We start from the raw sequence: 144,179 nt of genomic DNA, 5'->3' as shown, positions 1-144,179 counted from the left end.
TGAATGCCCCTCAGGATTTGTCAGTGTGACGTGGCAGATTAGGGAAGAAACTTAAAATACAAGATCTTGCTAGCAAGAACTGAAAGAGGCAAGAAGACTTTTTAAAAGTCTCAGAGAGAAAAGTTTGTTTCTATGATCAATAATAAATTCCAAGTTCTGGCAGCAGGAAAACATGATTCAAATGAGAATTGTAGGGCATTTACTCACAAGGGTGAAAGCCTTTGATTTCATACAGCAAGGGCTACAGAGCATAAGAAAAAAAAGATGGATAACCTTGTGTAATATTTGAGGTTTAACCTTGTGTAATATAAAAGGTAAAGAGCATAGAGTAAATAAAAATGCAACACTGGCATTATTTTTGCTTCTGAGAAGGATAGAAGGAGAGACAAGATAAAAAAAACCATTGGTAATAGGGCAATGGCATATTTATATCAAGGACAACAATAGAACATAAAAAAAAACAGAAAAAGATAGCACAGTAGAGAAAACAAGCTTTGAATATTTTTCCAGGACCATGTGTCTTCTTTTGTAGAAGAAAGGTGGTAGGGCCTTTTCCCACTTCTGGCCCAGATAAGGTTGCCATGTGCTCAACATCACACTGAAGACACTCTGTATCACTGTGCTGAGTAGGATCTCGCTAAGAAGCCCAAGTAGAACAGAGTCCCATCTCTGCAGTTGCCTGGAAATCCACAGAAGGGTGGAGAAGTACATATACTTCCCTGGTGTATCAGGGAGTTTGAAAGGCAGTCCATCTATCACAGAGAGAGTAGCTAGGAGTGTTCCCTGGGACAAGTCTGACCTTGCACTACTTTCTAGTCTGGGGTGTACTTCTAGTCCTGAGTGATTTCAAGAAGTCAATAGGAAAACTGGAAGTATACTGACAGATTTAAGGACAGTAATTTCTTTGTTCTGTACTGCTGATCTCAGTTATCAGCAGAGTGGATTCGAGGGCATAGCTTACAGTAGTTCTGGATAAACATTTCCACTGACAACAATCGCTGAAAATTGGAAAGGGGGAATTTGGCCAGTTTTGGTAAAAGAGTATTCTTCACAATGATGACAATGAACAGGTTGTATAAAATCCAAAGGAAGAAAATGTGGGCAGCAAGTATAAACTCTCAAGTATGTTAATTACGGTGTAGAGCAAGAGTTCAACACTTTCAGTTGAAGGACTTCAAATTCCAAGGCACAGACAAAGGTTATGATGTAGCTCAAAGGATCATATTGGACAATGTATGAATAATGCCAAACCCTTTAGTTTTTAGGACTGAGAGTCTGAAAACAAAAAAGTGGTACAGCTGAGAAAAGTTTTCCTGCCAAGTTACTGCAGATAATCAAAACAATATTATCTGTCTAATTCCAAGAGAGTGGCCAGGGCCTATAAAAATTGACAGGCAAATTCAGTTGTGCAAAGTGCAGTGTGGACTGAAAAGGAGCCCCAAAAGTGGGCCTGCTTAAGAAATACTGTTATGAAACACTAGCAAAATTTTGTGTAGTCATCTGGACAGAGTGGGTGTCTTTACACATGCTCCAGGGGTGGGGTGCTTTAATTAAATCACCTGCAGCCTTTCGTGAATTCAGTGTCCCATACTTCAAAGTGGCGGTGAGGGCACTTTAACTAAAGCTTGTCAAACTGCCATTGTGAAGCACAGGGATACTAAAAAACACAAGATGCCGAGGCTGCTGGAACATGCTAATTAGCATAGTTAAGTCTGCTCCAACATGTTGTAATTATAGTGCATTGAAGCAGGTGTCCACATGTCTACAGGCACCTAGTAGGAGAAAGCACTATGGGCTTGATATCTTTGTATACATTCAGCCTTCCAGGTAATGCAAAATTTAATTTATCAAGCTTGCAGAGGCTGAGGAATGTAACAATGTCACAAATGAGGATTTGGACCTACCAGATCAGCACCATAGCATTTTACACTAACATTTCACAAGTGAGTATATGACTATTTGTTCAGCTTTGGAAAAAAGGTCTTCTATAGATTTTATAATCTAAGCCAAACCAATGTATGTCCACTTCAAGAAATACAGAAACCCCTTATTTTCATAGCTTTTAAACAGATAATATTGATCTGATCTTCTCCTAGACAGCACACTGGACCTATGAATATTGACTATTTTCTCAAGACATAACAGTATAGAAAATGGATCATGAAAGGAAGTCAGGAGGCCATTCATGACAAATATAAAGGGAAGAGGATATTCTGAGATGGTGTTGAAGCAGTACAGAGATATGTTTGCCAGAGAAGCATAGTATACAAGATTTTTGATATTGTAACAGTTAATCAATTGTCACAGGATGGGGTCCTGCAGGATGGCTGTGATCTCCCCAAGGCTCCTTATCATGCCACACTGGCCCAATGGGCACCCTTTATTCTCATCCGCCACATCTTTGATGGTATGAATGATAGGGAGGCTGCCTTTAAGTCCTCCTGGACACAGTCTTGATTGAGTCTCTGAACCTCGTGGGTTTTCTGGACCTCTGGTGGGTCCTGCTCCAAAAAACAGATGTCACAATGGGTGTTTCGGGGCATGCTAGCTTTATGGGTCATGCATGGCTCCAACCACCCCTTTACCATGCCCCAAGCCTCGCAGATGGTACTGACATTGTTTGGTCTGGGCCTTGTTGTAATTTGACCTCCTTGTCCTCCCTGGGCTCTCTGCAGCCCTGTAAAGTGCCATGCCCTCACTGGCACTGGGGTCTGCGCACCCCAAATGCCATGCCCTCGCTGGTGCCGGGGTCCCCACACTGCCATGGGCCCCCACGAGGCCTCCTCCATCCCCTAATAGCCTTACCCAAACCACCAGACTTATACAACAATAAACAAAACACAAGCCCCTGGGCTGTAACAAATTCAAGCCGCCTGGCTATAACAACATTCAAACCCTACCAGGCAATGATCCATCCCTCAGCAGTATCAGAAGCTGCTCCTGCAGTCAGGCCTCTCCCCTTTGCTTGCTCTGGGAGAGCTCCTTCCCCCTTGGCTGCTAGCAGGGAACTACCTTCCTGGCCTCAGCCCTGGGGTTTATCTATGAGCCAGGCCCTGCCCCTTCTGGTCAGCTGACCGCTGGCAGGTGTGGGCCAATAGCTTGTTCTGGCTGCCCTGGTAACCAGCAGCTGGGGCTTCCAACTCAGGGCTAGGGCTCTTCCCCTAGCAGTTTCAGTTCTTTAAAGGAGCAGGGCACCCTACTGCCCTGTGACACCAATCAAAGAATTTGAGCAAAAACAGGCCCAAGTGAATATTACATGTTGTTTGACAGCTCTTTGTACAATGCAGCTGTTTGTACATGTGAGTAGGCTTATCCTGTTCACCATAAAGTCAAATCAATGGCAATTTCAAATCCAGAGAAGGTACAGCTCTAGAAGGAACCCAGTTTTAAATATATGGACAGCTGAAACCTGCTAAAAGCAGTAACATAGTTAAAACAAGAATAAACTGTGGACTGCAGTAGATAGAAGCAACATTGGATGCTACATGAGCATCCTTTTAATAGAATTAAGTAGGATTGCATTAAAATTGGTTTTCTGTAGTAAGAGTCAACAAAGTTTTACAGTTGTACTACTAAGATATTGTTATACTTCCCCATGAAAGGGTTACATGAATTTTCAGAAGTTGCTAGACAATAGTACCTGCACTTATGGGAACTAAGGGGAGATTTTTTCCTTCTCCTGATAAAGCAGTGTTCTTAATAAAACATTCTTGCTAAAGCTTTTGTGGGTGGCGCTCTATAGAAACTGGCCTGTACAGGTTCCAGCTAGTTTAGGCAGAATACCCTTCTTGCTTGGGAGAACAAATACCTTTTAATAAAGCACTTATAAATTTCATATATATAAAATTCATCACCAGACTCTTCAATAACTCTGCTGACAGCAAGCTCCCCTCTTGCACATTATACATACAACAAAGAAAGAATCCATTTCACTTCCACTGAGATTCAGGAAAAGGCTCTGTAAACAGAGAACATATAAAATTTTAAATATGAAGGTCCCAGTTCTTGAAGTATGATGGGTTGTACAGTACCACTGTGGCAATGTCAAACAGGTCCCCAAATGATCTAGCCAACCACTAGATTTCCCTCAAGCACAGAATCTTTCATTACTTCAGAGCCACTATAGCCACAACACAAGAGTCTTATAAATCGCATGAATTGGTCTGCTCCATTATTTTGCTTGTCTTCAGTGTTTTTAAAATGCAGAGATGATTCTGCCATGGCCTTGGAGGAGAATATTTTTCTCATTCTCATACAGCCTTGCTGTGAAGGATTCTGATCAAGTTTGATTCATTGTGAGCAGGTCTTTCATCTAAAATGTTTCATGTACAATGGAAAATCTCAGAATTCTCAGACTATAGTATCTACTGTGGCATAGTTTGTGTTAGGAACGTGGCAGTGTAATAGTACTGATCCATACTATCTAAGGAGCTCTAGATCTGACAACCATTTAGTGTTCTGACTAGTAAGATATTTGCCAATGAGCCTTACTTTGTAGGGGCAGAAAAAAGGAAGGCTGCTTTGTTTTTCTTGGAATCAGAAGAGTTTGTCAAAAAGGTTAGTAATTGTAAAATCTATAAATATGAATATCTGACTCATGGCTATCTACTTTTGTCATTGTATTACACATGGCAAAACCAACCTCAGGTGGTAAAAGTAAAACAGTTCATTTACAAGCATTTCTATGCTTAGTCTGTTTCCCATTTATGATAGAATTTAAAATCTGTTCTACCTTGCAAATATATATTTACATTCAAATGTTTCTTGATCCAATGTATAGTGGGCCTTACTGAGCCATTTAGTCATAGCACTGTGTTGGGGTGGTGAAGCTCCACTGACCCCGGGGTCTGAATGGTCTGTTGTAAAGGAGTGCAACAGAAATTCATCTGATATGGATCTCCTCAAGAGTGCAGGAGGGGAGAGCATAGAGTCTCTGCACTCCTCCCTAATGTTACCCAGCTCCCTTCCCCCTCCCTCAGCCCATACTTCTCCAGGGATTGACGGTTACTATTTTATCTAAATTTCATTTTAAAATTGCTGTTATCTAAAGCCTGAGTAAAGCCCTTTGACATGAATAATTGTGTAAAACATCTCAGGTATGTGAACTAGGGTGTGTGAAGCTTGCATCCCTTGTACACGCTTCATGCTCAATACCTAAGAGATGCACATAACAGAAAGAGGCATCTGCATGCATGCTTCTAATTCCAGGACCTTATGGACAGCACATTTTACTGGGATCTGGATTCAACACTTGAGCTCTCCCCATTCTTTCTTGGGCCAGGTGAAACAGGGAGATGGACAGGAAACTGTATTATGTTTTTGGGGTAGAGTCTGCTCATATGCCTTGGCACTCCATAGCACTTCCTTTCAGAGAAGCCATGTAAATGGGATCCAAATGGAAACTACCACTTCTCCTGCCCACAGGACAGTTACTGCATCATGAAGGTTTTCACAGTGGGGGTGAAGTGATAAAGGGAGTGAAAATAAAAGGATCAGAGAAGTCTTTTTTTAAAAATGTTGCATACAATATTACTATTCAGCTGCTGTGCGTTGGCACTGTACATAATGAGAGAGGTTGCCATAGCTATCAATGATTCTCATGAAATGAGAAGCTACAACAACATCTTACAATAACTAAAAAAAATACCATGTATATGCTTAGCTTGAATTTTATGTTTGCCTGAGGCATTTCTAGCTTGTGAACTGGTCTTTCAGAAAATGTTCTATTTTCTAATGACCAAGATAATCTCAGTCATTTGAACGAATATATTTCTTTTTCCTCTTTTTCACATTTTGGGCTTGTACATCTGAGGACCAAGAGACTGAGACTTGAGATTTAATTAAAGAGTTCCCACCAGCTTTCATTCAATGCATTGTGTGATGTGAAAAGAGGACTAAGAGCACTCAAAAGTCAAATGTCCTTGTCAGCCTAACAGCCCTTCAGGCTGGTATGGTTAGGGCACCCCAGTTTCCTTAGCCAATAGCACCAAAGGAGCAATATGTCTAGTAACACATTCAGCCACCTTTGACTCTCCAGCATGGATGACCACATATAACTGGGTCAGCTGAATGTAGCCTTAATATGACTATACGGTTACGGTCAAAATCCCTGTCTTTGGATCTGTAGTAAGATATTTCAACCACTCTGTCACTATACATGAGAGGCAGAGGAGCAGGATTCTATGGGGTGGATTGTTTTAGATTTAAAGAATTTGGGTGCAGTTTTTGTTTTACTATCGTATTTTAGTATTTAATTCTGTTTTTATATATTATTTTGTCTCTTACTGTAAGCCTTCCTGAGCCTTTTTTGGGAAAGATGGCATATAGATCAAATAAATACAGGACTGAATCTAAGACCAATAAATATACAATTACCACTTATTGTATTAGTACTGGCAACAGATATCTTATTGGTTAATTCTGCATAGATTTAGGAAATAATTAAATTCAATAATTCTTTTTTTGTCCAGTAACTATCACTGTAATTCTTACCTCTCAAATTTGTTGCCAATTATTTGCTTAGTTCACAGTGCTGAAGTCACTTAATAACATATGTAAGTGGTAGCATTTTTATTCTATGACTAAGTTCCTATTTGTAAACATACAGAGGTGTCCCTATGCTGAAGATCAAGAACACAAAGGAAATCATGTAGCAATATCCGAACTGAGGCATCTTGATCAGCCATCATGTGAGAGCCTACCATCTCTGTTCCAAATTTCCTTATGACTCACCCAGCAGAATTTATATAGCTTTGTTACTAATATTAGAAATAATGAACTGTGAGATTATTTTAAAATATTCTGCCTTACTGTTTCCAGTTTTACACAAAGAATAATCCTTGTCAATGTAGATTATCACTGCATGAAAGTAAAGGAAAATAAGTCATTATCATTTATAAAATATACACATTGTTTCATATGAGGCCTGATACAAAGTTCAGTGAATCCAGTTGAGACTCTCCCAATGATTTTAGTGGTCTTTGACTAAGGCATATGAGGTTATCAGCATACATTTCTCAAGACCCTTCAGTGGAAGTCTGACCCAAGTTTGGACTGTTGATAAAACAATTGTTTTCTTAAGGCATTAACTATGTGTCTTCCAGATGTATAGTTTATGCTTGGTCAAGTATACTGTAGATTATATATGCCTGTTTAACACATATGCTAGTGGAAGCAAGTGGCTACTTTCCCGATGGATGCTAATTATAATGGGTGGTATTAAGTCTAAAAAAGATAAGATTTGGGATAAATAAAGTACATGGTATAGAAATGTACCATAGGTAGATTTTATATGTGTCATTTTAATATTATTTCATATGCCCTGACATGCATGTCAAATATGTTTATGTAGTTTATAAGAGATGCATGGAAAATGTTACTTTTTAATATCTGCATGGTTATAAATAACATAGTACATTAGAAGTTTCCCACCAGAGAAAAGAGACTTAAAAGTTACCTTTCCTAGGTGTTGCTTCAGTTTAGCATGCTAGGAGATATCTAATATCTAGGAAGCAAAGCCAGGCAATTTTCAGTTTTGTAAGCATTCACAGCCACAGCACAGCCTCCTTTAGTAAAAGTACATCCACAATTAGTCATTTGACTGCTTCCTAGGAGTGTTCCCAGATTCCTCTCTAATGCTGGGGTCCTGTATAACAGCATTCATAACTAGCGCTAAGAGATTGTCCCATTCAGGACATACCTTTGTCACCTCTTGGTTGGATTATAGCAGTGCAATTTATCTGGCCATGAAGTCCTTCAGCACTTATGAAATTCCAGGTAATACAAAATATTGTAGGACATCTCTTCAGCAAAACAGGCTACTGCAAGCACCTTTCACCTATCATCTAATGGTTTATAATTTAGAACAAAATCAGGCTTAATGGCTTTGTTCTGATGGCTTTCAGGTGCTCAGTGAGCTATAATGGCCTTTAGTTCCTGTAGGTGTTTGTTCCAGCGTTGAGCCAGTCCCAGAGAAAGCACAGGTGATGTTTCTGTACCCTGGTCAAGGCAACACTTGATAATGTGTCATCTTCTGCTTCTAGTTAATTATATCTATGACATAGCAAACTAGATAGTTTGAGCCCCTTTCCCCAGTGAAAAGCAACAGCTATGTTCAAAAAGAATCATCAGGGACCGTTCAAAGAACTCTTGACATGTAGTCAGGTGACAGCATGATGGAAGGCAGGGCAATGAAATGGGGTGAAAGGGTAGGAAAGGCGCATGCTTATTTAATAAGAGCTGGCAACAACCAAAAAGATCATATGGCTGTCTCATGTTTATTTGCTATTAAAAAGCTCAGGATCAACTTTCTTTTCTCAGTACAGTGTTATGGATTAACTTGCCTTGACAGAGAAACTGCAAAACTTGCATAACTGGGTGGAATTGGGTATGAAGTTTCAATGCAACACCCAAAGTCTCATTATTATGCCTGCTGGGATTCCCTGAGGAAAACCTGTATTAAATTACAGCAAAATAAGGATGGACAGAATGGAAAGACCTATTCCAAACTACTTTTCATGGTGTACACAAGGGACTGAAATGCCTGCATTCAGATCTGTCCTTAAGAATTTGATTTTTCTCTTCTTCAGAACCAGAAGCAACTTCGTTTCTGGTTCCCAGTTGTAATATACTGAATAAAAGCTAATAGCTTCACAATTGCTAGGTGGTTTTATACGCAAACTCAAAAACATGGTTGCTGCCCAGGAAATTATTATTTAATATCATAATGAACCCAAGATTTCTTCTGACTTGGGCTCAACCTGTCTTGCAAATAGCTCACAAGATTTCAGTGACATTGCATCTAAACCTTAATCCTGAGATTTAATTTAATCCAGATCTGGAGCTAAATACTCCTTCCATTACCTTTGCATGTCTACCACAGGTATGCTGGGAGTTACATTTTCTCCTTAATCTGGCAGTGCAGGAACATTATTATTGCAAACCTGTGCTAACCCCAGAACTGGTCCCATATTACACCTTTATGAATTGATTTGACTGACAGGGGTATGAAAACCCCACCAATACGGGCAAGTCCAAAGTGGAACATTTGTCTGTAGTTATTTTTTTTTAAATAAACCTTTAAATACCGAAAACCTATTGCTCTCCAAAACCAGATCTCTATAATAAAATTTCTGTAACTCTGTACCTCCTAAAGTAATTATCTGGGCACTGAGGATATCCAGATTTTCTGTGTATTGAATTGCTTTCAAAATGTCCTCAAAAGTTCCAGTGTAAAGAAAGCACTTTCTTGATCCAATTATGCAAGCATACAATAGATCAGTTATATAATACCTAATACTTCTCATTTTTATACATTGCCCAGGCTCACTAGAACAAACTCCTTTTGTTTTTACTTTTTTTTTTTTAAATCCTCTTATCACTTTCCATAAAAATGATTTATCTGTAGCATAAAGCCTAACTATGTCTAGGAGTCATTTGCATGCAAAAAATAAACCATGCTGAAAGCAAATAGATGTTCCCACTTCCCTTGAACAAAATTAATAACTAGAGTCCTTTGTATTTGAAACTTATAACCTTATGCATAATCAATGTCCTAAATTGTAGCCTTGACATTTTTTCTTTTTAGCCTGGTGCTGCAGAGGTTATAACCCAAGGATAAATATGTTTAACCAAGCCAGCTTTTTAGCTGCCATGTATTAAATGGCTGCTTAACACTGACCTTACGGTGTCAGAGTTCAGGTCCTTTGCAGAGATGGTACATTCAGACTATGGGAGAGTGGAGTGAAATTCTTCCAATGATCCCCAGTTCTGTTTAGAAATGATGGTGCAGCAGAGATGGCAGGCAGCAAATCTAACATGGCATCATGACAGTGATTATACATTGCTGGGAAGATAGAGGAAAGCATCAGGAAAAATGAGAAGCCAAAAGAATGGGATGGAGGGAATTAACAAACAAACCAGCCTTTCATCGGGGTCTTGATGCAAAGCCCAGTGAATGTAGTCCCTAATCTCTCCAAAGCAATAGAGGCCTAAATTGTAATGCTAGAGTCTCACATGAGTGAAAGTGCACAGCTGTACTACCTCAGGAATAGCACAGAGAACAAACTGTGCTGATCCTTCCATTAGCCTCTGACAAAGTAGACTGTTGCCTACAAAAGCTTATACCTCTCTGAACCAGTTAGTCTCTGACGTGTTGATCTGCCTCGCCATTCTGCATGATTTCAGACTAACACGGCTAACTACCTCTCTGTTCTGGGAGAGAAATAAAGTGCTTCAGTGCATTTTGTAGAGCTGTTTCATTCCTCCCTCGGGACTCAGCAAGTTACTTTGGCTGGCAAGCATATGGACAAAATCAGGGCTCATCTCACTGTCCACCATTGTTTCCCGTTCCAATGTATTGGCTTGTTCTCAGTGGAGAGCAGCCCCTGTTCTCTGCCCTGTGACTCGAGTTACAATCCAAACAGGAAGGATTAGGGAAATAATAAGGGGGCTCATTGACTGCTGGCTAAAAAGAGAGATTTCTATCTTTCTGTAGGATCTGTTCCTAGAAGTGGATAATGGTCTATTGCTACTATTTAATAGAGTTGTTCTTTTAGCTCAAGCTCTAAAAGTACATATGCCTTTGGTTTGTATTGTAACCTGTATTAAATTCTTGTTACAAAGTACTCCCTCATTAGCTAATGAATAGGATTTGTCCCCACAGGATCTGTGTACAGACTCCCACTGCAAAAAAAACCTTTCTTCTGTCCCTCACAAAGAGAGGTCAGACACCTCTGTGGAACCATTCCTTCTGATGTCAGGACTACTGAGCAGATGCTCCACATCCCCTTATCAAGGAGAGAGATCTGCCTGTCTGCTTCATGTGATGAGATACAGGACTTAGAGAACATGTCCCATTTGCCTAACAACCAGTGGGGAACTTGAGCATAAAAGTAATGCAAACACTGCTTGGCTGAATTAGACTTGTCCCTTTGTAGTTTTGTGATAGTAATGTTTTTCCAAACCTGTAGGAAATCCTCCAGCAAAACTAGAATAATATTTCTAATGTAAAAGCTTTTCTAAAATATATGAAAGTAAAACCCAATCCAGTAGGATCTTTTCTTAATTCATAAAAAATCAGGATGAGACAAAATCAAAATGTTCTTTGTTTTCTTTACAGGTCTCACTGATTCTGTGGTTTCCTCTAGGTATAGACATATCAAATGTTAGACTTAACAACAACAAAAAAAAATGATTAGGAAAAGCACTTGTGTAGTACATTCTTCCAGTTACATTTTTACGAGTTTGCTGATCTTCCACAGACAAAAAGTCTCTCTCTTCTGGTACTGATTTTGGGGGGGGGAGGGGATACACACTACAGAAAAGTGATTGAGCTATTGTGTTTGAGAGGTCTAGAAAGGGCTAGAATTTAGTCAAAAGGTAACTTTAGCATCTACTTTGTATTTTAGCAAGGGTGATTCTTATTTTTTTTCTAACAGAGAGTTCCATCATAATATTCTGGTTCTTGGGTAAGTTCTCTGCCAACTACCACTTTTCCCCCCAGTGGAGGGGGAAAACTGTTGTCTGAGGTTATGACGATAGGAGTGCAGATTCTCTCATGGGTTGCAATGCACCTCATTCCAACTGGGCCTTTGAACTCAGTACAAACAATTTTCAAACAGCTGCACTAAATGTGCAAAACTGTTAGTCAAATGCAAAGTCTGTAATTAATCTTCTGTTAAAAGGAGATGAGGAAACTTTAGATGTTAAAATCACAATGTACCATTCACTCATGTAGTAATTCAGCAAAATAATTTAAATGTTTGAGAAGAATAAGGGAGGACAGGACAAGAAAGAGAAAAGGAGTTGATGCCTAGATACACTGGTAAAAGAGAAATACAAATGGATAGAAGCACTCAATAAAAATGGAGAGTGACCTGTGAGAGGGAGGACAGATTACATTTTCCCAGCCCCCCAAATGCTATGTAATAACATCAATTGTGTTTGGGACATGTTTTAACTGCAATGCTACTGGCAGCCCACAATTTTTTTTCAGGAGTATTTTTATGATTGTACCCCAAATGTGTAATTGATTCAAATATTAAGCATTTGATACCTAACTACCTGATTTGAAATTTCAATAGGTAATTTGTCTAGGGCGCAGTCTAACTTTTACTGTTCATTTGTAAATCTTCAGCAATCCCTCACAGTAGGGGATGATTGTCTTCCACGACACACTTGTCTGTAGGTCCAAAGATGCTGGATGAGGTTAATTTGGGATCAAAAGTCTCTGCTGCAGCTCTGGCATGTGTTTCCAGATCTTGATTCAGTCCATGACACACTGTTACTGCTGCTCCCACTTTTCCACCTCCTGTTGTTGTCATAAGGTTTCAAAGCACTGAGGATCCTTGCATCAGACTCTTCATCCATTTGGGGTGGTTCTGGTTGATAGTTGATGTCTATGTTGCATTTTTTCAAGCTGGCCATGAGGATGATCTTGACACAGTTTCTCTGCCATCCTCTTGAGCATATGCCTTGACTGAGCTGGGAGAATAAAACTTGCTTTGAGAGTCTGGAGTCAGACATCTGTATAACATGGCCAGCCCAGTGAAGTTGATATTGGACGATCATCACCTTGATGCTCATGGTGTTTGCTTGCAAGAGGACACTAATGTTGGTGCATCTATCTTCCCTTTGGATTTGAAGGATCTTCTCCATGCAGAATTGATGGTACTTCTCTAATGACTTGAGGTGTCTCTTGCATATTGTCCACGTCTCCGCTCCATATAGTAAGCTGGGGATCACAACTGCTTGATAAACCATGACCTTGGTTTTGGATCTGACATTATGATCTTCAAACACTCATTTCCTCAGATGTCTAAAAGCTGCACTTACACATTTCAGGCAATGTTGGATTTCTTCATCTTTGTCAGCCTTCTGCAAAAAGAGAGCTTCCAAGGTATGGGAAATAATGTTCTCCAGAGTCTCATCATGGATCTGGATTACCAGAGATGACAATTACTCATTAAGAGCTTGTTGATGGAAGACCTTAGTCTTCTGAACATTAAGCATCGGTCCCATTTTCTTGTATGCCTTGGTAAAGATGATGATTGACTGAAGGGCTGCTTCTGAGTGGGCTCACACGACAGCATCATCAGTGTACTGGAGCTTGATGTTTGAGGTCAGGGTGGTGTTGGTTTTGGTTCTGACTCGGCTGAGGTTAAACAGTTTACCATCCATTCGGTAGTTTAGCTCCACTCTGACTGGAAACTTGTTGGTGGTCAGATGTAGCACTGAAGTAAGGAATATTGAGAAGAATGTCGGAGCAATGACGCAGCCTTGCTTACCTCCCATCTTAATCTCAAAGGGATTAGTGATAGATCTGTTACTGAGAACCACTGCTCACATACCATCATGGAGCAAAGAATGGTGATGAATTCCAGTGGTCATCCATGCTTCAGAAGGAGCCTCCACAGTATTCTTATTTGATAGCTAAAGGCTTTTGTGAGGCCAAAGAAGACCATGTAGAGAAGTGTATATTGTTGCTGGCATTTTTTCTGCAGCTGGTGGGCTGTGAAGATCATGTTGGTTGTGCCTCCTGATTCTCTAAACCCACACTGAGATTCCAGGAGGAGCTCTTTAGTAAGTGGAAAGAGTGGTTCAGGAGGGTTCTCACAATGATCTTTCCTGTGTTGGGCAGCAAAGTGATCCCTCTGTAGTTTCTGTAGCCTGCCTTGCCTCCTTTCCTGAAGACTGGCACAACCATGGCATTCCTGAGGTCGTTTGGGATTTCCTCATCATTCCAAAACCTTAAGATGAGGGCATGGAGCTGTGATGTGAGGTCCTTTTGCCTTGCTTGAAGATTTTGGCGGTGATTCCATCAGCATTCAATGCCTTGTTTTTCTTCATATGCTTGATGGCTTTCCTCACCACGTCAAGGGTTGGAGGGATTCCAAGATCATCTTTGACTGTTGTAGGATGGAATTGAGCACTTTTGTCAACAACAAAGTTTCAATTCACAAAGTCTTCAAAATGCTCCTCCTTCCAATGGCACACGCAGTTCTTTGGGTGAATCTGATATCTTTTAATAGAACAACTTAAATAGTTGGAAAACAATTTTTAAGCAAGCTTTTGGGTTCAAAAACCCTTTGTCAGGCTGAGGAAGTTTCAGCAGTTGGTGTGTGCTCTTCTTAGATGGAATGAAAAGTAAAGAAGCCAGAGACTGGGCTGGTATGCATACAAGACAGGCAGTCAGTGAAGATGTAGACTGAAGAGTCAATGGGTGAGACACAGGCTGCGGGGGGGGGGAAGAGAAGGGGGATGAATAGTGGAAAAGTACCTGGGGAGTCTGATGTCAGGCAGGTTATAATGTGTCATAAATTCAATGTCATATTTAGTCCATGATTTTTAGTATCCAGGTTGACGAAGTGGAGTTCATAGGCTCATCTCTGGGAAGTGTTTTGTAAGTTTCCTTTGAGGATCAGGGTTGAGAGATTGGAGAGAGAGTGGTTTTCTTGTGAGAAATGTGCCCCACACAGGTAATTGGGTATTCCTGTCTTTGATAGATTTCCGGTGTGCGTTCATTCTGGTGCGCAGTTGTTGTTTGGTCTCTCCTACCTATTTTCCATTAGGGCATTTGGTGCATTGGATGAGATATATTACATTTCTGGAGGTGCACCTGTAAGATCCAGAAATGCTGATGGCTCTGTTGTGGGGTGTAGTAATAGTGGGGGTGGTGGAGATGTGTTGGTAGGTTTTGCATTTTTTGTCATGGCATGGTCTGGATCCATTTGGTGTGTTCTGGGCCTGAGGAAGTTTGCTTCTGGTGATGAGGTTAACGAGGTTCGGTGCTTGTTTGAAGGCTAGGATGGGTGGCTCTGGGAAGATCCCTTTAAGAATAGGGTCTCTTTCTAGTATGGGTTGCAATTGTTTGAGGATTTTCCGTACGGGTTCGAGGGAGGGGTGATATGTCATAACCAGCAGTGTGCGATTTGTGGGGGGGGTTCTTTTGTACTGCAGCACTTCTTCACTTGGTATCTGGGTGGCTCTTTTAAACATATGATCTATCTCTATGGAGAAGTGTCCTTGTTGGGTGAAAGCCTTTTTAAGATTGGTGAGGTGGCAATCCTGGGTGTTCTCTTCAGTGCAAATTCAGTGGTATCTGAGGGTTTGGCTATATATCACAGGTTTTTTGGTGTATTTAGGGTGATTGTTGGTTCTGTGCAGATATGTATGTTGGTCTGTGGGTTTCTTGTATAACATGGTCTGTATTTTATCATTCTGGATACTGATCATCGTGTCTAAAAAGGAGATGTTGGTGCTGGAGTATTCTAGAGAAAGTCGGATGGAGGGATGGTGATTGTTGAATTTCTGATGGAACTCAATTAGAGATTGCAGGTTTTCAGTCCAAATTATGAAGTTGTCATCGATATATCTTAAGTATAGCAAGGGTATAGCAAGGGTTTGATGGTGCAGTCTTTTTCCAGGTGGCTCATATAAAAAGGTTGGCATACTGCGGGGCCATTTTGGTGCCCATAGCTGTTCCCATCGTCTGGAGGAAGTGTTGGTTATTAAAAATAAAAGTGATGTGTGTGAGGATGAAGTGTATAAGGTCAGTAATATCTTTGGGTCTGTGGTCTGAGTTGTAATCTTGTTCCTGTAGATATGTAAGGCAGGCTTGGATGCCATCCTGGTGTGGGATGTTGGTATATAGGCTGGTAATGTCCATGGTGGCCAGGAGGGTGTTGCTGGGAAGGTGGTCTATGTTTTAAAGTTTCTGTAGAAAGTCTGTAGTGTCTTGGACAAAACTTGCTGTGTGGGTGATGAGCGGTTTTAGGATCGATTCAACAAAACCTGATATTTCTTCAGTTAGGGTCTCATGGTTGGATATGATAGATCTGCCAGGGTTCCCTTGTTTGTGGATTTTAGTGTAAAAAAGTCCCTGGGTTAGTAGTGGGGGGGGGGAATCAAGGTCTGCATCTTTTCTTGTAGTCCTGATGGAAATGATTTGATGGTATTGTTGAGTATCTTGGTGAAAAAGGGAGTAGGATCTTCTTGTAGTCCTTTGTAGTAGGTGGTGTCAGAGAGTTGTCTGTTGGCTTCCTTTATGTAGTTTTCATGGTTTAGAATGACTATGGCTCCCCCTTTATCTGCTGGTTTATCTTCTGGTTTATCTGCTCCTTCCAATGGGCATTGATGGCTCCCCTTTCCTTGATCAGGTCTCCTCCTTCCTTAGGACTCAAGGGGGTTGGTCCCTGAGTACTCAGACCCTAGATGGTTTTGGTGGCATATTGTGGATGTCAGTGAGATGTTGCATCTCCTTAGCTTTGTCTTCCCACCATCTGTTCTTCATATTGTGGGTCCTTCTTTGGATCTCTGCCTTGGCTTGTTAGAGATTCAGTTTCTTTTGCTTGGAGTTGGTGTCATTCTGCCAACCACAAAAGGCTTTGTGCTTCCGGTTGATCAACTCTTGGATTTCCTGGTCTTTCTCATCAAACCATTCTCATCAAAGCAAAATATGGGTTGTTTGATATGTTGAAAGACTAAACCAACAATAGTATTTCATTTAGGACTTTCTCCTCAGGGAATGACCGTATTTTCTGATATAATAGCTAAGATTTATGGAGGTTTCATACATTCAATTTAATTTGCACACTTGCCATAAGCAGTTCTATTTTCAGGGCTCTAATGGAAAAGATATTGCAAAGCAACTCCATTTGTCTCAGGTCCTCACTCCAGACTCACTCACTGCCTGGACAAACAAACAACACCTTGAAGGGCTGAACCCAGAGTGATACTACCCACCTTTACTATTTCATGTTTGGCTAGAATGTCACCAACCCCTTCACTCATTTAAATACAAAATGTAAGCCTATCTAGTGAGCAATTTATAAAAGCACAGCCTGTCAGTCTGCTTTTTCTGGGAGAGGCTGGAACAAGAGCAGCTGCAGCTAACAGTTGCTGCCAACCTCAACACAACCAGTAAATTTCCATTCTTCAGCAGCACTTGATAGCATCATGTAGATTGGATTGCCACAGAGTTGAGAGGTCTGAAATTTAACTGATATTGACTAGAACAAAATACATGGCTAAGTAAGTTAAACACACCTTTGAAAAGAAAATGGATTTCATTTATCAGGGGTCCAGGGTATTTTTTAGATGAGAAAAAGGAAACATTAGCAAATCTAAAGAGGCTTCCGTACAAATTATTTGCAGCTGAAGCTCCTTTTTAAGGCTGGATGGCTTAATTCATAAGATTAAACTGAAATTAAGTTGGAGAGGCAACACTGGGCTAGGGGCAGGTATATACATCTGCTACATTTTTGTGCTACAGCTTGAGAGCACTGATTTTTCTGTACAAGCTCAGAACTTCTTGGAAGCATCAAATCCATCTAACAGCTTCTTAGGAAAGAGTTTAATAATGAAGATCCAAATTCAGCCATTTCATGTAGGGAATTAGAATTATAGAAAATTAGGGCTGGAAGGGACCTCGGAAGGTCATCCAGTCCAACCCCCTGCTCAAAGGAGGACCATCCCCAAATAAATAATTCCAGCCAGGGCTTTGTCAATCCAAACTTTAAAAACCTCCAAGCGTAGAGATTCCACCACCTCTCTAGGTAACCCCTTTCAGTGCTTCACCACCCTCCTAGTGAGAGAATTTTTCCTAATATCCAACTTAAATCTGCTTTGCTGCAGCTTGAGACCTTTGCTCCATGTTCTGTCATCTGTCACCATTGGGCATGTGTAGATGAAATACAGGCCCTAAATTGAAGCAGTGGGTTTTTAAACCCACCGCTTCAATTTAGGGTGAAGTAAACCCCTGTGTAGTGCACACACCCCACACTTACCTGCCTCTCCAGTGGTGGGGAGGGGAGGGTGAGCTGCCAGCAGGCAAAGCGGTCCTTGGGCTGCGGGGCGGACTGGTGCTCCCTCCCCCCCCCAGGTGGCACCTGCCCACAGGCACCCGGCTCAGGCAGTCCCAGGGGGCATTGCAGCCATGGAGGGAAGCACTGGGCCCCATGCAGCTCAGGCAGGCAGGCTCCAGGAAGGGGGGGGGGGCGCGAAATCAGGCTCGTCACTTTTCTTGGGAGGAGCCTGTCTTCCTGGGCTGCTGCCAGGCTGCCTGCAGGGGTTCCTGCAGAGCCATGGAGCTGCACAGAGACCAGTGCTTCACTTCACAGCTGTAGGGGCAGCAAACTAAAACACCTCAAAGGTTTATTTAAGGCGCATTGCGCTGCCAAATTTCCTACAGTGGCTGGAATTAATGTGCAATACACTGCTGATGCGTGCAAACACCAACACCATTAAAGTGGTGCAAAAACATTTAGCCCATTTTAAAGTGTTGTGCGCACACTCCCAATGAGAACAGTCTAGCTCCATTCTCTTTGGGACCACCCTTCAGGTAGTTAAAGGCTTCCATCAAATCCCACTTCAGTCCTCTTCTGTCTAAATAAACCCAGTTCCCTCAGCCGCTCTGCATAAGTCATGTGGCCCAGCCCCCTAAGCTATTTTCATTGCTCACCACTGGACTCTCTCCAAACTGTCCATATCCTTTCTATAGTGAGGGGCCCAATACTGGACACAGTACTCCAGATGTGGCCTCACCAGTGCAGAATAGAGGGGAATAATTACTTCCCTCAATCTGCTGGTAAACACTCCTACTAATGCAGCCTAGTATGCTGTTAGCCTTCTTGGCAACAAGGACACACTGCTGACTCGTATCCATCTTATTGTCCACTGTAACCCCCAGGTCCTTTTCTGTACAGCTGCTACCCAGCCAGTCAGCCCCCAGCCTGTGTTGATGCATGGGATTATTCTAGCCTAAGTGCAGGACTTTGCATTTGTCCTTGTTGAACCTCATGAGATTTCTTTTGGCCCAATCCTCAATTGTCTAGGTCATTCTAAATCTTAGCCCTACCCTCCGGTGTATTTACCATACCCCCCGCCACTTGGTGTCATCCACAAATTTTCTGAGGGTGCAATCCATCCCATCTTTCAGACTGCTAATGAAGATATTGAACAAAACCAACTGATCCGAGACACTCCACTTGATAATGGCTGCCAAGTAGACATTGAGCCTGAGAATCCAGCCAGCTTTCTATCCACCTTACAGTCCATTCATTCAACCCATACTTCCTCAGCTTGCTTACAAGAATGCTATGGGATACCATATTAAAAGCCTTGTTGTATTATATTACATCCACAGAGCCATTTATCTCATCATAGAAAGCAATCAGGTTGGCCAGGCATTACTTGCCCTTGGTGAATCCATGCTAACTGTTCTCCCCAAACTGTGCTGTCCAGTTCAGTAGTCTGGGATCTGGCCTTGTCTGTGAAGACCAAGGTAAAAAAGGTATTGAGCACTTCAGTCTTTTCCTTGTCTGTCACTAGGTTGCCTCTACCATTCAGTAAAGGACCCACACTTTCCTTGACCATCCTCTTGTTGCTAACATACTTATAGAAACTCTTCTTGTTACCCTTCACATCCCTTGCTATCTGCAACTCGTTGTGCTTTGGCCTTCCAGACTTGCCTTTGGCCTTCCTGTATGCCCAAGCAATATTCTTATATTCCTCCCAAGTTGTTTGTGCAAGCTTACATTTCTTGTAAGCTTCATTTTGGTGTTGAAGCTCAATGAAGCTCTGCTAATCACTTGCTACATTTGCTATTCTTCCTGCACACAGGGATGGTTTGTTCCAGGTGATGGCCATTCTTACTAGAAAGAGAGATAGATATTCCTTGCTGTGGCAGTTTCTTTTCTGAGACTGATCGGATGTGAGCCCAATTAGTGGTACTCATAGAGCAGATCCAGGTCTGGAAAAAAATAAACATCAATACCATGAATTCCTCCTAAAACTACAGTAGCTGCTTTTCTGATATGTAGCTCAGGCTGACTGTCATCTTCCTTTCCAGATGGTGTTTATTAAAAAAAGTTTCTTGATGGTAACAATCCCCATGTCTTATCACCCTGCCTCTGACATTTTTTAACAACATTACTGAGAATATTTCTAGATTTCCTTGATGCCTATCAATCAGATTTTCAGTTTGTGATGTGACAGAATGTCTGTAATGATCTTGTTGGTTGTTTTCCTTCTCCTGATGATGGACAAAGTATAGCTGGGCATGCTGATTACACTAGATCAGCCACATTGTTGCATGAGAAGTTAGACTCAGTAGCTAAAATTGTAAAATGAGGTTTTTACAGTACTAGCATTAGCTTCATCTCTCCCTTTTTTTCTCTCTCACTGAATCTGGATGGCAAAGTGTTTGATCACTATTGAAATTCATATGATAGTGAACTGGCCAAAACCCAGTTCAGGTAAGTTGGGAGTAATGCTGTTTATACTCAGGCAAGTTCTAATGAGCATGGGAGGGATGTTCCCTTGTCCATTTGATAGTTAGTCTAAAGCTCCTTTTTATCCCATTTAACATGCAGACTGCAAGCATTTCTGATATGGCCCCTGCCATCTTTATGCATTTACTGCAATTAAAGATTGAATAATCTGTTGCAGGGGTAGCCAACCTGTGGCACAGGTGCTGCCAGGGATACAGACAGCCACTGTGTTTCGCATGCAGCAGATCAAAGAGCACAGTGGCAGGTAGGGCAGAAAGCGGAGCAGCAGATTGGACAGGGAGCACAGGAAGGGAGCAGAGAGCTGAGCAACACTGGGCAGAAGGGGATCAGAGTGGCATTTGGGGAGGGTTTAGGGTTAATTTGTGGCACATCTGCCAAAAAATGTTGCCCCTGCACTGCTCTGTTGCACTGTGCACGGGGCTAGCACTGAAGACTTTGCATGAGGGTCTGTCTTCACAGAAGAGGAACTCTGCTGTCTAACTGGAATTAGCCACTAGCATCACATTACACTAGTGCTATTGATATGCTCTTTCTGTTTATTATTGCAGAGGAACAGAGCACCTTCAGTAGCAGGACCTTACCTCTGCAATTCACTTTTCCCATTAATCCCACAAAGCTGTAGTAGCTAATTGACCTTTGGATTATGCTTTAAAGCTCCTGCTTCCTCAGACATTTGACTGACAAGATGAAAGCAGCAATAAAACATTCTGTGTGGGGGGTTTTATAGATCTAGCTTGTCAGTTAGCAGTATTATTATTATTTTCAGTCATTTCTGGTCATATGTCTAGCAATGTTTTGAAGGGTCCATTGCATAATGTATTTCTGTTGTTATTCCTAGTTCTTCATCTTTTACAAAAACAGATTTCATAGAAAAGTAAGGTTGTTAATTTGCATTTCACAATGGCCATGTCTACATGTGCTCCTGACTGAGCTGTGGTTACTGAGCCGTCTTTTACTATTTGCTCTAGCAAGTAGTAAATGACTGCACAGTAACCACCGCTACTGTGCAGTCCCATCAGCACATGGGTTGTTTCTGACCCTACTGCACAGTAGCTCATTGCTACTGTGCATTAGTGTTGGCATTGTGGTTTGTGCCTGCTGATGCTACTTTGCCATAGTGGCGAAGCATCTCATAGACACGCCCACTATGTATGTAAGACTCCCTTTCCAAAAGAATAAGTGCATGCTGGTACTTTTGTACATGTGTGGGGATCATGTGCATCTTTTTCATCACTATCCCTGTGTTAAGGTGCAGTCTACCATACAAGGGGTGCTTCAGATGTGCAATTAATTCAATGCCATAAAATCCAGAGCAGTTTGAGCCAGAGTAAAATACTTTTGGGTGCAGCATCTATATGTGCACCCAGGACAGCAGCAATTTCAGCTGGGGTGGAGCAGTTTACACAAGGATTTGGGGGCCCTGGGGGGGGAGGGGTCAGCCCCAGGCTCTGGGTGTCACTGTCAGGTGGTGGAGAGGCTGACTGGGGCATGAGGGTACTCAAAGTGTGGAGCTATGTGACTAGGCAGCAGGCAGGAATCTGGCCCACTGCTGGCTGGGCTGACCAGGTGCAATTTATACCCTGGTCAGCATCTACATGTGTATTTAACTGCAGTTAATTTCCCTGCTGTAAGATAGTACTGTTCCCAACAGTACTATCTTACAGCAACGTTAGTTTATGATGGCCTAATAGCATCACATGTGTAGATGGTGATGCTTTAGTCCACAGCTAACTAGTCTACTCCACAGTTAAGTGCACATGTAGACATGGCCAAGGTGATGTAATTTGCTGCTAGTTTAGGGTAACACAAAACTACAACACTGAAACAAGGAAGGAACTGGGTATCAAAACTGTTTTTACTTTGAACTCTTTCTAAGATAGCATAGCTACATGCCAACCTGGTGATAGGGTTTGAGAAAATGGGAACCACATTTAAGCTAGAACTATATCGCCAAATTCCAAAGACAGAAGCCTTGTCTGCTATTCTGCCATGAGAGTTTAACTGTTGTCCTACTAGTGAACCATCAAATCTTATTCCAATAGTGAACCTAGCTAATTCTGCAATACAGCACCAAGGAGAGGGAATAAATCTTTTACATTCATTTGTCCCTTTTCAGATGGTGAAACAGTACCTGAACTATTTGGACAGGGAAGAAAAGGACACAACGATCTGATGTCCCACTACCTAATCTCTTCTTCCATCTTGATGCTGGCTTATTAAATGCCAGACCACATTCACAGAATCATAGAAAGTTCCTAGTAAGTTAGGGTTGGAAGGGGCTGCAGGAGGTCATCTAGTCTAACCCCCGGCTCAAAGCAGGACTGTTCCTTTCATCTTCTCATAATTTTTTTAATATGATCACTGTAATTTAGAGTTCCCTGATTTTAATAACTTTCTTTCTCCCTATTACTAATATCTATCTTAGATGCATGTTAACTGCCCAGGGGCTCCTTTCATTGCAGTATCTCAAGAGAAGTTACAGAATTTTCCACAGGTTGACAGGGCTTAATTTTCAGAGCAGCCAAGTAACCACAGCTCCCTTTCATTTCAGCTGGGTGTCCTTAAGGGTGTCCTTGAATTCAGACTCATAGTGAATCTAAGATTGGGGAGAAGGAGGAAGAAAGCTTTCAGGAAAATGCATGACTTTATGAAGGAGAAATAAAAAATGAATCATATGCAGACAATTCAATTTGCATGAGTCTCATTTTGAAACTTGCCTGGATACTTATGCAATGTATTTATGTCCACAATAGTTTTTATTTATAATTTTAAAATACCCTATTAAAATATTCTAGAATGTTATAGTAGTGAAAGATAAATCAAGTAGATTGCAAATGTTTTCAGTTGTATTTTTTCCAGAAGCACATTAACTTCCTGAATTTCTCTCTCTGATCAAGATGTTCTATGCTTTATCCCAATTAAACATTAATTTTTGGATGCTTTGAAGGATAGCAGTCAACTATAGCTAGACTCTGGTTGGCAGTTGGGTAGGGGTAGGCAGGAGGTCTGTTGGTATTTGTGGGTAACAACAAAAAAACAAACAAACACAGGACTGAATTTTGAGAGTCTGAATCTCCACTGCATCACTCCTGGTGACAAAACATGGTGGTTATCAAATTGGATCTTTCTGGAGGAGTTGTATTTTGCTTAAGTTCATATAAGAGTGACCAGAGTTGAAAGATGAAGCTGAAACAGTGTGGAAAGTCTAAGCATCTGTTAAGTTCATTTATGCAATTCACAATGCAAACCATTCTCTTTTAAACATCACATAGGCATAGAGGGCCTTAATCTCAGGTTGTCCTGAAATATCCGGGAATTTATGAACTTGCCTCACCTGTTTGCTGTCTTGACCATTGCCCTTGCAAGGGGTTAGCTGGTGCCTCCAGGTTATGAGAAAAAGTTGGCTTCTAAATAATTAAGGCCACTGCAATGAGGTGAGAAGCTAATTGGTGACGGCTCCACCTCTCTTGCCAGTTGCCCTTCTGTGCTACAGAAAGGGAGGGTAACACAGAGGTATTTATTCCTCACTTTTCAAGTCCTGCCTCCCCAGCAGAGTAACAGCCCCAGTCCCAAATACACCAACCAATTTAGTGTTGCAGTGACTGAAAGAGAAGATGGTCTGTGCTTCCAAACTGGCATTATCTATAACCTGTAAACCAAAACTGTCACTGGTACTTCAAAACAGGGGAGGTGATGAAGCAGTTTAGGAAAAAAGGACAGAAATGGGGGTAACAGAAGAGAGGAATACACAGGATGGCATCCTGCAAAACAGTGCATACAGAAAACCACAGACCACTGTACTATGTCCACAAGGCCAACAATCATCCCAAGCACACCGTAAAAGCTGTGATCTACAGCTAGGCCATCAGATATCATTGCATCTGCTCTGAGAACACTTGTTACCCACCTGACCACCCTAAAATCTGCCTTTCTACAGCAAAGACACTCCAGTAGAGAAATAGACTGTGCATTTGAAAGAGCTATCCAAATACCCTGCAGTAACATGCTACAATACAAAAAAAACCCCCAACCCTCCTGTGACTGTACACTGCTGGTGGTCACCTACCAGCCCGCACTGGAACTGTTTAGAAGAATCATCAAACAACTGCAGTCTATACTCAACAAAGACCTGACCTTGAGATAAATATTCCCAGCCTCTCCACTCTTCGCTTTCAAACAGCTCCCCTAACCTTGCCCAGGTCATTTTCAGAAACAAAATCTTCACTTTCCAACAGACATCAGGTGGAACACAGCCCTGTCTTGACAAGAAATGTTTTACCTGTCAACACATGTCCAGGGCCTCTGCTGTCAACACCCCCCATAAAAAACCCCATCAGAATCCATGTTTCTTATACATGTCTTTCCCAAAATGTAATAAACTTGATTCAATGTACCAAGCGTCCTTGTGGCAACTACATGGGTGAAACTAAATGGCAACTATGCATCAGAATGAACTCTCACAGAAAAAAAATAAGACCATTAAGAGTACATTTCTCAGAGAACAACTATCCCCTTTGACTTCAGTATCCTCATGCTCAAGGCAAATCTACTTAATACCTTTAAAAGGCGAACTTGGGAACTAAAATTCAGAAGTTGGCTGGACACTCAGAACCAAGGACTAAAACTTTGATTTTACATTTATTGCACATGATATTTTATCCAACACCTAAATTCTGTCCATACAAGAAAGATGAGAATGATCCTCCTCCCTTTTGATAGGCCTTGATCTCTTGGTAATCAGCTGCTTTCCTTCTGCTAATTGTGGGTCTTCTACAAGAAATCCTTTCCTTTTTGAAGCATTTGCTGCTCTCTGAAGATTTATCAACCAACTGGAATGTATGCAGAAAACAAACACAAACAAGGATATAGACACTATCAGAGTCAAAGTGAGCTCATCTCAAACTCCAGACACTTAGGGCATTTATACACATGCTCTGCGGGAGGGACACTTTAGTTAGAGCAGCTCTAATTAAAGCACCCGGAGCTTCTTGTGTATCAGTGTCCCTGCACTGAAAAATGGCGGCAGGGGCACTTTAACTAAAGCTCGTTGAACGAGTTTTAGTTAAAGCACCCTGCCACCATTTTGCAGCATGGGGACACTGATACATGAGACACTGGAGTCTGCTGGAGCACTTTAATTACTATGCTCCAGTGGACTTGATTAACCGAGTCTGCTGCAACACACTGTAATTATAGCACATCAGTGCAGCCTCACTGTTCGTGTATATGTGTCCTTATTGTTAAATAACTTTCTTCAGCAATCATTCAGGTCTCCATATCTGATTATAGGCTTAACTTCAAACCTTCAGAGGTGTGGTAAGCCATGATAACTCCATCTGGCTGTGACTTTTTGGGGAGTCTTTGTAGCACAATACAGAAAGCACACTCAGCCACTTGATAAATTAATTTCTGGGCCCAGATTTGGGGCCATATCCATGTTCTTCGTAGTATTCATCAGAAAGACGAGCTTTTACAGAAACAGATTTTATTCCAGATGAAGGCTCTCCATCACAGAGTGTATGTCTTTAGGAGCGATAGCATATGCAAGAGCTAGCTCCACCTTCCAGTCTGCTGAACAATCACTTTTATATCAAGCTCTTTCCCTTTTCATCAAGCATTCTGGTTTTCAGTGTGTGAATTCCTTATTAAACTTCCTGAACCCTTTCCACTGATACCACTGCAAACAGTGCTGGTTGCATCAATATATGGCTAGGCCCATTATTTAAAAGTCAAGCTGGGAAGAAAAAACAAAAAACAAAACAAAAAAAATCAATACTGGAAAAACCACAAGTGGGAATGAATGGTAGGGGGAAATAGTCCTTTTTACATGGGACGATGGACTTTTGGGTTTGTTCCTGCAGTCTGCACAACATGGATTTTTGAAAGACACTGTATTCCTAAAGCACTACGTGGAACTTCAGTAGAAATTGCTCATCTGTAAGTTGTCTCTCAATAAGGTTTCACTGTTAAACACCATAATCTATCCTCATGAAAGAGATGGACATTTGTTGAAAGAAAAAAATGGGAGAAAATATACTGAGGTTTCAGTGATTGAGAGTCCAAAGACCAGAGTATTTCCAGTTATTTGATTTGTTCTGAAGTTCATGTGAGATGGTTCAGTTCACATCACTGTGACAGGGCACTAGTAGTGCTGCCACTTTAAGGACTGGGCCAGGGAGGGGCAGGTACATAATGAGGGCAGCCATTTTAAGGCCCAGCTCCCTTAACTGAGGGCAGTTCATGATCAGCCAGCAGAAGAGAAACACCTCTTTGCTGAGCTCTGCCAAGAACACTGCAGAGGTAAGGGTGAGGGGCTAAGGGGATGGCTTAGAGGCCTCATTACTCCTGAGCATGACTTAACACTGCACCCTGCCGGGGCAAGGAGGCCTGGTGGGGCTGCTGGTGGTGCAGCAGCCCCCCTGTAAATGCCAGGAGTGATCACCTCCCTGGTGGAAGGTGGGTCGGGATGCCTTAACCTCAGCCCCCACCTTCAGATGGGTTATATAATGCAGGGATGGCCAGGTAAGCTTCTTGAAGCTCTTGAGCCTGCTGGGGTGAGTGATCCCGTGGGGCCAGGCATGCTTTGTGAAGCACCTGAGCTGGGAATGGGGAACTTCCAAACCCTGTGAGCAGGCAAGCAGCTTAGACATGACCTGAGAGACTTTGACTGGTCAATTCTGGGGCCAGGACCCAAAGGGGGGGGTTGAAGGGCCAAAGTGACCCACTACGTGGGATGCTCAGAGAGAGTCTTGGGATCCTGACTGGCCTGAGATGGGGCCAGGGCCTAAAGGAGAGCCGAAGGTCCCAGAGAGGGAACCACAGCTAATGGGGTGAAGAGTATGGCTGAGTTAGCTGCCTGGGATGCCATCTGCAAGGCTTGGGCTGCAGTGAAGGGGTGGAACAGAGCTGTGAATATCAGGGTGGAACAAAGCCCTTCAACATCGGGGTTCAGAATGGACAGCCTCCTACCTAATTAACACCTCAATACTATTACATAAAGGTGTGGCAGGTGAGTGAGGCGGGCGGCTGGCCCATAAACAGGAGGTGGGCCGGTGCTTGTACCAGGCACGAAAGCTTGCCCGTCACAATGGCTAAATATACAATCACGGGTTTTTAAGTCTTCTTGGCAGTTTCAGACTACACACCAAGGAGTACATAAGTTTAAAAATTGAGCTAACTTCTCTGGTTCCTCTTAATAAGCACAACAACAAAACATTGTGAAGAAATTTGCTCTGCCACTTTCACCGCTGTGCTAGCGCAATGGATAAACAGAACTTCTAGAATGATCATTCTGGAACTTTCAGCTAGAACTAAGATCATATCCTTTTGGAAAAGAAAAGACCATTACATTGGAAGAAGCCTGGTATTTAGCTTGTTTTCAATCTTGTCAATTTAAAAGGCCTCTCAGAAAAACCATGAAGATAAAGTATCAACAAACAGATTTGTGACTTTCCTACACTTCCCTTGTTTGCATCCTCTTACTGATTTGATCTGGAGACTAGTCAAGGCTGAGGTATAACTTACATTATGTATATAATTCAGAGGTGGGCAAAATATGGCATGGGGGATGGATGTGGCCTGCCAGTTGATTGTATCTGGTCTGTAGCTACTCCCATGGCACTCCACATTGAACTGAGCCCTGCTTGCTCCTTCTCGGGGAAATCCATGTCACACTCCCACCTGCACCCACCCCATACCTGCTGACAGCACTGCCCTGGCCCTAATCCAGGTTAGCATGCATGGCTTCCCAGCAGAGATGCCATCCACCCACTTGGCTGCCCACAGGTGGCTGGTCATTGTGATGGGCAGCTGAATGGGTGGAAGGTGGCTGGGAGCCAGAGCCCGAGCCCTGTGCGCTGGGGCAGGAACTGCCTCCCACCTGGGGGGCAAGTTGAGGGCAGACTGCACTGCTCAGATGAGTTCTGCTGCACATGTTCCCTGATCAAACTGCAAAACACTGTATGCCTGAATCTTGTCTCATAACCCCCACTGTTTGGACAGTCTGGGCCTTTGTTTTGCAAATATTATTAATAATTAAAAAGCAAAGAGGAAGGAGGAAAATTGGGGAGTATATAAGCAAACTTTAATCTCTCTCAAAGTTTGCTATGAGGTATCAGATACTTCTTATCAGCTCTTATATCTCACAGTTGTATTACAAACTCCAAACCTTATATTTTTTCTGAACATTATACATTCCAGCCCCCTTTATTTATTTTGTGTAATTTTTCCCCCTAAGAACGTGCTTGCAAGTACAGAACAATCCATGGCAGTAATTCAGTGTTCTGTGAAGTACATATTATTTTATATTTGGATTTTCATACCTTACTAATTTGAGTTAAAAATGTAACTTGGGTGTAAATAAAGTAAATGTCATGATCTCAGTCTAGGATGTGATTTCCAGAGGTATCTCATATCATTAAGAGCCTAAATCCCAATTATTTTCACTAGGGATTAAGTGTCTATATTAGACAAATTTGAAAATCTAGCTCCTAGTCTTCAGTGGATGGTGTCACGATCTCAGTATACTATTACTTCATTTGGCACAGCATAATTGCTTAAGTGGATCTCAGGCACGATAAAAAGGGAGGTATTTGAATGTTAATGTTACAGAAAAAATTTTGTAAAGCTCAAAACCAATTTTTAACTTACCTTTGAAAGGTATATTGAAGTCAGTTTAGACAGGTCATTATTAGAAATGCCATAGAACAGTTACTACTTTTAGGTCTTAAAGTAGGTTAATAATCATGAGTTGAAATTATACCCTAGTCTGACAGGTTGGGTAAGAATGAAATATATGAAGTGAGGAGTATAATAAAACATTTCTGCCCTAGGTTATATTGTTGTGTAGTTGACATTCCTAAAATAGACTCTTTAGGCTAATAGCCCATCAGAAATGTTTTTTTTCAGTGCAACAAACTACTAGTTTATTCTATGAATACAACCACCAAGCTTTGTTTGTAACTATCTTGGTAAAGAATTGGTTAGACATCTATTTTATGGAGTCATCAGATATTTTATAATAATCAAGCTCTCCTAGGAAAAATATTCTTTAACCCAAATGTATCATTTTAGCTTGAGATAGCTTCAAGTTTTGTTGGTTTGGATCTTGTTCACACTATCACCTTAGCAGTAGAAGAATAAATGAATGATGCCAAGAATATCATCAATGCTAAACCTGACATGCTCAGGTTTTCAAAGAGCCAAATCATCAGCTGATGCATCTCAACTTGGTCCCAATGTATTGATATTTTTAAGAGCTGTGTTAGTTGAAATCAGGGCTGTAATCTTCATAAAAAATTTATTTTCATCATAAAATCATTAAAACTTTATTCTTAAATAATTTGATTAAAATTAGCCACAGAGAGTCCAAATTAAAATAAAACCTGTGTTTATTAAACTCTATTATAACAGGGCTCAGAAACATTTTTGCGTAGAGTGCCAAAAACACTTGCAACCTCAACTTGTATGCATGTCAGGGGCAGACGGTGGGGAGCAACAAAGGGCCCAGTCCTTGCTCTGGCAGTGCATCCTCAGCCCCTTCCCTGAGGCACGAGTGCCAAGCAAAATACCATTGCATGCCAAACTTTGGCATGCATACTGGGAGTTGCCTACTCCTGTATTATATCATTGTCGCAGGGCACTAAGGTGCCTGCTCCTAGAAGAGCAGAAACTGCCTGGGGAGAGCCCAAAGAGACAGACAGAAGCCCAGGTGCAGGTTACCAGGGACAGCAGGCTAGCGAGCAAATTAGCCTGCACCTGCGCCTGGTCAGCTGACCAGAAGAGGCAGGGCCCTGGGCCCATATAAACCCCAGGCTGGAACTAGGGAAGGCAGTTCTCTGCCAGCGGCCAAGGGGAAGGAGCCCTCCTAGAGGAAATGAAGGGAAGAGGCCTGACTGTAAGTTCTGTTCTTGGTAATGTTAAGGGGCAGAGCATACCTTGTGCAGCTTGAATTATGGTATAGTCTAGGGGCTTGCATTTTTTACTTTTGTTTATAACACCGGTGGTTTAGGGAGAGGCTATTGGGGATGAAGGATGCCTCATTGGGGCCCCACTACAGTGTGAGGACCTCAGCGCCAGAGAGGGCGCAGTATTCGGGGCACACAGGCCCCAGCACCAGAGAGGGCGCAGTATTCAGGGGTGAACAGACCTTGGTGCCAGAGAGGGCGCAGCGACAAGGGGGGAAACCCCAACACCAGTGTGGGTGCAGAACGAGATAGGGCCATGGAGAGCCCTGTGATGACGCAAGGGCCAAGTGAAACTAAGGCCTTGGAGGGATACTGTGTCAATACCATCTGCATGGCTTGGGGCATGGTAAAAGGGCGGTTTGGAACCACACATAGTCCATAAGGCTGGAGGTGTCCCGAGACATCCATTGTGAAACAGGACCGATAAGGGGTCCAGGAACCCACGGGGTTCAGTGGAGTCTATCAGAACCGTGTCCAAGTGGACTTGAAGGCACCCTCCCTATTTATTATAATTACATCAAGATGTGGCAGGCGAGAATAGAGGGTGCCCATTGGGCTGAACTGGCATGGTCGAGGGGCCCTAGGGGTAACAGCCATCCTTGGGGACCCCATCCTGCGATAATCATCTTTAGACAAATTAAGCTAAGGACAGAAGTTACACATTAAACCAGTTTAAGTGAGCAGAAACTAGTTTAATCCTGTAACAGAAAATAAGTCCAGCGCACATAAACAAGTTTCAAAATGGCCAAAACTGATTTAAGAGAAACCTGGCTGAATGTAGTATCAAACTTAACTGAATTGGGTCAAACCGGTTTATGGAACTTCTGTCCCAGATCCCCTCCTCATTTAAGATAAACCAGAGTTCCCTAGCATCCCAGCATGCTCTGCAGCCCTGGGTGGGGCTGTGCTTTCTGCTCCACAGACTAGGGCTGGCCCTACTCCTTCTCCTCTCTAGCCAGGGGCAGGAGCATGGCGAGATGCCAGCCAGCTGAGGTGAAAGGAGCAGGGAAGGGGTTTGTTACCCCCCCTCCCCTCTCCCACTGGGGAACCGCAGCTCAGGTCTTCCTGGCCAGGGTGTAGCAGCCTGTCAGGCATTCACCCCCCTCCTCACTCCAGTGGCAGAAGCGGGAGCATGGTCAGAGCCAGCTGCCATGGCACTGCCATCCTCGCCCATAGCTGCGGGGCTAGGGCTGTGGGGCTGAGCCGGGTCAGCCCGAGCTAAAGACAGCTGGAGGCAAGGAAGGCAGAAGAGCTCTGCCAGCACACACCCTGTGGTGTAGCTGCAGCTGTCAGGTGCTACACAGGACAGAGGCGCAGTGGGGGCTGCGAGCCCCCACAGTGGGAAGCTCCTGGGTTCTGGGCCTGCTGGTGCCTCAGAACTAACCCGGGCAGCCTCCTGCTCAGTCAGCCACCACCCACGCCCCTCAGCCCAAGCCAAAGGCCTGGCTCTTGTGGTCCAGCCCAGGCCCCTGTGCATCCATCCTCCCAGTTCAGCCCCAGCCCAGCCCCAGCCCCGGGCAGATGACGGGGCCATGCCGGTCAGCTCTGGCCAGACCCCCCCCCACTGCATGAGCAGGGACGAAAGTCTGGCAGACCCCAGCTGGGGTCCTTGTGCCCAAGAGAGGAGATGGGGAGTTTAATCCTTTCTCCTAAGGCTCTGCCCAGCCTGTGTCTGGCCTCGGGAACAAGCCTGGCAAGAGCTGCTTCCTTCCTCCCTCTCCAGGCACAGCCTGGGTGGGGGTATAAAACCCTCTGCAATCATACTTAGTGGCCTGCCAGGGCCTGGTTAACCCCCCCCCCCCCCCGTCACCTTTCCTCCAGCCTTGTGGCTGCTAGGGAAGGGAGGGCTCACTCAAGTGCCCCCGAGCTTCTAGCCTGAACTACTGCAGGCATGTGCCTGCATTTCTGGAATTAAAAGTGAATGTTTGTTCACTTGTAAACCAGTTCAATCTATGCAGGTTAGACTAACCTGCAAAGATTGAATCAATTCAGGCTCAGGTTTTTTGCATGTCTGTACCTAGCCTTAAAAACATCCCAAAATAAAACCTGAAGGTAGGAGGGAAGATATCACTATTTTTGTGTATGTCAAAAAGGCCATGTCAGAGGTCAGGGGTGACACGTAGGGGGTGCACACAAGTACACATGCACCCCCTGAGCATAGCTGTGCACCCCCTGCAAAAAGGCACCACTGACAGTGTTGGCAGTGCCTGCAGGTGGTCGCCGCTTGCCACCCCACTGCCACCACCACCGCCGGCGGTGTCTGTGGGCGACTAGCAATCCCCGCTCACCACCCTCTCCCCCCCCCCCCCCCCCACTGCCAACAGTGCTGGCAGCGCCTGCAGAAGCACCCCGCTCTGTGCTACTGTGCTCCCACTGCCACCACTGCGCTTCTGCCACCGCCAGCGTAGCCATGCCCCCCTAGCCCCAGGAGCATGCACCATTCATGTCAGAGGTTGATGTGCACAAGAAAATAAGTCCCTTGATATAATATTGCCAGTCACACTAATGAAATACTTCATGTGGTTAGTAACAAGAAGCCCCTTACACATGAGTCAGAGTTAGCCAAAAAATGCTGCTTCTTTCCAGACTTAAGATCATAGGAAAGTAGGGCTGGAAGGGACCTCAAAGTCATCTAGTCCAGCCCCCTTTTTGGGGTTGGATCATCCCTGACTAAACCATCCCAGGTATGTTTCTATCTTACCTGCTCTTGAAAACTTCCAGAGATGGAGAGTCCACAGCTTCTCTAGGTAGGCTGTTCCCATTTTTGACCAAGCTCATAGTCAGAAAGTTCCTTCTAATCTCCAACCTAAATTTCCCTCGCTGCAGATTGAGGCCATTGTTTCTAGTTCTGTCCCCTACAGCCACAGGAGAAAGCCCATTTCTATCCTCTTTACCCTTCCCATGTTTGAAGACTGCTATCAAATTCCAACTCAGTCTTCTCTTGTCCAGACTAGATAATACTACTTCTTTTATCCTTTCCTCAAAAATCTTGCTCCCCAGGTCCCTAATTACTTTGTTGCTCTGCACTGTACTCTTTCCATTCTGCCCATATCCTTCTTGAAGTGCAGGGCCCAAAACTGGAAACAGTGCTGATTACAACAGAAGAATCACTTCCCTTGATTTGAAGTGACACTCCTGTTAATATAACCCAGCATGCTCTTGGTGGTTTTTTTGCAACAATGGCACTGTTGGCTCACATTCAGTTTATGGTCCACTGTAACCCCCAGATCCTTCTATGCAGTACTGCTGCCTAGCCACTCATTCCTCAATCTATTTGTGCATGCAGTTATTCTGTCCCAAGTGCAGAACTTTGCACTTGTCCTTACTGAAAGTCTTTTGATTGACTACAGACCATTTCTCCAGCCTATTCAGGTCATTCTGGATCCTACTCCTACACTCCAAACTATCTGCCGCTCTGCCTAATGTGGTGTAGTTTGCAAATTTGCAGGTGTGTACCTGATCCCACCATCCAAATCATTAATGAAAATATTAAACAATACCAGACCCAGGACAGACCCCTGGAGAGCCCTGCTTGATACCTCCTCCCATAGGCACCCACTCCGTGAGAGCTCTGGGGCTCAAGCACCCACTGAAAAAAGTTAGCAGGTGTTCAGCACCCACAGAGCCATGCTTGCAGATGTTTTTGTTTTTGTTTTTTTTCTTAAACAAGGCACTTTACCAGAAGAAGCAGCATGTGACATCAACCCAGCTTTGTAGCATCTATAAAGATGGGGCACTTCAGTGGAGCTTTTTGGCACTTTTTTCTAATAGCTGATTGATAGCTAAAATTTCCAAAAAAGCCCTACTAAAGCTCCCGATCTTTATAGATGCTGCAGAGCCAGGTAGAAGTAATGTGCTGGGCATGCATGAGGCTCAACACAGGAATGCTCTAAGTAAAATGTAAAGTGCGGGGTGGATGGGGGGGTTTGTTTTTTTTTTTTTACATCTTCGAGCACCCACTGGAAAAAAACAAACTTGCCACTAGGTTTTTGAACCCGAAAGCTTGCTTAATAACTATTCTCCAACCATTTGGGTTGGTCTAATAAAAGATATCAAATTCACCCAAGGAACCTTGTCCTCTCAACTAGACATTGAGACTTACACTTTTTCCTTTTGACTCCCTTCTTACCTCTAAGAAAAATAAAACTAGAGCAGAGAAAGATGCAACTTCTTAATAATTTTTATGATGTCCTAACAGAACTCCATCTTCCTTCCCTTGTAACAATAGCTGGATAGCTGTAAATACAGACTAAATTATATTAAATAGTTACAGTACCATAGCTTGGAGGACATGATGAGGGCTCCAGTCCTAGATGTTGATTCACAGGGGTGCCAGAATGGCAGCCCTTAGGGCAGGGGTGGGCAATTATTTTGGGTGGAGGGCTACTTACTGAGTTTTGGCAAGCCATCAAGCGCTGTATGACAGACAGCCAGGGGCAGATAAATATTAATTTTCTAAATGTTGTAGGGGCCCCACAGACTAGATAGAATGGCCTGTTGGGCCACATCTGGCCCATGGGCCACATTTTGTCCACCCCTGCCTTAGGGAGCCTGTGCCACTACTAGAGCCTGTATTGGGGAAGCTGCCACTGATGCAGCAGTAGTCCATGCTACCACCCCCTCAGCCTGTGCAAGGAGATAAATGTCCCCCTTTTCCTCCCCCATGCTGCCCCGGGCACTAAATTTTACAGTTACCACCTCTGATCAGTTACTTTTCTGTATATAAAATAAAACTCTAATGACAGCTATGTATAAACAGACCAGAATTACCAAAGCCATTTTTCTGTTGCCCATCTTTTGCATAAAATCCTGACCAAGTATGTTCAGAATTTCAACCCTGTAATCTACAAATAAGTTATTGTGAACCCTGATACAAGTTTCCTTCCTATTATCCCTTTGCACAATGTACATTAGTTAGTAAACTAAATTACTATGCTGTGTACACTGAACTGTCTGGTGTGTACTGGCTATACTTAAGAACATTTGAATTCTATTTAGAGATATTTGAAGCACGTGCAAGTTACTCAATTCTATATAGGCCTTGATTTGTTAACAGATAATAAATTGCAGCTCATACTCACATGGCAGAGGAAAATTAAGATGATATCCAGATATGACTGAGTACTCATTGTTTGGAAAATATAAAGAGTGTATTCTAAGTAGGGAATTCAAAGGACTCCTCTTCTAATAGAGACGTGAGCCATCTCTGATTTGACATCACTTACTATAAAGTTTGAAAAACTTTGTCTTCTTGAAATTCAGATCTATAACTGTGGGAAATTATGGGTTCCTATATATACATGTGCGGAACCTGCTCTGATGCACTGGAAATCCAGCATATTGGAGTGGACTCGATTAATCAAATCTGCTGGAGCACAGAAATTGATGCGCTTTGGCAGCTTTCCATATCACATGTATTAGTGTCCCAGTAGGGAGACTGAGCTTAAAAAATGGTGGTGGAGTGCTTTGAAATAAAATGCATTTGAGCTTTATTTCAAAGTGCCCTGCTGCCATTTTTTCAGCATAGGGATGTGCGGGGATGCTGATACACATGACGTGTGGGCACATTTAGTTAGCACAGCTCACCCACCACCACATCCCACAGAACATGTAAAATTTCATCCTTCCCTACTAGAAAATAGGAGTGCACCAACAGAGATTTTTTTGGGCTGATACCTATGGCCAGTTTTTAAGGACTCATATCGGGAGATACCAATCTAATTCTGATATGCAGCCAGGCAGCTTGAACAGCAGCACTGGGCTGGTAAGTTTGGTATGGGGGAAGGAGCATGGGGGGAGGCAGATCAAGGCCCCTGCAGTGAGGGAAGTAGTGGGGCAGGGACATGCACTGCTCAGCTGGGGCACGGCAGGGCAGGGCATGGGGCAGCAGCTCACCTGGGGGGCATGGGGCTCCCACCCTGCATGTACTTGAGGAGGACATGGGGGTGTGTGCTCCCGGATCTTCGCGTGAAGCTGGGCCGGGCTGCACTCGGGGTGGGCAGTGGCAGTGCTGGAAGGGGGGCTATGGGGGAAGGGAGGCTGCAGCCAACCCAAAATTTGCCACAGCCCCCACAACCCCCCCCTCCCAGTGCCACCACCACCCACCCCAAGTGTAGTCCCAGCCCAACACCCCCACCAGGAAGAGCCTGGTGCAGCCCCCAGCTCCAGCCTGCACCGATAGCCCACCCCATGTGCAGATCTGGAAGCACATGTGCCCCCCACCATGCTCTCCCAGGGTGTGTGTAGGGTGGGAGCTGCCCCCTTCCCTACAGCCCTGGGATGAGCCACTTGCAGCTCTGTCCTGCACCCTGCCCTGGCTGAACGGTGCCTGCCCCTGCCTCACTGCCCCGCTACCGCAGGGGACTCAACATGCCCCTTCCCTCTCCCCACCCTTCCCCCACAACAGATTTACCAGCCAGATGCTGCTGTTACTCCTTGCCATTAGGCTGTGCTCCTGGCCACATGCATGCTGTGGCTGTGTGCATGCACAGGGCATTTTATTGGCCGCATCAGGCAAAAAAAGCTGATTTCCAACACTGTCAATTTTCCCTATATCGGTGCTAATCTGATATGGGACTGACGTATCGGTGCACCTCTACTAGAAAATCATCCATTTCTAGTTGGATGGACAAACTTTTATTCTACATACAATTCTACTGAGGTCAGTTGAATTATACAATACATATAAAGATAGTGTCTACTGGTTTTTTTTGTTTTGTTTTGTTTTTGTTCCTACATACACATATAGATGTAAATATTAAATTCCAAGTATATTTCAGAATAAGATGACAGTAGACATTTAAGAGATGGTTGGATCAAATGTACAGTTGATGGAAAAAAAAGTGTTGGTCAAGATACTTCTCTGCTCTCTCAAGAGGCACAGTAAAGAACTCTCAGGTCAGGAAATAGAGGGCTATGACAGCTTTTATCCTTTTAAATTATTGACAGGCATAGGAGAATTTCAGCAATGTATGCTGCAGTCCCAGTTCAGCTTCTTATATCAGGGCTTGTAAGGTGTTGTCCAGGTTAGTCTCGTAACATTGCCTGCATTATATGAATTGAAAAAAACCATGCCTATAGTGTGGCCTGGGTGTTTTCCTACATCTTATAAAGGGGTCTGGACAGATCTAGAATTTTTATCATGGGGGTGCAGATGGTGCAGTGCCTCATCACATATAACAGAACTTGTGTTTTTCCTCCAGTTAAATAAAAATTAGAGCCTTTAATAATGTGCTAGGGGCCTAGGGCTTTGTTATTCATTTTAAGATCCAAACAAAAAATGAGTATATCTTTCCTGAATGTGCATTAATTTGCTGCATTATATCATGTATAAAAAACAAAACAAACTAGGCAAAGATAATCAAAGGATGTTGTTTTGTTAGTCCTATAGAAATATATGTACATCTCTTTCAGAGTCATAAAGGAAAATCAAGCCTTCCTGAGCATCTTGACAGTGTACCCAGTGCTTCACTGACCACTAGAGGTGCACTGATACATATCCATGTCGTATCAGCACCAATAAAAGGAAAATTGACATTATCAGCAATCTGCTTTTTGGCCGATGTGGCTGATAAATGCCATGTGCATTTGCATAGCCACAGTATGCACATGGCCAGCTCGACACATGGAAAGCAGTGTCCAGCTGGTAAGTCTGTTGGGGGGGCGGGGAAGGGGTGGCGTGGGAAGATTGAGGCCCCTGCGGTGAGGGAGGGAGTGAGGCTGGGGCAGGTGCTGCCCAGCAGGGGCGGGGCATGGGATGGAGCCACAAGAGGGTAGTCTGGGAGGGGGCAAATCCTGCCACTATACCCCCCCCCAAGGGAGCCATGGGGGGTATGTGCCCCCCAGATCTGTGCATGGGGTGAGTGCAGGTTGTCGCTGCAGGCTAGGACATGGGGTGGCGCTGGGCAGCAGCGGTGCTGGAAGGGGGGATTACAGAGGGGCCTATGGCAAATTCTGGAGCAGCCACAGCCTACCCCATCGTCTCTCCCACCCCAGTGCTGCTGCCACCCACCCCAAGCACAGCCCTGGCCCAGCCCCCCTGTTGCCAGGAAGAGCCAAGTGCTGGCCCTGGCCCTATCCTGCAGTGGCAGCCAAACACTGCTGTCCAAGCTGCCAGGCTGAATATTGGCAATTGGATCGGTATCAGCCAATATGGCTTGTTAAAAATTGGCCATTGGTATTGGCCCAAAAAAATCTTTATTGGTGCACCCCTAATTTCCACAAATGAGTTGATATTTTTAGCTAGAGTTCAAAACAGTCTGCAAGGCTGTGAAATAAGAATTACATTACCAAGAGCAGCTAACAAATAGTAGAATTACAAAAGAAAGGATAGTTTGATTAGCTGAACATCATGGTTATTAAGAAGGAGAGGGCTGTTAACACCTATGGAGTGAAGAGTTTGGAAGGAATCGGGCTAATGGGGCAGGAGGACAAGTGATTCCCTCGCTGCTGCTTGAATAGAAATGCTGCTGCCATTACTGCTAGGCAATTGGTGGTAAACTTTAGATGGACAGGAATTAAAGATGGGTGTGACTGCACCACTGTACCTCCTTCCCCCACATCCATCCTTGTAAAGAGGGCAGAGTAGGTAAGGTTTTTACCCAAGGAATATCATGAGTACCATATTAGACTGTTCCAAATGGTGGCTACAAAATATATTTCATTTCTTTTTTTACTTGTTTTAGATGTTCACAAGGATTGTTTACTTGAACGTATTGCATATGTTGTGAATTGGTTATCTTTGCTCCGTTTGTCCTTCTTATGAAAACAATCAATCATTCTAACATCCCCTGGAAACTTCCTCATGTCTCTAATCATTTTTGCCCCATTATCTCTGGGAGCTGACCAGTTCCAGGGAGCTGTTTTAAGTGAAAAGAGAGTGTCTTCAGTGTTGTCAGGATTTCACCCAATAGTAAAATTCCTCTTGGACACACATTAGGGAAGAGATTTAACCTGATATTTATTGTTGAAAAGTGTAGAGAAATTAGAGCACAAGACCTGAGAGAACTGCATGGATTTATAGAGAAACAAGTTATGATAGCACTACGTTCCATGGGTAGCAAGCTGAACAAAACCAACATATGGTAAGATGCAATACTTTTGGCTGTATAAATTACTATTCAATAAATTTTTGTTTTATTTTGTTACCTTTTGGCCAAGTTATTATACTACAGAACTGTAGCTTGAAGCTGGAATACCACAAGTCCTTATTGTAATCCACAGAACCCAATGAAACATAAATTTGAAATAGGAAACAACAAAAAAAAAAAATTGACTCATCATTAGGATAAATATCTTAATAATTAATGTGCTGTATTTGCATTAGTAGCTACCCTAATATGTAGTTATTACCCAAGGGTTTCATTTTTACTTACCGGTTGTTGCGTCTCAAAAGAACGTTGAACAGAGTCCCTGGCCTGACTTCCTTCACACGGTTTATCAGTCTCTAAGGACACAATCAAAACAACATGAACAGTTTCCCTCATCACCCACAGCACACTAGCCTCGCATCTAGGCATCCAAAAAAAGAAATGCAATAGATGAGGCACCTCTTTTCCATCTCTTAAAGCAAACAGCTTTCCTTCTATAATTCCTTAATTGCTCCGTTAAGAGTAATGAGGCTTACCTTTTCATCCCCACAGCTGAGCCAGCTGTCTCCTTTCCTGGTAACTCCAACCATGCTCCCGGGGGCTATAAGGTTAATATTAATTCACATATATCACCTGGAAGTGGTATGGGCAACTGGCTTCCTAGGCAACCGACAGCAGCCTGAATACACCTCTGTGGTGGTTACTTAACAGAAGGGGATTTGCCCTGAGGCACAAACCAATTTCTTGTCACTAATCCCAAAGGTGACTTCCACTCCTTGCCCTCAGCATCAGAGTAAGTAAACACTAAGAAGCTTTTAAGATGTAAAAATACCATTTTATTGGGTAAAAACAATAAAGCACATTTAAAAGTATTTGCATTTGTTGAGATGAATACTGTGATTTTTGGTTCTTACTCTTCTTCACCCATTAGGAAACCCAGGCAAATGCAAAACTCACTGTTTGGGTTACTTGACACAAGAATCACTGTGGCAGTTTTCAACTCAAAACTTCTGTCAGCCCTTGCCTAGAATTATGATTGGCCCAAATCTCCAGCCCCAACCCCAGGAGCACCCAAGCTGCCTGTGCTTCCCCTTGCAGCAGATACCTGGCCCTTCTGCAGCTAGGGCAAGGACAGGCACAAGAGAGCAGCAGGGAGGGATGTGAAAGGAATGGGCAGCTCAGTGCAGTTGTGTTTTGCCTATCCACCTGTGCTGCCCTGGACCAGTTCAGACTTTCCCAGGCCAAATAAAACTTCTTCATGGGACAGATCCAGACCCCTGACTTAGATTATGAGAATTGAAAAATAAATAAATGCATTTGGATGTTTGTCAGTTGCCTTCTCCTTTCCGAGATTTTTAAGCTTTTTCCCTTTAACCGCAAGGACTAAAAACTTAATTCTTTTCTTCAGAAAAAAAGGGGACTCACAAAAGTGCAGTGAGGCTGCTATGGGGCAAAGTATAGCCTTCCCTTTCCTTAATCAGGTTTGAAGGAAGCCAGGACATGGAATTTGAAACCAATACCCAGAACATTATTCATTTTCAGCCCAAATTTAATCATGACTACTTAATATTAGGGGTGTGCGAAGTGAGCAGTATTCGATTTGGATTTGGCCCAATTCGGGGGACAGTGATTCGATTCGCTGATTCGGATCAATGTCCCGATGTACAACTTCAGCTGTAAGACTTCTGTCCTACCCAAAGCAGATAGCCTCCACACTGGAAACTACAAAAAGCAACCAAACCACCAACCAACCAGCCAACAAATTCACTTGCCCTCAATTAACAAGGTCTTCTTCCTCCCCAAGAACAAGTCCTAAGTAATGTCACTTGTTTACTGCAGTCTGTTTTCTGGTTTCCCTGGTTAGACCTTGCATTCTGTTCCTGACTCTCAAATGGCCTGTCTGATTGGCTAGGGTAGCTTCTGTTTCTCAATAAGTAAAATAAGGAAAAAATGTTTACCCACCTTTGTACATCAGAGTTGAGATCACACTATATCTTTAGAGACAGAGTGACATCTGAAATAAATTAAAGCCTTCATTTAGATCTAACCATTAGTGCTCCATCTATTTCTATGGATGAAAAAAAACCTCTCTTCTGTCTACAAACGCCCAGTGGTCATTTAGCAAGCGACTAAAGTCTAGGAAGAGCTTTGCAAACCTCTGTTGGTCCTATTTCGAAGAACACTTAGTAAATTATTTCCATGATCAATTAAGGTTTACCTATGCAGCTATTACAAAATATCTTTTTACCCATACACAACAAGTACAAGCTTTCATTTGGCTTATTTCTAGTCTTAAATACTTTATATTTGTCTTAAAATGTAATTGTATTCTTAAAATATTGTAGCTAAAAATCATTATTTATAAGTCTTGCTATGAGTACAGATCTGTAACTAAAATGTCAAACTCCTAGCAACAGAAAATAGCGTTACCAAGTTATCTATGTTCATGGGATCATATATTAGGGCTCTGCAAAGCTTTGGTCACTGATTTGATTTGGTGGACATTTGGCCTGATTCGGCGGCTGAATCTCCAAATCTGAATTTCATAGATTTCATAGACATTAGGGCTAGAAGGGACCTCAGAAGATCATCGAGTCCAGCCCCCCGCCCAAAGGGCAGGAAGTCAGCTGGGGTCATAGGATCCCAGCAAGATAAGCATCCAGTTTCATCTTGAAGGTGTTCAATGAAGGCGCTTGAACAACCTCTGGTGGCAGGCTGGTCCAGACCTTGGGGGCTTGGACAGTAAAGAAATTCTTCCTTATGTCCAGCCTGAAATGGTCTTGCAGTAGTTTGTGACCATTCGACCTTGTCATCCCTTGGGGCGCTCTGGTGAACAAACGTTCCCCCAGATACTGGTGGTCACCCCTGATAAACTTGTAGGTGGGCCATCAGATCACCCCTGAGCCTGCGCTTTTCCAGGCTAAAGAGCCCCAGGGCTCTCAACCTGTCATCGTAGGGTCTGCTTCCTTGACCTCTGATCATGCGCGTGGCTCTTCTCTGGACTCTCTCAAGCTTCTCCACATCCTTTTTGAATTGTGGAGCCCAAAACTGGACGCAGTACTCCAGCTGCGGCCTCACTAAGGCCGAGTACAGGGGGAGAATGATGTCCCGGGATTTGCTTGAGAAGCATCTATGGATGCAAGCCAGCGTTTTGGTCGCTTTACTAGCCGCAGCATCGCATTGCAGGCTCATGTTCATCTTGTGGTCAATGATGACCCCCAAGTCTCTTTCTTGCATAGTGCTAGCCAACATAGCACTGCCAAGCCTATAAGGATGCTGCAGGTTTTTTTTCCCAAGGTGGAGAACCTTGCATTTATCGGCGTTGAACACCATCAGATTCTTGTCCGCCCACCTGTCTTCTGGTGTGGATGCTTTGCCCCAAAGTTTGATGTCATCTGCGAACTTGGCCAGTCCGCTTCTGACTCCAGTGTCCACATCATTAATGAAGATGTTGAACAGTATGGGTCCAAGGACAGAGCCCTGGGGGACCCCACTGGTCACAGGACACCACGATGAGTGACTTCCATCAATTACTACCCTCTGGGTCCGACCCCGGAGCCAATTTTCCAGCCAGTGGATCGTGGAGGACCCAAGGCGACAATTGGCCAGTTTCTCCAAAACACGATCATGGGACACCAGATCGAAGGCTTTTTTGAAGTCAAGATATATGACATCAATCTCATCTCCCTTGTCCAGGTGATAGGTCACCTGGTCGTAGAAGGAAATGAGATTGGTCAAGCAAGACCTACCCGCAACAAACCCGTGCTGGCTATCCCTTAAGATGTTGGCGTCGGCCAGTCCATTAAGGATGGCCTCCTTAATAAACTTTTCTAAGACCTTCCCCGGGATAGATGTCAGGCTGATGGGCCTATAGTTAGCCGGATCCACTTTCCTCCCTTTCTTGAAGATAGGCACCACATTGGCCTTCTTCCAGTCTTCGGGCACTACACCAGAGCGCCAAGAGTTTTCAAAGATCCGCGCTAGAGGCTGGGCTATGATGCTTGCCAGCTCTTTGAGTACCCTGGGGTGAAGATTGTCAGGGCTGGCTGACTTGAAGGTATCCAGCTTCTCAAGATGTTCCTTCACGAAGTCAGCATTAATTGAATCAGGAGACCCTCTATTCTTTCCAAATTGAATCGGAACCCTCTGAATCGATTCAGAGATTTGATGATTCGTACATTGCACAGCTTTAAATGTTTTTTCTACATACCTCAAGGTACCATGCAGCTTGTGAATGCTGAGATGGTAGGGCAGATGGAGCGTCCCTCGGGAGGACGGGGGTGTCCCCAGCGTGCTTGGCAGTGGACCCGGAAGTGGACTGGAAACATTAAGTCCCTCCATATGGGTTTGTTCATGTCAGAAAAAGTGATGAAAATCTGTTTTTTGACAATTCTACCAAGAAACTGACAACTCTGTAGGAGTTCTTTACCCATTACTTAAATTCAGATTACCACACTATGAAACACTAAACCTGTGGACAAACAATCAAATTAAAATGAGGTAAAGACTTATCACAGTGGCACACGGTAACTAGGTGTGTGCCTGCAGCTACCCAACAGTAAGTGAAAATGAAACCAGGACATCTGTTACAGTTGTGGAAGGAGACACAGGAGGGCCTTTAGGCTAATCCAGGACAAAGTAGGAAGCCATGGGTCTAGGTCTGCAACTAATATTGTGAGTTATCTAATCAGGGAACAGGGGAAAAAGCCAGTCAGTGACTTGAAATGAGAGAACCAGAGGGAGAACAAAGCAGTGAGCCCCTGGCAATGATTCCTACTCTGTAAAGGTATCAGACGTCAGTAGACGCCACCTAAAGGAACTCCATCACAAAATATAAGATGACCAGAAGTGAGAATTATAACCCACAATTACAGATGCTGAGGGGGAGCTGAGGGGAATTCTTCCCCTCCCAAACCCCAGACCTGCTTACCTTTGCTGCCTGAGACTTGCAGCTGCTTCAGGGAGCTCCTCCACAGCTGGTTTTGCCTCAGCTGTTATAAGCCTGAGGCAAAACAAGTTGCAGGGTGGCGGAAGAACTTCCCTCTGCTCCCTGAGGATGTCCCAGGCTATCCCTGAGACTAACAGGAGCTAAGGCAAGCAGCTCAGTGGCTTGGGAGGGGAAGAATGCTCCCTGGGGCTGCCCTGGGCTGGGATGGGGAACACAAAGTGGGGGCTCTCCAGTGCCCCCATGCTTGGCTGCATGGGCAGGCACCTGGCCAGAAAGACTCCTCCCTCCATCTTGTGGCAGTGGCTGAAGCAATCAGCAATTGAGAAGAGGGAGGTGGGGAAATTTCTTTGGCTCCCCAGGACTGCCTGGGCTGGGGAACTCAAACTGGAGGAAACCTCTTGCAGGGGAGGTTCCCCCAAGGTGGGCCAGGAGTTCGATAGGGGGCCCCTTAACCCCCTGTGGGGGAACAGCAGAGGGTGGGGGCATGTATTAGGGAGACACTTGGGGATACTTGGCTGGGTTGGCAATGGCCAACAGACTGGGAGATGTGCTCTAATGCTCCTTGCCTACTTGCCTGGATCAGTGCAGGCCTTCCCCTGCCTTCCCCAACTGAAAACTGAACATCAGTTCAGTTGGTTATCAGTTCAATCTATGCAGCTTAGAGGAAACTGCCTAGATTGTATGATTCTGCCTTGGGCGGACAGTAGGGCAGCACAGCCCGTCCTGAGGTGCGTGCGCAGTCACTGCCAGCACAGAGCTGATGCTGGAGCTGTAGAGTGTGGCATGGCTGTTTGCAGCCTGTCTGCTGCTTGCTGCAGCTGCCCAGATCCCGGGCTGGCTACAAACAGCTGCGCCGAACTCCAGAACCCTGCTATCACCTCCGTGCCAGGAGCTGGGGAGAGACCAGGGCTGCACTGCCTCAGGCCCCTCCCACTGCCCGTTCTGACACGCGAGTGCACACACTGGTGCGGAGCTGATGCCAGAGCCTGGCACAGCTGTTTGGAGCCTCCTGGCTCTGGGGAGCTGCTGCCAGCCAGGAGCCTGGGCTGCTCCCAGCAGCTAGCTGGGACGCTGTAAGCCCTGCTGGGAGCAGCCCAGGCTTCGTCACTGGCAGCAGCTACCCGGAGCCGGGGCTGGCTGTGGCGTGCCAAGCAAAATGACTTCGCGTGCCATGCTCGGCACGTGGGTCAGGGGTTGCCAACCCCTGGCCTATACCCTGGTGGTATAGACAGTTTTGTTACCCAGGATCTGGAGAAGGTACAAATTCTTCAGTTATAATACAGACAACACAAGAGCTAGCTAATACTCAGTTCAGATTGGAATAAGCTCTTGACTATTTTACCAGCAAGTCATAGGGATAGAAGTCTTAAAGAACCTTATAGCTATAACTGATGTGGATTTGCATCTTACAGTTATGGTATGCTATAGTACGGACAACCTTTTTGGTAGGCATTCCACAAATTAAGCCCCACACATTTCCTAAGTGCCACTGCAATCCCCTTCCCCAGCCCAATTTGCTGCTCTGCTTTCTAATCCCTGCTGCCCTATCTTCTGTTCTTCTTTCTGCTCCCTGCTCCATCTGCCACTGTGCTGCCTGCCCCCTCCCTGATCGTCCATATGCTACACACAGAGGCTTCCTGTGCCACTTATGGCATGTATGTTGAAGGTTGGCTACCCCTGGTATACAATAACTATCAAATTCATAATATACTAACTTCAGACTCATTGGACTCTCATCATGTTATTCAAGGGGTGACTGGGATAATTGTCATGGAGTTAACTCTGATACTGGGTGGAAATTTGGGTGTGTCTGCTCAAATATTACATTCAGGCTGCTGACAGACATGAAAAAAAAACCAAAACTAGCATTTTACCAGAAAAGGAAGTGAGTTTGATTTGGCTCCTCAGTGTCTGTGTAGATCAGATAGAATCAGCTATTAGATAAAAGCGCCAAAAAGACCCACTGAAGGGCACAGTCTATACAGATGTTGGGCGAGCTGGGTCAAACTAACACAATGCCTCTTCTGGGCATGGGAGGACATCAAGCTTAAAGTAAAGCACAGTTTTTTTGTTTTTTTCATGTCCATAAGCAGCCATAATGGAGAAAGTACTGGAAAAAATAATCCTGGGCCCATGAAGTAGTTGCCATGTAATACTGTTCTAGCATTTAATGAGCATGTCTACATGAGACACTAACTGCACAGTAACCAAATAATATGTGCAGTAGTGCATCACAGCACAGGTAGTCCTAATATGCTACTGCACAGTATTATTAGGCTATTGTGCAATAGGGCTGTGCAAAGCTTCAGGTGCTGATTTGATTCGGAGATTCGGTGGCCAAATCTCTAAATCTGAATCGAATTAGGAGACCAATAAAAAGGTCTGAATCCATTTGAAGATTTGGGCAGTCCCTGCTTGCAGCCACAGGGAGAAGGACCTGGATTCCATGCTGGTAAGTGGGGGGGGGGGAGAGGGCTGGAGGGACCCCCACCTGCCTGCTCCTTCAGCCCCCCTGAGTGCCCTCCAACCCCCGCCCGCACTCCCAGCCCCCCCCATGGCTGTTCTGCCCAGCCCCAGCTCCCGCTTCTTTAAAAAAAAGAAAGAAAAAAGCCCTGCACTCACTGACTGTTGCAGTGGCCATTGGGGTTTCTGGGGGCTCGTGTCAAAGCTCCCCATGCACCATGGGGCATAGTGGAGAATGTGTCCCTGCCTGGCAGAAGCCAGTGAGTGCAGGGCTTTTTTTTTTTTTTTTTTTTTTAAAGAGCTGATGCTGTGGCTGGGTGGAGCAGTCATCGGGGGGCTGGGACAGGGGGGTGGGGGATTGGGACTCATGGCAGAGCCTGCCATGCAGTGCGGGGCAGTGGGGTACAGCGGGGATTGCCTGCCCACCTGGCAGCAGCCAGTGAGTGGGGGCTTTTTTTTTATTTTTAAAGAGCCAGGACATTGGGGCTGGGAGAGCAGGCGGGGGATGGGGGCTCATGGTAGAGCCCCCCATGTAGTACAGGGCAGTGAAGTGCAGCAGGGATTGCCCCCCTGCCTGGCAGCATCTGGTGAGTGCTGGGCTTTTTTTTTTTTTTTTAAAGAGCCAGGAGGCTGGGGCCGGGCAGAACCGCCATTGACAGGGCTGGGAGAGCGGGAGGGGGATGGGACCTATTCAATTTGGAGATTTGGTCGATTCAGCAGTGGCTGAATTTCCTAATCAGATTCGGCCAAATTGATTCGGGACAGTGAATCACTGAATCAAATCACTGTCCCCTGAATCAGCCGAATTCAAATCTGAAGCAAATACTAGCCTCTTCGCATAGGCCTACTGTGCAATTGCATCACTAAAAAGGTGTTTGCCGGCAGTACTGCACAGTTACTCCAGTTATTGCACATTTATTTAGTACTTGATTATATAAATGCTAAATAAATCCACAGTAATCACTACATAGTAGCATCTCACGTAGGAGTGCCCACAAACTAAAAAATATTACAATTAGACAAAAATGTGGGTATATGAGCATGCTTGAAGACATTGTGCAATGTGTGAAATAGTAGGAGATGAATCACTTCCTTCTGCTGTGAAACCCACAAGATGGAATTTAAAAAGAAGAAAACTGTTAATGATCCCCTTATGGAGTGCCTTCCCTGTTGTTGCAGGGAGGCAAACTTTCATTTGCCTAAAGAAAAAGACTCTAGTGATTTCCAGAGAACAGGCCAACTGCAAGAAGGCCTGCAGTAATAGGCCTGAATTCTGGTAATATGGGTGTGGCTGTTGCATGTATGTTCTTTTGTAAATTTATTCTCAATACACAAGACTCCAACCTGTCAAATGCTGTCTTCCCCGTCTAAATCCTCTGTCTCTCAGTCAGTGCAGTATAGAGGCAACTGCAAGGTGTACAGAATCAAAAGCCTTCTCCCTCACTCGAAAGAGAATCAAAGGGATATCCACATATAGAATTTAAGGTAAGAAAACTCCACGATACACAAGTTATCTATATGTTATGGATTGATTGGTTTGTGGATTAAGGAAACCTGGCCCTGAAGAGTTAATATATCAAATAAAAGATAACTGACAATGTTTCAAGTCAGATGAGTTGATTTCTTGGAAATAAAAAATAATTCAAAGAGAGAGAATTAAGTTAGAGACCTCAATTTCATGAACAGTTTGCATTCATCCATATTTACTTAAAACCATTGCCATACTCTTCCTATTATTTTTTTTAAATTATCTCATTAGACTTGAATCACGAGTCTTCATAACTCTTAATTCCACACATACTAACAATTTCTGTCTGGAAAAAAATGTTTAAAAATAAAACATAAGATTTTATCTGGTTGCTGACTGGTAGTCAGACTAGGGATGGATAGAGTAGGAGGCCCTGTACATGAAAGAGCAATGCAAGAAGATAGGAGAAACCAAGAAGCAGCGGCAGGGGGCAAGGAGCCGGAGCCGGTGACATCCTTCAAGGTAAGCATGGTGAAGGTAGATCACATGCGTTTACTAGCCTCCTTCTACTGCATTGTCATTAGGCCTCTCTCCCAAACCCACAGCCTACCTGGCATTCATTGATCCTTATCCCAAGTTGCCAGAACAACCATGTGCCTCCCCATTTCCTCTGTGCAACAGGCTCAGGCTTCTTCTATAAACAGAAAAGCCTATAATAATGGCTTACTGTTTCCATACTTGCCCAAGACTGGGAAGGGTCCACAGGAATGGAATTTCAAAACTAAGGAAGAAACAACATTTTATAACTGCTGACATAAAGGCCACAATTCTGGTTATAACTATTTGACTATTTTTCCTTTCCGTTTAATATCTGACACATTGAAACAACCACAGAAATGTTGCTAAGGTCTTTCTGAATGCTAATTCATAGATTCACAGATTCATAGATTGTAAGGGGCTGGAAGGAACCTCACAAGATCATTGGGTCCACCCCCCCCACCCCCCCCGCAATAGGCAGGAAAGACAACTGGGGTCAGGTGACCTCAGTGAGGTGACAATCCAATGTCCTCTTGAAGACCTCCAGGGTAGGTGACTGCACCATATCTGGAGGGAGTTTATTCCACAGTCTGGACACCCTGACTGTGAAGAAGTTTCTCCTAGTGTTAAGCCTGAAATGGTCTTTCAGGAGTTTGTGACCGTTACTCTGGGTTTTCCCCAAGGGTGCCTTGGTGAACAGTGGTTCACCAAGCCCCTGATGTATTACTCTGATGCACTGGTAGACTGCTACCAAGTCCCCTCTCAGCCTTCTCTTTTTTAGGCTGAAGAGTCCCAGGTCCCTCAGCTTTTCCTCATATGGCTTGCCATGCAGGTCTCTGATGGCTCTTGCAAGTCATGGGTGGCTCTTCTCTGGACTCTCTCAAGTTCTACCATGTCCTTGTTGAAGTGCAGCACCCAGAACAGGATGCAGTACTCCAGCTGCGGTCTCACTAATGCTGAGTAAAGCGGAAGAATCATTTCCTTGGTTTTGCTTGAGATGCATCGGTTGATGGATTTCAGAGTATTATTTGCCCTGCTGGCTGCAGCATCGCACTGACAGCTTATATTCATACTATGGCCTATTATTACCCCTAGGTCCCTTTCAGTTGTGGTGCTAGTAAGTAGGGCTGTACAAAGCTTCAGTTGCTGATGCAATTTGGCAGCGATTTCGCTTGATTCGGTAGCCGAATATCCGAATCAAATCAGGAGACCCTTTAATCTCTCCAAATCAAATCGGAACCCTCCGAATTGATTCGGAGTGATTCGATGATTCGGACATTGACAGAGCTTTAAATGTTTTTTCTACAAACCTCAAGGTACCAGGTGGCTTGTGAATGCTGAGATGCTGGGGCAGATGGAGCATCCCTGAACCTGCTAGGCCTTGAACATCTTATTTCGGGCTTCCTTAGTTCGAGTGTTCACCGGGACTCGCTTTGCCGCTGCAGGTGGTCTTATGGTAGGTATTCACATGTGCTGCAAGCTGCCCCTTTCTCACCTGCCACGACTTTGAATCCCTTACAGTGGGGGGCTTCGTGCAGCGTGGTTGCCCTCGTCAGATGCCTGCTCCTTTGGGGTCTTCCGCGAGGCTCCACCTCCCCTATACCTCACCCTATACCCAACCCGGCGGATCACAGTCGCTTTTGTGGCTGACCTTGTGCTCCATGATCACTCCCCAAACACTGAGCACTCTGCTCGCCTTCCCGCTTTTCCTGCTTCCACTCGACCTCAGCCCCTTCTGACATGGGGAAACATAAAATACCCTTCTCTAGTAAAAAAAAAGACTTAACAAAGCCTAAGAAAACCACCACACCGCTACTGGGCTTCCTTGCGGAGCACAGATAGCCCTTCCACACATCAATTCGCCTCACAGGGCCTTCTCTAGACGACCTAGCTTTGTGGCTCAGCTCCCACTGCTCGGGTTAGAGCCGTTCTCCCTTCAACTTCCCGATATTGTGACCCTCTCTCTGGGTCTTCGTGATGCGTCTGCCCTCTCTCCGGGTCTTCCTAGCGCAGCCGCCCTCTCTCTGGGTCTTCCCCTCAGAGCTGCCCTCTCTCTGGGTCTTCCCAGCACCGTTCCTCTCCCCGCACCCTGAGTCCTCTTACTGACTCACCTCCTGCCTTACCTGTCACTGGTTCCTGGTGCTGGCTCGCTGCCTGAGTCATCTGCTCCTTCACGGCCGGTGACTGTCGATTTTCCCGGCATCCTGCGCCCCCGGCTGACTCCACCGGTCGGGCTCTCCCTTGGCATCCACGCGCCCCACTCCTCTCTCACCGCCAGCCCTCTTATTTCCGCCGGCCGGTGATTGGGGCTGATGTCATCCACCGGCCGCAGCTGAATAAAGGCACAACTAATAATCCACGTGGGCTTCCCCCGTTGTCCTTGCTTTTCCTTGAGTCCTGCTGTAAGTAATTTTTCTTTTTTTACTTTCATTTTTCTTGCTCCTCCCCTGGCTCCTGGCCCTAGGGTTCCCCTCGTGGGCTTGGGAGTCTCCCTGGTTTATCTCTCCCCGTGACAGTCCCACAGAAGCGCAGTGGGAGTGGGGGGTCCCCAGCGCTCTCAGCGGTGGACCCAGAAGTGGACCAGAAGTACTTCCGGTCCACTTCCAGGTCCACCATGGAGCGTGTGGGGGACCCTCCCCTTGCTCCCCAGCTCAGCAACTGGTGCCTCCTGGGTCCCCCTGTGGTTGATTCCCGAGCTGGGGCAGGCACAGGTAGGGTCCCCATGTGCTCAGCAGTGGACCTGGAAGTGGACCGGAAGTACTTCCAGTCCACTTCTGGCTCCACCGCTGAGCATGTGTGGGGGCCCCCCTGCACTCCTGTGGGATGTTCCATCCACCCCACCATCACGGAGTTCATGAGCTGTGCCTGGTACCTCCAGATATGTAGGAAAAACATTTAAAGCTGTGTCTGGCTGAATCGCTGATACTCCGAATCAGCATCCAATCTTCAGATTCGGATTCAGCTGAATCGAATCGGGACAGTGATCTGAATCAACGAATTGAATCAGTGTCCCCAATTCAGGCTGAATCTGAATTGAATACAGCCCATTTCACACACCCCTACTAGTCAGTATGGTGCCACTGAGCCTGTAAGTATGTGGGGATTGTTCATCTGCAGATGGAGCACTTGAGACTTCTCAATGTTGAACTTCATCTGGTTCCGATCTACTCAACTTGCAAGTCTGTCTAGGTCCACCTGGTATCTGCAGCCTATTTTCAAGCATGAGCACATTCCCCCATAACTTGGTGTTGTCCATGAACTTGGCCAGTGAGCTCTTCACCTCTACATCCAAATCACTGATAAAGATGTCGAAAAGCACTGAACCAAGCACGGACCCCTAAGGGACACCACTGGTCACTTCTTACCAGGACAACACAGATCCGTTCATTAGAACTCTCTGGGTCCTAACCCGCAGCCAACTTCCTACACACCTGACTGTCAAGCAGTTAAGCTCGCAATCGTCCAATTTTCCTATGAGAACATCATGGGATACCAGATCAAAGGCCTTTTGGAAGTCTAGGTATATAACGTTGACCTCCTTTCTCTTACCCAGGTGGCGAGTTACCTGGTTGTAGAAGGAGATGAGCTTGGTAAGACAAGACCTTCCCATGACAAAGCCACGCTGGCTGTCATTCAAAATCCTACCTTCTGCAAGCGTACTGCACATAGACTCCTTGATGAATTTTCCCAGGATTCTGCCTGGGATAGAAGTTAGGCTAACTGGCCTATAGTTGTCTGGGTTCTCTTTCTTCCCCTTCTTGAAGATGGGCGCAACATTGGCCCTCTTCCAGTCTTCAGGGACCTCCTCTGAGCACCTTGAGTTTTGGAAGAGTTTTGCCAGAGGTCCCGCGATGACTTCAGCCAGCTCCTTCAGCACTCTCAGATGAAGTTCATCCTGCCCTGCTGACTTATAAATGCCTAACTTTTCTAACTGATCACACAGTAGCTCAACATCAGTGGTAGGAAGGTGGTCATTCCCACCATGCCCATTCTGAACCTTATCTAGTATGATTTTCCCCTTAGTCCAGTGAAATACTGAAGCAAAGTAGGCATTCAGTTCAGTTCTCTCCTGAGCATTGGTAACCAGCTCTCCTGAGCTGTTAAGCAATGGCCCCACATTCCCATTTATTTTCCTCCTGTTCCCGATAAACCTAAGGACTTCTTATGGTCCTTGATTTCTATTGTTAGTTTAAATTTAGTCACCGCCTTAGCCTTTCTAATCTGCTCCCTACAAGCATGGGCTCTTGTTGCATAGTCCCCCTTGGGGACTGTCTCAATTTTCCATTGTTTGTATGCCTCTTTCTTCTTTTTCAAGGGGAGCATGATATCCCTATTAAGCCAAGAGGGCTTACCAGGCCTTTTGCTACCTTTCCTCCACATGGGAATGGACTTCTTTTGTGTGTTGAGGATCATGTCCTTGAGGAATGACCACTCTTCATGCACTCCTTTTCACCTTCCTTGGTCCCACAGCACTTCCCCCACTATTGGCCTAAGCCTGTTGAAATTTGCTTTTTTTTGAAGTCCAGAACTTCAACCCTGCAAGCTTATTTGCCTGCCTTGTGACTGACAGTGAACATGATGGTTTAATTGTCGTTGTTGTCCAGGCTACCCTTTTCATTCAAGTCACTCACCAGATCATCTCCTTTGGCCAAAACCAAGTCTAGGAGAGCATTACCTCTGGTTGGCCTGTGCATTTCCTGAGTGAGGTAGAGCTCTTCAGTACTGGTCAGGAAGCAACACGATCGACTGGACTTAGCTGAGTGTTCCTCCCAAGAGATGTCTGGGTAATTGAAGTCACCCATGACGACCATGTCTCATGCACGCGTGGCTTCTACCAGTTCTTGAGAGAACTCCAGATTGAGCTCCTCTCCCTGGCTTGGTGATCTGTAGTATACACCTACAGTTAGATCTCTCTCAATGTGCCCCTTACAAGGAAAAGATACTCAAGACATAACATGCTCAAAAGACTCTTTTGCACATCCCAAGAGAGAGATAAAAGAGAGAGATGGACAAGACAGAAGGATTCCTGAAATATGATACAGAGGAGAAAAAAGAGGACCCTTTTTCATTGATGAACACTCATATCTGGTATAAAAAGGAAAGAATAGGGACACAGTGCCATCAGTGCTCCAATACAATTTAAAACTCCAGCTCATAAATGATCTCTTGTATACTGCCCAGACATATGACTCAGGACAGCACCTTCTTCCTAGCAGTATATATCTCCATTACAACACCCCCGATGGCTGAATGACCAACACTAAACCAGTAAGGTATTCTGTAGTGGTAACTAGAGGTCATAAACTTCCAGATGGTTATGGCCCCATGCTTCTCCTTGCCATGGGGAATTTGCATCAGTGGAATACTTACATGAACTTTCAGAGTGAGTTCTATACAGATTCCTAAGAAAGTAGCCTTTGACATCCTGAAATTCTGCTACCTGATTTCAGAATTTACTAGTGATAGGAGGTTTAATCCTCCCTCACTCCAAAGCCTGATAGACTCACAGAAGCAGAGATAAATGGATATAAATGGTTTAGATTCAAAACTTCAATACAACTCCAAACAAACTATACTCACTTGAGAGAGACAAATATATTTCTGTGCATCTGACTAGGGAAGTGAATACCACTTAATTAGTGTGTCAGGGAACGTTAAATATTTTTTCTTATTTCAAAGGAAATCTGCTTTCTGTTGTCTTACATAAATTAACCTTGAGATTTGCAAGAGACAGCAAACTGTTTTATTTTTTGAAAGAATACTTAAAACAAAACCAAAAAAGCAATGCTTTCAACATTACATTGTCCCTGTTTTATACTTGGAAATTTATTGTCTAGAGAGATCCATCTTCTGGAATCTTTTCTGTTTGTAGAGATGACTGTAAAGCACTGTAAAATCCAAGGGAGAGAAGGCATTTTCATACCATGCACAATGTACGAAGAACTGAAGCATCAGTTCAGAACAGAGGGACAACACGGTTGGTGTGGCAGAAATGTTGCCAAATGGAAAGTATGCCGTTATCTTTCTCTGTGCTGCTAAAGAGGAGCAAGAAAAACTAGCTGATTCTGTCTAGGGCAGCGGTTCCTAATCCTGCGTCACAACCCAAATGAGGGCTGTGGGGGCAATGCCAGCAGTGCCACACAGAAAAGACGAGACATTCTGCATCCTGGGAGCTCCTCTGCCTGTGCTGCACTCCGCTCTCAGCAGCAGGGCACAGGAAAAAAAGGTTGGGAACCACTGGTGTAGGGAGATGAGAAAGTTGAAAGCAGTTGAAAGACTGTGTCTGCTGAGATGAAAAAATAGCTTGTGGGACAGAAAAGCTTCTGGCTAAAGTAGGCATACTAGTGGGTTGTGTCCCACAACTACTAGAAAATTGTAACAGGAAAACAAGTTGCTGGGAGCTTGAGAGTGTTAAGGATAAAACCCTAACAGTCCAAGCTTTGTAAGCAGGAAGAACAAAACCGTGCTGTGGTTGTTAAAAAAAAATCCCGATACCCAGACAGAATAATCAGTAAGAGTTAGCCAGTTTTGGAAGAAAGGATAAATTGAAGACTGGCATGTCAGTGAGAGTACAGGCTAGACCTGAATGAATTCCCTGTCTTGGGCTTACTGCTCTTAAACTAACTGGAGATTTGAGATTTGCTAGCAGAAAAGTCATTTTATTGCCCCATTGTCTAGAATCATGGTAGCAGGGAAGCCAAATTGCCACGAGGTGGTTCTGGCCCTGGTTACCTAAGTGAACCTGGCTGCCAGTGATCTACTTCCAGCTGTCCCCAGTTGCCTGCATTGTCATGCTACCTACTTATAAGGAGCAGTCTTTTAGTGGCCAGCAGGCTATTCAACAGGATAGATGCTTTCTCTTTCTGAAAAATTCTAGGCTTCTGACTCCTTGTTCCAGATTGCATGCCAGACATCCTTTTCCCAGACTTCTCAGCTCCAGTCCAGACTTCTGACAGTTGGATCCTGACTCATGACTTTAGTTTGGTGGTTTCCCAGACCCCAGTCTGATACAACTATAGCTGCCTGCTCTGCACCCCCTGGCCAGTGACTGGCACCTGGATCCCTACTTACCCTTCCTGACATAGGTCTACCCAAAGCAACTGTTCTTTTCTTGATCCCTGACAGTAAAACGTATAAAACAAACAAACAAACAAAAATGAATTCAGTTGCAAACAGAAATATATGGATTTCAAAAGATGCTACCACACCTCTTGGAATTTGGATTTGGTGTCTTATGCTTTCATACTCCTTCATATTCTGGGCTCTGTGTTTGGATTATATCTGCTATGATGTATCACTTTCCCTGTCATAATGATGAACGGGAGCTCATTATAGGACCTATGGCCTTACTGCATCATAGGAGATAGAGTTGAAGGAAAATTTATCATCTCTGCTTATAATCCTTTCAGTAAGCATCCCCATCATCAAATGACATTCTTCAGTTGTCTCAGTATAAACAAAAAGTTCCACATGTAGTTACTGCCAGTAGGAGTTCACCTATGCACAGAAAGCATAAGACAAAGAGTCTTTGTTACTGTTCTAGTTCTTTAATTTTGACTTTCTTGGAATATGTTCTCCATTTTCAATGTCATATGGCTGTTTAAAAACCACACTCTATTCCTACCAAGAAAGTGTAGCTGGAAATGGAAACTCTTGGATGCATGTGACCTTAGAGTTTGCATCTGGCATATGATTCTCATACTCCATGCCGAATTTAATAAAATCACTGGTGCTCTTTTGAAATAATTCTAAAATAATTTAACTGCTCTAATTATCTTGAGTAAATTTAATTCCTTTCCTGTCAGACACTTTGTGCCAAACTACACATGACACTCTCCTGCCTCTAGTTCTGCCAAGTCGCATTAAACTAGAGGAGAAAGGGTCCCTCAGTGAGGATTAATTTAAAGGTGGTTTTGAAGTCTTACCTTTTCTCTTTGGAGGCTTTTGCTGTGTGTTTCAAAGAGAATAGCATTAAGGGGAGATCTGAAATGTCTATCTTGAGAGGTACTCCTGTGTGTCATCTACATACAGCACACATGAGCAATATGTCCCATCATCCACAATTTGGTACATATTTAAAAAAAAATAAATAAAAAAAAACATTTCCATTGTTTCATCTTAACAGCTCCAATTTCCTTCTTTCTGGCTTTCCTTTATTTTAAATGTTCTTGTTTCAATCACCCTCATTTCCCACCATTCTCATGCTTTTACTTTGGAATTACTCCCTTGGCTTATTTGTGCCTTCCACATCAAGCTCAGGCTTCTGATCTTAACATACACTGTAGCTTAATCAGAAAGATGAAAAGCTATCATTGTATGACAAAACCAATCATTTATGAATAACCTTAGTGATATGTTTCAAAAGAATATTGAACTGTGTTTCTGTATTGAGATTACTGATAAGTGAACAATACTTATTTTGAATTAGCATTGTTTGTGAGGTTGTATGAAATACAGGTTTCTTTATACTCGATAAAAATAATGCTTTGTTTATGTTAATGGCACAAAATTTATGCTATTCTTAGCTATTCATTCCTTGATTTTTTTTAAGTGCATAGATTTTGAAAATGTTTAACTTGGAACATCAATTAGCAATAATAGCTGACTTCTGAAACAATGCTTTGGGATTTGAAAATTTTCCCATGTGGTTTTTTCTTTCTTTAATTTTTTTAATGTATTTATTCCTCTTCTATCAAAAAAGCCGCTACAGTAAAACACATAATAAATAACATCATGTATATATAATGTGATTACAAAAAATTGAAGGTCAACTGATTATTCAATTAACACAATGACTACAATCATTCAGGCTAATAAAGTTCAAGATGCATAGTTCATGTAATGCACTGATTCACTAAGGTCATCTATAAAGATGAATTCAAATATTTAATGCTATATATGCAAATACTTCCATTTAACCCTAGTTTTGGCAGGATCATGGCCCAAAATAGCTAGGTACAAATATAAAGCTTGCCTGCCTTTAGTTTGAAATGTAAAAGTTTGAATGGGTAATAAATAAGCTATTTACTTACTTATTTGAATAGTAAACTATTTTTGAGCTAGAGAGAAATAAACACACAACCATTAGATAGAAGTTAAAATATTCAAATCAGGGTAATTTTTAAAACCGAAGTCATAAATTTTCTTCATACTGTGAAGAAATAATTTTCTTCATGAGCAAACGTGGCAATTTTCAGATGTTACACATTATCTTAAACCAATATTATAGAACGGCTAAAATAAGTTCTCTCATAGCAGATGCTTGCAACTTTAATAATAGATCATGAGAGGCTGTCATCTTTCTATACAATTATTTGAATTCCTCTACAGACTCACAATCAACATCATATTGGTTTCCTTTCCCTTGCCTCCCCTTCCAGTGGAGGTTCTCATCTTTTTATCTGGATCTTCCCATTCCTTGTTCCCACATCCTTCTTCATTGTCATTGGTGGCTGGCTTCTTTCTTCCCCAGTTTTGCCCTTCATGCTGATTACCATTCTTTTGCTCCACTTCAAACAACAGCATGTGCTTTGTACCCTCAGATCATTTCCCATTTTGTTTTTCCCTTATCATGGGCCACCTATTTATCTTTTTTTTAAAAAAAAGAAGGGACTTTCATTTATGTTAGGTTCAAATTTGAAAGGTTTTTCTGAACTATAAAAGAATAAGTAAATCAAACAGATTATGCAAAAATGGTGAGGCTTGCAGCAATCAGAAAGGTATTATGGCTCTGTGCCATGCAGTACTAGTTTATTAACCTGACCCCAAAACAAAAGTTAGGTGGAAGCTCAGCATAACTCCACCAGAGTCAACAGAACAATTAAATTTGTACAGTACTAGCTGAGGGTTCTGCAAAGAGACTAGGTAACAGTGGGGCTGGCTGGGAGGTAGGCAACCTGGCCCCACAATGGCAGCACATGAGGTGTCATTTTTTAGGATGAGGGGATCGGTTTGGGAACAGCAGCAGTTATACGACTTTAGGAAGTCTGAAAATCACCAGTGTACTTATAAGCCAAATGCTAGAGGGATATGCTATAGCACACACTGTAGGGCATTGTGCAAGGGGATGCCATTGGATGCCATTGGCATGCAGTAACACTATTCTGCACACCATATATGACCCCATATAGTAGCAATATGCCCTGTCCCATGGTAGAGTATACAATATTGTATTTACTCAAACCTAAGAAGAGGTTGTCCTCCACCTGTCCCCCAGTCAGCATGGAGGAGAAACCCCTCGCCTTAGATTTGTGTCCAAAGTTGTGTTGCGGGGGCAGACTCCAACCCACAGCAGCCTCCTACCCCTTGCTCTGCAGCTTTGGCCCCTGCCACCTCCTTTCCCCCTCCCCCTTACTGTCAGGCACAGCTGGACTCTGGCTCTGGTTGGAGTCTCTCCTGGGCACAGAGCACATGAAACGCTGTCCCCTGCCGGCCCAATCAGCAGCACCACAGCTGCCTGGCCCAGCAAGGGCTGAGCTTCCCTGAGCTGTGCTCTAGGGAAGGAACAGAGTCTGAGCAGTTTCTGTCAGCAAACGGGTGGGGGGGGGAGAGACAGAGCCTGGAGAGAGGGGGGAAGAGGCAAAGACTGTGGGGAGTAGGGGGTGAGGTGCAGAGATTATGGGGGTGAGGGCAGGAAGGCTGCAGAGGGAGAAGCGGGGCTGCCCACTCCCCCAGCCACTTCTTTCCCTGCTGTTGTAATTGTGGGGCGGGGCGGTCAAATTGAAGAGAACCCTCCACATTTAAACTCTACACCTGGAAAATAGTAACACATATTATCATTTTCTATATTTCGAATCTAATTCCTGGAGAATCGTCGGACATTCGGGGCACCTCAGACCGCAGCAAGCACAGGGGGGCCCTGGCGTGCCCCAAAGGTGCAGTGTCCCTGGGCTCAGCCCATTGCCCTGCCGCCTAAAGCGCCGTGACGCGCCGCCCCCGGCCAATGAGGGCTCGGCGCCCGGCGGGGCGGGGCGCGGGGGCGGCCGCGCTGTAAGCAGGAAGCCGCGGGCCCGCCGCGCATTGATGCTCCGCGCAGCGAGCAGGGCAGGAGGCGGGAGCGGAGCAGACGCGCCGGCACCACCCGCCGGGGACGAGAATGAGCGAGAATGAGCCAGCGAGACACCCTGGTGCACCTGTTTGCTGGAGGGTACGTGCGGGGCGGCGAGGCCCGGCCGTGCGGAGCCGCTGCCTCGTGGCTGACGGGCGATGGCCGCTGCAGACTGCCGGCCGAGGGGTTGCGGGGCGGGGCGGGGCGGGCGGGCGGTGCCCGCGGGAGGCCCCGGCTCTCCGGCCTCGCGGCTTCGAACCCCGGCCTGGCTGCCCGGCGCGGGCAGGGGGCTGCATGGGGCGCTGCCGAGCGGCTCCGTAGGCCGTGGCCGCGCCCCGCAGCCACGCGGCGGGGAGGTCGAGGTGGAGGTGGGGGGCTGGTAGGGGCAGGACCCCCCGGGGGCTGCCCGGGTCACGCGCCAGGGGCCTGACGGAGCGAGGCGGTGACGTCACGTGCCGCGGTAGCCAATGGCAGGCTCTGTTTATCTGGGGCCCTGTCCCAGGCGCCCGGGGTCCCGCCGAGACCCGGCCCGGGGGCGGTGGCGCCTTCCCGGGCTGCGGCATCCCGCCTGCCGCTGCCCTCGGGCCTGCTCGCCCGCCCTCAGCACCTCCGGGGCTTGCCTGGCCGTCGGTGGGGAAGGGAAGCCGTGCCCCGTACACGGGGCTGGGCGACAGGTGGTGGGGCTCAACCTTCTGACAGCAAGGCTCAGATAGGAGTTGGGGCATGGGCTGGATGGGACCCTGCATGCCAGGATCAGCCCATGTGCCAGTATCGGGCCCTGTTCCAGATCTGGCGGCCTCCCATGGAGCTGTGGTGACCCACACAGGCCTGAGGATGGTGCTAGAGCTGGGGTCAGTCTGCTGGCTGGGGTTGAGCGCTCCTAGGGGGACACTGGAGACAGCCTGACTTAGCTGTCCTGTGAGAAATGATGAAGCTAATCTGACTGGTGCTCCTGGTTGTAGTGGGACAGGCCAGACTGATGGGATGGTAGTTCTGGTAGAGGAGAGCATAAGTCTGGCCTGAGCAGAGCTTGAGTGCACACTCCCTGGATCTTAGTGAGCAGGATGTGCACCGATCCCCCAGGTGGTGCTAGGCAGGTGCTTACAATTTCTGCCTCCCTGGTTTTGTGAAAGGAGGAGGAGGATTATACAGCAGGGCCCCAGACAGCTCCTGAAATCCAGATCGTGGTAAGTTTGCAGAACAAAAAGGAGAGTAGACTGATGCCTCGTCTTGGCACCTTGACTTGACAGCTCTGCCTACAGTGAGAACTGGCTTGAGAAGGAGGCCTGTAAACATAATGGAAGCCAGATGCAGGTTTTTGAGCTCTGCAGCTAGTAAATTTCCCTGCCTTTGTTGAGAGACCTGGTCTACAAACCCTTGTTGCCTGGCTGTCAGCTCCTGTAAATGGGTCAGAGACTTTACTGTGCAGGAGGGACTGAGAGGCCTTTCCTTGAGTGCTAGCCATGGATTTGCCTCTAATCTGGGCTCAGTATGCATTTGATCACACTTAGCAGTGTGAATGTTACTCAAGGTCATCACATCAATAGCTGCTTGGTCACTCTCATTTTACTGCCTGAAGAGTTACCTCGTAACTCAGATTTGGCTGTAGACCATAGGAAAGCATTAGGGGCCTTTCTCAGGACTGTTTTAGTATCTAACACTGTAGTCAAAATGTGCTTGTGTGCACTGGGAAGAAAATGGGGAAAGCAGGAATTTTGCTTTTAACTCTGTTTTCACAATTTTTCTGTATATATGTAAGGTTCAAGGTTTATAACTCTGGAAACTGAAGTCTAGTTGTTCATAGGACGAGTAATATAGGATGGTTATAACATCTCATGTTCAATAAAGCAACATGAAAGAACTGATTGTAAGCATGTGTAGCATTTCCATGTTATCATTGACATTTGTATTGATACTGTCTGAAGAAGTCATTTGCAGTGTCTTAATAATATGAGGTGATAATATCCTCTCAGAACTGGATTGTGACCACTAGCTTGCTTCAGAACAGGGTCCAAGCAGCCATCAGACAGTAATCCAGCTTGATCTGGATTTTAGACTAGAGTTGTTCTATTTCTTTTTGTGCCTACCCCCCCCTCCCCCCTGGTCTGTTCTACCTAGATCCCGCAACAGCAGGCTTGACTGATTTGATTTGATTTTGTAACAAATAATGACCTTTGGAACAAGATAGTCACCAATTATAACTTGTTCTTCATTTTTAAAAGTTAAAGCCATTTTTACTTTAGTAAAACATTCTACAAAACTGAGCCGGCATTGCAACTATGTTAAACACTACTTATTCGGGGTGTACAGATAAAGGTTTTTTTGGCTGATACTGATAGCTGATGACTGACCATCCATATCAGGCAATGCCAATACGATAACTGATATTTAGTATTAGTGCAAGGCATTTTAAACTACTGACATCAAACTTTTTTTGTTTGTTTTGCATTTATAGCACATGCACACACCTCCTGTCTGCTCTGGCCTTCGATGAGGATGGTGGTGATTGCCTTATTCCCATGCATGTTGCCCCCGGCTCCTACCAACAGCTCCGCTCCCTGCACAACCCATGCTGCCATCCTGGGTGGGTGGGGCAGACCTTGTGCAGATAGTGGTGCTGGGCACGTTTGGAGCCCCAGAGCATGCCATTGCTTCAGCACCAGCAGGTCCCACTCAGGTGAGCTCCTATGGCTGCTGGGGAGAAGCCGTTTTTGCAAAGGCGCCTGGTGCCCAGTGGAGCGGAATGCCCCTTGCGGGTTGCCTTACCCTGCCTGTGCACAGCCCAACATCTCTGTAGCAGTCCTGGTGCTCAGGCCTGCTGTGTGCACAGCATTGCCATAGCAGCAGCAGCAGGAATTGGTAACAGTCCCTTTGTTACTGAGCGTGGCACTCCTTCCCCTTCCTGCTGCTTGCTGGGACTTACAGTTTGCATGGGCTGGGGCCAGCGGTGGGGCACGGGGACCAGACAGTGCTCACCAGGGTGCTCTAGGTGTATGGCTACAATTATCGGCTACAATGAACACCAAAAAAGCTGATAGCCAATAACATCAGCTTTTTTCTTTTTATTGGTACCAATTTGATAACCAGCCAGTATATCAGTGCACCCGTATATATTATCAATATTTTAAAGTGCTGTTAGGGTACTTTCTTTTTTGTCTTGATCTCAGATGAACTCTATTTACACAGGTGGGCCATACAGAAGTACCCCATAACTTTTGCCAATTAAGAAGATTCTACTGTTTACATATGCTGGAGTAGTTTGTACAATTCATTTCCAGTATATAAATGAAGTGGCACTTTGTTAGATGTGAAAATATCATTACTAGTTTTATAGCAAAACGTCTTTTTGACTTTTACAGTTTTTAAAGATGAAATCCTTTCAAAAGCCTATGAAAACATGGCAACATGCACTTTTGCCATGCTATTGATTTCCTACTGGTAAAGTAACAAAGATGCATTAGATCATTTAGATGTTTAGAGCATGTGACTGAGATTCAAAGATGGTATGAGATGACAACTTTTGTTTCTTTAAGAACAAAATACAATGACTTTCCAGATAAGTTTTCTACTATTGGAATATGTAATCTTCAAAAAAAGATAAACAATTTTAATCAAAATAATTTGAGAGAATATATTCCTATAGCAAGGTCCCTCTGCCGCTTCATGTCTGCTTGCTTTACTGTTTCTGTACCGAAGTGTCAGACTCTAGAATTTTTTATAGTCCATAATTCTCCAAGGAAACCATTTAAGTAGTTCATATCAAAGGTACGAGAAGCTGATTAGTACTGTAATGTCAGTAAACTGTCAAGCTAGCGGTAGATGTTGAATTCTGCTTGTTTGCTTCCTTTTCTGTTACTTTCAACCTTGTCAAAGAATTTGAGCATAAGTATTCTACTACCATTGGTTAATTTGACCCCTTTTGTTTTCAAGCGTCTTGCGTTGAAAATCAGGAACTGATGATGTATCCTATGCTAGCAGATCCTGATATAGGATATCCTTAGGCAAGGCATCAGTATCCTTAGGCAAGGTTTTCAGTAGCTTTGTTGTACTGCCCAGGATTTCTTTCTTTCTTTCCAGCCTAGAGCCCACGGTGATCATATGAGCTCAATCACTTTTATTCAGGTTAGGAGGAGAAAGCTATGGAGCATTTAAGTGTTAATATTAGAGGATCAGGTTAACAAACTTCTATATTGGGTAGCGTTCAGCTCAATATAGTCCAGGCTAGATGTGTGCATTGCAGATACAATCTTTAAAGGTTTGTAGTAGGAAGAATCTTGAAATATTTTGTTCTTTGTAAAAGACCAAGGCCTTGGTAATTGGCTTTAGAAATTGCATGGGGAATGAGATGTTAGTAATTGAAGTGACCCAAGTGGAAATCAGTTTGGTGGCCAGCACTTCAGTTTTCAGTTGGGGATGACTTGCTGTCTATCCCAGAAATGTCTGGGACATTGGGGCTGCATACTATGATTATTTCTCTAAAAACGTGCAAATCCAGTCAGGCAGCATGTCTGCAGCAAGAGTGTAGAGCAGTGATTCCCAACCTAGGTTCCATGGCACCCTAGGGTGGTGCAAGATCTTTTGAAGGTGTCTCAAGGTGTGAGGAGATAAGTGTAAGCTTGGGCTAGAGCACGGGTGGACAATTATTTGGGCGGGAGGGCCTCTTAAGCTTTGAGCTGTTGAGTAGCGTGTGCACTCTCTCTCGCGCATGGTGCTGGGCAGGGTCAGACTCCATCTCCCAGGCTACCGCTTGGTTTCAGTCATGCAGGCAGGGCTGCTTCCACCCAGCGTCCCACATGGTATGCTGAGAGATGGAGTCCAGCCCTGCAGACCCTGGGTGAGCCAAACTCCCATCTCTGAGGCTGCCGTGCAGTGATGGATAGGTGTACAGGGCTGCTTCCACCCAGCGTCTGCTCTGGTACCAGCTGAGGCCAGAATCAGACCCGCTACCCGTGCCACCTGCCAGCAGTGGGGGCCCAAGTGTGATTTTTTTTTTTTTTTCCCAGGGCCTACCATGTGTGCCACCACCAGCGTCACCTGCCCACAGGCTGGATAAAATTGGCAGGCCACATCTGGCCTGCACACTATATTTTGCCCATCTCTGGCTATTGCCCCACCCTCGCTGTCTGGCCTCTCTGCAAGGAGGTAAGCACTTCAATAAATTAGTTTTTGAAATGGGGTGCTGCTCAATTTGCTTAAATTATGGAGAGACCTCAAATTAGAGAGATCACTCTAGATCAGAACATATCAGTGCTACGTTAGAGGTGAGGGACCTTTTCTGGTGGATGGTGCAACTAAGTTGTGCAGTTTCCCTGCTTTCACTTTTTTTGCTCTCTACAGCAAGTGGACATTTGTTCAGAATAGGTAAATTTACTGCAGAGACAGTCTCCTTGCCTTTCTGCCAGCTGTCGAGATAGCTAAAAGTCTTTGAAGTTATTTGCTACAAATAACTGAAGTCTAGCAGCTGCTTGGCTGGATGCAGTTACTAGTGAGTCCTTGTAAAAACTGAACCTGAATAAGGGTTTGAGACTCGGAATGTATGCTGAAGCTTCATTGTACAGCTGTACACTGCTAAAGTATCTTAAATGGAGAATTAATGTGTTTTGTTTTGCAGTTTCTTCAATTTAAGATAATGGGGTTTTTTTAAGTTATACAGTGGTTTATAAAGCTATTTTGGGGACTTTAATCTGTAATAAGGGGAAAAGTACTGCTGGCTTTACCTATCTGAATTATCCAGACAATTGGACAAATTCTGTCCTCCTTAAACTTAGGCTCTTGGCACAATTCATACAGTCTTTGGATATATTCTAGACCTGACTGAATTTCTCTTTCTTTCCTTACCCACACTAGTACCCTTCCTCCTCTATCTTACTACCTTGCCCAGCTGTTCTTCTGAATAAACAGTGGGTTTTTCTGAGGCCTTGGTCTCAGAAACTCTAGTGTTGCTCCATGAATTGGGTGTAGTAGTATTGAGCTTCTACGTCTTAGTAAAAATAGCTGATGATATTTTAAGAATTGTGAAATCATGACACTTCTACTAGTTTTCTTTTGGTCAGCGGTGCACTGTTGTCAACAAATAGGTTTACCTCCATTACTAAAAGGAAATCCTCTTCCCCTTCCCCCCCCCCATACACACACCCTGTCAACTTTTTTGTGCTGCTCTCAATTTAGACAGTGAAATTATATTTTGTTGGACTGTTTTCTTACCGTACTACTCACTTCTTGTAAGTGCAGTATTTGGATTACCAGAGGATTTAAAAATGGAATATCCTTGCGGGGATTTAATTGTGGAAACATTTTTAGCATTTACTCTGAGATTTAAAAAAAAAAACCCCCAAAATCCAAAACCTTACATGCAATGAGTGGCCTAATAAGGAGTCTTTGTCATCTGGCAAATACTTCTGGTTGCCATGTTAAATGTATGGCCATGTTAAATGTATGGGTCTTGTGTATATTCTTGTGTATACTGCTATCCTTAACCATATAGTAAAATAATAAGGCCCACTTATTATTTTGACTTCTAACTTCTTTGTGCCCATACAACTCACCTGTAAGAGGTCTCATCTTCCCTAATGTTTGCTGAAGTTTCCAACTCTTACGCTAGCACAAGTATAGTTCCTCCTGTTGGTGCTGGAAATGTTAGTCCAGCCTATAGAATATCTGAATGGCTCAGTAGTTACAATTCCAGCTCTCTGTCCATGCTGGTATTTCCATCAGTGGAGTTGCACCTTTGCTAATTCAGCAATGGGATCCCCTAACAGCAAGAGAGGTAGTTAAGCAGAGATGTTAGACTACACATCTCTGATAACTTGTCATTTGCTGTGTTCTTCATTGGCTAACTCTAGACACTGAACTTGTCAAACTAGGTAGTTTCCTTCTCACATCATTCCCAGTAATAAAGTTTTTGTAGGAAAAAGTAGGCCCTGGCTGTTACTCTACAGCTTCGTTGCTTTCACTGAGATTGTTGTTCTCTTAACCATGGTGATTTTAAGGTATTAATTGAAAACAGAACAAGCAAACAAAAAATGGGCTCCTTTTTGTTCCTTAAGTGGGCAGGGTGTGTGTGTGTGTGTGTGTGTGTGTGTGTGTGTGTGTGTGTGTGTGTGTGTATTTAATATGCAGTAGGGTCAAATCTGTTGCATCACAAAAATACAGTTTTCATGTGGTAATTTTTCTCTCATGGTAGATCTGCAGCAAGGTACCAGTCATGCAGTCTTTAAATCAATAGGGTTTTACTTGGGGACTTGGAATCCTCTTGTGTAGATTGCATTATAGGATCAGAAGCTATATCATGACATCTCTGGTGAGAGGTAAGGTTAATAGGCTATATGAGGAATATGTTGGCAAAGCTGAGTAAACATCTAGTAAAAGTACAGTTAAAAATACTTATCAAATTTAGAACCTGTTCTGTAGGGTGCTTTGGGTGAGTGCTGAATTCACCCTTCACAAAGCAGCTTGCAGATATTGAAAGGAGTCGGAAGAAATGTATTTTAAACTTCTTGGTAGAAACCATTGATTACAGTCTGCTTGGTGACAGTGTTGATAAGGATCTGATCCCATAATAAGGATCGGTCACTGTGACCTGCATTTGACTAAAATTACTTGTGGATATAAGTAATTGCAACTTTCTTTGGGGGAGGATGGGGGGGGGGTTAAAATTTAAATAAACTATGTACTGACTGGACTTTTAGGGAGAAATAAGTTGGCTTTTCCCCCCCTGTAAATACATTCTGTTTTGAGAGACATTATGGCTTTTGTTAAGGCACAAATAGGAAAGGTTTGTCCCCAAATTTAAAGTCTCAGGAGTGAAGGCAGTATGATAAGTGTTAATTAGAGGTGGCTGTGCTGGCAGCTTACAGAGCATCTCTTACTAAACTGTAGTCGCTGGCCATCTATTAATGGCATGCCAGGATCATGAATACAAAGAAGAGACTGTTTCTTTCACAGTGTTTCTGGTAGCTGTCCTGTTAAATCAGCAAGTCAGGAAACAAAAAAACTAATGATGGAATGTGACTTGTACATGCGTACAACACGTGTTTTCTATTAAAATGGACATTGGTCTCATTTATGCTATTTGGAATGGCAGCTGACCTGTTTAATAAATAAAGCTTTTCCTGCCTGCACAGATTATGACGTTTACCACCCTCTAATATTTGAATTTTTTGCTCACAAATTCTGTGTATTGAATGCCAGTTTTGGGATAAGTGAGTTTTGATAATATAATTCATGTTTAAAATTCATAATTATTTTATTTAAATAAATCCATTTTTTTAAGGACCTGGTGTTCTCCTAGTACTTAAATACCTGTTCAGCGAGTTGTAACTGTAGTTAAGTACTTGAGTTGGATATAGTTCCTCAGTGGTTGTAGATTTTGTTTTTTTTTGTTTTTTTTTTTTTTCCCACCCAAACTGGTAGATGGCCAGGGAACCATTGGTTTGCAAATATAAAACTTTGTAGACTTACTCTCTTCTCTTTATTGTAATTAAAAAAAAAAAAAAGAACATTTCCTCTCCCCTTTTCTACTCTGTGGCAGGGCAGGTGCAAAATCTGGGTCATTCTGTTTTTTGCAGAAAGCTAAAATAAATAAGGTGATATAATTTTTTTTTTTTTCAGTGGGAGTTTTGATTTGGTTCAGATGTTTCCTTGCAACTGGAATGTTGCAGCTTTGTGCTAGTATATGATAGTAAAAATAGTGTCTTTGTGTTGGCAGAGTTGAAAGAAATGTTGAAGGAGCATAAAATAAATGTAAGGTACTGGAACTAACTGTGCTAAAGCTATTGTAATAATCTTTTAACTTTGACATTTTGGTGACTCTTTAAATTGTTTACTGCACAGCTGGTCAACCTGCCACACATCAGATCCTGTTTGTGGCATGTAGCAGATTGGGGAGGGCACAGACAGCACAGATAGGGCAGGGAGCTGAAAGAAGAGCAGTAGGGCAGAGAGCAGAAAGCAGAACAGCAGATCGGGCAAAAGAAGGGATCCTTGTGGTCCTCCAGAAGGGTTTAGGGTTATTTTATGGCATACCTGCCAGAAAGATTGGCCCCTACTGGTTTACTCTACTTAGCAGTAAGAATCATCTGCCAAGTATTACCTGGAATCTCTGCTTTGATGGCAGAAGATAATGTAGGAAAGCATATTCCAGGCTTAAAGTGTTTCTGTAGTGGTCTGTCTGTGTTGGTAACCCATCTGAGCACTGGCTAAAGGAAGTGAATTTTCTGCTTTCCTATATCAAAAAGTTCTTCCCACTTTTGAAGCTTATTGTTGGATAAAGTAATTGGCTGGTATGGTACTTCCTTGAATATAGTGAGACTTGTTTCTCGGTGATACAGGTGTTTTTGGAGAGATGAGTATGAGGACAAAAACCCAGCCACTTTTTTCGTAAATGTGTATCAAGGTCTGAACAAGCAACTGTTGGAGCCTTTAGCTCATCTTACTGGCTCGCTTGCATGCTTCCATTTTAAGAGCATTTCATGTTTGAGCAGGATTTTTTGGGTGGTTTTTGTGCAGTTTATTTGTGACGTTCGTAAGTTACACAGATCTTTCCTTGTCCTTCATAAAAATACATAACAAGTATCTATGGTATTTCCATCCTAACATTTCTCCTCTACATCTGCCAGCATATATTAATGTGATATGGTATTATAAAGTTTTCAGTGAAAACTACCTTTTTATTTTTAAAGGTGCTAAAAAAAAATGCTAGTATTTTGGCTAAAGCACAGATGGAGAGAGGAAATCTAGGCTCTGAGCCCAGCTCCGTCACTTCCTGTATTGTCTTGGCAGTTCACTTAATCACTAAGGAGTCTGCTCTGACATGCTGGTTTTCCAGCGGGTTGGACTAGACAAAGGTATGCATATCAATCAATGCCCATGATTCAGTTACCTTGTCTGTTGAAGAGAGGGGTAGTTAGTAAGAGTGTGAGAAATAGGCTGTATTCGATTTGGATTTGGCCCAGTTTGAGGGACAGTGATTCAGATCACTGTCCTGTTTTGATTCAGCCGAATCGGAATCTGAAGATTCAGTGCTGATTCAGAGAATCAGCGATTCGGCCATAGACACAGCTTTAAATGTTTTTTCTACATACCTCGAGGTACCAGGCATGGCTCGTGAACGCTAAGATGGTGGGGCAGATGGAGTGTCCCACAGGAATGCAGGGGGGCCCCCCGCATGCTCAGCAGAGGACCCAGAAGTAGTTCTGGTCCACTTCTGGGTCTGCTGTGGGGGGACACCCCCCCCCAGCTAAGCTATTGGCTGCAAGAGGACCCCAGTGCCCCCCCCTCCCCCTACCCAGGAGGTACCAGTCACCAAGCTGGGGGGGGGGCGGGGAGGGGGTTGGTCCCCCGCACACTCCACAGCAGACCTGGAAGTGGACCGGAAGTGCACTTGTGGGGCGTTCCATCAGTTCCACCATCTCAGCGTTTGTGAGCCTGGTACCATGAGGTATGTTGAAAAAACGTTTAAAGCTGTGTTTGGGTCTGAATCATTGAATTTCTCTGATTCAGAGGGTTCTGATTTGATTCGGAGAGATTAAAGGGTCCCTTGATTCAATTCGGATTTGGAAATTCAGCTGCCGAATTGAGTCAGCGATCGAAGCTTCACGTAGCCCTAGTAATTAGCCACTTGAGACTGGTAATATTTGCATAAATCTTGATACTTAACCCCCAAACACTTGTATAATGCTTTCACTGCTAAAGAACAGCATGCTCTGTATGACCAATTTGTATGCAAAAAAGAGAGAAGTTGATGCTGCACATTACTTTGATTGAAGTCAAGCAAAGATGTCAACATAAATGCTACAGTTTATCAGTGAGGTATATGGGAAATTCAGTTTTGTTTTACATCCACATCAATGATAGAGGCAAATACTTATGTGTCACTAACATTCAAAATCCACATAGCCTTTCTTCAGAATCATAGGCAATTAGAGTTGGAAGGGACTTCAGGAGGTCATCTAGTCAAGCCCCCTGCTCAAAGCAGGACCATCCCTAGCTGCAACATCCCAGCCAAAATGCACTGAATACACTGTTATTTCTTTTAATTCTCTTTCCTTGGCCTGCTTCTGTTTAAAAATAAAACTAGTCTAGTTTGCATTAGAATGGGATTGTTTTGGATAAAGTGTCAAAGCATCTGAAACCACATTATCTAAGTATTAAAATTAACTGCATTTGTGCAGACACTTTACTTTGAAAATCACTTAAAACACTTGGATTGTCATCGGGGACTGATTAGTATAAATGAATTCTTGTACTCTTTCCTACTCTAAATTTCTGCAAACTTTGCAGATTAATGGCTTGAACTTGGTAAAAGTTTAGATCAACAATAAAAGGCCCATTTGTAGTTTGACTTCTGTCTTTTGGAATGTTTTAAATCTTGGTTTTTCTTATTCTCTCCCTCCCTCTTCCAGCCGCACCTCCCCCCCCTCAACTCCCTTGTGCATTTATGTGGGCACACCCGTTGCAGCATTCAAATTCTAGTTGGAAGTAGTCCCAAATAAAATAGAGTGGAGAAGTAATTGAAAGGGGAAAACATGTTTCTTTCCTAAATCTTTCTGAGGTATAGGACTTTTTATCACTATATATGAGCTGAGTGTAATTATCATCAGCATAATGCTGATTTGTATATATTTTTGTGGCTATAAAAGAAACATTTTATTTTTACAAGTAGCTTCATTTGGTAATGAAGCTACGTGAAGTTCATAAAGTAAGTTAGTACCCTGTTGTATACCCCCTGCATACATAGGCTGTTGTAGAGTTTGTCTGCCAAAGCATTTATGTACCTCTCACTGTACAGTCTGCATGCTAATTTTGAAATCTCTTCAATATTTAATGCACAAACACTCTTTAGTATGTTGAGGCTCTTAATCTTTCAGTGATATTATAGTGACACAGATTACTGAAAATAGAAGGAAAAAATTCTTGACACAGTTTCTATTTTTAAAACTTGGAAGGGAATTCTTTTTAGGATAATCTTGGTCAGAAGGGGCTGATTGGCTCTTGGGATCAGTAACAGGATTCCAGCACATAGCTAGTTTTAAATGTAGCCCAGCTGAAGATGACTAAAGGTTATGATTATTCTCTACATATCCTTAATTGACTTTGTGAATTAATAGTGCCCTGTAGTTTCATGAAGTTTGCAATACAAATTGTAATCACAGTTTCCATTAATTCCCTGCAGAAGGAAAGGATCAGTGTTAGATACAGAAACAAAACTACTTTTGAGTAAAAACTAGATCAGGTCTCCTGCAAGAAAGTTTTAACTCTTTGGAAAAAATTTTGGCCTGGTTTGGAACATTTTTGGAACATAGTCAAGTAATGTTAGCAGGCAGGTAAGAGCTGTTGAATAAGGCAGCAATATTTATAAGTAATAGTAATTTCCAATATTGAGAAGCTTTTAGGTTTCCAACAAGAACAAAATAGTTTTGATGGCACACTGCAACTGTCTGCAGGCCCTCCATGCACTGCCTTCAGATAAGTGAGTGCTAGTGCCATTAAATCCAGTGGGTATTCAACAGGTGTAGCCAAAATTGGTACTCTTGAAGGAAAAATCCTTATAGATGTTCAGAAAATCACTATTTTCCCTTTCCATCCTTCAAAACAAAGTGGAGTCCTTGAAATAAGTGAAGATATTTAAAAATAGCACTTAAAATATTGTGCCCACCTACTTTATTTGCCTCCTGTCCCTTTGCTAAACGTAATGCCACATGTATTGTCTCTGAACCCATATACCCCATAGTTTTATAAATGAGATTTTTAACAGGTTTTTTTGGTCAGGAATATGCTAAACATTACAAGAAGAAGGTTGAGACTAGGTTGTCTTCCAGAGCAGATTGTATACTTGTGCAGTTTTGCTACAGTCAGTTACTTGTTTTGTCAGTAAATATATTTACTCTAAGCAGTTAAATTAATGGAGAGAAATTGATTTGTGTCTTTCATTGAAGTACAAGTGATAACTGCAGTACTGTTGTACAAGTTCAGTGCACAGGTATCCTCTTTCTGATTACGATATTGTGTCAATTTGTATGCATCTAGTTGAGTATTAACTTTTTCTATTTCAGTTGTGACTTAAAACTACAGTAATCTTCTTCCTTTTTGCAGATGCGGAGGCACTGTTGGGGCCATTCTGACTTGTCCACTCGAAGTTGTGAAAACACGGTTGCAGTCCTCTTCTATAACTCTCTACATCTCTGAAGTTCACCTCAACACTGTGAGTGGTGCTAGTGTCAATCGAGTAACTAGAGTTTCCCCTGGACCTCTCCATTGTTTGAAGTGAGTACCACATGCACGTTCCTTGTTTCACATACCCTCTTTTGTTTCGCAGAGGGGATTATTTTCCTTTCTGGGAACATTACAAAATTTTAGAAATCATGCTTTCTAAGGGAGAGTTGATTTGTACAGTTGTTGTTTCTCAAATGTGATAATATTAATCACAGCTCTACGTGCAGTTATTCAAATGTAGCATTTGGATATGTTTTGGGGTAGTAAGACTGGACTGGTACTTCAGCCCCAAAAGAAGGCCCACCAAAGGATGGCACTAATTTAAATAATTGGTCCATTGTCATGATATTATTCTGTTTCCATGTAGTTGTTCATCAGCTTTTGATGACCAGAGAACTCTGGATCAAGAGAAGAGTCGGCAAACTTATTCCCTCCAGGGTCTCAAGTCCAGCACCCAAAAAGTGAGGAAGAAGCAGTTACGGTCTTGGTTAGGACATCACATTGGGACTCTGGAAAAGTCAGTGATAGAATCCAGATCCCTAGGAGTCAGCTGCCTTAGCCCTAAAACCGCATTCCTGCTCCTGCAATTCTTGTCTTCTCCGCAACACACATTGCCACTTCATCAACAAAATCAGCCTCCTTCACTTTACAACCCCATTCATTCCCACTGTGGGTTCATCTTGTGTACTGAATGCCGGGGTCCTGTTGAGCATGGATCTTTGATCAGGAGGAATAGGAGGTGGATTTTTTTTTCTTTCCAAGAGCAGATGTTTTTCCCTTTATTTTGTTGGAAATAATCTTTTTCATATTTATGAATGAGAAGTGTTGTTTCCACCCTGTGCAATAGTGTGATTACTAAACTTTGCTTATTTGGAAAAATGAAGAGGTGACACCCATTTAGAGATTCCCTTGTGCTTGTTTAATCACCTTAGCTGTCCAGCCATGTTCTTTATCTGGTAGTATTCCAAGCAGCATTCCTTGGCAATCGCAGAGAAACTCAAGTGGTTGTAAATCTGATCCTGTGTTACCTTGCCCTGCACAGAATTTCTGTGCATGGGTCAGTGTTAGATCTTTGGGAAGCATAGTATCTAGACCAGGAAGGTTTCATATTTAACATAAAACTAAGACTTCTGATTGGATGCATTGGGTGAAACAAATTGGCAGCCAAAGTCTGATCTCAACCTTCGCTTAGCAGACGAGGCTCTTTAATCAAATGGTGGTGGTTTTGCATGAATGATAGCAGTGTTCAAATTTAACTCTTATAGTTTTACAATTGTTGTGTGTGAAATAACTAGCACTTTTGTCCTGGCTACTGATTTGTGCAAGAGGGGTAAAATCCTGATCCTAATAGGGGAACCAATAGGGGTCTCGCCCTGGAGAACTATTATTAATGGCACAGCATCCTCCCAAGGGGTGCTGTTGACTTCGAAGTCTGGATTTCATAGAAGTCTTTTGAAATGAGAAGTGGTTAACAGAAGTTTTGTAGCTTCTACTCCCAGTGTTTTGAGAAGGTGGATGAGAAAGTGTTGATAAAGCGGAGGTAGGAGGGGGGCTTCTGTTGGTCCCAGAAAGTATCTATTCCAAGACTGATGTAAAAATGTGCTTGAAAGCAGGGGAAATATATTACCATCTGTTTTAAGAAGCAAGCCCTGAAGAGCTTATTAGTTTAGCGCCCCCTGCCAAGAGCGGTAACTAAAACATAAGAACTAGACTGGTAGCTGCTGGTCTAAGGATGTAAGAACCTCTCAAACTTCACAGTAAGAATAGCTGTTGTACAGTTGTGGACAGTACTTCTTTCAGTATATAGGAGCCAGATGCTGGTATAGGTATTCGCATAGGGAGGTGGAATATGCTGTGCTGATATGGAGTAATTGTGTACCGATTGCATCCTCCGTGTTGCACCTTAAACCAGATAATTGTATATTGGGGGGAGGGTGGGCTAAATGTTTTTCTTTTGACTCAAATAGTTTCAGATAAAATTTACTAAGGAAGGAGTTGTATGTGCTTTCTGAAGCAAACCCATTCCACAGGATGTTTCTAAAATAAAGCATGATGATATTCTTGGATAGATGTATGCATTTCATTGGACCATCCAGTCACTTCAGGGTGCTGATTTTACATCATGGTGCATATCAGAATGGTTAGGTAAACTATCTTTGCAATAAAACTTCCTGTTAGCTACTCCATGTGGCCCAGGACTCTCCATCATTATTGTTTCTGGGTTCAGGCAGCAGATATATCACAACAATCTTGAATGAAGGTATAGCTGTTTGCCTTTTGGTAGAACTGTTATCTGTCTTTAGTTTAAATAATGCAGGTGAGGCTGCAAGATTCAGCTGTACAAATGTTAATGTCATTGACTACTTCCTAAGTGCTTACTAGTAACTTGTTCATTTTACATTTTGTTTCTTTCAGATTTAGTCTCATTTACTTTGCTTTCAGCAATTGAGTGTCCTTCTGCACATATACATTACGCAAGCTCATTTCTCTTTAGAACTGCATGTTTCAACTAGTCCAGTTCCATATATAATAAAATCTAAGAGCTGTTGCCAAAGTTGAAATGGAATGAATTGTTAAAAAGTAAAGTATAATAAGAACTAGAATATTTTTTTCTTACATTTAGATGTAATGTTGAACAGAGCAGAGAGATGATTTATTTTTATGCCTGATGGACAAAACTAGTCAGCTTGGATTCTCGCTTGTGATTTAATGTGTTCAATAAATATAGGGGCATGTTAACTGTTGAGCCTGATTCTTCTAATGAAGTTTCACAAGCTTATTAGAGCTGCTTTTAAAGTTTTTAATAGTTTAAGATTTTTGGCAAAATATAATGTTTGGCCACAGTTTGCCATTTAAAATGACCTTGTAAGTGGTTTTGAAGTTGATTTCTTGTCGTCTTTCTTGGAATATTTTGGCAAACACAAGGTTTGTGTGTTACCTTTTACCTGTGTAAAAGCTCAGTTATTCAGCACAGTTATTTGTGAATTAACTGATGTAAGTGATATCAGAGGTAACTTTTTTAGGTTATGAGTGAGAGACGTGCAGAGTACACTCGGTTCACTCGTTCTGATTTGGCTTCTGTACCTTTCAGGATTAGGCTCCAAGTGCCAGTGGGCACATCTGGATGAGACTCCACGTTGCTGTAGCATTGGCAGGCAAAAACCATGATGCTGCAGCTATGTCACCGTAGTGACATGCTCCCTCAGTGTCGCTACAGCAATGTAACAGCTAAAAATAACTATGCACCACATGGATAATGCAGTACGGGCTGTTACTGCTCTGTCAATTTAGTACTTCACTGTACTAAATGATGGCACAGTAACAATGGTGCCATAGGGACACATGTAGATGTGCCCAGTTTTAATGCGCAGCTAATTAATTTCAAAGAAACAGTTTTCTTAAGTTCATGTTGAGGGACTAATTCACTCCGCTTCTGGAAACCTCATCTAACTAGATATTAAAGGATGTTGTCAATTTGAAATCTAGTTAGAGGCAGGGGGCAGCAGAAAAAAAGTGAGTTATGGCACCTATCCCGAAATATTTATGCCAGTCTTTTAGTGTGTGTGTGTGTGTGTGTGTGTGTGTGTGTGCACGCACGCGCGTGCGTTTCTTCCCACTACCCCCCAACTACCACACCCACCATCTTTTTAAGTGCGCGTAGGTGGGAGGGGTTGGAGTGGGGTATGGGAGTTGTACATTGTGTCTAGAGAGGGAAAGCACAAGTCTTACACAGACAATGAGTAAATCTGATACACTAGGAAATGTGCAACTGACTAGATATGCCATAACTAGGTGCCAATTGCACAATAAAATCCTCCTCCTTCCTTAGTTTATATCAGTGATGGTAATAGATGTCTGAGTTATCCACAGTGACCCCTAAAAGTTATCCTACGTTACATACTCTTACTTTCAACCAAAATTATTTTAATAGTTCAAGAATAAGTCAGTTGTTTAAAAGAAAAAAGCGATTAAAGCCTGGCATTTGGCACTGTTTGTCCAATGGCAGCCTTTTTCACTATGGGTGAGTCTGTTAACAAGTAATTGAACTTAGATTTCCTGACTATAGCTCTCCATAATTGCTTCCTTCTTCAGATAAAGGTCTGAATAAAACCTACAAAAACATTTTTAATAGAAAACGGCATTCAACTTTTTAAGTGATAAATTTCCAGATGACCTAATTCCTGGAGCATCCCTTTCAGTGTAGACAAGCCCCAGGTGAGGCCAGTCGTACTTCAGACTTACATCCTGCAATCTACTGGTGACTTGAGAGGGGGGTTTACTACATGCCGTTTCAGGTGAGCTGTGCTCTCCTCCACTATAGATTGTGAAATTGCATCTCATTTTTTCAGCTGTGGGACATGGAAGAGTACTCTTGTGCAAGAAGCACAAGAGTGACTGATCATAAAAAGCCATCCCATTATATGGAATGCACACACATCTGTGTGTATTCCACATAATAAAAAAAAAAAAAATCAAATGATCGCAAATGTTCAAAATGCTGGTTTTCAGAGTACTTTGAAATCCCTTGGAACACTGACTTAGATGTATGTGTATATTCAGACTAATCAGTTTAAACTTCTCTAAACAGTTTACGCAACCATTAAGTTTGTACAATTGACTGATTCTGCTGTCATTAACCTGTATATCTTTTTGAACAAAGAATATGCCTGAAAAATACTGTGTGTATTGGATGTTTTATCTAAGCTGATAAGCTTGGAGTCCTACATTGCAACATCCAGTTGAACGGTTAAAATTCCTTCTTGCAGTGGCACTGATCCTCTTTTTTTTTCTCTTTATCCAAAGCTGGAATTTTATAATCAAGGATTTAGATACATTTTCTGTAGGGCCAACAATGTCCAAGTTCAACAAAACCTTATTGTATCCAGGCATCTTGGAACAAATCCTGTGCTGGGATTCAACACATGTAATATAGTCTACTTTAAAAAAAAAACAAAAAACACCTCAGTGGAGCAAGTATTCCAAATCTTTTAATGCTGACAATAGTAAATTCAAAGTACTGTGTTAATGCTCAGTATAAAGCTTATTAAGCTAAAGTGTATGTTGCCTATTCCTTTGTCTATCCTATTAAAAATGTCTAATGGCCTTCATTTACCCTCACTGTTCTCAGAACAGTAAGGTTACTGGTCTCAGCCCTGCAAAATGCTGCACACCTTATTCCTGATCCTGACACGTACTTAAGCTTAAGCATGATTAGTCTGTGTGAAGACAATAAGTTACTCATGTGATTAAATTCATTATATGCTAAAGTGCTTTGTGGATTGCAGTGAGAATACTTGTGCCTGGTAAGGAGTCAAGCTGTACAAAACAAGGGCTCCAATTTTACTTGGATTTACAGTTGGTAACTTCCATAGGAATGCATAGGATGAAAAACTAAGAAGAAATTGATCTCATAACAGCTAAGCCTTAATCCTGCAGAGTGGTTGGGAAGAGAGAGGGCTACATCAGTACTTGCCCTGTCTAGCTGCATTTGTTGTGAGGGAGTTCCCAGATCAAAAGGACTATGATGTGTGTGGAAACTGTATTTTAGGATAGGGCTCAAAAACTGGACATACACTTGAGTGTCTTACAGTTTGATAAATCTTTTGTGTGACAGTAGAGTATTTCATGGGACTTAGATACTTCTAAATCGTCTGTTGGGAACAGGGAGGAATTGGAGAAAGGTGCAATAAAATTGAATGTTTGTTCCTGCCTTCTGAGAACAAATGTGAATCTATAGTACAGCAGATGATCCAGTTCTAAGAATGATTATTAATGTATATGTATTTACTATGAGAACACTGCTTGCCAGAAAAAAAAAAAAATTACACATGGGTGAACCCTGTGACTTAGATGGTTAAATCTGTTAAATTGATAAAATTAGTAGTTTGTTTCATTTAAAAAAAAAAACAAAGATTTTTTTAAAATTGAACTTTAGTATTATTGTGTACTGCAGTTATCTGCTTTTAATATATAGTGTGGGTTTTGTTTTGTTTTACTGTTACAACTTCTTTTTTGTTTGTTTTCCAGGATGATCCTACAAAAGGAAGGTCCTCGTTCTCTGTTCAGAGGGCTAGGTCCTAATTTGGTAGGCGTTGCTCCTTCCAGGTAAAATAAAAATGCCTATTTTATAAGTGAAATGACTCTGCCATATGTTAGACATTGAACTAGATTGAGTGTTTTGTGGAACAAGGTAATATCTGCATTTGTTTTATTAGTAGTAGTATTCTTTATTATTTTTTGAATAACATATAGCATTAGTTTATAATTTTTAGCTGTGGGCTGGAAGAAAGACTAACTAGAATTAAAAAGGCTGCGGCCTAAAAGTGTCTTTTAAGTCCATATGATAAATTCCCCTGAAAATGCTGAGGAATACTTTGGTATACTTGCCTAAAGTTGTGTGTGCTCTCAAAATTGATTTTAAATTTATCTCTTTAAGTGAATTCTTCTTTATGGGGTGCTCTGTAATGGTCAGTTAACTCTTCTGAAACTGACAGTGCTGAAATATTGTAGCTTGTGTTTGTTTTTCTTCAGTATTCACATTAGAGTTGTTTGATTGATAATGCATTTAGCCTTGTGAGTTAGCACATCCTGGCTTTTTTTTCCACTCTTCAGCTTTCATCAAACACTTTGTTTCAATTAAGCTTTTGCTAAGTGACTTTCACAGCAGCTCTTTGTTTGAATAAGCTGTTAAAAAAAATGTTACATAACTCATACAGCATATTCAGCTGGGTTCAGATCCCATTTTAAAAATTACATCTCAGAAAGCACGTACTTTATCATTTTGTTCTGAAGAAAAACATGTTTGCAGAGGTAATCAGATTAAGTTAATGTTCTGTTTAATGAAGAACGTGAATATGTATTTTGACAGGGGCTTTTCTGTTTGTTGTGGGGGGGCGTTGATCATGTAGATGTTGTATAACGGTTTTGTGCAAGTCATTGCTTACCTAATACTACTAATAATAAGCACATATATGATCACAGAAAATAAATTTTATAGCTATTGTGAGGTTAAAACAACCTTTCTAAAATGTGCATGGTAGTCTGTTTAGATGCTAAAAAACATTTTGGTTATTTTTAGTATAATTTTCGATTGAACACAATTTGCAAACTCTTACTTGTATATTTCTTTTGTATTTGGTAAGATTTTGAATGAATCATTTCAGAAAGGTTAAATCAAAAACTGAAAGGAAGAACAGTGGGAAAGGGTCCATTTCTAGTGTATTGTGTAAAACTTGCACTTTAAGCAAAGCAACCCAAAAATAAAGAATGGCCCTTTGGATTTCCCTGTCACCTTTCTTCTAAAAAGCAGAACCAGTGTGACAATGTAATATCATTAAAATGAGTATTTTGCCTAGTACAGTCTGGTGTGGTTTTGTTCTATGTTTTCATAATAAGACTGCATGTTAATTAACCAGGCCATTGCCAAACACAGTGACCCAAAAGCTGGAGTTCTCAAGTTCACAATTAAACCCTTCATGCTTGTTATGGCCAGTATAGATTTCGGAGTGTTGCAGAAGGGCTGAGATGAATAAACACCACTCCATTCCTTCCCCGCCCCCCAGTTCTCCTTCCCCATACCTCAGGATTCAAGTGCTTGTGTAATTACAGCTTGTGCTGCTTTCTTTATAGTAATATTTTTGTCATCAGATAGTATCTCTAAATAATGAAGCCAGAGATGTATCTGTTCTACGTTAGCAGTGCTTTGTAGCTACATCTAAGTAAGATAGAAAATTAAATCTTGGATCTCATTCTGATTTTAGAGCAATATACTTTGCTGCTTACTCAAATTGCAAGGAAAAGTTGAACAGTATTTTTGATCCAGATTCCACCCAGGTACACATGATTTCAGCTGGAGTGGCAGGTAAGAATCTGTAACTTTTTTGCCTTCCTTATTTGAGATGCTTAGCTGTGACTGTGAGGCTGCCATATATGTGAAATAACAAAAATAAGCAGTGCTTGAATTTTTCTGATTTCAGTAGTTAGACAAGTGTAGGTGACTTGCCTCTTGAGTATGGAAGCCAGCTTGAGAATAAATGCATGGAGATTGAACTTTACATTAATGGGTATCTAGCTGTGTGTGTGAATGATATATTGTCTAGATGAAATGACATGCTTTCTTCTTTGATATTTTTTGTGAACATAAAATATTCACAAAGTTCTAACTCTGAATAATTTAACTGTGCTTTGCAAACTAGAAACAGTTATCTATGCTGAATTTTGGTTCAGTAATTTTTAATATATTCTTCTCCCCTTCCCTTGACTTTGTTACTTTTTATGTTTTATATTTTGGCCTTTTTGAAAGATATTTACAGGTCTTTAAAATATACCTGTCCTTGGCTCAAATGCTAAAACATTTCTAAAGTTTGTTCTAGTAGTAAATAATCCAGTTTACTCCTTCCTGAAGAAGGATTAAAAAGTTAAGTTGGAGGGTGTGTTAATTTGTTGGATCATTACCTTTGAAAATTTAGATCTGACTTAAGTCCAAAATAAAATTGACTTGGTGGCTTAAATGTAGTCCTTGGTATATTCCACCATTACAGAGATGCAGTGGAATGGTGCATGGTTGGTAATCTCTATTTGGGAGTAGTAAACCAAAAATGTGAAAGGTTAGGCAAGAGCAGCATTGGCAGAGGTGTTGCAGAAACTCTTCATCACCTGCTAGTGTAGTACCTGCTGCTTACAATATCCCTCATGTTGAGGTGTTTTAAAAAAAATCTTTTTTTTTTTTTTTAAATTTAAGCTATGAACATTTTAAATTCTCACCACTTAGTTTAAGCACGATAGAAATTGAAATGGTTAGTTAACTGAATCGTACATACCAAATTATACAACCAGTATATGATGCTTTATATAAGTATGTCAAATGTAGTGTTAGTGTTAATTGTGTTAGATAAATAGATCAGTAGAAACCTCTGGTATGCCCTAAAGCAGATAATTGACTACGATGGCACAAATAATTTGGTGTCTAGTATAGGAACTCAAACATACATTAGATTCATGGGCATATATTATAGTGGTGGATACCATAAAAAAATCTAGAGGTGGATAAATATGAGTAATGTCGAACTTTTTTCAGAGAATGAGGTACAGACTATAGCCAATAGGTCAGCTGTTGACAATAGAAAAAATTACACTAATGCATTTGCTGAAATAATAGTTTTTATGCTACTATATGTTTTTGGTATAAGTAATAAAGGAGGGAATTAATTATTCAATTAAATCCATCTTATTCAATTAACTGCTTCAGGGATCCTTCTTGTGTAATACTACTTTTTCGATTACCTGTGTTCTTTTTCCCCCCAGAATTATAAAGAAATGTTACTTTTCTTTTGACAAAAAACTGAAGACATGGAAATGTATTAGCATTGTCTCTTCGTTTTTTTTTTTTCTTTTTTTAATTTTTAACTTGACCACTTTAATCTTTCATCTTGCATAGATTATAATGTTGATTCAGATGACCCTTATCTTTGGAAGTCCCATACTTGTTTCATAGTGAAAGGAACCTGTGCAGATATGTGCAAATAGCAGCTTTCCCTATGCACCTGAAGATGCAGATCCTGATTTGTCAGTGAGTTCTGTGTCTGCACTTTGTTTACCACCTACAAGGGTGATGCTGCATTTTGCATTCATGATGATTGGATGCTGGTTAAATGTCCTTAAGCTTTACCTGTTTGCCTCTTTTATGGTTGTACTTGGAGACTTTCATATTGTGCACCAGCTTTAATACTGAGAACGCTTTCCCAATTCTGTAGCTATTTTTTTCCTTCAGTTTATAACAGGGTAGTAGTACAGTACTGATGAGCATTTAACATTTAGCTTCGCAGTTATACACCTAAAAAAAATGGTTGGTGAAACTGAATGCCCCATGCAGATTCACAGTGAAGGTAGCTATTTATTTTCTTTCTTAAAATAGATTAGCACAATGTTTTTTAGAACTTGCTAAAAGCCATTTACAAGTAAGTTCTGCAAATAATCTTATGATTCTTTGTACTGGGCACTAGTTTGATAATTAATTGAAAGGGTTGTTAAAAATTAACATAGCTTCTGGAAAAATGCTAACCTTGTCAATTTTGTAATTAAATCCTAATAAAGCCTTTAAAAGAGTACTAAAATCGGCTATTAACAATTTTGTCTGCACAATTTTTTTTGCTACATAATGTTAATAACTTATGAAGTAAGAGTGCAGTGAAATCCCAGGGAGAAAATTACTAGTCTTGGTAAGCACTAATTTATTTGACTCTTGAAACTATTTGATATACGATCATTATGATCTTCTTTTGTAACTTAAAATTGTGCATTAGCCAGGTGAATTTGTTTTTCCTGCTTCATGGGAAAGCTACCTGCTCTGACATTTTTTTTTTTTCTACCCAATTTCCCTATGTTTCAGTACTGAGTTGCATTATTTAATTAATTTCAAATAGTAATATTTAATTGTTCATATACTATTTACATTAGAAAAATCTAAAACTAAGCACTCAAAGACTACGTGTTGCTATTGATCTATATGGCCTTTTTTTTTTTTTTTTTTTTTTTTTAAGAAGCCACACTTTTCACAGCTTTGTGTGTAACATGCATACCTTTTAGTGGTGCACCAATACATTAGTCTTGTATCGGGTCGGCACCGATGTAAAGAAAATTTACTATCTGAAATCGGCCTCTTGTGTCCAATAATTTGGCTGATAAATGGCTCACACAGGCGCACAGCCGCAGCGCAGCACATAGGCGGTGAGGAACACGGCCTGGCAGCTTGGAGAGCTGCATGCAGCTGGTAAGTCTGTTGTGGTGGAAGGGGTGTAGGGGGAGGGGTAGATCAAGGCCCCTGGAGTGAGGGAGGGAGTGAGGCTGGGGCAGGTGCTGCTCAGCTGGGCCGGTTGGACACCGGATGGAGCCATGGCTCATCTGGGGAAGGGGGGGTGGCTCCTGCCGCACACACCCCAGGAACGCATGGGGCAGGCATGTGCCCCCAAATCTGCATGGGGAGGGCTGGGGCCAGGGCTGCACTGAGCTCTTCCTGACAGGACCTGGGCTGGGCTGGGCTGCGCTCAGGGCAGGTGACAGCGGTACTGGGAGGGAGGCTGAGGGAGCTATGGCAAATTTTGAGGTGGCTGTAGCCCTCCTCCCAGTGCTGCTGCCCACCCTGAGCACAGTCCAGCCCAGCCCCTGCCAGGAAGAGTCTAGCATAGCCCCAACTCTAGCCTGTAGTGGCAGCTGTCCTGCCCCACACAGACCTGGGGGTCATGCCCCTGCCCCCCCATCCTCTTGGGATGTACACAGAAGCGGGAGCTGCTGCCCTGTTCCACCCCAGCTGGGCAGCACCTCTTCCCTCACCGCAGGGGCCTCGATCTGCCTCCCCCCGCCCCTCCCCTCCCCTTCCCTTCTACCACAACAAACTTACCAGCTGGACACTGCTCTTCAAGTTGCTGGGTTGGTATCAGAAATCAGATTGGTATTGCCCAATATGCCCCCTTAAAAAGGCTATCAGTATAGGCCCCCAAAATCTCTATTACTGCACCTCTGCATACCTTTAATTAAATAAAAGCTCAAGGCACTTGTGTCTAATTTTTTGTGAATGTAACTTAGAGCTGTGACTCATGAAAAGAACCTTATTTGTGGCACAGTAGGTAATGTGTTAGTAGCTATTTAAGTAGTCAGGTTAAAAACAATATGTTTTTGTGTCCCATGCTTCTGAGCAAGTATCTGAGGCTAGACTTGGACCTTATGCTTAAACAAAGTGTGGAAGAATTCTTATGCCCATAGTATTTTTTGGAAGAAGTTGAGCTACCTCTTTCATTGAAGAAAATGTAAAAGTATGCTTATTCTGTTTCTTGCTCTCTCTTCACAAGATGGAGTAACTCCCTTTCATTCAGGTCAATAGTAGTTATCCTGTGAAGGGAGTCTGTGCTGTGGTTTTCTATTAGTTATATGTGCCTTGTGTAGATGGAAGGTCATATGTGTTTAAAATTTGAGCGACAGCATCCCTGTTACTCAGCATTAGCCTACAGCATGCAGTATTCATTGCCTTCATTGCTAAAGTATTAAGTTTTGGATTGAATGTGGCTTGTTTGTTTTTTTTCTTATAATATGCAGTAGCACTGCATCTTTCCCCATCTGGTACATTGTGATATGTTTTGTATAAAAACCTTAATGTGTCAGTATAAAAACCTTAATATGTCTATGAATGTTAGCTGTCAAGTTGCATTTAAAAAATTTAGCATATATGAACTCTGCACATAATTTACTACTGTGCAGCCCTATTAAAGTAACTGAGGATAATTTTTCCCTATTATGAGGAGTTGAACAATTTAATTCAGTTGTACTTTCTAATAAAAAAAAAAAAAAAGGTTCACAAGCTAGCTTATGATTGCAGGTCTTTTCGGTGTATAGGCTTTGTTCTGCCAGTTCTAGAAGACTGTTTAAAATACAGTTCAGAAGCTAAACACAATTTTTTTTAAATACATTTTTGATCCACTTTAATATTAGTGCACATAGGTATAAACTTTTTATTTTTTATGACTTTAAATAGCATGGACACATTTATTGAACCAGTAGGCAATAAATAAATACATGTTAATTCACTAGCCAATGACTAAAATTGGCAAGTCTGACTGACACCAAAAGACATCTCTGTTTTCTCAGCCCTGTGACAAGGTTAGCATTTTTTTAAATGGGATTTTTGGGTATCTTTCGTTTTTAAAATCTGTGAAAAGAGGTAAGTATTTTACAATCTGTATAATTGAACTGCTGCAAATGGCAGAAATTTCAGTACTCAGTACACTTTACAAAACTATTTTAATATCTGTGGCCTGTTCTGGTATTTTTTTCTTTTTCTTTTTTTCCTAAACTTTTAACCTGAAAAAAGTTAGATCTCACAATAACTAATTCGCAAATCCTTCCAGTGGGATTCAATTTGTACACATGTGTCTGATGAGGTCACTGCTTGTTGTTATGATACAGAAAAGCCTGTGTCTATTTTAGGCATTTACTGTACATTTCTCCCGTGAAAAGAGTGAGATCGTGTCATCTCATGCTCCCCACCCGCAGGTCACTTCCTGCAGAAATATGGACTAACTTAAACCTCGTGAGTACTGAACTGAGCGTCTCTTGCAGCCTCTAGTGTAAGAACCACACCTTGGGTTTGTAATATCTATTAAATACAAAAATAAGGGGAATTCACTTCCATTATCTGAATACAGATTATATGCGTTTTACAAAAGCATCACTTTCCCTTTAACTCTTAAATAGAGTTAATTCTTCCAGTGCAGTTCAGGGAAAGGTGGAAAATACCTTTTACTGATAGCTGCTATTTTACTTAGCCAAATTGGCTACTATAACGTCCCCATCATAGACTAAAGCCAGGCCATTCAGTCTTTCAGCATCACACAGCTGCATTTTAAAATGCTGCAGCTGGTTTCATGTTACCGTACTGTATCAAGACCTCCTCCTTTTTTCTATTTCTTTTTGTTGTTGGGTTTTTTTTTTCTATTTTACTACTTTGGATTCTGAATCCAGTATTATATATTCACATGCGTCTTTCAATTCCACTTGTCTTACAGTTAAAATGACCTTTTCAAATACGATGCAGAATAGGAATACCTGGGATCTTACCTTGTTTAAGCTTTTGGTTGGTGTGTTCTAAAAGAGAAACTTAGAATAGTTGTTTCCATCTGAAATTCAGCTGACCTTTGATTATTTCTACAAAGTACAAGTTAAAAGCTCTTTTTAATAGTGAAAAATAGATCTACATTTTCTCAACTGTCCATTTTAAAATTCTGGCAGTAATGACTTTAACTATAGTTTCTTGATAGAACATTGTATATAATATTCACTTGCTTTTAATTAGTGAGTTACTTAGTTATAACCATGACATTCCATAACTTTTCCACTTTATGTGAAGCTATTGTGGGGGAAGTGAGGAAAGCCTACATAACTTGAATTGTGACTGTCTTTTTAAATGATAGTTTTGACAGGCTGCCTGTGTGATGGTGGATAAGGTGCTTGGACTTCTTAATCAAAGATATCCAATAACTTTGGATGCTTCAGTCTTAGGTTGCTTTAGCTGAGGCCTGCAGTGTCTGATCTTTCAAAGTTACTCTGCAGCCATAGTACCTCTGAGAATTGGGCCTTTGAGGTCTCAAGGGGCTCACTCAAAATGATTAGACAGGTTTTTTTTGATTGAGCCTGAGGATTAAGCCTCTTTGAACCTCGGTTTTTCATTCTTTTAAATATATTTATAGTTTTGGAAGAGACCTCTTGTGTCAGAATAACGTTCCCTTACCACAAGGCTGTTGTAAAGCTAAATTAGTTAGTGGTTTGGGAAACTGATATTAAAATATTGAATATGATCATTTAATAATCCTAGAAGACTTCAAAAGGCATGAATAGGCAGGCTGGGACATAAGTATACCCTGTTCCTGCCTGTTTGCAATAGTAATTGGCAAAGCCAGAATCTTTTTTTTATTTTTCTATTAAAAAAAAAAAAAAACAGGCTTGCAACGGTGCAGGCAAATATATCACTTGCCTAGCACTTCAGAAGGCATCTTGCTTGCGATATATGCCACTTGTGTACAGTAGTGAATTTCCTCATTGCCCCCTCTGTTGCTCAATATGGCCCTGGACCTGGAAGCCTTAATTGAGCCCTGAGATGTTAATCCTTTAGGTTTAATAGAAAAGGAAGCGCCTTAGAAGATAAATTTTCAATTCAAGTAGAACTTGGCACTGACTAAATAGTAAGGGATACCTCTGGCATGCCATCATAAATCAGCAGTGACCCCATGGAGTTATGCTAGTATAACGGCATGCAAAGCAAATCAAGTCCTAGAAGTGCTTTCTAAATGGATTTTATAGTTGTCTGGCACTATGCTTTTTTTAAGATCTTCTGTGCATCACTATAGAAAACCAGTTCTCCATTGCTTTGTACCTTGTGTAGTCATTTTAATGTGTGCAAAATTGATGTAAAGTAGGACTGTTGGGATTTGATGGCATTTTACATACAGTTATAAAGGACTACACATGCAACTTGGCCATGGGCGAATAAGGTGCTGGCTCTTAAACAGCAAATCAAACTGCCTTCACAAAAACATGTCATGGCCTGTATTTCATGTAAATGATAGGGTGGCATCAAAAAGGGTTTTTACAAGAAGCTAGCTTGGAAAAGCATGCTTTTTTTTGTTAAAATTTATCAATTTCTTATTTAGATTAAATTATGTTTATTAGAGTTATCCTCAAAGCTAGTGTAGTGTAGCTAAATCTTTAGAAAATGACCTTTTTAATTTACAAAATGTAAAACTAGTTAAGGACGGTCTTATTCTGTCATTTGAAATCTCAAATTAGGATTTAATCACCCACATTTAAATTAAAGCTTATAAAAACCTTAAAACAGTTAAGATCCTTTGGCATTTCTGTTTTTGAGTCTTTCAGGCATTTGTGTATTTTTTCAATGTAAATGTAGAAGGTGATTGAACAGAAGTAACTGGTATGCAAGCAGTTATATTTACTATGTTGTAGTATTACAATACTAGTTGTAAATGATCTTCATAAACAAGCTTATGCTTGTTGCATGTAGCTGCAGTGTGCATCAGAAATGCACTGAACAAGAGACTGTTGCTTTCCCAGAACCCTAGTCCATCTTGCAGGAGGCAGCATGCCTGCATCATGATAGACGGCCAATGCTGTGTTGCTCGGGAAGCACAAAGTGTCAAAATTAATTACTGCCTGGCAAATGCTTCTGCTCTTCCCTTTCCCTGCCCCCACCTGCAGACATGTCACCTCATTTAATGGTGCATGTATCCTACTACAACTGTAAATTTATCCAGAGCTATCTCTTACTCTGCTCTTCCATTCTCTATGGTTGTGTAGATGTAAGAGAATCTCTTTACTTTCCGTCTTTCTTTTGAAGTGGACAGAAAACCAAAGCTTTTACCAATAATCCTAATGCAATCCCAAGTACTTGTCTGATTAGTTAGACCAAGCAGTACTGTTGGTTTTTGTACAATTTAAATGTTTGTATGCTTGTACAAGTATTCCTGGGGCCAAACAACACTCCTTGCTTTTGAATCTTAAATAACTCAAACTCTCCAGTTTAACTATTCTGTAGAATGTAGTATTAAAGGGCTTTTTAATGTACCTTTTAACTTGTGCCTTTTAGCTGCACCATAGTAGCAGTTATTTAGTTTGCATGCTTTTAAACTCTCATGGTATTTCAGGTAGTAAATTAAATCTACATAGAATGCTTTATATTGTTTTAATTTGCTTTAGTTGCATTTGCAATATGTGTTTATTGAAATATCTCAAAATTTGATTGGCTGATATCAATCTAGCTAGTCTTACTGCTTAAAAGTGACATAATGGGATTAATATGAATAGATTGGCAGAAAATCAGGCTGCTTTTATACAGAAAACCTTCTTTACTAAGAACTGAACTTATGAAATAGTAATGTAAAATGAACTTAAAACAAGAAAGTTTATTGGCTCTGTGGACTTGTAAAAGTAATAATACCAATAGAGGCCTACAATGGGAACTGTTTTAAAAATCAGTGTAGTCTGAGTTGTCACATCTACTGTACCGTACTGCATACATTTCAGTCTTAACTAAATCTGTTTTTATTATGTTAGCAAATCTAATTTTTTAAAAAATATTTCTTTAGGTTTTACTGCAATCACAACAACCAATCCTATTTGGCTAATAAAGACACGATTACAGCTTGATGCGAGGTAAGATATCTCTTAATTTAAAAAAAAAAAAAAAAAAAAAAAGGATTTTGTTGGGGAATATTTACCAATATTATTGTCTAATAAATAGAATAGAGCAATACAGTAAAACTGATTCTGTCTTCCAAACTGAGGGTGCTTTTAATAACTAGGAAATCAGTTAATACAACTTGATCCTGAAGTTTGCACTTTTTTCTAGTAATTAAATAGATAGCAGTATGATCCTGTAGTATTGTAGCCAGCACTGAATGGCTTCTAAAATGATCAGTACTTCACTAATGAAACGCTACCTAAAGTATGGAATCTTGTGCTTTTTTATTCCCTTGTATCATGGGCTTACTAATTGAAAAAGAGAAGAAAAAATCATGGATCCAAATGCAAAAACTAGTTCCATGGCAGGCTACTATTAAAAATTGACTGGATTTTTGGAAGATAGCATTAGTAGACGTAATAATATAGGGTGATACAGGCTATTTTTGGATTTTCTTTTTTACATTATTAGCCCAGAACAAATTGCAAATCTTTACTGCTGGGAGGAACTTAGCCAATGTTGGATAAGAATAATTTGTTCCATCCATTTTTTTCAATGTTATAACTCCTCCTTTCTACATTAACTTCACACATGTATGTTCTTTAGCTCATGAGTCATAAAACTGCTTTACAAAGCTTAGTTTAACTTGTAGCATGTAAGTGTAAAGACAGAATAGAAGCTGACCAGTGCTTAACTGTGTCCTTTCTGGTTTGAGTTTTATAGGTACCTGAATGGCTCAGGTACCAAAATTCCATTGAAGATCAGTGGAACCTAGGTTTCAAAATAATCTACGCAATTCTGAAAACTTTACTGGCTACTTGTATTGGTCTTTGATTACCATAGGTAGAGCAGAAAGCATAAGAAATAAACACCAGAACAAGACCATGAATTATCTGTAGCTTGTAACTTGAAATGAAATAAAAGCAAAAGCGGTCTTCATTGCAGCATTGAGATCATAGGGTTGGAAGGGACTACATAAGTAGGGCATGGTTTAAATCAAGATTTCACATTTTTTTGTGCAAATCACAAAACTAGGTGATTTGCACAAAACCTGTGATTTGCAATGAAATGCCATATGTCTTCTTGCACCAACAAGCGGCCATATTGTGGTGCTTTGTTGCAACAAGGTGGCTGCTGCAGACTGGGGAAAGCATTCCTGTCTGCCAGGGCAGCCCCCAGGTACCCCCCATTCCCCAGTTTTTCCCACCTGGAGGAACAAACAGCCTCTTCCCTACCTGGCTCTAGGGCTGTCTGCCAAGGCAGCCCCCATAGCGCCCCCAACTTCCCATGCCCCAGGTTTCCCACCCAGAAGATTAAACAGCCCCTCCTCAGCCCATCGGTGGGTGTTGGAGGGGGCACCATGATATAGCCCCCAAAATGGCAGCCTGTGCCACGATTGGGCTACAATATTAGTGGCTGCGGCCAGCAATTTTAAACCAGGCCCTACTCATAAGGTTATCTAGTGCAGTCCTCTGCTCAAGGCAGGATAGTCCCTGACTAAACCATCCCAGCCAAGTGTCTGTCTGACCTGCTCTTGAAAATTTCCACATTTCTCTAGGTAGCCTGTTCCAATGTTTGACCACCCTCGTGGTCAGAAAGTTCCTCCTAACAATCTCCTACCTAAATTTTCCCCGACGAAGCTTGAGTTCATTGTTCCTACTTCTGTCCTCTATGGTAATGGAGAAAAGCCTCTGCATGCAATTATTCCATCCCAAGTGCAGGACTTTGCACTTGTCCTTGTTGAGTCTCATCTGGTAGATTGCAGACCATTTGTCTGCTCTGTCCAGGTCATTCTGGATCCTAGCCCTATCCTCCAAACAGTCTGCAACTCCACCCAATTTGGCATCATCCATAAATTGGGTGAAGTTGCAGATCCTTTGGAGTGTAGGGCTAGGATCCAGAATGACCTGGATTGATCTCAGACCACATTTCCGGTCTATCTCAGATGGATTATTCTTACTGAACTTCATCTTGTTCAGATTTTCACTACTCGCTATCTTGTCCTTTTCCCTTACATTTTAACTTTGAATATATTTTAGTAGTGGTTTTGAGTTGATAAGATTTATCAACAGATTTTGTATTTAATTATTGAAGTTCCATTTCAAATAGATTAATCTGAAAGACGGCATCTGACTTCTTGTAGTACACAAAAAGGTAGTTAAACTGGAAAGAAACATTTGAGAAGTTAACCATGTAAAATCAGGATTATGATATAGTTTGGCTGGGCTGTCTGCACAGTATGTAAAGGTAGCGTTCTGATGCTTATGTTGCATGCTAGGTGCATGCAGCTAACAGTAATAATGAAAATCACAGACCTCTTAGCATCATGAGATCTGTCTGTCAAGTTACCAAATGACTAAGATTGTAATTGTAATATAGTACCTTTTCGACTTTCTTCATAAATTACTTTAAGGTAAGGAATACTAACCAAGTTAATTGCACAAATTTCTTGGATATGTAGATGTCCTATAAATTATACATATTAGAATTTTTTTGTCATACAGGGGAGAAGGCTTTGCTAAAAAGCAAACAAGTAGCTGTTACTTTGACTAGTACAAGATTGTCTCTGTATATAGATAAGTGTTTTGAAGTTGTCATAATTGAAAATGTAAAAAACTATAATGCAATGAATGTTATAGCAGAGAACATAACCTTGATACCAAGGGATACTAAGAAGCCACCTTATCTTGCTGCCACTGAAGTCGGTATCAAAGCTTCTCTTGACTCAAGCTGGGTCTGTCCTTTCCTCAGTATTCACAAAATGACATTCAGTAGAGCTCTGATTTTCAATCAGGATATTATGGCACCCTGGCATGCTGCAAGTTTTTGAAGTGTACCACCTAGCATTAAGTGTGTAAACACCTAAACTTAATTCACAAGACTAAATCCAGAGATATCAAATAGGAATCCATAGTTTCAAAAACGTTCTGACTAGAGATGCACCAATATATCCTTTGCATATTGTATCGGCACTGATAAACGGAAAATTAGCATTTTTGGCCACCAGCTTTTTTTGGCTGGTGTAGCTGATAATGTCACCGATTAAATGCCGTGCGCAGCTGCAGCATACACAAAGCCATGGATGTAGCCTGGCAGCTTGGAGAGCAGCCTCCTGCCAATAAATCGGGGGGGGGGAGGGGGGTGTCTCAATCTGCCCCCCATGGTGAAGGAGAGAGTAGGGCAGGGACAGGTGCTGCCCAGCCAGGGTGGTGAATACGATCCCAGAAGCAGGACTGAGCTGCAGGCAGCTCATCTGGTGGTGTGGAGGGGGGATGGCTCCCCACCACTACGTGCACCCCTCAGGGAGGCATGGGGGCCTATGGCCCTCCCCCAGATCTGTGTGTGGGGTGAGGGTGGGCTGTGGGCTCAGGGCTAGGGCCTGTACCAGCCTCTTCCCAGTGGGGAGGCTGGGCTAGGGCTGCACTCGGGCAGGTGGCGCTGGGAGGGGTGGCTACGGGGTGGGCTATAGTCACCCCAAAATTCTCTGTAGCCACCCTTCTCAGCACTGCTGTCACCCTCCCTGACCCTGCCCACTCAGAGCCTGGCCCCTCCCTGCTGGGAAGAGGCTAGCACAGCCCCTGGCCCAGACCTTACAGTGGGCAGCCAACCCACGCACAAATCTGGGGGGTGAGGCACATGCTCCCCAGGGAATGTGCGCAGTGGCAGGGAAATGCCCCCCAGATGAGCCACCTGCAGCTCCGTCCTGCTCCTGAGGTTGCATTCACTGCTCTGGCTGGGCAGCACCTGTCCTTGCCCTGCTCCCTCCCTCACTATGGGGGGCCTCAATCTGCTTGCCCGCTTCCCCCCTCCAGCCCCTCCAGACTTACTGGCAGGAGGCTGCTCTCCAAGCTGCTGGGCTACATTCCCTCCTGTAAATTGGCCATCAGTATTGGCCAAGAAATCCTTTATTGGTGCACCCCTAATTCTGACCTGTTGTGCTCTTTCTGAGTTCTTTGCCACAGAAAAACAACTCAGTTTTTTAGTCAAGAGATGAGTGAAAGCTGAGAGGTGCCTCATGTCTAAAAAGGATGAGAAGTACTGCAGTAGAGAAACTATGCTACATGTAGGTTTACACACATGCCTCCTTATATACTGAGAAGACTATTTCTTTTGTAAATATTTGCCTACGTGAATCCCTGTTTTTTGTGTTTATTCTGCTTGTGCACATAGAACTGGTATTTTTGAATAGCAGTGCCCTCAGGGGTTTTACCTACACCTGGGATATCTTTTGTTTCTCTACCTGGCAGCATAATTTTTGGAGCAACCATAACCCACCCTAAACTTCTTGTTAATGAAAACCCCCCACAAACTCCACACACCCACCCATACCCCTACAGCCCCCCACAATATAAAAGAGTAAGACTTAATTTTAAGCTATTATACTATCACTTCTATGTACACTACACAAACGCATGTAAATCAGAACAAAAATATTTTTTGAAATGAAATTAATTAACATTGTAGTACATGTTTGATTTTTAGAATATAATCTAGTATTTTGGGGGTTCCAAGGTGGCAAATCCCCTTGATGAAAGGAGTGCTTCTAGGAGGCAAGGGGAGGGACTTCTGGTAGCAAAGGTCAGGGGCTAGGGGGACTTTCAGTCCCAAACTGGCAACCAGGGTTCAGGGCACCTGTCAAGAGGCAGGGCTACCCTTGCAGCCCTTGTGGCTTGCCAAAACTTAGTAAGCAGCTTTCCACCAAAGATAATTGCCCGCCCCTGGTTTAAGCTCTGTCCATCCTATGACAGTCTAATTCTGCCTGATATCAGGGACACTTGTAGTCTTAAACCCAAAAGAAAGCTCGGTTGCCAGTCACAACGACTCCCAAAATAAGGGTGCAGAGAAGTTTGATTTCCTTAGGAGGAAGGACAGTTCTTATGTCTTACTTCACCTACATGGAGAAAATTACCAGGTATTGTTTGTGAAAATAGAAAATCACTGACAAAGGAAAAAGGTTTGTCAGTTCCTTCAAAATGGTCCTTCATGGAAGAGTTAATCTCTGATTTGCTGAAGGAAAAATAATAGTTTAAAATCAAATGACCAAGAGCACTTCAGATATTGAAGCTCAGTTCAGGATTATCAGAATAATGATACAAAAGGCATTACAGATTGTAAATGCTGGATATTTCAGACAGCCAGAGAATGCGTTTGAGGATAAGCATCTTTTGAGGACTGACTTGTCCAGCAGTGACTGATATGGCATTACAGTTGTTAAAAAGGATGTAAGGCTGTTAAAATTATCTGCTGTGGTCCATGAGGGAGTCCCAACTTAATCCCAATAATGAATTTACCCTCTCAGCGGGACGGGGGGACACGGCTCTTGCTGTTATACACCTCCCCTGGAGGGCTGCGGGGCTGCTTGGGCTTTTCCCAGGGTGGTGCGGGCCCTTGGATCTGCACATGGGACAACAGCAGGCTGCCACTGCAGGTTGGGGCCGGCAGCACCACTGGGCTCTCCCTGGTGCTTGGTGAGTGGGGGCGACGGGGCGCCTACAGTGAATTTTGAGGCTGCAGCAGCCCCTCCCCCCCCCCCCCCATGCTTCTGCTGCCTGCTGAGCACTGGGGAGAGTCCAGTGGTGCCACTGGCCCCAGCCTGTAACAGCAGCCTACTGTTGTCACATGTGCAGATCTGGGGGCCTACGCCCCCCCGGGAACAGCCTGGCACAGCCCCCCAGCCTGTAGCCTTCCTGGGGGGCATGTAGCAGCAACAGCTGCACCTTACCACCCCGCTGCCTGCTGCAGTCCCAGAAGTTGCTGATGGGCTGCGCTGCCCCTGTCCCCTAATCCCAGCCTTACTCCCTCCCTCCATCACTACCGTGGGAACATATCCCTATCTGTTCCATTCTAAACTGGGATATGTTCACTTTATGCAAATTGAATTTATGCAAATTTGACTTATGCACCATTCTCTGGGAACACATGTACCACATAAATCAAGGGAAACCTGTAATCTGTTCTTTTTTACACAAGACCTCTGGTGGCAGAACCTGTGTCTATTTCAGGGATCTATAAGCATTTAGGCAGCATAGCAAATCAATTGCAGGTTCAGAACCAGTCTGTATAATTCCATGTTAAGTACATTGGGGCTATACCTCTTGAAATATCAAGGTGGACAGCTGGAATACGTTTGTTAACTCAGTATTAACTGATATTATCTATAACACAATAATATATATCCTATTATGATATGCTGTTTTCTAATATATTAAGTTTGATTGCTCACTTAATCTGGCAGTGTCGAGGGCTAAAACATTCTGTTTCTGTCCTGTTCATAAAGGGGCCCCTTGACCCAGTGAGCATGTTCATTTAGCATCGGATGTGGCTTAGTGGGATTAACATACAAATAACTTGTTATTTAATTTAGTTTGTTTACTCCTTCTGGACTTCAAGTATCTGTTGTGCCCACTATAGGTATCCTAGATTTCAGTTCTTTAGTTTCCATTTTGTAATGATCGCACATTTGCACATCTTGACTGTTGTTCTGTTCAGCATTTTTTTAACCTTTAAAAGGAGGGCTCGAGATATGAACCTCCCTGGTTCTTTTAAGTTACAGTACATATTTTGGTTCCAGATAAGTAAAATATTCATATAGACATTGCACTGAAGTAAATGGGACTGCATTATAATTAAAATTATAATGTGGTTTTTAATTGGGAACCTCAGCATTGGTTTGAGAATTGTGTCCTAAGGCCCCTTGTCAATTCAGAAATGATATTTGTAATAAAAAATGCTGATTGTGGACCCTGCTCAATGTTTTTTGTTTTTTATTTCTTTCCAGGAATCGTGGGGAAAAGCGAATGAGTGCTTTTGAATGTGTCAGAAAAGTCTATCAGTCAGATGGCATTAAAGGCTTTTACAGAGGAATGTCAGCATCCTATGCAGGCATTTCTGAGACTGTTATTCATTTCGTTATTTACGAAAGTATTAAGCAAAAACTACTGGAATATAAGACTGCTTCTAGCATGGACAATGAGGATGAATGTGTGAAAGAAGCTTCAGACTTTGTTGGAATGATGATGGCTGCTGCCACTTCCAAAACTTGTGCCACATCCATAGCATATCCACATGGTAAGTGGGGCTATTTCATTCAGAGACTGATCCAGTACCCAAACAAGACAGATATATTGATTTTGGTGGACCTGGGCCAGATCCTACTCGCAGGAACAGTTTGTTTTAGCTACAATTCTGTATTTGTTTTATTTAGAAAACTGGCACAGCCAACTGGAGATTCAGCAAGTCTACTGAAGGCTCTGTGTTTACAAAACATCAGTAAAAGAAGTTTTAAACAGATGCATAGCACGTTCCTTTTTGGTAATGACATTTGTCTGAAGGAACTGCCACAATCTAGTTCATACATACTGTTTCCTAAATGCAGTGGTTTCACTAGATCCCCACTTCACGCTTCTTTTATATAGTCACTTCGGTTTAATGGCTGGGGGGTTCGGGGAGGGTTTTTGTAGCACTGCAAGTCATCTTTGACTCCAATTCTGTGAAGCTGTTCCTGCATGGGTTTCAGTTTTCAGTTGAGTAGTTCATAGGCAGTTACTTGCATTATTAACATTAACCTAACCGCACCTTGTCATGCATCCGCAGATGCATCACGAGCAGGTCCAAGGAGGTGATCCTCCTCCTCCTCTATGCGACACAGGTCAGGCCGCAGTTTCAGTACTGCATCCAGTTCTGGGTGCTGCACTTCAGGAGGGATGTGGCCATCATCGAGAGGGGCCAGAGGAGGGCCACTTGCATGATCAGGGGTCAGCAGGGCAGGCCCTATGAGCGGAGGCTATGGGACCTGAACCTGTTCAGCCTCCAAAAGAGAAGGCTGAAAGGGGATCTGGTGGCCTTCTACAAACTGGCCAAGGGGGACTAGCAGGCTATGGGAAAGTCCCTGTTCCCCCAGGCACTACTGGGAGTAACAAGGAATAATGACCATAAGTTGACAGAGTAGATTCAGGAGGCGCTACTTCATAGTCAGGACGGCTAGGATCTGGATCCAACTTCCAAGGGAAGTGGTGTGCGCTTTTACCCTGGGGGTCTTCAAAAGGAGGCTTGATAGTCACCTAGCCAGGGTTATTTGAACCCAGCATTCTTTCATGCCCAGGGCAGGGGGTCGGACTTGATGATCTGCTCAGGTCCCTTCCAAACCTACCTACTGTGAAACACGTGGGGCATTTATAGATGTGCTGGAGATGGGACGGGAAGGGTGCTTTAATCAAAGTGGATCCAAGAGCCGCTCTAATTAAAGTGCCCAGAGTGTCATATGCATCAGCATTCCTGCGCTGAAAAGTGGTGCCTCTGCCATTTTTCAGTACAGGGACGTAATGCACATGATGCTGGAGTCTGCTGGAGCACAGTAATTACCATGTTCCTGCAGACTTAATTAATCGAGTCTGCTCCCTCATGCTGTAATTACAGCACATTGGAGCAGCCTTGTTACCTGGGTATAGGTTCCCTTGTTTCAGTATTTTGCTAGTTCCAAACCAGTTAGGCACCTTAACTGCACTTCATTGTCTGGACATCTCTGAATGGCCAAAATCTCTGGGTAAATATACGCTGAAAAGTCTTGCCAGCATTGTTCTGTGGACAAAAAAATCTGCCTTAAATATAGCTATTCTGATAGAACTTTTTGTTGTAGACTTGCATCATTCAGTGAGCTGCTTTACTTATACCAGCAGAGAAATTGTCAGCATATGCTGTCTAACCTAGGAGGGCTCTGCTGACGTAGCTATAATGGAACAGACTCCACTGTAGACGGGTCCTCAGGTTGCTTTGCCTTCATTGGATTGACCTAGTCTCTTTAGATTGCTACCTGTAATAATCATTATGTTGCCTTTTGTTATTTAAACATTTTCATAGTGTTGAGGATTAAATATTTGTGCTATCTTTCAACTATTATTTGTTGAAAAAATCTGTTGCTATATATGGATTGAAAAATGCTGGTAAAAATAACTGATCATTGCTCTCTGTATGCAGAGGTTGTACGTACAAGACTACGAGAAGAGGGAACAAAATACAGATCTTTCTTCCAAACGCTGTCTTTGCTTGTACGAGAAGAAGGGTATGGATCCCTCTACCGTGGTCTAACTACACATCTGATCAGACAGATTCCAAACACAGCTATAATGATGTCAACCTATGAAGTAGTAGTCTACTTACTCAATGGATAGCAATATAATGAGGCTATCCCTCAGAAGGTGGAAGACCAAAAGATTGCAGTGGACCACCAAATGTCAATGCCAGTGTGGTGGGCAAAAGAAAAATACCTATCAGGAACATGCAGCTATGGACAAAATAGAAGACTGATTACAGGCAGCCATCAGTAATTGTGTTGCCTTATTGTATGGTCTCTTTTGACTGTGACAAAAAGGAGTTGCCCCAAGGGAATGCCTTTAAACACCTCTGACTTCAAAATTGCTATTTTCTCTATTTGTGTTAATTTACATAAGGCAATACAGTGAGCTTCAGTGATTTGGAGGGATGGGGATTACATTCTATTTATTGTAAGAGCTAACCTTGTTCCACTCTTAGTGATTGGTCTTCAGTACAGGTTTTTTTTTACTGCACAGTAACCAGTTAGAAGGAACCAGTTAGGAGGAGATTAAAGCATAAATTCATAACTTTTCCCATCTGAAACTTCTAATCAATTCCATCTGAAGTTTCCAATAAAGTAACTGAGGGTAGTGATCATGATATGTGGTTTTCCATGTTACTACCTCAGTGAATGTGGCACAGGAGCTTGGAATTGATGCATTTTTATCCTTACAAAAGAGATTTCTTTTGGGATTGAGGCGTGGTGTAAGCTTTTTTAAACAGCAAGAGCTTCTTGCGCAATCTGCAGGGTGCCAGTCTTCTGGTTTTGGGGTACTTGGATTTTCAGTTATGCTGGGTCCTCCATATTTTCTTCATCAAAAAAGTCCTCTCCCCTTCAGAAGCAAAACAGGGCCATAAAATGTATTTGATGTTGGAACAGATCATAGATTCTGTTAATCTGGTGTACAATATGTGACTTACGCTACTAAAAGGAATTACTGAGCAGTAATTTTGTAGTGTCATTAAAAATTCTTAGCCAGTTGATAAATACTAGCAAGCCTGACTTACTGCATGTAAAGGCAGAATATCAATGGTTCAGTCAGTCATAGCTATATGCTCCTTAACAGTAAGCTTTACTATCCTAAAACGATTTCCTGCAAGCTTGGCCTAGAACTGTAATACTTAAAGTACAAAGGGGAGAAGGTGGTGTGCTTCACCAGATCCAAAGCTACAATGAAGCATGTGGCAGACAAATTCTGGCATAATAAGAAGTTGGAACTGTTGTAGAACATTTTTGGTGAAGTCCAGGCTATGTACTGAGTGATGGAGAAAATGGTAATTAAGAATGTTTTGTTTAAGCATTCCCCTTAAAAGTTGCTGTTTCCCTTCTTTCAACTCTAGGCTTTGCACAGAACTGCAGATGACAGTACAACTGCTCTCTAAATTTTCTGAATATTCAAGCACTCCTTTTTAAAATGTTCTGTAAAACTAGTTACAGAACAGAACATTGCATTTGACAGCAAATATTTACCTGGTGTACTTGTTCTGAAACTATGGTTTCCAAATCCATACAGCTGGAGTATCAGAGAGTTTCATGTTCTACCAATGTTATGTAGCTTTTCAAATGCACAGTTAGGCCTTTCATCTGCACCTTTGAATACTGTCCAAAATGCCTATAGCCCTTTGGAATAAGAAGTTAATTATAATTTTTCTACCTATAAAATGCAGCTACACTGGTATAATAAAGCAGTATAGTTAAATCTTCCAGTGTGGTACTTGAGCATACTTAAACTGTGCATTGGTGTGCAGTGGCTTTAACTTATGAATGACTCCTTACGCACTTTGTGGCCTTTTTTTGGCTTGTGACTTTCTCCCTTTTACGTAGGTCATGTGTAGTTAGAAACAGAAAAAGTGTTCAGTACATGCAGGTCCTTTTTAAACAAAGCATATGGTTTTAATTTCCATGTAAGCTGCACAAGATAAGATATTGTGTGCAGTAGATTACTAAGATCCATCTTCCTAGTAGTTCTGAAGATTTTTTTTTTTATAAAAAGCTTGAAGCATATTGAACAACCAGTTTCGTTGTTGCTTTTTATGTTGTTCATTATAAGATCTTCCATCTCATGGCAGAAATATTTCAATACATACTTGTGACTCTTAGTATACTAGCATCTTGTTAGACTTGCCACTCCTTCTGAGGGCTACCTTTGGAGCACAGTGACCACTGTGGTGTCCCTGCAAGAGAAATGTCACAGTATTGACATGCTTTCCTTAGGACACGGAGTAATTTTGTCATCTTAATATTAAAGGTTCTCTTATGTAATAGGATGCACACATTAAACTAAATTGGTAATTGGTACATTCATAGCACAAGAAATTACTTTGAAAAAATCTATTAAATGGGGTATTTACAGTGATCTTCAGGGAGAATCTGTTGCATACTATACTTGCACCCTACTTTCCAATTCCCAGCTCTGTGGTTGACTCGATCAGATCTTGCTGCTGTCACCAAAATTCAAATAAGACCAAACGTATAAATGCTGTCATGTAAAAGCCAAAAGACTAAGAAAGTACAATAAACTACTTATTACATTTAAGTTTATATAGAAAGTGGGTTTCTCTTCGAATATCCAAAGGTTACTAGCAAGTAGCTTTTGGACTAGCAAGCAAACAGAAAAGACCAAATTCAACCCTGTGGTTAATGGGCTATATGTGTCCCACTGGATCTATTGGATCTTCATTGCATGCACATCACTTCCATAAATTTCTAGGTAGGGTGTGAGGCTTGCAGAGGAACAACAGATCCCAGGGAATCTTGCTCTTAAAATTAAAGTATTTCCATGGAAAGTTTTTATACCTCCTGTATTTACCTCCTGTATTTACTTGTTAGGAACTGGAGAGAGACAATCAACCTCATGCTCTGATGTGTGTGTGTGTGTGTGTGTGTTTGTTTGTTTGTTTTAATGGAGTTTAACCCTTAAGTTACAACCTTTTTAAATTTCTTCAGTGGTGAACTTTTTGTATAAAAAGAATTATGAAGCCAAATTGTTTGGAGGGAGGGGTTGTATTTAAACTACCATTTTGTGTGCATGTGTATATAAATTACCTCTGAAATATTTCCCAAAGTTACTGAAATTCTTCATATAATTTTCTTGGTGGTTACTTTTTAAAGTAAAAAGGGGGTAAAAAGATGCTATATTCAATAATACCATTTATTGCAAACTAGAAAGAGGATTTAGTTTGGTACTTTATTGTTTTGGGTAATCATCTCTCATTGTTCTTTAGTGTAGATTAGTACCAAGTTATGTCACCATGTGCTTTCTTTGCCACAGAGAGAAGATGAAATACCAGCTTTCTGGAAAATGTAGCATTTTGACATTGCTTCACTCCTCTCACCTAGTTAAAATATAGAAACACTTTTATTGAAAACTGTCTTGATTTGAGCTGGTTAAGATTTTCAAGAAAGATTGTGAAATAAGGCTACAGCTTTTAACTTCAGCCAGAAGATGGCACTATAGTATATACTGCTCACAATAACTATTGATCTCTACCTCCTCCAAATTGTCTGGCCTTAGTAGCTCTTAAGTATTTTTGCAGCACATTGTTACAGGAATACTTATAAAACACTAGGTTAGCACCAATTACTATTGGATGAAACTTGAAGACCGGTGGAAGTGCATCCTCACTGAATAGGGCTCAATTTTATAATCCCTGTAAATTAATCAATCGATATTCTGGACACAGAAATCTTAAGACTAATGTGAAATAGGTTTTTGGTTGTAGCAGTGTTGGTCTTTTCATTCCTTGGAGTCTCAGAACAACAGAGACTTCCTGTGCCTGAAGAAGGGCGATTGCACCTGAAAGCTTGCAAAGAACTTTTCTTCAGCTACCCAGTTGGTTTAATAAAAGATATCGCATCTACCCAAAGAACCTTGCCTGCCAGTAATGTGAAATGGCACTATGCTAGGCAAGTTTTGGTGTAGAAAACTATGCCTAACCTTATACTGACTACAAGATGTTTAGTTCAATTCTTTTCTAATCTTTTTTCTTTTTTTTCTTTTTTTTGATACTGCATATTTGTTCTTAAGTAGGTTTACACTAGTAATTCATGAAGGTTTTAATTTCCTTTGTATCATAAACAGTTGTAGCATTAGTCTGTCCATTGGTCTTTTAACATTGTATATACCTAATTCCCTGTTTACATAAAACACTCCACACATTTCCTTTCAATTCAGAAATGTTGTTTTTTTTACTGCCTTTGTTTTGGCTGGTCATAATTACAAATGTAACATTCCTCAGACTCGGTATTTAAAACAAAAACCCTGCTTCCAGAGAATACAGATTGGAGACAAGCAATATCTTGAAAATGCTCTTGCAAGCTATTTTTTATTCTGGAAATGGAACATTGAAGTGTGACTACGTAAATGTATTATTTTCCAACTCCTTTTTTTCCTTTTTATTACCTGTCTCTTTTAGAACTAAAATCATGCAAGGTTTTGATTGTTCTATTTATAAGCATCTGCCTTCCCTGCATATGTGAACATAGTTTAGTTTATACCCCAGGAGTCGTAGCTAAACACTCACAAGTGATGGATTGAGAATTTTCATGTTCATGTGAGGTTTGCTATTATTCTTGCATATATGTAGTTGGCTGTAAATGATATGCATTTACTTTGTATTTCTATTACATAGCTAACTTTTGGGGGGCTGTTTTAAACTATACAAAAATTAAAATGCACTTACTCAAATGTATGTTAGACTGTCTCTGGTTTGTTGGGGTTTTTTTACGTTGATATACATACAGATGTAGAGTTTAGGTAAAACTTCAGAAGCTAGATAGGAAATCGCCATGAATTATCTCTGTATGTGTCAGTTTTAAGCACAGCTGAAAATAACAGTGTATTGGAATTGTGTAAAACCTTGTTATGACCTCATGGAGTTCTGGGTTATACTTAAGGCATTGCCAGTATTCTTGGATTCAGGTCAGTGGTAGCATCCTGGTTTACCACACAGGGGACCTGGGTTTGATTCTTGGACACTTTTGTATAGCTACAGTAATGGAGGCACCAAACCTCTGAACTCAGTTTGGTCTTTGGATTCTGTACCAGTGGCCCAAAGGGAGGATGGGAGTTCCGGGCAGCCTCTACTTCTCCAAAAATTCCTGTCCAGGCATATTCATTGAAGGTCTGGGTGGCCCTGATGTATACACCATGATCCAAGAGGATCGATGGTTGTCATAAGTATCCTGTAGCATTTTAAGAGCGGGCATTTGACATGAGTTCATTCATTGGTTAACATTTCTGTGCCTTCTGCTGTTTTGCAGCAGGAAGGCTGTCCATTTAGACAGTGTTCCATACCACATTGGTCTGCATGTCACCTGACAGAGCATGCCATGAGTAGTAACGGGCTTATTTCACTGATGTACTGAATGCTGCATATAGGACATACTATCGTGCAAGATTCTTGAGGATGGCTAGTACTAGGGCACAATGGCCTAGCTGTGTAAAAGGTTAAATTATTTAGTCAGCGGATAACTTACACAGCAATACTGCTATCTAATGCTCTGCAAGACATGGAGCGTTTCAAAAGCCTTATAAGTACTGCCAGTGGTGGAAAATGCATTATCTTACAAACACTCCGTATCTGAATAAATTATTTCGTAAAGCAAATGCTTATTTTAAAAGGGGGGGGGGGGAGAGAGAGGCAAAGGGTGTACATCTGTGTCTCTGGCCTAATAGATCTGTGACCCAACCCAGCTTGTTTAGGGCCTCATTGTGTCCAGCTGCTCCCATTGGTGCACAGGATAGGAGTCCCCCATGATAAAGCACAGAAACATGCCCTGGCACAGCAGATGCTCATAGGTAATAAGTGGCAAAGAAAGTGGGTAAGGCTTAGGTATCTTCTGTCCCCCTTTCCCCACCAGGGTCCACCAAGTCCTGTTTATCAGTACATGAGAGCATCAGATACCCTTTCTATTTAGTGTCTGTTTTAGGGCTGTGTGCCTTTGCCTGATGCCAAAATGGAGCTGCATTTAATTGGAATTGGTGAGCTAGTTCCTCCCAGCCAGACGCACCAAAAACTTGTAAATCAGCTAATTTAAAAGAAACATTGTGTTCCACAGTCTGCTGATCTTAACTGATATCAGGGCTCTACAGCCCTCTGCTACCATGTGCAGAACAGAGAGCAGACAGCTGCTAAGGGACTTCAGTGCCTAAAGCCAAAATGTAGATCATCAAAACACCTGCTTGTCTGCCACATTACTCTAGAAGTACTTTAAATTACTCATACTGAGCATGTGCTTACAGTACCAAGAATTGTGATCTGAATAGATACTTCAAGTAATGGGCAGAGGGGGAATGTCCCTATCCTCAACAATCCGGTGGCTAGGTATTGCTGGTCCAAAGACAGGAGTGTGACTTTGTAGCCTGGTAGTTGAGACATTACCATTTCAATTAATATTTTAAGTATCTTTATGAATATGAGAGTTTTCATTATGTGTGGGCCCCTAGTGTTGGGGCTGACGGAGAGCCAATTTGTTCCTGGTCAGTGTCTACACATGTGCTACTGTGGAGTACATGCTACGCAGTTACTTTACTACCTGTAAATACAGGTAGTTGCTAACTGAGCAGTAGGCTAATTTACTACACTAAATGTGCGCATGTGTAGATGGTGATGCTTTACTGCTTCGTAGATTAGTCTACTGCACGGTAAAGCGTCTTGTGTAGACATGCCCATGCACAACTATAGTCAGAAAAGCAGCCAAAAAGAAAATGGTTCTCTCAGCCTGCACAGGAGAGCTTGATGATCCAGGTGGCTGAAGGAAAGATCAGCCAAGTACCTAGCACTGTACATTGGACATGGGTGAATTTTATGGCTAAAGTATTGACCAGTTTGCAGTTTTTGGTGCAGTGGTTGTGAATATAGAGGTCTGGCAGAGCAATCAACAAATCATGTGTTGGAAAAATAGCTTCTGTATGAGTTGTGACCTTTCCTAAACTGCAGCATAAGTGAGCATGCAAGAAACTCCATTGCATGGAGAGACTCAATGCATGCAATGTAATAATTGGATTGGCACTGAGCACCATATGTAGTATGCTCTTTGAATAAAGCGAAGTCTTTGAGTTTGGTACCATAATTTTTTTTAAAAGATTGGCAGGTTCAAAAGTGGTGACTGTAGTATGCTAAACTGGTGCGTCTAAAGTGAAGTTCAGTATCACAGGGCATATTTTCCCCCCAGAGTCTTAATTTCCTTTTCCCTTTTAATAGTGCATGTATCAAAAAGAGGTCAGTCACTTGGGTAGTTCTTTTAACTCTTTTTTTTTTTTTTTTTTCCAGTCCAAAAACCCCTTCATCAAGTCTTTTATGCACTGCTGCCAGGGAATATAATTTGTATTGATACAGAGCAGTATTTCATTAATGACCTGTAAAATGGCATAGAGTGCACCCTCAGCAAGTTTGCAGGTGACACTAAGGCAGGGGGAGCAGTAGATAGACTGGAGGTAGGGCTAGGATTCAGAGGAACACAGACACATTGGAGGATTGAACCAAAAGCAATCTCATTAAGTTCAATAAGGAGAAATACAGTCTTGTACTTAAGATAGAACAATCCCATACACTGGTACAGGCTGGGTACCGATTAGCTAAACAGCAGCTCTCATAAAAGGACCTGGGGATTATAGTGCATAATAAAATGAATATGAGGCAACAGTGTGCCTGTCTTACAAAAAAAGCTAAGAGGATACTGGGCTGCATTATTAGGAATGTTGACAGGAGATTGAGGAAAGTGATTATTCCCCTCTTATTTGGCACTGGTGAGGTAACATCTGGAGTACTGTGTCCAATTTTGGGCTCCTCACTACAGAAAGGATATGGTCAAGTTGAAGAGAGTCCAGTGGATGGCAACAACAATGGTTAGGGGACTGGGGTGCATGACTTGTGGGGACAGGCAGGGGGATCTGGGCTTGTTTAGTCTGGAGAAGAGAAGACTGAAGGGGGATTTAATAGCAGCTTTCAGCATTCTGAAGGGTGGTTACAAAGGGGATGAAGCTAAACTCTTCTCAGCGGTGGCAGATGACAGAACAAGGAGCAATGGTCTCAAGTTGTAGCAAGGGAAGTTTAGCTTGGATATTAGGAAAAACTTTCTCACTAGGAGGGTAGTAAAGAGGAATCTCCAGCCCTGGAGGTTTTTAAGACCCAGCGAGACAAAGCCTTGGCTGGGATTTCCTGCTTTGAGCAGGGTTTGGACTAAATGACATTCTGAAGTCCCTCCCAATTATAATGTTCGATTATTCTATGATTATTTAACATGTTTTCTGTCAAATGTCAAGAGTGTAAAACATCAGGGCAGTAGTCCAAATATTTCATGCATAAGAGGATGCAAATAAAAAAAAAATAAGTTCAATGCATGAGGCTGAGGAAACACCTCTAACACAGAGCAATGGGTTCTAGTTGCAGGCAGTGCTGAAAAGGGACCTGGATGCTGGTACTAAGATACTGTTCTAAAATATATTTTAAAAAGAGAACTGCATTATCATAGTCTTAGCACAAAATGTAGGAGTGTAGTGATGACAGAGTAGTAGGTATTGTCAATACAGTGGATCTGGACAAACTGGATGACTGAGCACAGGACTAAGAGCAATAGGATAACATAGGTTTATATGTGCTTATCCTAATGGTGAATGTAGCTAGTGGTATATACAATGAAGTAAGCCTGGATGGAAAGGCTTCATTCTATCTAGAGCAAAAGTGACCTTTTAAGGAGAATTCATTGGAAAGTTGGAGGAGGATTGGGCATGTATATTTTTTTTTTTTCTTTACACTCACTTTATTTATCCTTTACACTAGGGGTGGGAAAAATATGGCTGGCGGGCCACATCCAGACCACCAAGGGATTTTGTCTGGCTTGTGGCAGGTCCCTCAGTCCCACCTGGCCCAAGTGCAGGGGGCAGCCCAGGCCTTGGCATGTGTAGCCAGTCCCACCACCCCCAGACATGCAGCAGGGTTGGGGTAGTGTGGTGGCTGGACTCCATTTCCCTGCAGCCCCAGCAATAGCAGCTCCTTCCGGCTGCCACTGCCGGACCCAGCCCTGCTGCCTGGGCACCCCGGTCTGTCCACCCCATTCCTACTGCTGGGGGCAGGACCCATACGAACAGGGTGCTTGGCCAGCCTGCAGGCCAGTGGGGAGTGGCATGCGGGATTGTGATGGGTGGGCAGTGCTGGGGAGACCCTAGGACCCTGGGGCAGTGACAGCATGGGGCCAGGGCCAAGGGCAGAGCCATAATCTGCATGCATGCCTGACTATGGGTGCAGGTTCTACAGACGGGCACCCAGGGAGCAGATTGTGGCTCTGTCCTGGGTCCTGGCCATGTGCTGTCACCACCCCAAGATCCTGGTCGTGGCTGTGGACACAGCTCCCCTGGTCACATTCCCTACCCATGTGGCTCCCAGCCGATCTCCATGGAGACCCCAGGATCTCAGGATGGTGACAGCAAGGGCTCCAAATGGTTCTGCAGGCAGGAGCATGCAGATCACAGCTCTTCCCTGGCCCCATGCTGTCACTGCTCTGTGATCCCAGTGTCTCCATGGAGACTGGTTGGGAGTTGTGCATGCAGGGCGTGCGGCCAGGCAGATGCGACAGGGCTGCAGCCAGGCTGGGAGCATCTGGAACCAGGATCTTGGGGCCAAGGTAGAGTCATGATCTGCTCCCTGCATGCCCCTGGTTGCAGAACTCACACCTGTTACACAGGCGTGCAGGCAGGAGATCACGGCCCTGCCCCAGGCCCTAGTCCTGCATTGACCCTGGTCCATGATACTGGCCTTACCCGCCCATCCTGCTCACAAAGAGCACATCCCACCCACCCAGAGCCTGTTCCACATAGGGACTTTAAGTGAGCTGTTGCGCAGGGGGAGCAAGGGTGCTGACCCAGCCCGCAACAGCTCAGCAAAACTCCTTATGTGGCCTGTGTGCCCAAATAATTGCCCACCCCTGCATTATACTCACAGAAAAAAAATCTATCTGCTTTCTAACATCCTTCTTAGATATCTGTCTGGAAACAGTTTATCTATCCCTTCTTTTTTCTTGATGAAGCATCGAAACGAAGCATATTTCAAAACCTTCCTTTGCCAGTCTGATTTTTTTCCAAACCTTTTATCATATTTGTGGCTCTTCTAAGAGAGCTACAATTTGTCCGCATCTGTCTTGGAAGTGTGGTGCCCCTTCAGGTACACGTCTCCCATGAAAGAATAAATTGTCTTGCTTGCCCTACATGCAGTGAACCAAATTATTTCCTAATGTTAATCTACTTCAGTCAAGTTACAAAACGGCTGAGATCTGCTAATAATCCTACTGATACAAACAATTTTTAGCCTCGTATTTGATTAAGCTACTTTGCCCTTGAGGAATCTAATTGTATGGATTTCAATCCATCATTCCCATTTAACAAGATTATACATTATCTTAATTGTATCTTCCAAACTAATCACTCTTAACTACATATAATTTGCTAATTATTAGACTCTGCTTCTTCCTTGCTCCTTCCTTGCAATTCAAACTATGGTCCCTTTTCCTCATAGATAGCTCCTATGAGGTGTGTTTTTGTGGGGGAATCATGGATCTGTGATGACATGAATCTGACATTACTTCTTTCCATGCTCCTCTAGCCAGATCCAAGAGCCAGGGGTGGGGGGAGGCGGGGAGGGGGTTCAGCCTCTTGTAAATGGGCATTTAAAATTATTTTTGCTATATCCTTATCCCTTTAACAAAGCCTCACAAGATTCTTCTGTCCCACTTGTGATGTGAAAGTAACATCTATTTTCTCTATTATTATCATCATTACTACGTGCTAAGGACAGTTAAGCAGAGTTTGTTCCTCTTAGTAAATTTTCATTACAACTGTGCTCAACTGTTTCTACAGGTAATAGTGTGAAATCAGAAGATGTGGCCTCCTGCAAGTGCCTCCTCCTTCTGAACCTCTTCTAACAATATGTATCAATAAAAGACTGTAGGGAAGGTTTTTTTCACCGCTTGAAATGCTTCCAAGTCCTCTCAGTGATTGAATGATTCACAGATTGCTTAAGGGACTTCGAGTCAAATTGATACTGGATATGTTTAAAGACTTGGGAATATGGTTTAAATTACCTGAAGCAAAAATGATCTATTAACATTCATTTGTTTCCCTAAGAGACCAGGGGAGGGAAAATGCTGAAACAAGACAAGCATTTCGTTATGCTTGTAGGGTGGTCTAATGTTATTTCTAATTCATTCAGGCAGTGGATAAAAATGGTAAGTGCTTTCTTTGCAATAATAAATATCACAAAATCAGTATATTAGAGAAAAGAATATTTTCCCCAGGTCTTAAGCAGTGTTACTGAGAGAGCAATTGCCAACTCCTTAAAGCTCAGATGTAGATGGAATATTACTTTTCCTTTCAACTAAGGTAGCTTGGGAGCTATTAAAACCACACACACTGAAATGCCTTAACCACACATGGGAAAGCAGTTTGACTCCGCTTTCACTTCCAGAACATAGTTCCCCATAGTCTCACATTAGTGAGGATTATGCTGTTTTTACTCCCCTTAATATTGACAGACTTGTCCTTTAATGAAACAGAAGGACACCTGTTGAAGGATGCTCGGGTATCAAAGGAGTATTCAATTATGGGGCAGTAGCTATATTGTATCTCAGGATTCCTGCCTATTACAGGAACAGTGTCAAATTAATGGGGGGAAAATTTAGTTTCTTCAGAGATGGGAGATGCACAGAGATACTGAGAGAACCTCCAGCCACCAAGAGAAAGAGAAAAAAGTGAGGATCTTGGAGCTCCACACCCCCACGTGGAAAGTGTAAAGGATATGCCACCCCCCCCACCCCCCATCTCTTGCAATGAAGAAACTCTACTATAGAAGATCCTTGAGGAGGGCTGAAGGAAAAGGTACCTGATGATATTCATGCAAATAATGTGCCTCTCACTGGAGACAGCTGCAGGTAAGAAGAGCAATGTTTGCAGGTGGTGGGTGCCAGGATAGTTTGGAAATGCTTAGCTGAACTCCCAAACCACCAACATCTCTAGAATTGACATTCATATTATGCTAATATTATAAAAGCCTTAGTCTGTCTGTCTGTATGCCAGTGTGACAGCGGGGACCGAGGGGCTGGAGCAGGGGCGGCCAGCACCGCTGGCCTCGCCCCTCCCCCCCCTCCCCCAGCCCTGCTCCTTGGAGGCGGCAGCGGCACAGGGTGCTGGTGACACAGCGCTGGCCTTGCCCCCCCACACTGGAACGCCGCCAGGACAGTGGGGACTGAGGGGCTGAAGCAGGCCCACCCCCCAACAACAGCCAGCAGGGAGGGGGAAGTGGCAGGGAAGAGGGGAGGGAGGAAGGGGAGCAGGAAGGGGAGTGGGGGTTACAGGTGTCAGCATGTGGCCACCCGCCAGCTGCTGCTGCCTGTGGTCACAGCCACCTGCCGCTGCCCACCGCCGCTACCCGCCACGGCTGCTGCCAGCCACCGCTGCCGCCAAGTGCAAGCACCCTTCCCCACCCCCCCATTCCTGGGAGGCGGTGGCAGGAGCACGGGGTTGAATGGCAGGGAGTGCGGGGGCATGGGGCCATACCCGAAGCAGCGGGGGGAGCCACATCTGAAGTGACCGTGGGGGGGGGGGGGGGGAGGGAACAGGCCTGGACCCAAAGCAGTGGGGGTGGGAACGAGCCTGGGCTGGAAGCAGCAGGCAACAAAGGGAGGGAGCAGGCCCAGACTTGAGGCAGTGGGGTGGGGGGAGGGGACCAACACAGGCCTCTGTCCCTGCCCCTGTCATGCTTGACGGGCAACTTGCTAGTATTAACATAAAACTCCCCAGGTTTCAAACATGGAAAACATGGGATGAACCTTCTATCAAGTGGGTACACCTTCTCACAATTTACCCAGGACAGGATTTGAAAATGTTGCCAACTACAAGGGAGGTAAGCTAAAACTGCATTTGCTGTTGTAAGTGTCCTGTGTCCTTTCTGGGCTGTGTCTCAGTTGGTCTCCTACCTGGTTTTCAAAGAGATGGTGCTTGGAAAGAACTAGCTGCACTCTTCAATCTTTAAATTGAAACCCTTTCATTAAAAAATTAAATCAAGGACATTTAAAAACAAATGCACATTTAGATTCAGTCTTGGTTTGACTCAAGATTTTCATTTCGACTCAGTTACAGGGAGACTTGGGGGTTGTTCCCCCTCCTTATTCTACTTTTCCTATTTTTGCTATGGAGCAAATGATTTCTAAGGGTTCCCCAAACAGCCACTTGTTCTCTTTCTAGCTCCCATCGATGTTTATATTTTTATCTGACATTGTTTGTAGACGGTTGGGTAGGTACTGGCTAGGAGACTTGGGTATTTCAGAGAAAGTATAACAACTGTCAAACAGCTGTTTATAGAAAAGTTCCAGCAGATTTTGCAACCGATATGCAGCTGACTAGTACTTTTATATTAATCTAATCTAGATCTTATAAAACAGTGGAGGCCAAACTTTTTGGCAGATGTGCCACAAATTATCCCTGCACCTTCCCCAAGTGCTTTCTGCCTTCTGCTTTGTTATCCCTCCCTGATCTGCTGCTCTGCTTCCTGCTCCTTGCCCTATCTGCCATTGTGTTGCTTGTCTCCTCCCTAATCTGTTGAATGCTACACAGAGACTGCCCATGTACTTTGTGGCACCTGTTCCACAGGTTGTCTACTCCTGCTATAAAAGATGCAGCATGTGGATAATAGCTGTTCTTAGTTGTTATATCCCAAAATACGGCTGACTGGAGTGGCAATTCCATTTCACAGCAACTTCTGAGATGTTGACATTTGTTTTTGTGTTGCCCTGAAACAAGAATGAGACTTAACATTTTTAAAGTTTTTGGAAAAAGGAATGGTATCAACATCTCTTTTAGATTGAAACCTGAGCTTTTTCATGCATGGTCTTGTAATTATGGCACCGGGCTTATGGCATGGGGTGTGATATACCCAGATTCAGCTCCCTGTTTTGCCTTATTCAGAGCACGTTTTCCATCCCTAATCACTCTGAACGTGGCAAAGCAGTTCCTGCAAACTGGGTTTTTCACATCACAGGTCAGTGTCCTCACCAGTAGGTTATAGAGTCTCTCCCTGACTGACAAAACTAAAATATTGCCCTTCAGTGATTTAATAAGGTTTCATTTTGTTGTAAATATTTCAAGTGGCTCTAATCTGACTCTAAAATGAATATAGTTAATTTTAACCTTGCATATTGCAAGTAACAGTCGAAAACACCAGGGTGCAGAGCAAAGATTTAGTGTGTTTCAAGGTAAGTCATCCTGAATGGTGACACTACTATCCTGTCATCACAAACAAGTTTTGTAAAGGCATGTTTAAAGTGGTTGCAATTGCCTGAGCCTACTTATGCCAGTCCCAGAGGTAGGTTTGAGATCTGAGGGCAGCTGCATAATTGAGAGGTCCAAGGTTCTTTGTTTATCTTTGGCTGAAGTCTTTCTCAAACTGTTTTCAGACTTGTGTTTGCGTTGCAGGAGGAGACAGTGGTGTCAAACAGCAGAGAAAGTAAGATGCAAGAAGAATCCCTGATGATACTGGCCATTACCAGGAGTTAATGGTTGCTTTATTTAGTTAAAAGTATACCAGCCCTTCAGACAAAGCAGATTTTAAGAGAATCACTACTGATTATAGAACTGTTACCCACTTAGTTCCATGCATTAGTTGCTATTTACTTGCATTCATTTGCTAGATATTTGTTTCCTAGACTAATGGTGTTGTGGAACATTTATTTTCATTTGTTTTATAGATTTCCAGTGTAAGCTGACTAGAAGAAAGCTCCTGGATTTAGGAAAGGTACATTATACTAATCTAATGATTTGAGACACTCGTCTTTTGTCCGGGACAATTAAAACCAGAATTGCAAAATGAGCTTGCACAAATAGAACATTGACAAATGGCTTGACCTGAAAGAATAATTGATTATTTCTGTAACTGAATGATAAATCTGGTAGTTTCTGCTTAAGAGAGGTTAAGAAAGAAATACCAGGTGTCACAAATAAGGAATGAAAGATTTTGATCTTTCACACTTCACCTGGATCAGGCCACTTGGCATTAGAAAGTGCACGTCAAAAGCTAAGATCAAATGAAAGTAAGGGGAATTAGTCATGTGCTGCTGATAGATTTTTTTGGTTCACTGTCTATCTGTAGACAGTTAACAGACCCTGTTAACAGTCACTCCACTCTGATACTAAGGCACTGGAAAATTATTACTATGATTCCATCCAGTCCTCACTAATTGCCCAAATCCAACAGAAGCCAAACAGGATTAAAAGCAATGGGCTGGTTTGGGATCCTCAAAAGCAATTTTCCCATTGAAAAATAAGGGGAAAAAATTTCAGGTGAAATATGGTGTTAATTTTAATATGTTCTATGGAATAGTATGGACAAAATGTAAACCCTAGCCTCCCAGGCCTGGGCTTTCCTACACACAGCCTGAGAACCACTTCCAGACTGCTCATGCACTGGGCACCAGATACTTTAAAGGATGAGTGGGCAGCCCCAGGAGTAGGAAGTGGTTCTGGTTCCTTGGTCCTGGGTTGCTCACATGCCCTTTCAAAGTCTAAAGGCATCAGAAGTCATGGTAGAGGTGATATCTTTTATAATTAGACCAACCAGAATTTTGCAAAAAAAAAGTTATTATTTTTGCAAAAATTTTTGCAATATTATTATTTGCAAGCTTTGGGGCACACTCATCCTTCTTCAGGCATAAGAGAATGCAAAGATTGTGAAATTTCCTCTAAGTGGAAATGAAATTTAATATTTCACAGGAAAGCTGAAGATGTTGTAAGATCTCCTGGTTGGAAAAGTTCATTTTGTGCAAATTAGGCTTAGATAAAAGTTAGAACAGTCTATTTACCTCAAAGTTGTCTGATGGTAAGCAGGATTTTGAACTTCTTCTGGTTATGATGTTTCATATTGCACAGGAGGGTGGGTCAATGGAATGCTCCCCTGGGCAAGGAATTTCTCTTGTGTTGAGGCAGCTTTGTGCTCTGTGAAAATTCAAATTTAGCTGGCAGGAGCAAGGGAATCATCTTTCAGGTTTCTAGATGTTGATTTTTGCTTCATATTGGTCTACAACCTTTCAAAGTCTAGGCATGCCAACAACCTGAGACACAGAAATCACTCCTCAGGTCCCATGCTGCTTGAGGGCTGGGCACTTCGAAGGGTTCATATAGCACCAGGACCTTGGAGTGGCTCTTCGGTCCCAGACTCTGTGTGCTCTTCTGTCCTGGACTCAGAGTCTCCCCCTGCCTTGTCCCACCGATCAGCAGAGAACTGTTGAATAGTGAAGATATAAATAGCATGCCAAATGCTCAAATTAACATGTGAGGCTTACCTGCTACAAAGAAGTTCCACATTTAACAAATAACTTTTTTAGGGCAGGTTCACTCTTTTTAGCATGCAATAAATTGATTGAACATCTGGCATGTTACCATTTAATAAGCAAAACTTGTATTAATCACGCAATAAATATAAGGTCTGACAGGGTCATGCTATATTAGGCACATCTATATTGGCTGTCTATAATATTGCCAATCCAGAATGTTGCCCTGTGGTGTCAGGCCAACTCTCAGGATCTCAATATTGCACTGTTAAACAGGAGGGTATAACACAATTGCACATATACAAACACACAAATCAATTAGGTGCATACACACGCACACTACCAGCTCAGGCACATATACATCCAAACCAGCCTAGGCGCATGCATATCTATCACCAATTTAAGCACATACACTATACACCCCAAAAGTTAGACACAGATCACTAATTTGTATATCATGCACACAATGCCCCCCCCCCCACACACACACACTAGCAACTCAGATACACATTCAAAATAACTAGTCTAGGTTCATGCACACCTATCACCAGTTTAAGCCCACACACGCTACACATACCAAATTTAGACAGAATCAGTTACCAGTTACTAACACCTGCACATCCAATACACGTACATGGATTACTAGTTCATATACCACACACACACAATGATATCTATATGTGTGTGTGTGTACACGCACGCACGCGCATGCGTGCGCGCACACACACACACACACACATATACATATATATGTATTCACTAATTTACACACATCCCACCCACCTACACATACACACAGGTGAGTCCCTAAGTTGGGTGTTGTGATGTGTATGTATGTATGTACTTGGTGTACTTGGGATACCTGGGGAAAGGTTAAGGTAAGAAAGTAGAAGTGTAGGGAGTTAAAGTTACCAGGACTGGGATTAGAACCTGTAGACTACAGGGGCCTGGGCTGAAGAACTGAGGCTTGGGGGTAACTTTAGGTTAATTGATCTTAATTAATTAAAAGACAACGCCCAAAGCCTGCAGAACAGGGAAGCCATGCTGGCACAGAGACTGAAGCCCGGACTGGAGCCAGAGCTACAAGGGAGCTGAAAAGGTAGGTGGGGAGAGGGAAAATGGGACTAAGGGAAAGTGTGGGTGTTAAAGGGGGGCTCTGGATGTGGGGAGCCAGAGGATGGCTCTGGGGCAGCTAGAGAAGTTGCAGGGAGTGGCAGTAGTTGCTGGGAGCTGGAGAAAGGCTCCAGCTGCTGGAGAAAATTGCAGGACAGCCAAGAGGAGCTGGGAAGCTGCAAAGGAGGGGCGGGGAGGACTACAGAAGGTACGGGGGACTTCTGAAAACAGAGAGATGAACAGCAGAAAATCACAGGAAAAGCAGCAGGAGAGACTGAAAGGCGGCAGGGGCAGCAGGAAAGCAAAGAAAGTCAGCAGAAAGTCACAGGGAAAAGGTAGTAGAAGCGTGAGAAGCAGGGGGACAGCAGAAAATCACAAGAAAAGTGAGACTGAAAGGCAGCAGGGACAACAGGAAAGCAGAGAAAGGCAGCAGAAAGTCACAGGAAAAAGGCAGCAGGAATTGAGAGGAGATAGGGAAACTAGTGGAGAGGGGTGGCGGGCTAGAACTGAGAGAGAGAGAATGAAGCTGGAATTTAAGATAAAGAAGGGACTGGGATTCAGTAAAACATGACCCAGCTCGGGGTTGCGAATGACAGGGGAGATGGTGACACAATGTTTTATTGGTTCCCTTGTGTACATATGCGCGCGTGCACACACACACACACACACACACACACACACACACACACACACACACACACACACACACACACACACACACACACACACACACACACTATGGCAGCAGGGGTTAGAGAGGCTTGGTGCAGGGGCTGAAGTCCACTGAAGTCCAGGAGGAGAGAGAGTCCAAATTGTAGGAGGTGTGCAGGTAATATCTACCTATCCAGGCTGGAAAGGGATCCTTGTTCAGTAAGTGTTGTCCAGAGTGGGGGTCGCCAGCAGGGCCTCTGGGTGGATAGGTGGTGTGGCATGGTGCTGGTCCAGATGGAGAGGGCGTCCCACTGGGTCTGTCTTCACTGCCCCTTTTTATAGGGGCAGACTTTGTGAGACCCTAGTGACAGGAGGCATGCCCAGGCAAGGGTCAGCCCCTGGCGTACTGAGCATGTGTGCTCCATGCAGGGATGTGCAGTTTTGGGTGTCTGTAATGGTGAGAGTTGCTGGTTCTGCAGGGTCTTTTGTCTTTCAAATGCTGGCTTCTTGTCTCTGTTCCTGGGTGAGGTCCATGGTTCCTGGATGAATCAATGTGAGGTGATGGCCCAGTCATTACAGGCTATTTAGTAGAGGCCTGCTACCATTGTATTTCAATCATTCCCAATCATTCTCATTCATCGGAGAACCAATTTACATGGGAGGGGTACAGTGAATCATATTGTTGCAACATGGGATGCCCAGGCAGAGGACAGAAGATGGAGGCTTGACATATAAAATGGAAACTTGACACGACTTTGGTTCACTTACAAACACAGGCCTAAACCATACAATATCAATATGAAACAATAAAAATCAATATGAAAATGATGATAAACAATTTTACAACAGTAAAAATCAATACAAACCTAATAAGTATACAATATAAAACAGTGGATATCCAAAACCAAAAACTTGCTACCAAAATAAAAATGTTTAAAGCTTATCCTAAGTCTGAGCTCACTTGTACTTATCTATAGGGAATAGATAGGGAGAGAAAAAGTCAGAAATGGTTAGGGAAGGTGGAGGGAATGCATTTTAAAATAAAATTTAAAAAAAGCAACTGGGGGTTTTGCTACAAGAACACATCATCTCTAGCAGAAACTTGGCATACATTAGGGTTTTGTTCAGTCACACCTTCTGATTGCTGTAGAGACCTCATTATTTGCCCAACATGTAGTATAATTTCATGGAAGTGATATTTACCATGTGACATGCTGATACAATGGCAAGACGCATGCTGCAATATCTTCCCAGATAAATGGGTGAAAAATTTTACTTCCACATTATTGTTTCAGCATTTCTTCTCCATTAACCTTGTAGTGCCTCTGCCAAGGTGGCCAAAATGATATTTCTTAAACCAAAGCTCAGCTTCTGGTATTCGATTTTAGAAGAATCCACATTCTTCTATAAGTCTGTTTTTTGAGGGCCAGCTTCTGGACCTGTTACTTCCACTGGAGCAGTTGAGTTCATTGGCACTACTCACAAATGTGAGTAAAGAGATTATAACCTTGCTCTGACTAAATAAGAAAACAATGCTGCCCGCAGGGAAACTCCCTTTGCAGAATAAACATTGAATTCTGTATATTTCAGAGTCTTGCTTATTCATGATGAGATAAGAGGTGTGAAAGAATACAAGCTTCTAAAGTGGGTTGATTTCAACTGGCTCAGTGCCTATGGCTGGAACCAGAGCTGAAATTTACTGACAAACACTTTTGTGAAAGGTCTTGTTATCTTATACTCTGCAAGGTGTTGCTATCAGCATTTCATTCAGTTGAAATAGAAACAGCAACAAAAATATATAATAGCTTAAGGAAGCCTGAAAAACCTCCTAATGGTAGCAGTTTTGTTTTGGTATGCATATAATGTTGGAAGTTAGTGCACAATCTGACATGGGTTCAACTTCCAGATGTACTATTTCCACAGTTAACCCTTTGTCTACCAGAGCTTTCTGACTACGAGGATGGTAAAGCATCCTCTAGGAACAGGTTACCTAGAGAAGGTGTAGAATCTCCATCCCTGGAAATTTTCAAGAACAGGTTGGACAGACATGTGACTAGGAAGATTTAGTCAGGGATGATCCTCCCTTGAGCAGGTGGATGGACTAGATGACCTCATGTAGTCCCTTCCAGCCCTACTTTCCTATTATCCTAAATGCTATCATAGGATTTAGAGGCTGAAAGGACCTCCTTGGTCATCTTAACCTAGATCCCAAGAGGACTTACACACCTAAAGTGGGGCCTAGATGCAATCAAAGTCCTAAGTCCAAAGCCCTCAACCCCCCTGTTGTACTGCTGCCTAACTCTAGAGGTACCTAAATTCCATTTGGCCAAAGGTTTTTAAAGTTCTTCAGGCCCTTGAAAGCTGTACATCTGTGTGTACCTAAAAGTGCCTCTTTTGATATGAGTGAACACTTCAGCACCCATTTTATGCACTAGCCTGTTCATAATACAAAACCTTTAAGTTCCTGGGTACTCAGTCTACTAGAGATTCTCAGAGCAGGCCTAGCACATATGTAGGATTGGGCTCCTCCCAAAATTGCAGTGATAGCCACCTTCAAAACATGCCCTGTTGTAGTGATACCTGTGCTGCTGCCCTTTATATATAACAGCCTACTAGTTAAAGCACTCACCCAAGGAAAAGAGAGACCCAGTTCAAGCCCTACCTTTGCCTCAGGGGTGGGGTTCAATCCTACATCTTCATTGCCCTCACCATTAGAGTATAAGCTGCTTTGGGTGTGGTAAGGGAGATATTAGGTGGATATTATCAATCTTACCCATTGAAATTATGCCACCTTGAACAGAAATAATTCTAGTACAAAAAGGAGAAAAGGAAAGACCCCTGTAACACCTATCATGGTCTGACTTGGATACCTATTTTCAGGACAGCAACTATATTGAGCCTTAAATATTAGATACATCTTGTCCTTTGATCATTAACTAATTCTGAATCCTCCCTTCTCCCAGAAAACTGCTTTCATCACCAGGCTACAGAGATCAACATTGATTCACCAAGGGCAATTCATGCCTGACCAACCTGGTTGCCTTCTATGATGAGATAACTGGCTCTGTGGACACAGGGAGACCAGTGGATGTGGTGTACCTTGATTTTAGCAAGGCTTTTGATATGGTCTCCCACAACATTCTTGCAGGCAAATAAGGAAGTACAAGCTGGATGAATGAACTGTAAGGTGGATAGAAAACTGGCTGGAGCATCAGGTTCGGAGAGCAGTAACCAATGGCTCAATGTCTAGCTGGCATCAAATGGAGTGACCCAGGGGGTTGGACGTGGGGCCAGTTTTGTTCAAGGCCTTCATCAGTGGCCTGGAAGATGGCATAGAGTGCACCCTCAGCAAGTTTGCAAATGACACACAGCTGGGAGGAGTAGTAGATACACTGAAGGGTAAGGCAAGGATTCAGAGTGACTTAGACAAATTGGAGGATGGGGCCAAAACAAATCTCATGAGGTTCCATAAGGACAAGTGCAAAGTCCTGCACTTAGGACAGAACAGTACCATGCATAAGTACAGGCTGGGGCTGATTGGCTGGGCAGCAGCTCTGCAGAAAAGGACCTGGGAGTTACAGTGGACAATAAGCTGAATGTGAGCCAACATTGTGCCATTGTTGCAAAGAAGGCTAATGGCATACTGGGTTGCATTGATAGGTGTGTTGCCAGCAGGTCAAGGGAAGTGATTATTCCCCTCTATTTGGCACTGGTGAGGCCACTTCTGGAGTATTGTGTTCAGTTTTGGGCCCTCTGCTACAGAAAGGATGTGGACAAATTGGAGAGTCCAGCAGAGGACAACAAAAATGGTGAGGGGGCTGGGACACATGACTCATGAGGAGAGGCTGAGGGAACTGGGTTTATTTAGTTTAAAAAATAGGAGACTGAGAAAGGACTGAATAGCAGCCTTCAACTACCTGAAGGAGGTTCCAAAGAGGATGGAGCTAGACTGTTCTCAGTGGTGACAGATGACAGAACAAGGAGCAATGGGCTCAAGTTGTAATAAGGGGAGTTTAGGTTAGATATGAGGAAGAATTTTCTCACTAGGAGGGTAGTAAAACACTGGAACAGGTTACCCTGAGAGTTTGTGGAATCTCCATCCTTGGAAGTTTTTAAGACCCAGCTAGAGAAAGCTTTGGCTGGGGTGATCTAGTTGGGTATGGTCCTGCTTTGAGCGGAGGGGTGGACTAGATGATCTCCTGAGGTCCCTTCCAAACCTAATTTTCTATTATTCTATATTTCTGTAGCTGTCACTTTGAATTATTATTTTTATAATAATAATAATAATTATTATTATTATTATAATTAATTACTGACTCTTGAATTATTTTCTACACAGCAGCACAGTTTCAACTGGAACATGGATAAGACCTTCATTTACAATAGCTGGTAGATTGATGCCTAAGACAAACTCCTGAGAGATGTGCTTTGTCTCTAGTTAGGAAAAAAAGAGCACTGAACCTGGGTGTCTCATTTCCTGAGTGATTGCTTTAACCACAAAGTTATTGTGGCATAGCAGCTGCTCCTCCTCTGGCTTCAGTCCTTTGGAAGTAAAGGCCTGAAATTTATTTCTAGGGTCCCATGTGGATCCAGGTATCGCCTAGCAGCTTCCAGATTTTAACAGTGACCCCTCTTCTCATCCTATGCCTGTTGACTAGTGCTAAATAGCTCCATGCTGAGAATGCCAACTTTAGATAGCTCCCTGCTGAGCATGCTGACTATTTTGGATTGTATTCTGAGACTCTGTGCTCCCCCTGTGCGGCCTAAGCAATTTACACAGGGGTCCAGAGTCCATCCCAGGATCTTGGAGCTGAAAAATCGGACAGTCCAGTCCCTAATATTTAGGCTCTGGGAAGTTTTATTGGATCTCACTCCCGGTGAAATCCCTACTGTCTAATTTGTAATGATTTGTCTAATTGAATTTTAAATATCACCATCACATTATAGAGTTTTACTAAGGAAATGGCAGCACCTCGTTTATCCTTCCTTATATCAAAGACTTAATTATTTCTGGCCTCGTGTGTAACACATTTAAATGTAGTCTCTCAGAAAAAAAATGCCATAAATGGGGCAGATTAGTTCCTGGTACAACTCCATTAGGCTAGATTGTCTACAAACAGATCATAAAAGGGAACCACCGTCCCAAAGAGCTTACAAAGTCTGTACATGAAAGTGGGAGGAAATAAATGGGGAAAGGGAAAACAAACTAATCATAATATGAGTCTATTTTAATGCCTAAGTTAGCCTTGTGCACAATTGATTTTACTACTTCCCTAGGAATTACTAACAGGTAGCATAGGTAATAACTACATCAGTCAAGGGATCAGCAGGAACTCTGGCTTACCTCTGTCAGCAAATAGTTATTTGGCATCCACAAAAACCAAGTCCAGGAGTTGCCATGGGACCAATAATTCCTGTTATCAGTTGCCATCTAAGGAAGGGCACAAAGGCAAATTGAAATAAATACTCAAAGCTAAGAGCATTTTTGCCACTGGGATTCTGTTTAAAAGGCTACTGAAATTAAGGGGCATTTTTCCATCAGCTTCAATGGATCAAGCCCTAAATAGGTCAAAAATGACAAACTTGTACTAGTTTCTTACAAAATGATTGATGATGTGACAGAAGCTATAACTATTTACTGTAGGATGTGATCCAAAAACCACTGGAGTCTTACCATTTACCTCAATGGATTTTGATGATGATGATTTAACATTTGTATTATTGCATTGCCTAGGTCCCCCGATCATCAACCGCAACTACATTGTACTAGAGACTGTAGGTTCTTTGTTCTCTTTTTAAGTTTAGTATTCAGTATTGGTAGCAGACCACGGTCAAGGCAGAATTCTGAGGTTACAAGTCATAGACAAAAAATAATTTTCTAATGTAATCAATAAACAAACATTCAGTTAGGCATTTAGGGAAGGCACCCTCTGTCTTGATTTAGCTTCTACACTACACTATTTTAAAAAGTGATGAAATTTAGCAGAAGGAAATGAATTTCTACTTGCAGGATCTGATTTTATTGAACAGAGCTGTTATTTGCCGTGTTAATCTGAAGTGTTACAATACAGCTCATTGTGAAAAGGCAGTATAATTCTACAAGACCAAAAGAGACCAGTGAAAAATTACTATTTGGCTAAAAGGTCAATATGAACTTTTGACTCTGGGTTTGCTGTTGACCTTGGGATTTTTGTCCTTGAACTGGTGAAGAATGAGAATATTGAAAACAGCCATGTGAAACTACCTATTTTCACTTCATGAGAAAATTGATCTTTTTTTCTAGGATGTTTAAATTTGATCCAGTGCACAACTTGCTATTTCTGCCAGCCAGTACCACTATTCGGGGTGTAAATGACTGAAATTCTATCCTTGGGCAAAATGGTTAATTTGTGCCAGCACAAATACTTCCTTTCATGGGGAAATGTTATCACTCTTATATCAAAAGCAGGTTTTTATACAGAAACATGGGTTCCCCTTCTGTTTTTCTAGTTATAAGAACTTCAGTGCTTAAGCTGAGGTATGGTGTTTTGGGAGTAGGATACCAGCTGTACTACAGGCTGACCGCTAAGCAGTGTTTTTGTATTGGTGCCTGGAGGTGCCAGGTTAGCAGCAAGTCAGTAGGACAGGATTCATTGAGGTAAAATTTCAGTAGAAGCTGGCCTGAAATGATCATAGGCAGAAATCCTTCCAAAGTAAAGTAAAAGAATCATTCATCAAAGGCATTTCTGGTCCTTAGCAGACGTTTCATTGTCAGATTCATCAAAAGGAAAGAATAAAATGCAAATGTACCTTTAGGGAACTGAAAGATGGCACATGTATTTTTGCAATGGGGGTATATACAATGTAAGGTAAATTATACGTGGCCTAAAAACAGCAGTCTAGATTTATGTGAACCCTCTATTCTGGGAGCGGGATATAATTAAAAGAGTTGACTAATACATGTGTCCTCAGGGACAAAGACATTGGGGTGTTTGTTCTCAGGTACAAGAATAAGAAATTACATCTAAGATATTATAGAAACAATTAAAATTGCTGGAGATAGATCCAGTAGTGCCTTATTCATCAAGAAGTCCCATTGATTTGAAGGGACTCACATGAGTGAGAAAGGCATTACTTAACACGAGTAATACTGTAAAACTGAGCCCCAGCGTGCAATTCTTCTGGAACCCCTCATGAGAAGATGGCTGGAGACAAGAAAATAGCAAGGATACTAGATACACTTTAATCTCTTGAGCCTGTTTAAAATGGCTCTTAGTAAGCTTATATGTTTTACCAATTCATTGTCTTTTACTTATGTGGCACAGTTTATAATCAATTAAAAATTCTTCTCAACTTTTATATTAAAGTGTATAATATTAAAAAGAGCTCCAAGTCATTTTCTGTAAAAGCCTCTTGAACTTAATGTTTATATTACTTTCTTAATTTTTTATTATCAAAGTGTTATCTACTGCACCAGTGGGGTTACTGAACAATAAATAATAGATGTATCATAACATTTACAGATTGTGAGTTGTAGACAGTTTTGCATGCATGAACTGAATCCTCCCTGCCTTGCAAGACTGAAGGGAGGTTATGTTTCAGTGGTTTCTCATCTTTTTCAGTTGGTTTATAAAACTTTAAATCTTGGGGCTGTATCTGATCCTAGTGATAGAAGGAAAAAAAAATATATGAACATTTTAAAAATATCTAAAGGCTGGATTTTAACTATTTGTTGGAGATTGTACTGTAGAATACTCCTGAGGCTGTGCTTCCTATTTACAGTCCCTGATTGTCAATTAACTGATACAATAGACATAAAAGCTCTGCAATCCAATACTTTAAAAAATCTACGTACGTGGCTGACAAAAAGCAGTAAGATTCAGATTAAGAAATCAAGTACCTGCTCTATTTGCTGCTGAATTGATTTGCAGAGCTGTCAGTCTGCTACATAAATTTACTGTTGTGCTGTACAGAAGAAAGACATCAGACACTACAAAGAGATTGAGTTTAATTTGGATGTAGGAGCATTATCCATACTGGGGAGTTTTGACTAAAGGTAACCAGCTAGGATTCTTACTCGGGTTCTTGGTGGAGCTGAAATATCAGAACAGTTTTGTGTTACGTGGTAATACACTGAAACAAGATCTAATCATAAGCTACCTATAGCTGAAGATGTCTGATCTCATGCTGAGGTCAGGTACCTATGATCATATCCATTAGGAAGTGCTTAGAAATGAGGATGTTCCTTGAAAACCTGCTCCATGGTTTTTCTGGGGACTGAGGTGAGCCTGACCAGTCTTGCAGTTCCCCAGGTCCTACATCTTCCCTTTCTTAAAGATGGGCACTCTATTTGCCCTTTCCAATTGTCTGGGACCATTCCCAATTGCCACGAGTTTTCAAAGATAATGGTCAGTGGTTCTGCAGTCACATCAGCCAACTCCCTCAGCACCCTTGAGTGCATCATGTCTGGCCCCATGGGCTTCTAAATAGTCCCTAACCTGTTGTTTTGTACTTAAAGTTAAATACATATTTAATATTAAGTCTGTTTTTAAGTGCCATGCTAATAGATGCCTTGGATTTACTGTGTTGGGACAGACTAAATATTTGAAAACGTATTTTTTAATTTATTAGATTTAAGTGTGATGGGTGTCTCTGAGTGTTTGTATGGCCCCACGACTGCAGTAACTGATTGCCTTTCTTACAGTAATAAACCAATCTTTTTGGCACCTAAACATTGAGGTGCACAAGTATTATGAGAGCTGATCAGAAGAATAAGATGTGATAAGAATGAATCCAGTTATGTTAAACAGCTTGCACAAGTCACACAGAGAAATTATGACCCAGATCTGAATTACCATAACTACAAAGTCATTCCTTCCCCTGCTCTACCTGACTAATGTATTCCTTCTGACATTTCACATCTTGAGTCTCAAAGGAGTTCGAATAAAGTTCTACTGATCAGCACTTGCTAGTGGAAAAATTTTGGGTGTAGTTTATTAAACCATTAAAAGTGATAATATATTATCATATTTATTATATAGTAATAACAGATTTTATAAAAAATTACTAAATATCAGTGATTAATAATTATATATGCATATGTGCAAGTTGCCTGTAATTTTAATCATCTACAGCACCTTTTTCTTATGTTTATAGCAGTCTATTCCACATGCTACTTCTCTCTGTCCAACTTATATGTTTAAAATAATTTATTTACCTTTCTTAAATGGAAACCTAATTTAGAGTGTTGTATTTATGTTGCTAACCAATTAGTGGGATCAATAGTTATTTGCTGGACACTGTTTGTTTTATGAGATATTTTAATAATTCATCAAAAGCAATGAGAATTTGAGAATTATGTGGTGAGTAGTGACTGCAGCATTACTCAGTTGGAAGTCTAATTAAGGGCAGTCAAAATAAGATTAGTTTATCCAGTCCAGGAAAACCTTTACTCACCTCTCTAGTAAGGGCTTAAGTCTCTGATCAACTACAGTGAGTTAGAAGTATTAATATTTATTCTTTGTACTGAAGTAGCAACTAGAAGTCAGGGCCCCACTGTACAGGGCAGTTTACAAACGTATAAAAAAAATGGCCCCTGATAGCTTCTGAACAAAGGAATAGAAGATGCCTTCTGGATCACTGAGTCCAGACACCTGCTGTTTCAGGCAAACATGTCAAATAATCCCATTCATAAGTTTATCAAGCTCCATTTTAAAACCAGTTAGGTTGTTTGCTCCCCATACTGCTATCAGAGGAGAGCCTCCCTCCTCACATGGTTAGAAATAGTCTTCTAATTTAAGATCCACAAGAAAAGCAATGCAGGCACGCTGGGGTACGTAGCAGGAGCAAGTACACAATCAGCCCTTGAAGTTTCTCAGCTACCGTGTTCATTCAGGATCCAAGCTATTGCAGATATCTCTATATTTATTTTGCTTTTTGTGTTGACAGGAAAAGTCTTCTACAGATGGAAAAAGAGATGAGGTTAGTTTGCCCTTAATGATTTGCATAGTAATAAAGCTGTCTCTTTTTTTTTTTTTTGTTTGTAGAAATGTGATGAATTATTTCAAAACAATTTGAATCAGCCAGCTATTATGTCCTATAGTTAACAAATAGCACAGATGGCTACATTTTTGAGCACCCGTAGCAATTAACTCAGATTGCCTACCTCAGATTACTCCTGCTGTTTGTCTCCTCACAATTGCTGGCTGGCAGGGATGACACACACATTTCTTTAGCAGCTTCTTTGTAATCAGATGTGATTTTATAGGCGTTACCTTTCATCTTGGTTATACAGTAAGTCGTAATACATTTAAAATATAACCTTATATTAGGCACATCCCCATTTCCATTTCCAAACCATTTCAGGATCTTTTGTAGATTGATTCTAGCCCTTTTGACATTTAACTCAGATGCCAAAGAAGCAAGCCTTTTCCTAACCAAGCAGGGGTTCTTGGGCTATAGGTAGAGGCAGTGCCACACATTTGAATTCACACAGGTTTGGAAAATGCCTCGCTTCCACTTTCCTGCAACAGTATTAGTTATTTTCATTGAAACAAATATGCCTCTGAACTCTCTAGCACAAGATATATTTATCCCTTTCTTGATCTTTTTGACATTGCTGGTTGGATGTTAACGCAACTCTGTAATTGTTCAGGATTTTTCTTTTTTCTTTTCCTATTTCATTCCTAATACCATTGTTACTAAATGGCTGTTAAAGAGTAGCTTCTTTGCTATCCCTTGTTGTTTGCTGTTTGTCAACTATGTCCTGTGAAATGTTAGAATAAAACCTACTTTTTTTCTAATGTAATTGCAAATTGTCTAAGCTGCAGGGCTGCAGGTTACAAAAAAAATCAGTGGTTGAATTATCTGGTAGCCACATAAAAGCTGTTATCAGTGGGATCTTCTGTTTCTCGTGTTATATATCTGTTGCATATGCCATAAGTGTATATGGGTATGTACAGATGTTACATTTAGAACAAGCTAACAAGGATTAGGTCTGACTAAATGTTCATTTGTTCAGATGTTCAGGGGGTTTAAATCAGGTCAAAAATGGTGGCCTGACCTGCCCATCTCCCCTGCATATGGACAACCCCCTACACAGACCCACCAGTCTCCCCACAGACCTGCTAGCTCTCCCCAGTCCCACCCACCCACCTTAAGTTATTTACATGGGGTTCCCCACATGGATCCAAGCATCAGCAAATGCCTGTACATGTATTTTAAGCCACATGATTATAGACTGTATGCAATAAACATTTGTACGCTCCCTATATCACTAATGTCTGGCTAGTCAATCCCTATGCCATTTTCTTAGGAATTAGATCATTACCCACAGAAGGTATGAAAACATGTGTGTGTAATTAGGTGGGGTCAACTAATATTACAACCTAGTAATAAAAGTATTTACTAGTAATCATTTTGTGTTACAAATAATTACATAATTACTTTTTCCCTTCAAAATGGAGTTGGTTATCTAATGTTTTGAATGAAAAAGTTTTTCTAAACCTGTTGTTTTCTACCATAAACTGTATAAACTATAGAACAAAATACTGCCTTTTTGTAAAATCAGAATTGGTATGTATTGTCTTAAGGCAGTAATGTTGTGAGCAAAGACTATTTTGGGAAAGCAACTCCTTTTCAGCTGGAGGCTCTTGATAAGTTCTCATTTTCCTAGAAGGTTCAAGCTGTTTGTCTTTATAGGAGCTACACTTGATACCAAATCTATTGATTTACAGTATATTTTACTATGTTATTTAAGAAGCTATCTTTCTGCTTTTTGCCCTTGTGCAATTCACAAGAATAAGTTTCATTTAGTTTCAGACTTGTTTTTTTTTCCATCAAGTTTAGACTTGATCCCACTGCTTCACTGTACTATTTTCCCTGGATTTATCTTCCTTCTTGGACTGAAATTTGCCTAGCCCAGGAAGTTAGGATGAGGTAGCTGGTTATGGATTCCTGACTCAGGCTCTGGTTTAAATTAGAGCACCCTAAGTGTACCCTAATTTACACCAGCTGGCTATGTCTCTAACTGAGAACCACTGCTTCTGCTGACTAACCTGTAACATACCCCTGACTGACCTCAGGCATACCCTCCATGACAGCGTGAAGGGATGACTGGCTTAGGACCTGGGTAGTTTGGCTTCGTGCCATCTGAGACTTCCACCATGCTGAGGTCAGTTTGGATTTGTTTCCAGCAGCTTTGCACTGCTTAAGCAGAGGGGAAGAATTTGGCCTACACAGTGTTTTTGGCGTCTCTTTTATCATGACAGACACATGATGTTTGTACTAATGTGTACTGGCATATCCATAGAAAAGATGGAAGGAGGGCAGAGCTGCACATTACAGCCTAATTCAGAGGTGCATAGTTCTTGTAATCAACAGCTCATTTTGTCACGCATCTGACTGAACCTCATTAGAAGCAGCTAAAGTGAGCTGTTGCTTACAAAAGCATATGCACCTCTGAATTAGTCTATATAACATTCAGCTGTACCCTACCTGCTGCTTGACTTCAGAGTAACATGGCTAACTACCCTTCTCTGCTTATGAAAAAGATAGAAGTAGAGGTAGATAGCTTGTCTATATCACTCCCAGCTATACAGTTGATCCAAGAAAAATATTACCCATGTTAAAATCCTTACCTATTGGCATACCTAACCATACTAGTCCATTGGGCCACTCTGTTTAGATGTTCTTTCAAATTACATAACCCACTTGCATTTTAAATTTTCTCTAGCATAGAAAAATCACTAACATTTTCAGAAACATGAGAATGGAGATGCAAAGCATTTACTGTCACTGAAACCTCCATGTGACATGCACAAGTTGTCTTACTTATTTCAGCTTTGCATAACTGAAATCATTAAACTAATGCAATCCAATGGGAAGAATTATTACTGATGCATGGCAGTCAAATTATAGAATTAAATGAGCCAGTTTATGCATAATTATCATTTTTATTATTTGAATTTTGTTTGGATTATCTTCTTTGGGATTTAAGGAGTCTCATGAAAGAGAAACAAATCATTTTATAGTTAGTATTTTTACATACTTTATTAAGAAATCTGTTTTTTCTCATTAATAATTTATGAAGTTTTTCCTTGTGCCTATCAGCTACTTGTTTATCACTGAAAGTATAAACAAACAAACAAAAAAGATTGTACCACTAATTCTAGTGCAAAGCTGTTTCTACTAAGTCATTTCGTGGTCTTACTTGCAATGGTAGCTGAAAACGTTTTGCATCTAAAGATATTTGGATGCAAAAAGTAAAGGTATACATACACAAAGAAGCATACTTTCTTTGTTTGTGGCTATAAGGGAAATGTGCTGAAAGTATATCACTGTCCTTATTTCTCTGTTTTTAAACTTAAATTGAAAGTTGAATACATCTTATGAGCCTCCATAAACCTATCTCGTGTGCTACTGTATTTTTGAAATATACTTTTTTTTTACTTCTTTTGTATATGAAAAGTCTTGCCACAATATTACTTAGTAATTGGGCTTTGTCAGGGCCTCTGGTCAGTCAGACCGAGCCCTTGAGCTACCACACCTCACCTTGATCCCTGGCTTATGTGACTGTCCCAGTTCTCCATAACTGAACTGATCGCTGAGAGTTCCACTCAGCCCTTTTAAGCAAACCTGCTTTGACAGCAGCCTCAGTCTTTTCCAGCAAGCCTCACTGTGACAGGTCCCTGCCCACCATACCTTTGTGCTGCAGCCCAGGTGCCTGGGCCACAATCAAAATGACTGGTAATATGTGGCCAGAGAAGGGGTTGGTCCGGAGGCTGCAGGCTCTAAACAGGCTTGGCAGCCAGAGAGGCAGCAGGATGCATTTGGGCACTGGGCATCTGGGCACTGGTCACTTGCTCTGCTGCTGGAAGATGCCTGGCACTTCTCCTGCCAACTGGTGTGCCCCCAGGAGAGTGCCACAATGGTGTCTTGTGGGGCAAGCAGCCAGGAAAGACCCCGATGTATCCCCAAAGGCCAATCTGAAAGGCACGAGCAAACAACAGAAGACTCCCTCACCCTGGGAGCCTGGGAAACAGAAGGAGGCATCAGCCTGCCTGACTGCACTGACAAGGGGCTCAGTGTGAGGTGGGCCCATTTGCTACCATTGACAGAGAGCTGCCTGGAAACATACAGGTCAGGTGGGGCTGAAATAGGGCAGTCCAGTAGCCCTGTGGGTGGCAAAATAGGGTGGACCCCGATGGAGAGTGCAACAAAACCTGCCCTCCCCGCTGGGGCAGCAACAAATTCAATGTGGATGGAAGACTAATGGGACATAGGTCCCATACAAGCACCGCGTGGGACTGTGTGGGACCGCATGAGCACACCTGGCCCAGTCACTGGACGGGGAAGACCCCTAGTAGAAAGCTGGATGATTGGGAAGTAAATTCAGCCTCAAGAGGGGAGTGCAGTGGGCACCTACCCTGTCACACTCAGGAGTGAGCTTCCCAGGACAGGGGCAACTTTGCCCTGCCCACCACCTAAGTTGGGCTCATAGTTTCATAGTTGGTAGGGTTGGAAGGGGCCTGAGCAGATCATCAAGTCCAACCCCCTGCCATGGGCAGGAAAGAATGCTGGGGTCAAACGACCCCAGCAAGGTGTCTATCTAGCCTCCTTTTAAAGACCCCCAGGGTAGGAGCAAGCACCACTTCCCTTGGAAGTTGATTCCAGATCCTAGCCACCCTGACTGTGAAGTAGCGCCTCCTGATATCTACCCTGAATCTACTCTTGGTCAACTTATGGCCATTATTCCTTGTTACTCCTGGTAGTGCTCGGGGGAACAGGGACTCTCCCATTGCCTGCTGGTCTCCCTTGGCTAGTTTATAGACAGCCACCAGAGGAGTCTCAGCCTTCTCTTGTGTGTCACAGGCTGACTAAGCGCTGTGAGTGTATCAGCCATTAGGCCACTGGGTTCAGGATTGAGGAGGTGAGTCAGGAGTGAAGTAAAGGCAAATTTACTTATAGCTTGGCATACAACAGTTAACAGAAAGGTTAATGCGACAAACAAATAGTACAATAGTAAAAAGCTAATAGTAAATAATAACAGAGAGACAAAATGACAAAGAGTTCCCACATAGTGTTGGCAACTTATCGGCAGTCCCTCTATGCCAGGTGCACACCAAGTTGTTCCAGCGAAGTCAGGTGTCCACGATCAACGCTGTCTGAGGGGTCATCGGGAAGGTCCCTTGGTCAGGATCCAGTCCTTGCTCACACTGGGAGTCCGGGGTAGAGGCTTGGTACAGTGATGGTCCTTCTGTCCCATCCTTCAAACTGGTTACTTGACATGCACGCTCCTGTATGCCTTATCTTATGCTAATCTGTTGGCTTTAGAGCCACTCACAATCTTGCCCTATAGCTGTTACCCTATGGGATTAAAAGGTGTTAGAAATTATCATGAAAGGTTACCGCCCAAACTCGGATTCACCCAATAAGGAAATTACACCACATTACTTTGAGGTTTGAAATTAGCATTACTCTATTAGCATAGTCCTCCCTGGTGATGGCCCCTCCCTTCCATTGTGTGTATGGCTCTTTTAGGTTGAGTTTCTTCTTTTGTGGTGTTATTTTTGGGAAGCCAAACAGATAGCGCAAAGTACCCTTCAGCGCCTCTTTCAATGGCCTCACCACTGAGGAAGGAAACAGTGGCCATGCCTAGGCACTGCCAGAACCCATCAGAACACCCGAATGGAAAGGGGTGAGGTGTAGGGGAGGAGGAGCCCCTGAAAAGATGTGGCAACAGAATCACCTCTGGACATCAAAGGAACCACTGAGTACCACCTCCAGAGGTATATTAGTAACAACAAGTCATGGCTGGTGATTAGGTCCAGGTGCAATGCAAGGCAGCAGGGGACGCCCCCATTTGGTAGGTATGGGCCTGTCACACTCAAGTTCACTTTTCTCTCTGGTTCTTCTGGCTCCTGACTCAGCTTTGGCTTTTCCTGGGACTGCTCTTGGATTTTTCCTGGAAAACAGCACTCAGCTCTGTGATTATATTGGCTTCTGATTTCTTCTTGCACCCCAGACTACATCTCTTGGATTTTCCTCTCAGATGTCCTGGAACCTGGTCCTGCATTCTTTACTGTACTGATCCAGACCCAAACCTGATGCCCTCACCTAGCTGATCCCCTGGTTGCCCCTTAGGGACTACCTGCAGGTGCAGTCATCTATGGCCTGGCCAAGCCCTCACAGGTTTTTTATGAATCGCCAATCTTAAAAACCAATCAAACCAAATGGTTCTATATTCAAAACAAGTAGTTTCATAAAATGATCATAAAACGCTTAATTTTAGGAAAAAGGTATGCTGATGAGATGTTCAGAAGGGAAAATTTGAATCAGATGTTATAGCCTTATTAAACCTCATATTAAACCTAGTAAAATATTATACCTCAGTTATCTGTTCTTGGAGCTTGTAGCATCTCTTACAATAATGAAGAGGCATTGGATGCTGATGAAATAAGCATAAAGGAAATAATTTTTTTAGGCTGTTTGACTAACAAACTCTAAAGTTTCCCAGGCCTTTAATTTGCAGACAGCTTGTGTTCTAGAGCCTTTCCATGTATGTCTGACTAACTGTTGGTCTACAGTGGAAGATCATGGCTTGGACTGGCATATTGGTGTGGATGTATACCTGTGAAGATGCTAAGGGATCATGGCAAGACATCTGCCATACTTTGCTCTGTGGGTAATTTTTAACCATATTTGATGCTTGTTGCCCCTTTTTGCAGCAGGCTGTGGAGAATGGATGGGATCTCCTATAGTACCTTGTAAAAACTTTAAGTTAAGTACCCAACTACTGTTGAAAGTCACATTGAAAGTCAATGAGAGTTGGATGCTTAACTTACATTCATGTCTGAAAATATCCCCTTTTCTATGGCCAACAAGCAGTAGCATCATTGTAAAGTCCAGTGGGCCATACTCATTTTGAGGCACTTAACATAACAAGCACAGACTTAATGGTGTGGAAATGCTGTTCAGTTTCACAAGCCTGCTTTGCAATGCAAAACTCATCCATATGAAAGAACTTGAGTGAAAAGCTCACCAGCCCTTAGTGACAAGTTATTTAACATACTGTAGCTAATATTATTGCACAGCCAAAAACTTTAATTTACAAACTCCTATTTCTTTACTCATTAGGGTAAGAAGGTGATAAATGACATTGCTTCTTGAAATTTGTTGCTTACTTTTTTTTTTTATTTTGTGAAACCAAACTTACTTCAACACAGACAGGGCAAGTCTTTGATTTCCTTCTCTTCCCTGACCAGTTTGGAATCCTACCATTATAACTTAGGCCAACTGCTGGTTCTAGATGCAAACTTATATTTGGCATTAAAATTTTGTATCATACTTCTAAAATTAGAGCGTTTTAACATTTCTGTTAAGACTTGAGGCTCTATCAACCAAATCTAATGTGTAACTCCAGTGCTTTGTACTGTACTTTGGGTATGCCCTGAAAAAGAATGGCACTAATAGTTAGGCTAGTAGCTAGAGATCTGGATTCAATTCCTTACTTCAGCCATTTACTCTCTGTAAGACTTTAGGCAAGTCATTTATTCTCTCTGTGCATGATCTGTAAAATGGGGATAATAGCATTTTACTAAAGTACAGAGGCATTGTGAGAAGAAATATAGTGGAAGATTGTGAGACTTCAGGCACCATGGTAATGAAGGCAGAACAAGGAACCATGGGCAGATCTAGGATTTTTAAAAGGAGAAGGGGGAGTGCAGGCAATGAGACTGGCGCCACAGCGGTGGCGACCGCCATCCCCTTCCTGCACAGATCACACTGCAAGAGCAGTTGCCAGAGACTTTCTCTGTATTACTCCCTTGTCCCTCCTTCCCACTCTGGGCACCCCCTCCCCTCTGATGGTCAGTGGCACTCCAGGCCCTCCTATTCTCCCCTTCCTTCTCCAGCAGAGGTTGCCTCTGGATGTATGAATGGGGCTCCTGCCACAGTTCACTAGGGGGTTGGGGAAGCCCCAGAGATGCTTCTGCTGCACTCTAGCTAGGGGTTACAGTGAGTAACTCCATGAGGTGCTGGGTGGCTTAGGGCCTCTTCCACTCCTAGTCAGATGAGAATAGCAGCAGCAGCAGACAGTGGTGGGTGGGTCCTCACCTGCTCCCTGCTTGATCCCCCTACCAGTTTGAGGCTGTAGCATAGGGGTGGGCAATTATTTTGTTTGGAATCAAGGGGCTAGAGGGCCATTTAAGTTATGTCTTTAAAGTGATCCTGACAAAACCTTAGCACTTGCAGCTCATCTCAGAGAAAGGGAGAAAGGTAGCTGAAGCATTACACCATCATACTCCAAGGCACCTCAGATTTCTCTGGCATTTTTATTGGCCAAATGTAATGAAGCAAAACCCAGGCTATGCAGATTATGTGACTTTAAAGTCATGTCAGAAAACAGCTCAGAAGAGGAGAGCTGGAAAGCACAAACCAGAATTTGAAAATGGTAGGAGGAGGAATAGCATTAGAAACCTGGATATAACCTGGATGTATCTGACAGATCAGAAGGGAGATATAAATAAGCAGATGCAGGTCAGAGATAGCAAGAGAGAGATACAGAAAAACAAGAAAGATACCTGAGTGCAGGCTCCACATCTATGTTGGGAGATAGTCTGAAACCTAAGAGCACTGGCAGTCCTTAGTTCACTAAGGAATACCAGACCAGGAGCCAAGTTCAGTCCCAGTGGATAAAAATGAGAGTTTCTTCACTGACTTCACTAGGGCTTGCATTTACCTTTGTGTGATAAAGTCCCATTACATGGGTTCATAAGCATGTTCCTTGCAGCCCTTTTGGAAGACTCTTTAAGAAAGGGGAGAGGATGCATTTCTGGCTCTATCCCGATAGGGGCCATAATAGCTGGAGGGCAGGAAGTGAGAGTTACTTGCAGTTTGATGGCTGCTGGCTGCAGAGCTGCAAGGCTGGAAAGAGAATAGCTCAAATGGGAGTAGAGGAATTGCTGGTGATAGCTTTAGATAACTGTGGCTTGGAAAAGTGAGAAAGCTGAGAGGTTGAACTGGTGAGACCAAGAGTGCTTGATACCACAGAGAGCCTGTAGTGGCTAAAGTTGAGGGAAAGGAGCCCTGCAGTTGAGACAGCCAGGGAGCTGAAAAAACAGCAGCTAAGAAAGCTGGAGCTGATAACAGACAAGAGCCAAGAGGTACTGTATTAACCTAAAGATTGTGAATCTGGCCTATAATGATGAAAATAGCAAGTGGATCCTGGAGGATGATTAGTGCTGGCATCTGAGTAGAGAGGGGTATAGCATAACAACCCCACAAGCAGACTGGTCCTGGACCTGGGGCCTAGGACATATGGCAGGGCTGCGACCCCTACAAACACTAACCAGTGTGAGAGATGTTCAACCTACCAGAAAAGTGAGATATTGCCAGGATTGATTGAAGAATACCACAATCTGCAAGGAATAAAAACCATTGAGGCATTCTACACTGAATAAATAGAATACAGGTACTCCTCACTTAACAACTTACCTGTTTAACGACTGCGTGGACTTACGACCAGCTCTCCGAGCAGTTGGTATTGTACGAAACGTATTGTGGAAACGGCAGCGCGGTGTCTCAAGCCAAGGCACGCAGTATCAAGGGGCGGCTCCTCGCTTATCAACCAATTCGCTTAATGACCTAGTCGCAGGAATGGAACTCGGTCGTTAAGTGAGGAGTGCCTGTATATCCATAGTGAGAGCCACAGTGCAAATAAGACACGGTCTTGAAACACTGGAAAAACTGCCAAGGTAACAAAATACAGGAATTAATCAAGGCTTGGAACAGCTAGAAGGGGAAGAAGACTGGAAATGGCAGTGAAAGTCCATATACACAGAGAGGCATCGGTACGTGGTGATAGGTCACGAAAGTTCAAAAGTTGAGTGCTAGGGACTGCACAGAACTGCACAGGGCATGTGTGTTAAAAACTACTAAGGTTGTTGTTAGATATCGTCTAATGGGGATTTAGCAATAGTCTATAAAGGAGCCTAACCCCTTATGGGAGTTGAAGGCAGTGCTCTTGGCAGCCGGAACAGTAAGAACAGGCCAAAAAGGTCATAGGCAGACTTACGTAGAAAACCCAATATTTTGGCCTGATTTGAGATCTTCAGAGGAATATATCTATGAACTGGGCCTCTGGGTGTCTCTATGTATAAGATAATTTAAAATGGATATCATTTTCCTGGGGGGAGGGAGGGGACGGAGTACTATTTCACTGAAAATGGAAGTGCTACTGGATGTCTTACAGTTGATACAAAAAAACCCCTAGAAGATTATGCACATTAAATAATGATAATTAGCAGATATATAGAATTTGAGAGAAATTTGCTGTAAAATGCCTTCTGTAGGCACAGTGTAGACTATGAGTTACAATGTTCTGGCTTCAAGTCCCCTTAGCTAACCACATGGAATCATTTGGAGTTATGTGCATGTCTGCAAAGCAATGGTGCAGTGCTCAAACTGGTGAAAAGGCTAAGGTGGTCTTAGAAAACCTGCAGTCCTTACTGCTGCTGGTTTTGCTTTTCCCACCCTTTCACTGGTCCTGGTACTGAGCCCTGATGTGAGGTGCAAATAGGCAAAAGCATCCGTGCTGCTTTTTGTTCACTATTGACACAGTGAGATTTCCATTCAGGAGTTGATTCTGAACCGGTCTATGCACCTGTAGACCTTAATGATGTCAGTGGAAGTGGATGAAACTTATTACCTTGCAGGAACAGGCCCAAACTTTGGAAAAATTGAGCACAGCAAGGCAACTAAAGCTCTGCACTGTGCTGATAAGAGCCTTGTTGGCTAGGGAAAATGTAGACATGCTGCAGGAGGGGAGAGTAATTCATGACAGGCTATGGGAGGGGACAATGTTTTATGGGCAGTCCAGTGAATTGGAAATAATAGTCCAAATTCACCTTGGCTCCTTGCAAATCACTAGGTAGACAGCAGATTACAGCTGCCTACTTCTATCTTAACATTTCCATGACTTTCTTCACTGCAACAGTATAGCTGACTTCCAGCAGCAGCCAACTTTGAACATGGGATCAATTCCTACAAGGAGAGGGTATGTACACATTCTAAGCATTGTGTAAATCTTACTTAAACACAGGTTGGGAGGCTTAAGCAAGACTAAAAATAGTGCAGGGACCCTGTAACCAAGGATGAACTGCACCCTGGTGAGCTCAGTTCCATGTGTCACAGCACCAATTTTTGCTTTGCCAGGATTCCCTCCTGCTGTTATCCAGACATTCCGCTGTGGCATCCAGTGTGCAGAACAGCTGGGAGGAAATAAAAGTCAAGTCAAGGAGGCTAGTACCTGCCATGGATATGTTCCCAGTAGGAAAATGTTTAGTGACCTGCTTAGTGCCTCATACATTGGGCATTGTGCTCTGATTATGCCACCCGCTGCAGACTGTGCTTTCCTCAGCTTGCTGTTCTTAACTGGAACATACAGGTTTGGTTAGTAACTATTCAAAGGAGGATATGAATTTAACAAAGCATCTCCTATCAGCATTAATGACTCATATAAATGTATCCCCTATAAACCTCTTTGAAAATATTCCCCATCTAGAAGTATGATTTAAATTGACAAGAGAATCTAAATCCATAATGAAGATTGACAATCCATCTCCAGTTCATTTGACTACCTAACTCAGTCCCATCTGTCTGCCTGTCTCCTGATTGCAAAGCCAATACAACTAGATTGTTTTCATACATACTAATTTTTAAAGACTGAAAATCACACCATGAAAGCAAGCAGCAAACCTATGGACTAGTTAAGCTCCACTAAAGTCCTTGACATTGGACATATGACGTAGTCTCCAGGCTTTGGGCTGACTCTCTGCAGAGGGATAGACCACATAACCTGAATAAGAAGTATGTCAGGGAAGAAATCTGAGTCACTTCATCAAATTAGATTAGGCTTGCTTACTTCAAGCCTAAGAACAGTTTATGTCATTTTTGCCTGTTTACTTTTCCTTTGCAAACACTACCTGGATAATAGAAGTTCATTTGTTTGAAAATATAATAAGCATACTAAAAATTAAGTGTTACTTAAAAAGCCCCTCCACAAGTCAGTTGGATAGATCTTTGTACCTTGAATTGATTTTATTGCATGAATTGCATGTTTGTTGCAAACTACAGCCAAATGTTGATTGTATTTATTTAAAAATACAAGTAAAGGTAGAAGCTTTTGCAGACATAACTCATTATTTCTAAATTAGGGGCAGTTTCTTATTTACAGAGTTGGCCAAGTAAATAGTATGACTTATTTATGTTTTAGTGTTTCATACTCAGTGAATCCTAAAATCATTTATTCAAATATCTTTCCTCTTTACTGCTTTAGTTTTTTGTGTGTTATGTAGTGAGATACATTTTCAAGGCTATGTAGGTGGCGTGCACAATGCAGAAATGGGTGTAGGCATTGCTACTAAATCCCTTATTTGCCCAGGGGGAAAAAAACACATCAACAACCTTCAGTTACGCTATCAACAAAATATAATAGTCCACATCAAAATGACACTGCCAGGGTGAGTTGCACCTATTGTGGTACCAGTCTATGGGGAAACAGCTTAAAGTGAAATAGAATGAAAGTCTCAGTCTCTTCTGAGGCAGGGGTCTCCCACCATTTAACAGTATAGCTCGCAGTCTAAGAGTTTGTCCCGCTGAGACCTCCTGTCCAATTTACAGTTGCTCAGACCACTTCCTGTCCATCACAACAGCTTACAGGCAAAAGGATTTAGGGCCAGATTCTGTTCCACTCAACTGTAGTCCCTGAAAAACAATAAAACAAAAGGTAGGTGATGTCTTTTCTGCCTTGCTGCTTTTTGACTTATTCTTAAAGCTAAAGGCAAGGATTTTTGTGGGTGATATCTTTTACTGGATCACATTGTGGTCCAATAGTCTCCACACTATTTTTACTCATTGCTATTCCTGCTTCTTCCCTCAGACCTGATGAAAAATGACTTGCATTTGAAACTTGTCTAATTTTATCCCAATTACGATGCTGGTCCAATAAAAGATATTACCCACAAAAATCCTTGTCTCTTGCATAATTCTTGGACCATCAGAGCCACAACATAACTCCAACACTAAGGCTAACATGAGGCATGTCAGAAGAGTTTATTAATTCATATTTTTTACCCTGTGACTCAAGTAGGATGGAATAGGATTGCAATTAGGTACCTACACTGCTGCAATGATGGGTTGTGGCACCCACCATACACATTCTACCCACCTGGGTTTGGAATGCATAAACAGTCCTGTGAAATTTACTGGTGCAGCCTCTTTGGGCACATCCACACAAGCACACACATGCCTCTTGCCCTGGCTCAAACCCCTTTTGGGGGAGGCAAACCCCTTGTGTAGGGGCTGAAGCCCCTGTTGGGGGGCTGTAGCCCTTGTGTGGGGGCTGAAGCCCCTGTTGGGGGCCAAACCCCTTGTGTGGGGGCCATCACCCTGTAGGAGGGCAGCAAAATATGTATTCATAAATTCAGGAAACTTATTTAGAGTTCACTTTATTATTATGATAAGAGTCTTGCTTAACACTGTAAGATATATCAATAAAACAGTGTCCAACTGATCTCTGCCCCTCTCTCTCTCTCTCTCTCGCTCTCTCTTTATAGTGGTCTTTTGTTTTACTTGTGGAGGAACATGGATTTGGGGGTACTTTACAGAGTGACTTTGGGATTTTTTTTTATCAGGGATTTTTCAGTTTTCCAATAGAGAACACCAGAATTCCTGCTAGGGAGGCCAGTGGCAGGACCCTGCCTGCTCAGAACTGGCACCTTGGACCCATCTGGCTCCAAGAGGACATGCTTTGACAGTTCAAAGCAGGCCACCACACCCAGAACATCTTCTGGGTGACAGCTGCCCAGATGGCCAGGCAGAGGGCACACATGGCAGTAGTTCTGCACAGAGGCCAACCCTGCAACCACAGTCCACGGGCAGCTGGCCCAGAGGGGCAGATGCCTCTACTGGCTGTGCAGTCCCCATCCAGGTCTGGCAGGTGCACAGCAGGTCACAGCCAGGCAGAAGCCCCCACTGCCAGACTGCTGCTGTTTGTAGAGAGTGCAGGGAACTCTCTGGGCTGCTTCAGCAGTCCAGCTGGCACAAGGGGTAGTGTCCCCAGGTACCAATTGGCTGGGCCCCAGAATCTCCTGAGAGCTAGTAGCCCTGAGCTACTTGCCAGGGCAGCTTTTTATACTGCTGAGGCTAGGACAGGGCAGCTTTTTATACTGCTGGGGACAGCACAGGTACTGGCCCCAGGCTGTAGCTCCCCCTGACTGCAGATCCAGGAGGAGCCATGCAGGGTTATTTTGCCCCAAGTGGAACAACTTGCTCCATACCAAAGTGAATGTCTGAGCATGTGCGCTGAAGCAAAAACCCCAGCTCAAATTTTCACCACTTCTATTTGAGCTGCTGCAAGTGCACGTGCTTGCATGTGTGGATGTGCCCTTTGGGATTATAGCTGCTCTCAGGCATGTGTAGGACTGAGCTCTTGGGAGCTGGAACAGCTTCACTGATACATTCCTGGGTTTAGAGTGTGACTCTGGGCAGATGTAGGTGAGGTGTGGACAGGACCTACTTGAGCCCTGTCACAGCAGTGGTGTAAAAAATCCCTTAGACACCTAGTAGGTGGAATAGGACTTGCCCCTTTAGTGTATTTTCTGCTATCTTTAGTGTCGTGTAAGTGCTGGGAATCAGGAGGAATGAGAGTGTCATCATAAGACTATCAGTTCTCTGTGGTCCCCAAATGGTTTCCAGATGGCAACTTGTCACCCTCTATATTAATATGCATCTAACAAGCATCAATCACCAGGCAATGCTGTTATAGAGCATATATGGCTGAATGTCCAGTCTTAGGAAGACATGCTGGACAGTTAGTTTTGTTAGGTGAGGTCTTGTACAGAGGCAGTGCTCCCTGATGAGGGTACTGTGTTAGTAATGGGAGAGTTTGTTCTTTACCTTGGTTCTTTAACTTGGCTACAAGTTAGGAATGGTATCACCCAAGTTTTAGCTTCCTGTTCCTAGAATAAAATCCAGAATAAATTTTAGGTTCCTGAATGCAATGCATGTGTCACTAATCTATAGAACAAGAGGCTCGGGTTTTGGTCAACTAGTGGAGCTCTTCTTTAGTTCATGTGTTTTTTGGAGCCAAAGATCTTGGAGCCAGATTGTTCTGATACTTGCTTAATGGGATTTTCAAAAGCAGTTAAGAAGATTGGGTACCTACCTCCCATTGGAATCATTGAGAATTAGGGCATTGTCTATGAAAATACATTTGAAAACCCCAATGAGAACCTACATACCTTTGTAAATCTGGCCCTCATTCTCTAACTTTAATGTGGCACGTCAATTGTAACACGATCCTAAGCCTGGCTCACATCACTTTTGAGTTACGCCTCAAGTTAAGAGCAGTCATAAAATAAGTGCGTGTGCGAGAGAGAGAATTTGGTTTGTTTATTTTATTTCAAGTGATTGCACTTCAGTTTGTCAAGCAATATCAAATCATTTCCATTCTCTGCCTGCATGATGGGAATTATAACACTTCAGGGCTAAGTGAAGACAGTTAAAAAACCTGGGACAGAATCGATTCAATCAACACCATTTCCTCTAAGCTGAGGAGATTGAACTGGTGACCACCTGAACTGATGTTCAATTTTCAATTAGGGAAGGCAGGGGGAGGCCTGCACTGACCCGGGGCAGTAGGTGAGGGGCACGAGAGCATGCCTCCCAATATTCTGGCTGCTGTGAACCTGGCCAAGTAGAGCCATCCCTGATTGGCTGCCCACCAGATGCCCCCAGGCTCCTGCTGTCCCCCCACAGGGGGTTCAGGAACCCCCTGTCCAGGTGCCAACCCATTTTGGGGGAGCCTCTGCCTCAGGGGGGTTTCCCAGCCTGGGTTCTCCAGCCTTGGCAGCCCTGGGCATCAGAGGGGAATTCTCCCCCTCCCACTCCCCTGCAGCTGCTTGCCTTGGCTACTACCACGGGAGGAAGGGGGAAGGAGTCCCTAGGCTGGGTGCCTGCCCATGCAGCCCAGCATGTGTGGGGGGCCTTCCTCCACCCCAGCCAGTGGTCCCCCAGCCCAAGGCAGCCCCAGGAAGCTGAGGGGAATTCTCCCCCTCCTGTGCCCCCACACCACTGCTTGCCTCAGATTACTTCCCCCTCCCTCCTGTGCAATGGCTAAGGTAAGCAGTTGCAGAGGATTAGAAAGGTAAGAATTCCCCTCTACTCCCCAGGAATGCCCTGGGTTAGGGGATCTTGTGGGGGAAGTCCCCTGAGGCGGGGACTCCATGGTGCTCCCAGGCTAGACTACATGAACAAGCACCCAACCTGAGGGACTCCTTCTCCCTTCCTTCTGTGGGAGCAGCTGAAGAAAGCAGCCACGGGGAAGCAGGAGGGGAAGAATTCCCCTAAACTCCCTGGGACTGCCTTAGGTTGGGGGACTCTGGGCTGGGGTAGGGGGAAAGGCAGGGGCTCCTGAGTGCCCCTATGCTGGGCTGCATGAGCAGGCACCTAGCCCAGGGTTCTCCTTCCCCTTCCCTCCTGTGGCAGCAGCTGATGCAAGCAGCAGTGGGGGACCCACTCCCCAGCCCCAACCTGAGGGGAATTCCCCTTAGCCCTCCTGGGCTGGGGGACCCCAGACTGGAGTAGGGGGAAGCCCCTCCCACAAGACAGGGGCTCCCTGGTGGCCCCATACTGGATTGCATGGGCATGCAACCAGCCTGAAGAACTTCTTTTCCCTCCTTCCTATGCCAGCAGCTGAAGCAAGCAACAGCTGGGAAGCGGGAGGGAGGGAATTTTCCTTGGCTTCCCAGTGCTGCCCTGGGCTAGGGGACCCCAGGCTAGGGCAAAGGAAGCCCCCTGAGGTGGGGGCTCCCTGGTGCCTGCACCCCAGGTGGTCTTGGGAAATCCTCCCCCCTCCCTTCTGTGGCAGTGCTTGAGGCAAGTAGCTTTACTGGGGAGAGGGACATAGAGAATTCCTGTCCAGCTCCCCAGGCTGCCTCTAGTGTGGGGAGGACTGCAGAAGGGTGAAAAGCCCCTACTGCAGAGGCTTTCCCTTCTCCTGTGCCCTGTGCAGATCTAGGCTAGGAGAGTCTGGGGGTCCATTCCCCTGCCCTCTGTCCCTACAAGCTGACAGGCTAGGGTGGCCATCATAGAGGACATTCCGGTTTTCTGCTACTCTGTCATCTATTGATATGAAACCCAATGCCTTTGTCCTCTAATTTTCTTTTCAAGAGAAAAATAGAGGACATAAAGGCATTGGGTTTTATATCAATAGAC

General features: G+C 42.8%; 1 protein-coding gene and 1 long non-coding RNA gene across 2 annotated transcripts in view; one reads left to right on the top strand and one right to left on the bottom strand.

Moving 5' to 3' along the window:
- Positions 1 to 59,738: 59,738 nt before the first annotated feature.
- On the top strand, positions 59,739 to 103,540 carry SLC25A36 (solute carrier family 25 member 36). The gene is made up of 7 exons (XM_014602892.3): positions 59,739 to 59,907; positions 72,901 to 73,071; positions 79,048 to 79,125; positions 80,781 to 80,881; positions 89,664 to 89,730; positions 96,537 to 96,826; positions 98,732 to 103,540. Exons 1-7 carry the CDS (start codon positions 59,867 to 59,869, stop codon positions 98,923 to 98,925), a joined length of 942 nt encoding a protein of 313 aa, XP_014458378.1. The 5' UTR covers positions 59,739 to 59,866; the 3' UTR covers positions 98,926 to 103,540.
- Positions 103,541 to 138,680: 35,140 nt separating this feature from the next.
- Positions 138,681 to 144,179, bottom strand: part of LOC109284183 (uncharacterized) — an 18,081-nt gene continuing 12,582 nt past the window's right edge. The window contains exons 2-3 of the long non-coding RNA XR_002091541.2: positions 141,861 to 141,922; positions 138,681 to 139,667 (exon numbers count right to left, since the gene is read on the bottom strand). This is a non-coding gene — a long non-coding RNA (uncharacterized LOC109284183). The remainder of the gene's footprint in view (positions 139,668 to 141,860; positions 141,923 to 144,179) is intronic.

The sequence above is a fragment of the Alligator mississippiensis genome, chromosome 7 (assembly GCF_030867095.1).
Source record: "Alligator mississippiensis isolate rAllMis1 chromosome 7, rAllMis1, whole genome shotgun sequence".
Lineage (NCBI taxonomy): Eukaryota > Metazoa > Chordata > Crocodylia > Alligatoridae > Alligator > Alligator mississippiensis.
Note: the sequence above shows the minus strand (reverse complement) of the source record. Positions and strands in the feature narration are given on the sequence as shown.

Excerpts from the sequence above, each read along its gene's own strand:
- SLC25A36 (XM_014602892.3), top strand. The coding sequence starts at position 59,867 with ATGAGCCAGCGAGACACCCTGGTGCACCTGTTTGCTGGAGG. Across the intron at positions 59,908-72,900 it reads GTGCACCTGTTTGCTGGAGG|ATGCGGAGGCACTGTTGGGG; the intron begins GTACGTGCGGGG and ends TCCTTTTTGCAG. Across the intron at positions 73,072-79,047 it reads GGACCTCTCCATTGTTTGAA|GATGATCCTACAAAAGGAAG; the intron begins GTGAGTACCACA and ends TTTGTTTTCCAG.